This window comes from Selaginella moellendorffii, unplaced genomic scaffold, assembly GCF_000143415.4.
Source record: "Selaginella moellendorffii unplaced genomic scaffold, v1.0 SELMOscaffold_82, whole genome shotgun sequence".
Lineage (NCBI taxonomy): Eukaryota > Viridiplantae > Streptophyta > Lycopodiopsida > Selaginellales > Selaginellaceae > Selaginella > Selaginella moellendorffii.
This window is the reverse complement of record NW_003314343.1, coordinates 300,990-420,005: the sequence shown is the minus strand read 5'-3', so window position 1 is coordinate 420,005 and position 119,016 is coordinate 300,990. Positions and strand designations below refer to the sequence as shown.

General features: G+C 46.2%; 24 protein-coding genes, 1 long non-coding RNA gene and 1 pseudogene across 32 annotated transcripts; 13 read left to right on the top strand and 13 right to left on the bottom strand.

Annotated features, from left to right (window-relative positions):
* The first annotated feature begins 7,278 nt into the window (after positions 1-7,278).
* Positions 7,279-7,556, top strand: LOC9629761. The gene is made up of 2 exons (XR_002990542.1): positions 7,279-7,320; positions 7,427-7,556. It is a non-coding gene; the product is annotated as an uncharacterized LOC9629761 (long non-coding RNA).
* A 304-nt stretch (positions 7,557-7,860) lies between these two features.
* Positions 7,861-12,190, bottom strand: LOC9630232. 2 transcript variants are annotated; one of them, XM_024661428.1, is made up of 15 exons: positions 11,941-12,190; positions 11,845-11,885; positions 10,911-11,790; positions 10,720-10,846; positions 10,421-10,634; positions 10,253-10,353; positions 10,070-10,191; positions 9,918-10,009; positions 9,755-9,860; positions 9,539-9,693; positions 9,352-9,488; positions 9,161-9,297; positions 9,007-9,104; positions 8,090-8,956; positions 7,861-8,026 (listed from the first exon to the last, which is right to left on the bottom strand). In XM_024661428.1, the coding sequence occupies exons 3-15, from the start codon at positions 11,310-11,312 to the stop codon at positions 7,930-7,932; spliced, it is 2,655 nt and encodes an 884-aa protein (XP_024517196.1). In that variant the 5' UTR covers positions 11,313-11,790; positions 11,845-11,885; positions 11,941-12,190; the 3' UTR covers positions 7,861-7,929. The 2 variants fall into 2 exon arrangements, with proteins under 2 accessions (XP_024517196.1, XP_024517197.1); XM_024661429.1 differs by having other exon boundaries at positions 9,161-9,294.
* Positions 12,184-13,764, top strand: LOC9629760 (aspartyl protease family protein 2). Its single transcript, XM_002987535.2, has one exon. It carries the CDS (start codon positions 12,196-12,198, stop codon positions 13,729-13,731), a length of 1,536 nt encoding a protein of 511 aa, XP_002987581.1. The 5' UTR covers positions 12,184-12,195; the 3' UTR covers positions 13,732-13,764.
* A 9-nt stretch (positions 13,765-13,773) lies between these two features.
* LOC112341404 lies at positions 13,774-14,876 on the top strand. 2 transcript variants are annotated; one of them, XM_024661430.1, is made up of 3 exons: positions 13,786-14,005; positions 14,062-14,188; positions 14,239-14,869. In XM_024661430.1, exon 3 carries the CDS (start codon positions 14,284-14,286, stop codon positions 14,836-14,838), a length of 555 nt encoding a protein of 184 aa, XP_024517198.1. In that variant the 5' UTR covers positions 13,786-14,005; positions 14,062-14,188; positions 14,239-14,283; the 3' UTR covers positions 14,839-14,869. The 2 variants fall into 2 exon arrangements, with proteins under 2 accessions (XP_024517199.1, XP_024517198.1); XM_024661431.1 differs by having other exon boundaries at positions 13,774-14,005; positions 14,062-14,876.
* A 23,310-nt stretch (positions 14,877-38,186) lies between these two features.
* On the bottom strand, positions 38,187-40,660 carry LOC9630231 (annotated as a pseudogene).
* A 4,139-nt stretch (positions 40,661-44,799) lies between these two features.
* On the bottom strand, positions 44,800-45,588 carry LOC9630230 (antifungal protein ginkbilobin-2). Its single transcript, XM_002987464.2, has 2 exons — positions 45,421-45,588; positions 44,800-45,296 (listed from the first exon to the last, which is right to left on the bottom strand). The coding sequence occupies exons 1-2, from the start codon at positions 45,450-45,452 to the stop codon at positions 44,840-44,842; spliced, it is 489 nt and encodes a 162-aa protein (XP_002987510.1). The 5' UTR covers positions 45,453-45,588; the 3' UTR covers positions 44,800-44,839.
* Positions 45,589-45,789: 201 nt separating this feature from the next.
* LOC9630229 lies at positions 45,790-46,549 on the top strand. The gene is made up of 3 exons (XM_002987533.2): positions 45,790-46,024; positions 46,102-46,221; positions 46,294-46,549. The coding sequence occupies exons 1-3, from the start codon at positions 45,790-45,792 to the stop codon at positions 46,461-46,463; spliced, it is 525 nt and encodes a 174-aa protein (XP_002987579.1). The 3' UTR covers positions 46,464-46,549.
* Positions 46,550-46,605: 56 nt separating this feature from the next.
* LOC9629758 (ABC transporter G family member 34) lies at positions 46,606-52,632 on the top strand. Its single transcript, XM_024661471.1, has 25 exons — positions 46,606-46,745; positions 46,795-47,153; positions 47,214-47,334; positions 47,386-47,474; positions 47,526-47,610; positions 47,661-47,820; positions 47,879-47,955; positions 48,009-48,062; positions 48,113-48,203; positions 48,259-48,560; positions 48,611-48,889; positions 48,954-49,270; positions 49,321-49,481; positions 49,534-49,637; positions 49,693-49,846; positions 49,902-49,991; positions 50,041-50,147; positions 50,208-50,540; positions 50,603-50,893; positions 50,952-51,035; positions 51,090-51,223; positions 51,278-51,505; positions 51,563-51,734; positions 51,792-52,046; positions 52,107-52,632. The coding sequence occupies exons 2-25, from the start codon at positions 46,834-46,836 to the stop codon at positions 52,374-52,376; spliced, it is 4,278 nt and encodes a 1,425-aa protein (XP_024517239.1). The 5' UTR covers positions 46,606-46,745; positions 46,795-46,833; the 3' UTR covers positions 52,377-52,632.
* On the bottom strand, positions 52,406-55,078 carry LOC9629757 (crossover junction endonuclease MUS81). 2 transcript variants are annotated; one of them, XM_024661474.1, is made up of 14 exons: positions 54,866-55,078; positions 54,729-54,814; positions 54,590-54,668; positions 54,442-54,531; positions 54,246-54,374; positions 53,901-54,190; positions 53,810-53,830; positions 53,621-53,756; positions 53,512-53,569; positions 53,287-53,445; positions 53,154-53,233; positions 52,869-53,103; positions 52,728-52,814; positions 52,406-52,678 (listed from the first exon to the last, which is right to left on the bottom strand). In XM_024661474.1, exons 1-14 carry the CDS (start codon positions 55,051-55,053, stop codon positions 52,562-52,564), a joined length of 1,755 nt encoding a protein of 584 aa, XP_024517242.1. In that variant the 5' UTR covers positions 55,054-55,078; the 3' UTR covers positions 52,406-52,561. The 2 variants fall into 2 exon arrangements, with proteins under 2 accessions (XP_024517242.1, XP_024517243.1); XM_024661475.1 differs by lacking the exons at positions 52,406-52,678; positions 52,728-52,814 and having other exon boundaries at positions 52,880-53,077.
* Position 55,079: 1 nt separating this feature from the next.
* On the bottom strand, positions 55,080-57,541 carry LOC112341416 (suppressor protein SRP40-like). The gene is made up of 5 exons (XM_024661473.1): positions 55,634-57,541; positions 55,544-55,576; positions 55,438-55,485; positions 55,314-55,375; positions 55,080-55,250 (listed from the first exon to the last, which is right to left on the bottom strand). Exons 1-5 carry the CDS (start codon positions 57,464-57,466, stop codon positions 55,151-55,153), a joined length of 2,076 nt encoding a protein of 691 aa, XP_024517241.1. The 5' UTR covers positions 57,467-57,541; the 3' UTR covers positions 55,080-55,150.
* Positions 57,542-58,189: 648 nt separating this feature from the next.
* LOC9629756 (calmodulin-binding protein 60 B) lies at positions 58,190-60,498 on the bottom strand. 2 transcript variants are annotated; one of them, XM_024661476.1, is made up of 8 exons: positions 60,282-60,498; positions 60,063-60,207; positions 59,929-60,004; positions 59,797-59,855; positions 59,233-59,729; positions 58,991-59,151; positions 58,708-58,911; positions 58,190-58,650 (listed from the first exon to the last, which is right to left on the bottom strand). In XM_024661476.1, exons 2-8 carry the CDS (start codon positions 60,170-60,172, stop codon positions 58,405-58,407), a joined length of 1,353 nt encoding a protein of 450 aa, XP_024517244.1. In that variant the 5' UTR covers positions 60,173-60,207; positions 60,282-60,498; the 3' UTR covers positions 58,190-58,404. The 2 variants fall into 2 exon arrangements, with proteins under 2 accessions (XP_024517244.1, XP_002987508.2); XM_002987462.2 differs by lacking the exon at positions 60,282-60,498 and having other exon boundaries at positions 60,063-60,272.
* Positions 60,499-61,005: 507 nt separating this feature from the next.
* Positions 61,006-62,032, bottom strand: LOC9630228 (microsomal glutathione S-transferase 3). The gene is made up of 5 exons (XM_002987461.2): positions 61,752-62,032; positions 61,640-61,681; positions 61,448-61,578; positions 61,320-61,364; positions 61,006-61,248 (listed from the first exon to the last, which is right to left on the bottom strand). The coding sequence occupies exons 1-5, from the start codon at positions 61,941-61,943 to the stop codon at positions 61,116-61,118; spliced, it is 543 nt and encodes a 180-aa protein (XP_002987507.2). The 5' UTR covers positions 61,944-62,032; the 3' UTR covers positions 61,006-61,115.
* Positions 62,033-62,112: 80 nt separating this feature from the next.
* LOC9630227 (60S ribosomal protein L10) lies at positions 62,113-63,223 on the top strand. Its single transcript, XM_002987531.2, has 5 exons — positions 62,113-62,122; positions 62,263-62,581; positions 62,647-62,829; positions 62,894-62,975; positions 63,097-63,223. The coding sequence occupies exons 1-5, from the start codon at positions 62,113-62,115 to the stop codon at positions 63,169-63,171; spliced, it is 669 nt and encodes a 222-aa protein (XP_002987577.2). The 3' UTR covers positions 63,172-63,223.
* A 36-nt stretch (positions 63,224-63,259) lies between these two features.
* On the top strand, positions 63,260-64,918 carry LOC9629755 (nicotinamide adenine dinucleotide transporter 1, chloroplastic). Of its 2 annotated transcripts, XM_002987530.2 has the most exons (8): positions 63,261-63,448; positions 63,502-63,597; positions 63,659-63,768; positions 63,840-63,888; positions 63,946-64,061; positions 64,118-64,212; positions 64,278-64,437; positions 64,504-64,918. In XM_002987530.2, the coding sequence occupies exons 1-8, from the start codon at positions 63,337-63,339 to the stop codon at positions 64,840-64,842; spliced, it is 1,077 nt and encodes a 358-aa protein (XP_002987576.2). In that variant the 5' UTR covers positions 63,261-63,336; the 3' UTR covers positions 64,843-64,918. The 2 variants fall into 2 exon arrangements, with proteins under 2 accessions (XP_024517187.1, XP_002987576.2); XM_024661419.1 differs by having other exon boundaries at positions 63,260-63,448; positions 63,840-64,061.
* Positions 64,487-67,010, bottom strand: LOC9630226 (pentatricopeptide repeat-containing protein At2g13600). Its single transcript, XM_024661418.1, has 4 exons — positions 66,937-67,010; positions 66,702-66,880; positions 66,485-66,642; positions 64,487-66,423 (listed from the first exon to the last, which is right to left on the bottom strand). The coding sequence occupies exon 4, from the start codon at positions 66,368-66,370 to the stop codon at positions 64,934-64,936; it is 1,437 nt and encodes a 478-aa protein (XP_024517186.1). The 5' UTR covers positions 66,371-66,423; positions 66,485-66,642; positions 66,702-66,880; positions 66,937-67,010; the 3' UTR covers positions 64,487-64,933.
* On the bottom strand, positions 66,424-67,498 carry LOC112341392 (pentatricopeptide repeat-containing protein At3g12770-like). Its single transcript, XM_024661396.1, has 2 exons — positions 66,668-67,498; positions 66,424-66,546 (listed from the first exon to the last, which is right to left on the bottom strand). Exons 1-2 carry the CDS (start codon positions 67,496-67,498, stop codon positions 66,424-66,426), a joined length of 954 nt encoding a protein of 317 aa, XP_024517164.1.
* A 2,325-nt stretch (positions 67,499-69,823) lies between these two features.
* LOC9630225 (flavonoid 3'-monooxygenase) lies at positions 69,824-71,701 on the top strand. The gene is made up of 2 exons (XM_002987529.2): positions 69,824-70,781; positions 70,834-71,701. The coding sequence occupies exons 1-2, from the start codon at positions 69,873-69,875 to the stop codon at positions 71,464-71,466; spliced, it is 1,542 nt and encodes a 513-aa protein (XP_002987575.1). The 5' UTR covers positions 69,824-69,872; the 3' UTR covers positions 71,467-71,701.
* A 15,333-nt stretch (positions 71,702-87,034) lies between these two features.
* LOC9629754 (flavonoid 3'-monooxygenase) lies at positions 87,035-89,079 on the top strand. The gene is made up of 2 exons (XM_002987528.2): positions 87,035-88,131; positions 88,184-89,079. The coding sequence occupies exons 1-2, from the start codon at positions 87,223-87,225 to the stop codon at positions 88,814-88,816; spliced, it is 1,542 nt and encodes a 513-aa protein (XP_002987574.1). The 5' UTR covers positions 87,035-87,222; the 3' UTR covers positions 88,817-89,079.
* A 1,016-nt stretch (positions 89,080-90,095) lies between these two features.
* LOC9629753 (protein JINGUBANG) lies at positions 90,096-92,312 on the bottom strand. Its single transcript, XM_002987459.2, has 4 exons — positions 92,196-92,312; positions 91,881-91,950; positions 91,547-91,589; positions 90,096-91,497 (listed from the first exon to the last, which is right to left on the bottom strand). Exons 1-4 carry the CDS (start codon positions 92,310-92,312, stop codon positions 90,174-90,176), a joined length of 1,554 nt encoding a protein of 517 aa, XP_002987505.2. The 3' UTR covers positions 90,096-90,173.
* A 629-nt stretch (positions 92,313-92,941) lies between these two features.
* Positions 92,942-96,851, bottom strand: LOC9630224 (kinesin-like protein KIN-14H). Its single transcript, XM_024661391.1, has 17 exons — positions 96,565-96,851; positions 96,362-96,519; positions 96,165-96,290; positions 95,821-96,096; positions 95,710-95,769; positions 95,594-95,656; positions 95,447-95,528; positions 95,296-95,391; positions 95,094-95,246; positions 94,933-95,039; positions 94,703-94,881; positions 94,481-94,645; positions 94,173-94,426; positions 93,956-94,119; positions 93,399-93,904; positions 93,178-93,335; positions 92,942-93,120 (listed from the first exon to the last, which is right to left on the bottom strand). Exons 1-17 carry the CDS (start codon positions 96,728-96,730, stop codon positions 93,044-93,046), a joined length of 2,790 nt encoding a protein of 929 aa, XP_024517159.1. The 5' UTR covers positions 96,731-96,851; the 3' UTR covers positions 92,942-93,043.
* Positions 96,852-97,193: 342 nt separating this feature from the next.
* Positions 97,194-99,463, top strand: LOC112341414 (spore wall protein 2-like). Of its 2 annotated transcripts, none has more exons than XM_024661461.1 (5): positions 97,194-97,292; positions 97,374-97,633; positions 97,692-97,746; positions 97,810-98,207; positions 98,266-99,463. In XM_024661461.1, the coding sequence occupies exons 1-5, from the start codon at positions 97,271-97,273 to the stop codon at positions 99,376-99,378; spliced, it is 1,848 nt and encodes a 615-aa protein (XP_024517229.1). In that variant the 5' UTR covers positions 97,194-97,270; the 3' UTR covers positions 99,379-99,463. The 2 variants fall into 2 exon arrangements, with proteins under 2 accessions (XP_024517229.1, XP_024517228.1); XM_024661460.1 differs by having other exon boundaries at positions 98,263-99,463.
* Positions 99,464-99,508: 45 nt separating this feature from the next.
* Positions 99,509-101,627, top strand: LOC9630223 (probable tubulin polyglutamylase TTLL9). The gene is made up of 11 exons (XM_024661432.1): positions 99,509-99,785; positions 99,847-99,921; positions 99,972-100,053; positions 100,103-100,132; positions 100,220-100,381; positions 100,436-100,555; positions 100,600-100,707; positions 100,765-100,913; positions 100,964-101,162; positions 101,210-101,338; positions 101,387-101,627. Exons 1-11 carry the CDS (start codon positions 99,751-99,753, stop codon positions 101,543-101,545), a joined length of 1,248 nt encoding a protein of 415 aa, XP_024517200.1. The 5' UTR covers positions 99,509-99,750; the 3' UTR covers positions 101,546-101,627.
* Positions 101,607-102,773, top strand: LOC9629752 (glutathione-independent glyoxalase HSP31). The gene is made up of 7 exons (XM_002987526.2): positions 101,607-101,747; positions 101,789-101,880; positions 101,944-102,003; positions 102,060-102,140; positions 102,187-102,350; positions 102,413-102,529; positions 102,591-102,773. Exons 1-7 carry the CDS (start codon positions 101,671-101,673, stop codon positions 102,702-102,704), a joined length of 705 nt encoding a protein of 234 aa, XP_002987572.1. The 5' UTR covers positions 101,607-101,670; the 3' UTR covers positions 102,705-102,773.
* Positions 102,698-104,343, bottom strand: LOC9630222 (adenylyl-sulfate kinase 3). Of its 2 annotated transcripts, none has more exons than XR_002990543.1 (7): positions 103,846-103,986; positions 103,632-103,786; positions 103,410-103,559; positions 103,225-103,343; positions 103,089-103,173; positions 102,984-103,030; positions 102,698-102,927 (listed from the first exon to the last, which is right to left on the bottom strand). XR_002990543.1 is itself a non-coding variant. In XM_002987457.2 (7 exons), the coding sequence occupies exons 1-7, from the start codon at positions 104,102-104,104 to the stop codon at positions 102,775-102,777; spliced, it is 954 nt and encodes a 317-aa protein (XP_002987503.2). In that variant the 5' UTR covers positions 104,105-104,343; the 3' UTR covers positions 102,701-102,774. The 2 variants fall into 2 exon arrangements, 1 of the variants encoding a protein (XP_002987503.2); XM_002987457.2 differs by having other exon boundaries at positions 102,701-102,927; positions 103,646-103,786; positions 103,846-104,343.
* Positions 104,344-104,622: 279 nt separating this feature from the next.
* Positions 104,623-105,964, top strand: LOC9629751. Its single transcript, XM_024661469.1, has 8 exons — positions 104,623-104,772; positions 104,828-104,915; positions 104,987-105,172; positions 105,250-105,339; positions 105,396-105,461; positions 105,518-105,609; positions 105,664-105,711; positions 105,772-105,964. The coding sequence occupies exons 2-8, from the start codon at positions 104,835-104,837 to the stop codon at positions 105,926-105,928; spliced, it is 720 nt and encodes a 239-aa protein (XP_024517237.1). The 5' UTR covers positions 104,623-104,772; positions 104,828-104,834; the 3' UTR covers positions 105,929-105,964.
* Positions 105,965-107,276: 1,312 nt separating this feature from the next.
* Positions 107,277-107,822, bottom strand: LOC9630221. Its single transcript, XM_024661470.1, has 2 exons — positions 107,791-107,822; positions 107,277-107,735 (listed from the first exon to the last, which is right to left on the bottom strand). Exon 2 carries the CDS (start codon positions 107,724-107,726, stop codon positions 107,295-107,297), a length of 432 nt encoding a protein of 143 aa, XP_024517238.1. The 5' UTR covers positions 107,727-107,735; positions 107,791-107,822; the 3' UTR covers positions 107,277-107,294.
* Positions 107,823-119,016: the final 11,194 nt, after the last annotated feature.

The following is a 119,016-nucleotide window of genomic DNA, read 5'->3' as shown; positions in this document are numbered from 1 at the left end:
GATATGCCGAGCTTTCACACTAAGCAATCTAACCGTGCATCACGACTCCGAGGCATCCCTCGCTTGGCGGTGTGCCCAAACCAGTCTCCCCACTGAGAGTCCATGACCACCGAAATATGAGTGTCCTCATATTCCAAACCATCACCACGCCCTAGTGATTTGGGACTCGAACCCAAGCACTAGAGGGTCGGGACTCGAACCCAACCTCCGTATATGCATCTACGGACGGCATCACACAAGATGCCTGGCGTGACTCCCCACGCCGGTGCACCAACTTATTTTTAAAGCGCGCTACAGATCACAGCTTAGGAACCTAGTTCCCCCACACTGCCAAGTCCCCTCACTTGACATATCTGTGATCATGCATGGACTCCTCCATGCTCGGCCCCATGGCCCACCCTTTTTGAAGTTATCACCTTCAACTAGGGTATTTGTTCCCCCGACGTGCCAATCTCGCTTGGCAAGTTCTCCGACCACTGTAACATGGTTCCTGCATAAGCGTGAAAGTCCTTGACCATCGACTTTCGTTCAAAGCCCTCTCTTTGAACACTCGGGAACTACTTCCCTAACCTTGATAGCCTTGCCTCATGGCAAGCTTCAAGACCACGCTTTTGCTGCGCCACTCTGATTTCGCGCGTTCCATGAACCATTTACACTTGGCCTTTCTAGGTACTAAGCTACCTAGAATCGTCTTTGGGAACCTTGAAGGAACTCTGTCCCTCAGCTTGCTAAGGCCTCCCTTTTGCAAGCCTTCCAAATGCCACATAGTCTAACATGGACAATTCCATAACTTAGACTCTCCATGGCATCACGGTTGCTAGCGGCAACACCCTCGAGCCCCCACTTGATTCTCCACTCCCAGCTGGCATAACCAACCTTGGTTATGCCCTTCGATTTCTATGGTTCAGTTCCATCCCAATACTACTTGCCTTTGGCTTCACACCTTTCCTTCGGTCATTCTCCTCCAGATCAGGAGGATAGCTTTGCACTTTCTACCATGCTTTAGCAAGTATTCTTAGGGATGAACCTACCCAATAGCCTAGGGAGTGGTTCCTCAATCCGGGTATGCTCACCTTATAATCCCACACACTGGGATTACATTGTTGCTTATGGGCCTTTACATGCCCATCACTAGCCTTGCCAAAATTCCATTTTTGGCTTTGTCCAACTCGGGTAGACAGTCCTCTCCTGTCTCCGCAACCTTGGACATTTGGATAGCACCTTCTATCCATCATTCGCTAGGGACTTAGTCCCTTGGGCTTTATCCATTGCCCTCGCGACATCAAACACCACCTTCTGGTGTTCTAGAGTGTTCGGGTGTCCCAATGATGGCTTTCTTGACAATGAGTATTTCCTTCTATGACATTGACTTACTATATCGCAACACAAGCAACTTATCCCCCGTAAGGGTATATCCAACTTCCCTATGCTATTAAGAAGTCTTGGGTAACTACCTTCTACCCGTTTAACCAGTTATTTTGCATCTCTTGCTTAGTTGCCCCATAGTTGTCAAGTCCTACAACTCATTGTTTGGTGCTTTCACACCTCCATCATTATCTGGGTCACCACACTCCAACTGCATGCTCTGCAGCTTAGGCTATGCTATTCCCATTTCCATTGGGATTCCTTTGGCAAGGGGTTCTCATGAACCCACCAACATAGCCTCAAGGTATCACACCTTGGCACATTTGGTGTCTCCACACCATCGGCTCCACGAGCCTACCTCTATGACATTTCCCCTTCGTGTCTAAGTCTTTGCCAAGACGAACACCGCTCTTTCTCATGCCAACCATCCGTTAGCACTGCACCATAGAGGTCACACACAACTTTATGTCAAAGTTGTTTTCTTCTGGGAACACCTTTCCCATAACTTTAGCATGGCACATTTTGCCATCGATGAGATACCCTCTGTTCTCATCCTTGGATCCTATGATCCCCCCCCATCCTTTGTGGGGTACAACACACCTCAGTCCAAATGCTTCCATCAGTCCTTCTAGGACCATCCGTTGACTCTACTTGAGTCATCCAGCAGTTTTGGACTTGGTTAATCCACAGACCCGTAAGGTCCTACTTGTGAGGCCCTAGCTCACTGGAATACACTTCTTGCATTCCTGTCCTACTCAAAAGGACTATTTTCACAAGTGTTACTCCGACACTTGATTTTGTTCTCCAGGGGCAACCTTTGCCCCTTGGGACTACTTGTCCATGTGATGAGAATACCAACTCATCCACTTAATACACCCCCAACTCCTTGGGTTGTTCCAGCATTTATTAGAGGTAGCCTCGGCTACCATTTCGAGGACTCGTGTCCTCATCCATACTTGACCTCTCACGGTCATCCATTCCGGTCTCACCTTCATGAGCACCAGCCTCAACCATGTGAGGATAAACTTGTGACTCCTTTATTGTTTTTGGAGTCTCTATCTTCCCCGTGATCCCAACTATAGTTGTTTACCCCAACTACATTAGCCCGTTTGCTGAGTCAAACGCTCATCTGGATCACCTCCTCAACTCAATGAGGAAAACCTTGCACTGTTCCCAAGATCCCAAAGTCGTTCCATTATTGGCCCTTTTCTATCCACCACCTCGTCTACAAGTTCACCCATGAACTGTAATGGAGAGCCATGTCTTCCCGACTTGCTACTCCTCAAGGATAGGCCCACTCCTCGGACCTTCCGATGCCAACACTAGTGGTGATATACTTGAGCACCAATAAAAGTCGGACTAAGGAACAGCTCCGATACCAAAATGTAAGAGACTAAATTTTCCATTCTTACTTTAGTCACTTAACCACACCTCTGACCACTTGGAGGAGTCTCATTCACAACCTCCATAAGTCCAATCCAGGACTTGGGACTTGCTAGCCCCGAGAATGGCATCCATGCCACTTAACATTTGCACTGGGTCCAAGTGCACCACGTGTCCGATCCCATGACCGACACTCAAAGGTACCACCGACATAGCAGCCCGTTACGCTAAGGCCATGCCCAATCACCTTTGCCACACTGGTAGTCCAATACCATTTGCATCACTGTCTTGGCTCTCCAAGACTAGGCAAACCATCCGTGAGTGGTCATCTCAGATCCACTCCTTAGCATCCTTAGGATGCCCACCGACAAGGGGAATAGCCTTCCCCAATATCCCTCTGTCAGTTCCCACTAAGTCCCTTTCTGCCCCTGGCCGTGTTTGCCAACACTGCCACTGGATCGAGACCCACAGGCCCGACCACTAAGTCCCACGGTCCTCTGGGACTTCCTCACCACACGACTGTGTCCTTGGTCACTACCCCAGAGGACTGCTCCTCTTCCTTTCCACAGTCTGGGCCTTTGGGACAACATTTCGAAACACCGTGGCCTTACGCAAGCCACCTGGGTACTCTCCTCGCCTTCCGCCTTTAGGTGCTCTAGCCATGGGCTTAGAGCGAGGTTCCATTGAGCCACGACAGGTATCCAAGTAGGTAGTGCCACCCACACTTGGACTGGGAGCATCGGCCAGTCGATCTCCCGGGGGAACTAGAGCCGGCTCTTGAACACTTCACCAAGCTACCCCGCTTGTCGGTCTGTGTTCACTCTAGTCTTGGACTTCCCAGTGGGCAGCTCATCACCCAACACTGGGTCCGGCCTTCCTGGGCCAAACTGGCCTTTCCTGGCCAAACTGGCTCCACTGCAGTCCTCCCCCTACTATACTTTTGGAGCTCACCAAACCCCCCAGGGTCTGGGAGACGAATGCTTTGGGCTTTCACCCTCTCAGGCTCCGGACTCGGACTCGGACTCGGACTCGGACTCGGACTCGGATTCGGACTCGGACTCGGGCTCGGGCTCGGTCTCGGCCTCGGCCTCGGTCTCGGTCTCGGTCCCGATCTCGGTCTCGGTCTCAGTCTCGGTCCCGGTCTCGGTCTCGACTTCGGACTCCATCTCGGACTCCATCTCGGACTCCATCTCGGACTCCATCTCGGGTCCATCTCGGGTCCATCTCGGGTCCATCTCGGACTCCATCTCGGACTCCATTTCGGGTCCATCTCGGGTCCACCTCGGACTCCATCTCGGGTCCATCTCGGGTCCATCTCGGACTCCATCTCGGGTTCCATCTCGGGTCCATCTCGGACTCCATCTCGGACTCCATTTCGGGTCTATCTCGGGTCCACCTTGGACTCCATCTCGGACTCCATCTCGGACTCCATCTCGGACTCCATCTCGGGTCCATCTCGGACTCCACTTCGGACTCCAACTCGGGTCCATCTCGGACTCCACTTCGGACTCCAACTCGGGTCCATCTCGGACTCCACTTCGGACTCCAACTCGAGTCCATCTCGGACACTCCCACGTGTCATGTGTTTGTCCTTTTGGGTCCCTTTTTTAGAGCCTCGCCTTTTGCTCGCTTCGTGCTCGTTCCTCGAGCACTTCGTTGGGAGTTCCACTCCCGCTCTTGACTTTTCAAGTCGGAGCTTTTGGTCCAAACGTGTTACGCTCGTTTGGCTCTCGCTTCGGCCACTACCATGTGGCGCCCTTCCGGCTCCACTTTGGGGCCTAGGGATTTTGTGTCTCACACCCCCTCCCCCCCCCTCCCCCTTGGGGACGATTGCTTTGGGCTTTCACCTAACTGCTTCCATTAGTATTCAAACTCGGACTCGAACTCGAACTTGGATTTGAGCTCGGTCTCGGTCACGGTCTCGAATTCGGACTCGGTCTCGGTCTCGGTCTCGGTCCCGGTTCCATCTCAGACTCCATCTTGGGTTCATCTCGGACTCCATCTCGGACTGCATCTCAGACTCCATCTCGGGTCCATCTCGAACTCCATCTCAGACTCCATCTCGGGTCCATCTTGGGTCCATCTTGGACTTTATCTTGGGTCCATCTCGGACTCCATCTCGGGTCCATCTTGGATTCCATCTCAGGTCCATCTCGGACTCCATCTCAGGTTCATCTCGGGTTCATCTCGGACTCCATCTCGGGTCTATTTCGGACACTTCCACATGTTATGTTTTGGTCCTCTTGTGTCCCTTTTCTAGGGACTTACTCATTGCTCGCTTCATGCTTGTTTCTCGAGCCCTTTATTGGGAGTTCCACTCCCACTCTCGACCTTTCAAGTCAAAACTTTTAGTCCAAACGTGTTATGCTCATTTGGCTTTCGCTTCGGCCACTACCACATGGCACCCTTCCGGCTCCCCTTTTGGGGCCTAAGGATTTTATGTCTCACACTCCCCTGCACCCCCTTTGATGACTCCTGGTCAGCTCCTGGCCGCTGCTGAGTTCGAGAATCCAATGTCAGCCGACCGCCGTCAGGCCCAGGAGCTTCTCAACTGTAGGCACATTCAGGTTCTCTATTTACCTTTCTGTGTTTAATTTTAACATGTAACTGCAGACTGAGGAAGATGAAGCAGGCCAGCCGCCTGTTGAGGTTTTCCGTTTACAGTTTTATATGCACTTGTCTTACTTTTAACATTTAACAGACCAAAGCTGAAGGGGCAGCAATTGTTGAGCAAGGAACTGATGACCATCAGCTGCCAGTTCAGGTTTGTTGTTTACCGTTTTATGTTCACAAGATTTATTTTTAACATGTAACTGCAGACCGAGGAAGATGAGGAGCCTCCTGAGGCCAGCCCAGCAGGGACCATCGATGACAATCAGCCACCTGTTCACGTTTTATATTTATCGTTTTATGTCCACAACCGTTATTTTGAACATATAACAGCAGATCAACTCCGGAGAACTGTTGGCCCGCCTGTTCAGGTATTTTGTTCACCGTTTTATGTCCACCAGCTCTTCTGTTAACATAAAACTACAGTTATCAACATATTCTTGGAGGAAACGAAAGCAACAGCCATCAGTTGACAATCAGGTACCTGCCAAAGATGTTGAACACAAACGTGTTTAGATTTGTTAGCTAAGCGAGCTAGCTAAGTTTTTCTTCCTCGTTTGATGAGATGGGTGTGTTTCTACCGCTAGGCCGGGAATGGTGACGACATACAAGCCGTTTCGACGCGGATGTGTAACGATCCATGCAATGGAAACTCGAATCACGTCGGTAAGAGGACTCGACTCATCCTTCTCGACGAGGATGTAACTCAACCCGCTTGGTTTTCCCCCTTGTAGATTCTGGAGCTCCAGGCGAGGCTAGCAACTCGGGTCGAGATCCAGAGCCCGAGCGTGCAGACAAGATGGATTTGGCTGTTCCGGCAGAAGAAGCTATGGAGGTTGATACTTCCTCGGCTCCTCCGGCTCCTCCACCCTTGGACGAAGATGGTGCCGTTTGTGCACTCTCCAAAGCTCTCGTCCTCACTCCACAGCCTGGTGAGGTCGTCCCCCCGGCGAACTCCTTGATCCCGCAGTACCAGTTAGAGATTGATCGCGCGCTGGAAGGCCTCAAGCGCGCTCAAGAGCAAGAGTACGCGACCGCCAGGGAGAAGCTGACGAAACAGATGGACCGCATCCTGAAGCAGTACCAGCAACTGGAATTCGACAAGTCGCTGCTGCCGCCACCGTCCAACTCGTCCAAGCAATCGCTGGAGAGCTACGACGCCTTCATGGAGAGGGCGCTCCAGCAACTTTCCGGCCTGAAGAAGGACCGCGACGAGTTTGAGGCGATGCTACGCATCAGCCAGGGATTCGGACGTGTGCCCAAGGAGTTACTACGCAGCTCTTTCAACTGGCCCGACTAGGCGGCCACGTGGCGTCCTGGTGCGTCGTCTTCCTTCACCGAGCACACAAAGCCCAGGCGCAAGGCACAGGAAAAGCGAGAGAAAGCAAAGCAGGCCCAGGGAAGTGGCGGAACTACATCCTTTTTCCATGCATTGTTCTAGCGTAGTAGCAGCCAAGGTTAGCGCAAGTGACGGTCGAGGAGGTGCTAGCCAGGGGACGGGGGAGGGGCGGAGGAAGCGGAGGTGGTGGTGGTGGCGGAGGCTTTGTCGGACCCCTCTTAGCACCTGGGGCCGTTATAGTACCGGGGCCGCGGCCGGTCCCCAAGGGGGGCCGCTGGCGGGTGCTTGGTCGTGCCACCAACGCTACCACCACTGGCAAGACTTGCGACATGGATGGCGATGGAGATGGCAATCACCGGAACCATAAGTCTGCAGCGCCGGTCGCTCCCTCCACTTCGTCCTCCTCTCTTCTTCCTCGTCAACTCCTAAGCGCCAGCAATCAGGTACGGGGGCTATCTAAGTCTCTGGAATGGTTTCTCATTTCTTTCTCTTCATCTCCAGATAATCCAGACGAGGACGAGTCTCGTACCGAGTACTCGTGTCCCTATTGCTACGAAGATTACGACGTTGCTGTCCTTTGTTCGCACTTAGAAGACGAGCACTGCTATGAGTCTAAGGTTGCAGTAAGTGCCTTTCGGTTGGTCTGTGCTGCTGTCCTGTGTTTCCTTCGAATTTTCTTTTCTTTCTCTTGTTTATTGCAAGTGATGTGCTAAGTTCATCTAGCTGCAGGTCTGTCCGATCTGTGGAACCAAAGTTTGGAAAGACATGGCCGGCCACATAATGCTAGACCACAGTCAGCTTTTCAAGATATCCTTTCAAACGTTTTGAAACACGAACAAAATCAGATAATTCTCCTTGACTACACATCCACATCCAGAGACGGCGGCGTTTTCGAAGATCAGGAGCACTAGCATCAAACGCAACTTTGGCTTTGCTCACCAAGGAGCTTAGAGCGATCCATCTGCAAGCGTTGTTAGGCCTCCACCGCCCAGTAACACAGTGGATCCGTTCCTCACCACGCTCTCTGATAGCTCGCACGCAAGCCAATGTTCACACAAAGGGTATGGCGTTGCCTCGTGGTTGTCTTGGTTCTAATCTTCCTCTCCAAACAAAGGCTGGAGGTTGCAGCTTTGTCCCCCGAGGAGCAGTGCGACAAACTGAAGGAAGCAAACTTGCGAGTCAAATTCATGCAAGAGCTTGTCATTTCCACTCTTTTCAACTGAAAGTTTTCTTCAGAAACCATCGACTTGGATGCCTTGTGATTCCGCGTCCGCGTGAAGTGGTCGAGTGCAAACTTGCTTGAGAACGTCGTCCAACCCGCGCTGGCACCTGCAAAGCACAGAAACTCAACAACAAAGAACGAAAGAAACAAACCAAGGTTGGCGACGTTACCTCCATGGCATATGATCCAGGAACATCGAGGGAGACACCACGAGGTCCCGGAAATCATCTCGGTCTCTCAGGATTGCTTGGTGCTGTTTCTTCCTCCTCCGCGCAAACCAAGACGAGCCCGGTGCCTCGTCTGGAACACGCACCAGATGAATGACCAAGCCTGGCATCACGAGCTCCACCGGCCATATCTCTTGCAAGTCCGACCCCGGCTTGAATCCTACAAGACCATTCTCGCCTTGGCCCGGGATCCCATTGCTAAGCAGCTCACCGCTCACTACACCTCGGAGAAACTCGCCACTAGAGCCGAGTTCGTCACCTCGGACATCTCGGGCATCTCGGGTCTTGGAGTTTTTATCTCGAGATCCTGCATCCAGGGAAGCAACCATCCCGTCAGAACCGTTCTCCTCAACCGTAACCTCCCCGGACACCACCTTGGTCGCCTCCAGCTTACCACCGTTACCATTAACACTACCATTGGCCGTGGAACCAACCGGCCTTCCCATTACCACGGTCGAGCTGCCATGAGCGCCCTTGGGCATGCCCATGACACAGTGACAAGCATGGTAGCAAAGAAAGGCTCCACCTTTGAGCTTGTGGCCGCATTTGCCACGCTTGTACTGCGTTGCTCCACCGGGACTTGGATTGGAGTCTTCGTTAGTGGCTCCTCCATTGGAAGTTTTGCCAGTGGCCCCTGCATTGGAAGCTTTGCCTCGCCTCCATGAGCCGAAGAGCCTTCTGGCCACTCTCGCTATCACTGCCGACTCGGAGGTGTCCGAGTCCGCTGCTAGAGCTCGGAGCGAGGCCGCGCGGAGCCTCATCAGCGAAGCCACGGACATCCTCGATGCAAACTCGTCGTTATACACAACACTAAAAGGTGGTGGACGGTCAGGGCAGGATGAAAGAAACTTTCGGCCTACCTTGTTACAAATGGTGAGCACGCTTCTGCGATGACAGCGTCGACACAGGGAAGAACGCCATATCCGTAAGTGTGTAAGTTTGGAAAGCGGTGCCATAGCTGCTCGAGAAAGAGAGAGATTGAAATACAAGAGAGGAAAACTCATACATACGTACCATCATTCCCGCCATAGCAGCAATCGATCCACCCAGTGAGTGTCCGGTAAATCTCAAAGAAAAGCCTTCACACTTCCCACCGGGACCGAGTATGGAAGTCAAAAAACCAGTTTTTTTCGATGATCCAGCGCTACCTGCTAAAGAAATGAAAACACAAACTTAAACATGAGCAAAGAGTTTTCTTTCGAAACCTGAAAGCTCGGGATTATCTTCAGGGCTGTCCAGCTCGAAGGCAAGCTCTCTGGCCGCCGCCACCACACCGGCATGGCCATAGTGAGGATTTGACGACGAGATTTCACGCTTTGCTGTGTCAGACAAATGACCAGACCTGCGTAGAGTATCAAACTTGTAGGGAATGAGAGCGAGAGCACTACTTACAGGAACAATCCTTGAAAATCAGCGTCGGCAAGGATGCATTCACGTCCCAGGCCATCTGTGAGAAGATCCTCCGGTGTTTCAGTCCCACGAACAGCGACAACAACCAACTTGAGTTCCTTCAACTCAATCACGAAGTAGACTGTCTCTCGGTTTCTCTGAAATAGTGAGTGACCAAGTCAGCTCGCGGGAAACTTGTGACGCTACAAACATCAAAACCTGGTGAATCCTTCCTTTCAAGAGCGCCTCGGCTGGGAGGCGAGCAGCACGAAGGAACGCAGTCGCATGGCCTCGCCACCAATTATCACCGTCGACACTCGGGCTCCTGCAAGCCAAAGCTTAGTTAGCTGTTTCTCCGAGATGAAAGAAAAACTCGAGCTACCTTCTGCGGTTCCATAAGCTGAGGAGTCCTTGCCGGTACATCCAAGCACAGGGAAAGAGTAGCGGTGTGCGTCCAATGTCCAGCAATGGCCCCTGGGAAGATCAGCAAGAGAACTCTTTGAAGCTGACAGCATTGTTTTGACAATCGCAAACCGTGTACGCAGCCACGGCATATGGATGGAGAAGAGCAGCTTCTGTGACCAGCGGACCGGGAGCCGGAGGGAGATCTTTCGGAACTGGAGGCTTGGACTTGCGAGTTCTCAGAAGAGCAACACCTGTAGAAACAAAGAAAGATAAAAAAAAGCTTGCTTGCAAGTTCTATCCATGAATCTTTACCAGCGAGAAACTCGAGATGGCTTGCACCGGCAGCACGGTATGCAACAAGATCGCCTAAAAGTGCTGCCACCGTATCAACCTCGTCTTCATCCATGGTTGTCCTGGAGATCCATTCACAAGTACTAAATGAGCACACAAGAAAAAAGCGATTTTTCTTTCGCGACTCACAGATATCTCGATCGCCCAAGGCAGCAAAGCAGCTCTCGAATGCCGCGATCGAAAATCTCGCGGTAGTGAGCGCGCCATGCCTCGTGTTGCATCTCGTAGAGCGACCTCCAAGAGAGCACGTCCGAGCCAACGCAACACTGTGCCAAGACGAGCAGCCATGTAGCGATGGGAAGGATGACAAGCGTGTCTCGCAACAATGCCGCCGCGTCAGGGCCTGTGACACGAGAGAGAAAACAAAGGAGAAGATCCTATAGAGCTAGAACAAAGAAGATCCAAAGAACACAGTGCTTGATCCTTACCAGGGAAGCAAAAGGATGAACGAGCGTTCCTTACAGCCAAGATGGTCAAGTAGCAAGCTCCTCCTGTTTGGAAGGAGGTGACAAGAACACCAAATCGTCCCCACCATAGCCACCTTCGATACCAAATCTGTGCTCGAGCAAGAGCACAAGGAAGAAAAAAGAGATGAGAATCCACATTGCTTGTTTCTTACCCGTCTCCCAATCCTGATCGCCGCGCTGGTGGCGCCGCTCGTCCTCCTCCGAGAAGCTGGGACGTGCTCCTCGGCGATCATGGTAACCGCGGTGGCGGCCTGGCACAAGCCAGTGCCCACCACCCAAGCCACTCGCGCGCAAGCGCCGCTAGCAACCAGCGCCGCCGCCACTAGCAGCGATCGTGGGCAGCCGCTGGAGGAGGACGACACCACCGCCATTGCGGTGCCCAGCGCGGAGATGCCCAAGTGGAGCACCAGCGTGACCACCACCAGCGCCCGGAGAGATCGCAGGAAGCGGCAGCATCCCTTTGACGAGTGGAGGATTTGCTCATCGCCATCGCCGCCACCCTCGTCCTCCTCCTGGCGCTCCTCCTCGTGGTGGTGGCGGTGGGCATCGGCCATGGCGGCGGAGGGTGACGGGCAGCCCGAGAAATCAGCATCGCTGGGCTCTGTTTCACATTTCCTGGCGCGGTCCACGACCTGGATGCTTCCAATTGGCGATGTGGGTTGGAGGTTAATCGTCCTCCACTTTATCACGGGGGCCTTTATTGGATGTTTATTTCTTCTCGACTTGGTCGCTGGAACTTAAAGAAGATCTCCTCCAAGCTTTTATGGAAGATCTCTTTTCTTTTTTCTCTCCACTCTCTCGCACAGGATCACACCTGGAAGTGGGAGCAGTGTTGTCGAGTCCTGCGACACAGTCGAAAGCGTTTGGTTGAGGCTGTTCCAGTAAGTGCCATGATCGAGATCCGCCAGCGTTTGGTTGACTGGAATGGATTCCTCGCTGAGAGTAGCTTCACGCCCTGCGCTCCTGCTGCTACCATCGCCACCACCACCGCCCAGACGATCACAACTTCCTTCTCTCATCGATTGAAGAGCTCTGGAAACAAAGCAAGCACAAGTTAGAGTAACAAAGAACCAACAGCAAGCTTACCTTTTCCTTGTGATGAATCGCTTCCGCCCGATCACACATAGCTACAAAAAAGCACAGTTGGAGTGTTAGAATGTGGAAGATCATATTGACACGTACCTGATGAGAGATATCATAGATGAAACTTCCATCTTTTCCTGGTGTCCTGGATTTTTGAGGCTTGTACAAGGAAGTAGAATCTTCCACCTTGTGATTGTGTCAATCTCGGATGTTAAGCATAAACCAAAACGGCTTCCAGCTTAAGTTGCTTCTTGCCACCACCCCTCGAGAACAGGCCTCTTACGTTACTCCACAGATGGATCGGCCGGACGTTGCCCATAAAAGGAGCTTGCTCGCTCCAGAGAAGAGAAAGCAATGCAGCCTTCCAAACCATTGTTGCTGCTGTTTGTGCTCATCAGATCGACTGTTGCTGCTGCTGCTGCTGCTCATTCTCTGGACGTCCGATCCGTGCTCGAGGCCAGCGATGGAAGCACAAGCATCGGCTTCAGTGTCGTTCACAGGGATGCACCCAGATCCAAGCTGAGAGACGAGAAGCTTGCACTAGAGCTTGATTCCGAGTCTTCTCCCACGCACCGTGATGCTGCCTTCAAAGATGTCATCCAGTACGTTCAAGCGCGGCAGGCTCGAGTAGCAAAACATCGTCGAAGTAAGCACCACCACCACCACCACCGCCACCACCACCACCATCACCACCATCGTAACCATGGAAAAAACACTGTGACCGGGTTCACGAGCCCCGTTGTGACGCTGGGACAAGCCGGGCTCGAGTACTACGTGCCACTCCAAGTCGGAACACCAGCAGTGGAAGTTGTTCTCATCATGGACACGGGCAGCGACGTCTCCTGGATCCAGTGCGTGCCTTGCAAAGACTGCGTGCCCGCTCTCCGGCCACCTTTCAATCCCCGCCACTCTTCCTCCTTCTTCAAGCTTCCCTGCGCCTCCTCCACTTGCACCAACGTCTACCAGGGTGTCAAGCCATTCTGCAGCCCGTCTGGAAGGACTTGCCTCTTCTCTATCCAGTACGGTGATGGAAGCTTGAGCTCGGGCCTGCTGGCCATGGAAACCATCGCAGGCAACACCCCAAACTTTGGAGATGGCGAACCTGTGAAGCTCAGCAACATCACCCTCGGTTGCGCGGATATCGATCGAGAAGGCTTACCGACGGGAGCGTCCGGGCTGCTGGGAATGGACCGGAGGCCGATCTCCTTCCCGTCGCAGCTAAGCTCGCGGTACGCTCGAAAGTTTTCTCACTGCTTCCCGGACAAGATCGCCCACCTCAACTCTTCCGGCCTCGTCTTCTTCGGGGAGTCGGATATCATCTCCCCGTATCTCCGATACACGCCGCTCGTCCAGAACCCGGCGGTTCCAAGCGCATCCTTGGACTACTACTACGTTGGCCTGGTCGGGATCAGCGTGGACGAGAGCCGGTTGCCACTGTCACACAAAAACTTCGACATCGACAAGGTGACTGGCAGCGGCGGAACGATCATCGACTCGGGGACTGCGTTTACGTACCTTAAGAAGCCTGCCTTCCAAGCGATGAGGAGAGAGTTCTTGGCGAGAACGTCTCACCTGGCCAAAGTGGACGATAACTCCGGCTTCACTCCATGCTACAACATCACCAGCGGCACCGCCGCGCTGGAATCCACGATCCTTCCCTCGATCACGCTGCATTTCCGCGGCGGCCTGGACGTGGTGCTCCCCAAGAACAGCATTCTCATACCCGTGAGCAGCAGTGAGGAGCAGACGACACTGTGCCTGGCGTTCCTGATGAGTGGCGACATTCCCTTCAACATCATCGGGAACTACCAGCAGCAAAACCTGTGGGTGGAGTACGATCTGGAGAAGCTGCGCCTGGGGATCGCCCCAGCGCAATGCGCCACAGACTAACTAGATTCTCTACCTAAATGAAAGAGACGGTGATTTTAGGGTTCTTGAGAGTGTTTATTTTGATGGAGGTATCCTCGTCCTCGTCGCCTCTGCTGGACAATGCCGCGCGGAAGCTACGGCTTCTTGACGAGAAGATGCGTCGCCAGTGAAGGCGGAGGTGGTTCCCGGCGCGATGGCGCAAGGATGGAGCTGGAAATGTGGTGTGCCACAGGTTCATTGGATGCGAGGGCTGTATGTACTACGAGTTTGATCACATTCGCTCCCTTCTTCAAAGGTTCCTTCTCGATCTTCTCGATCTTTGCAAAGGTGTGCGTGAATTTTTGGATACAGGAGGAGAGACCGATGTGAGCAACTGCCAGAGTTTGCAGTCCCGTGTCAATCGCTTGAAGGGCAACAAAGACGCTGACGAACATCTACTCCAGCAGTACTCTTAACTCTTGCGATCTCAAGTTTACAGGTTGGTGTTCTTCCTTCTCTCGAGCTTTCGCAGTGAAACTATACACACAGGATATCTTGTTTGTGTTGGCACCGCGAGAGCTGGACCTGGTGGAGATGGCGGTGTATGGAAACGTGATACGTCCCGGGCGTAAGAGTGTGTCCGAGACGCTTGGAAATGGTGTCCATCAGTTCATCCAGAGGCCACAGCGCTGTGTCTTCGTCATGAGAACATGCTGGCTGCTCCTCCCTCCCCCGCAATCTTCGCGAGATGTTTTTCCCGAACGAGATCAATCAGGACCATGGTCTCAGCATGGTTCCAGTTCTTTCCCCGGGTTCTCTTCGCAGCAGCAGGTGCAGCAAAACCCGAGGTATCCACAAACTGGACAGCCTCGTGGTCGAGCTCCTCCATGTGAGCATCCGGGTCTTGTTCCAGATCGGGGACGCTGTCATCTCCCTCTTCTTCATGACCCTGCCGGGAGCTCTCAATCACTCATGCATGCATGCAACCTAAGAAATGTAAACTCACCGCCATACGCTGCCGGGGCTCCCAACAGCGTATCATCCCACTTTGCATCATGGTGGATCGCTCCAGAGCTTCAATCCGAGATCGATCCTGAGAGTGAGATAAAGCCCTTGCACAAGAGCCTCGGTTTTCATAAAAAACAATAGATTGATTCTTCCATTACCTTGCAAGATTCGCAACAGGCCAAGATGCTAACTCCACACAATAATTCTAGTGTAGATCCATGGACCTCTTCCAAGCGCAGGCAGGCCAGTGCCTGGCAAGGAGCTTACCGACGAGTTCAATGTCCTGGAAGCTGAAGGGAAACTTGGTTTAGCTCCTACTTCTAAAAAAATGTGGTGAATCATCCTCTCCCTCTTATTCTTAGCTTAGTGGCCAAGAAGGAATTCTAGAACAATGCCATCTATAAGAAGAAGGGGAGCTTGCTTTTTTTCTACTTCTAGCTTGAAGGATTGAAAGAAGAAAGCAAAAATCTCAAATAAGAAATTGACGATGGCAGACATATAATCCTCTCTAAAGACATTTTAAAATAACACTGTCCTTCTACATATTCATCTCATTACTTATTATTATTAGGCTACTTTACAAATTTATAAGAGTGAAACTAATTTTAGAGATTTAAAAAACATTTCTAGAAACTTTAATCTTGTAGAAATAACTTGTAGAAATAACCCTAAACTTTTCTTAGTATATCTTTTAAACTTTTATTAAAATTAGGATTCTTGATAGTATAACAATGTACAAATAATATTTGATCAAAGATGTTATAAGTTAAGGATGTTTAATTTTATCTTTCTATGATGAAGACTAAATTTGAGTATAATCAATTGCTAGAATTCATTTCATATTATTTATAAACATTTGAATGTTTATAATCTATATTCTATGTGGGAGATTGTAAGGAACCAACTCGCCGAGGTGTCGTAGGCTAAAGGAACCCCGAAAGCATGACCAAAATGACAAAGAGTTCATCGGATGGGACCAAGTCGAAGATCGAGTCCAAGACCGACTCTAAGACCGAGTTCGAGATTGGGTCCGGAATCGAGTCCAAGACCGACTCAGGGACCGAGTTCGAGTCCGAGTTCGAGACCGAGTTCGAGACGGAGTCCGAGATCCGAAATCGGGTCCGAGACCAAGTCCGAGGTCGAGTCCGAGGTCGGGTCCGAGATCGGGTCCGAGATCGAGTCCGGGATTGAGTCCGAAACCGAATCCGAAGTCGGATCCGAAATCGGGTCCGAGATCGAGCCAGAGACTAAGTCCAAATACTAATACGGGTCAAGGGGTGAAAGCCCAAAGCGTGCGTCTCCCAGGGGGGGGGGGGGGGGGCTGCAGGGGGTTCCAAAAGTATAGTAGGGATAGTGAGGTCTAGGAACCAGTTTTGAAGGGACTCTCCAGTTGGGCTTCCAAACCGACTTGAGGTTGAGACTGGGACCGAGGGGCCTTGGGTGGGAGTGAGCATGGACTTGGCTGGTGCCGGAGGGGCCATCCAAGGAAGTGCTCAAGAGCAGCTCCCACTCCCGAAAGGGAAACCGATTGCGGTGCTCCCGGCTCATGTGGAGTGGTGCCCCACTTGAGTACCATGCGGCTCATTGGTCCTCGCCCTTCCTAGGGGCTTGGGCCTTCCTTCGGGATGGAAGTGGGGGGCGAGAGGTACCCATACCGGGCCGCTAGGCCACGGTGTTTCGCCTCGGCGTCCCGAAGCAAGTGTTGCACTCAAGACTTGGGATTTAGAGGGTCCCATGATCAAGTCTTGTGGTACCAAAGGATGTTAGAAACCTGGAAGCTTGGTGTGCTTGGCTGTTTGTGCTTGCGGGGAGTGTAGCCGAACCTTAAGTCCAGTCTAACCCGGGGAGGGGGATTGGGAGTGATTTGGGAATCCGTGGATGGATGGCTAACACTCCGTTGCTTGTGCAGTGAGTAGCTGAGACCAAGTAGGAGCTGGTACCATAGGCGAGAACCTTGGCCAGGGAACTTAGCAAAAGCCAAGGTAGTGTTGGACGGATAGTTGAGGTAAGCTGGCAAATTGGAAAGGAAAAATTTGTGGCTTACAATTTGGTATCGGAGCCTTTATCTCAGTTCTAGCGAAGGATAGAGGCGGATTGCTGGGAGATGGCAAGGGCAGGGCGTAAGCGAACCCAGGCGGAGACGGAACCTCCGCCGGAGCTGGAGCCTCCGGTTGAACAAGAGGCTATGGATGAGGAATCCTTGCATGAGGAGGACTCCAGTGAGGAAACTTCCAAACAGGAGTCCGGTGGCGAGGTTCGGTCGTCCAAGGCTCGATTGGACGTGCTAGAAGGACAGTTGGCACAGACCAATGCCCTGCTAGAGACTCTCGTACGCAAGTTAAAGCGTGACGAGAAGCGGAAGGAAAAGCGAAAGACTGCGGATGCTGGCAGCGCAGAAGGTGCGGACCCTTCGGCAGGGACTGAGGCAAAACCAGACAAGGTCGAACAGACCGAAGTGGAATCAGTCCCTTAGGCAATTCCCAAGTACAAACCAAAGCCCCCACCGGTGTTCAAGGGAGTGAACGACTATAAGGTTGTGGAGGATTGGTTTTACGATATGGAGGACTACTTCCGAGCGTTGCGGTTACCGAGCTCGGAGAAGGTCCCATATGCAAAACCATACTTGGCAAATAATGCCAAGTCTTGGTGGAGAACAACGGAGGCCAACGAAGGACCGGTGGCCACCTGGGACATGATGAAGGCGAGGATCCATGCGACATACGTTCCTTCGAATGCCACTCTGCATCTGAGAGATGAGCTGAGTAGGCTGAAGCAGACTGGAACCATCCAAGAATATGTGAATGGGTTCATGGCAAAGAGGATACTTGTCACGGACATGGGGGATATGGATGCGTTCCATGCCTTTATATCAGGTTTGCAAACCTGGGCTCGCAGTGAGGTGATGCGCTGGAACCCGACCAACTACAAGGAAGCGTTGGATGCGGCCATCAAGGTGCATTTCAATGATAACCTGCGAAAGGGGAACACGACGGGGTCGGGATCCACGTTTCACAAAGGGGCCAAACCGAGGGGAGCATATAGCAAGGGGAAATTCAAGAAGAGTTTCTCTAAGAATGAGTCCTCGGGGTTCCGGAAAGGCAAATCCGGTGGCCAGCGAGCGAGTACGTGGGGAAGTCAAGCGAAAAGAGACAAACCCACGGATAAGAAGGTCAAGTCGTATAGCAGCGTGGGCAACAACGTATGCTACAACTGCGGCGAAGCGGGACACTTCTCGAGGGAATGTCCCTACCCGAAGAAGGCCAGAGCCAATATGGCCATCAAGTCGGGTGAAGTCCAAACTGAGGTATGTGATCCAGTCCCTAACTCAAAGTTACTCATTACACGAGCAACTTTGGTAGAGAGTCGTTCGCGACATCTACTAGCCCTCCGAGGGAAGCTCGGAGGTAACTTTGTTAAGATCCTTATTGACACGGGTGCTTCGGATAATTTTGTGGCTGCAGACATAGTCCGGCAAGCCGGACTAACGGTGCAGCGGCTAGGCGAACCAAGGACTATAGAGTTTGTTCAGGGTAGCCAAAGCACCGATGAGGTACTTCGACAAGCGAGAGTCGAAGTGGGGACATGGAAAGTGGACATGGATTTCACCGTCTTGGACATGGCGGGATTTGACGTGATCTTCGGAATGGATTGGTTTAATCGGTTCGTGGTAGCCCTACATGGACAAGGTAGGAACCTTGTGGTATTGGCGAATGCCCAAGGAAGAAGATCTAGGGTGGAGGCCCAGGATCTAAAGGTAGGGCAAAGCAAGGCCAAAGAGTCATGCTTAAACCTGGTGTCCACGAGAGGACAACTCACTAAAGGAACTAAGGCAGCCTTTTTGTGCTTACTCTCGGTGAAGAGTGACAAAAAGACAAGAACGGAAGAAGTACCTTTAGTGATCCAGTAGGTGCTGGACCAATTCCAGGATACCATGCCGGAGGAGCTACCGGCGGGGTTGCCCCCCGCACGACCGATAGAACATAAGATTGAGCTGGTCGAGGGTGCTGAGGCGGTGGTTCGTCCACCTTATCGATTGAACGAAAAAGAACTCAAGGAGCTCAAGAGCCAACTAGAGGAGTTGGTGGACAAAGGGTATGTTAGGTTGAGCAAGTCGCCGTATGGGGCGCCGGTGCTATTTGTGAAAAAGAAAGATGGATCTATGCGCATGTGCATAGACTACCGGTTGCTCAACAAATATACCAAGAAGAACAAGTACCCTTTGCCAAGGATTGAGGACCTGTTCGATAGGTTGGGAAAGGCAAAATACTTCTCGAGGATTGACCTAAGGTCAGGATACTACCAGATCAGGGTAGCTGAGGAAGATGTCGAGAAGACAATCTGTCGAACGAGGTATGGGAGCTTTGAGTTTCTGGTGATGCCCTTTGGGCTGTGCAATGCGCCGGCAACGTTTTCGGCGTTGATGAACCACATCTTTGTACCCTATCTGGATCACTTCGTGGTCGTCTATATCGACGATATCCTGATCTATAGCGAGACGCTAGAGGAGCATGCCGAACACTTGGCGAAGGTGTTTGAGAAACTAAGGGAACACAAACTGTATGCTAAAGAGAGCAAATGTGACTTTGCTCAACAAGAGGTAAAGTTTCTCGGGCATGTGGTGGGCCAGGATGGGCTCAAGGTGGACCCGGAGAAGGTCCAAGCGATCCAGGAATGGGAGCGGCCTTCGAATGTACATGAGTTGAGGGCGTTCTTGGGGCTATGCAACTACTATCGAAAGTTTATCAGACACTATTCGAGAGTAGCCCTACCCTTAACGGACCAAACAGGAAAAGGGAAGATGGTATGGACAGCAGAATGCGAGGCGGCATTCGTCCACCTCAAAGGGAAGTTGAGGAAGGCTCCGGTGTTGGCATTACCAGATTTTGGTAAGGACTTTGAGGTAGACACGGATGCTTTGGACTTTGCGTTGGGCGCAGTTTTGAAGCAAGATAACCATTCAGTAGCGTTCTTCTCGAAGAAGCTGGACAAGGCTCAACGGAAGTGGCCTGCCCACGAGAAGGAATTGTTTGCGGTGGTCAAGGCGCTCAAGGAGTGGCGGCACTACCTTGGGAGACACTTCAAGGTTTACACGGACAATGTGGCAACGAAACACTTCTTGTCACAGCCCGACCTAAGGGGAAAACAAGGTCGGTGGGCCAATGCTTTGGCCGAGTTTGATTGCGAGATCCTGTACAAGCCTGGGAAGAGCAATATCGTGGCAGATGCGCTAAGTCGAAAAGCGAGCTTGAAGTTGGCGATATCTAGCGCGACATCAACCTTTTGGGACGATGTGCGGACCGCATACGAGAGTGATGTTCTAGCACAAGAAGTGTTGCTGAGGAATCTGGAGGCGCGGGAAGCTCACCAGAGAGGTGAGCTGCTAACGGAAGAGAAAACGGGCTATGCGGAACGCAACGGACTCATATATTACAAGCAAATGAGGGTGTATGTTCCAGAAGGGGAACTAAGGAAGGTAGCCTTGGAAGAGTGTCATGACGGACCTCTCGCGGGACACGGCGGAGTGCCCAAGACGATGGGCTTACTCAAAAGGAAGTATCACTGGCCAGATATGGCTAAGGACGTCCAAGACTATGTAAAGACATGTCCAACATGTCAACAGGTCAAAGCCGTGACGAAGGCTAGTGGGGGCTTGTTGCAAAGCATCCCCATTCCAGATCGTCCGTGGAAATGTCTCACGATGGACTTCATCACGGGACTACCCCCAAGCGAGGGGTTCGATGCGATATTCGTGGTGGTGGACCGATTTTCAAAGATGGCCCATTTCATACCCACCACAACGGATGTGGATGCGGAAGGTGTGGCGAAGTTGTTCTTCGAACAAGTGGTTCGAGTGCGGGGAAGGCCGGAAGAGATTATCTCAGATCGAGATAAGATCTTCACCAGTAGGTTCTGGAGGACACTCCTAGAACAGTATCGCACCAAGTTGAAATTCAGCACGGCCTATCACCCACAGACAGGTAATGGGTATTGAGTCAAGATTGATGGCACTAACACTTCTTGACAGACGGACAAACGGAAAGGGTGAATAGGCAGCTGGAGGATTATTTGCGATGCTATGTCTCGGGAGACCAGACCGACTGGGTAAGTCATTTGGGACTTGCGGAAATGTGTTATAACAACTCACCACATTTGAGCATTGGGGTGAGTCCATGGGAAGTCATCAATGGGCGAGCTGTTGAAGGTCCTGTGGAACTCGGCGTGGCCGAGTATCATGGAGAGTTACCCGCAGTGGAGGCATTCACGGCGGAAAGACTCAACATTTGGAATCTAGTGAGGGATTCCTTGGAACGGGCTCAACAAAGGCAAACTAAGTACGCGAACCAAAAGCGTCGGGATGTGGAGTTCCAAGCTGAGGAGAAGGTGTGGCTGAACACCAAGAACCTCAGGCTACCAAGTGGGATCAGCCGGAAGTTGACCCAAAGGTAAAAATGCATGTATTCCTGTAAATGAATTGATCTTGAGTTCCTTAAGCAGGTTCGCGGGGCTTTACGAGATTGAGGCTCGAATCGGTAAAGTGGCTTACCGTCTCCAACTTCCTCGAGAGATGGGGAAGATGCACCCAGTGTTCCATGTGAACTTACTCAAGCCGTACTTTGAGGATCCGCTTCGCAAGGACCAAGTAAGACCTTTACCTGAGGTTATCCAAGGGGAAGAGGAATACGAAGTCGAGGCCATCCTCAATGCGCGCAAGAGCAAGCGACAAGGACGCGAGGTTCGAGAGTTCCATGTGAAGTGGAAAGGATTTCCACACTGCGAAGCAACATGGGAACCGGAGGAGAACCTAGCGAACGCGCGAGATCTAGTGGAGGAATTTCTGCAAGGCAGAACTCTATGTACTTATGCAAAGTTCAAATAAAAATATATATTTGCAAAGTTGAGCAAGTGGCATATGTTGGGACCCGAAGGCGCGCCGAAGGTAAGCTAATTAGCATGGGTTAGCTAGGTTGACCAGGCGTAGGGAGCTACGCCCGACTCCCTGCGGGGATGTCGAATCCGTAGACGTATTCTACGGAGGTTGGGTTCAAGTCCCAACCCCCTAGTAAAGCAAGGCTGGGTTCAAGTCCCGACCCTATACTAGGGCGTGGTGAGGTGAGGAGTATAGGGACACCTATATTCCGTTGTCATGGGCTCTTGGCCGGGGAGGCTAACTTAGGCACACCGCTAAGTGGGGGGATGCCCCCGGAGACATGGTCAACAAGTCGTAGGATAAAAAGAGACGTTCGATGTGGGCATCGAACTTCTTCTATGGGTGGTGGAGTTGTAAGGAACCAACTCGCCGAGGTGTCGTAGGCTAAAGGAACCCCAAAAGCATGACCAAAATGACAAAGAGTTCATCGGATGGGACCAAGTCGAAGATCGAGTCCAAGACCGACTCTAGGACCGAGTTCGAGATTGGGTCCGGAATCGAGTCCAAGACCGACTCGGGGACCGAGTTCGAGTCCGAGTTCGAGACCGAGTTCGAGACGGAGTCTGAGATCCGAAATCGGGTCTGAGACCGAGTCCGAGGTCGAGTCCGAGGTCGGGTCCGAGATCGGGTCCGAGATCGAGTCCGGGATCGAGTCCGAAACCGAATCCGAAGTCGGATCCGAAATCGGGTCCGAGATCGAGCCAGAGACTAAGTCCAAATACTAATACGGGTCAAGGGGTGAAAGCCCAAAGCGTGCGTCTCCCAGGGGGGGGGGGGCTGCAGGGGGTTCCAAAAGTATAGTAGGGATAGTGAGGTCCAGAAACCAGTTTTGAAGGGACTCTCCAATTGGGCTTCCAAACCGACTTGAGGTTGAGACTGGGACCGAGGGGCCTTGGGTGGGAGTGAGCATGGACTTGGCTGGTGCCGGAGGGGCCATCCAAGGAAGTGCTCAAGAGCAGCTCCCACTCCCGAAAGGGAAACCGATTGCGGTGCTCCCGGCTCATGTGGAGTGGTGCCCCACTTGAGTACCATGCGGCTCATTGGTCCTCGCCCTTCCTAGGGGCTTGGGCCTTCCTTCGGGATGGAAGTGGGGGGCGAGAGGTACCCATACCGGGCCGCTAGGCCACGGTGTTTCGCCTCGGCATCCCGAAGCAAGTGTTGCACTCAAGACTTGGGATTTAAAGGGTCCCATGATCAAGTCTTGTGGTACCAAAGGATGTTAGGAACCTGGAAGCTTGGTGTGCTTGGCTGTTTGTGCTTGCGGGGAGTATAGCCGAACCTTAAGTCCAGTCTAACCCGGGGAGGGGGATTGGGAGTGATTTGGGAATCCGTGGATGGATGGCTAACACTCCGTTGCTTGTGCAGTGAGTAGCTGAGACCAAGTAGGAGCTGGTACCATAGGCGAGAACCTTGGCCAGGGAACTTAGCAAAAGCCAAGGCAATGTTGGACGGATAGTCGAGGTAAGCTGGCAAATTGGAAAGGAAAAATTTGTGGCTTACAGAGATGTGGAGAACAGGAATGAATAGGATCTAGCTTATATGTTATATATATATATATATATTATATTTGATACTATATTCATTATGTATTTAATGTTTGGTGTCCACAAAATAGATGAGGTTCATGAAGCTCAAAATATTAAACCATGAATCTAAAGGTTTTTGCAATTGTCATGAATGTGACTATGGGTATCGAAAGTTATTTATCGACTAGTCCTTTTAACTATTCTTTCCTTAGTGTTACGACATTAGGAGGTTAATATTGCTAAACCCTTTATCAATCCCTCTTGTTCAAATGTTAGTAAATTGGGGTTAGTATTTGTATTTGGCTAAACAAGCATAAGGAAGGAATTCCTAAGTGTTTATTTAGCCTGGCTTATTAATTCTTTTTTGCTTTGTCCTGTATTGGTTTAACAAGAACCCTTGTGATATTGAGATTAGTCCTTCAATATTCATTAGATGATAACTTATCGTGTTTGCCAAATACCCTCATTATCATGCACTTTGTGTTAGTACTGTTTGGTCCCAATTGCTATTTATGGAAAGTGTCTAGATTTGCTAATTTTGCATATATATATAGAATGTAGAGATTGTTTTGAACATAATAGTGTTGGTCCCATGTCTAAATTTGCAATCTAACACCATTCTATATTTAGTAAATTAATCCTAAAGACTAACTCCTAGTACTAAGGGTGAAAACCTAAACCATGTGTTCTTTAGGAGGGATAGGGGCATATGTTCCAAATGTATAGTAGGTATAGTGGGTAAGCCAGGTATAATCAACCAACTTAATGCATAGTCTAGCTCCTGTTTGCATGCTTATCCTTATTCTATGTTCGGCTTGGGTCTAAACCTAAGTTTCACACCATGCTAGCTAATAGAGTACTTATATCCTCACATTAAGCCACTAGTATATTAAAATAGCACTAAAATTTGTATAACTCTATTTTGTATGCTGATCATGGCATTAAAATATGCTCTAGGATTATTCCAAGTCACTCCATATTTTTATCCCTTCAGTTCTTAGGCTATACGCTTAAGAGTTGTTCCATGCTCTAGTACATTTGCTTCTTGGTGTCATGTTTGCTCTATTTCTTTATTTAGTGGCCTAAGCCTTGAAATTTAGGTTCCACTCCATTGTCCTTTGGACACATAGCATATGGCATGTGGCATATGGAGGGTTTAGGTTTTGTTTCATGGTTATTCTATGGTAAATCAACATAAAATAAAGGTGCATTACAATGATGGATTTGAAAATTTACATCACTTTTCAAATCCCGACCAAAAAGTCTTAATTATTTTCCATTTTCTGAAAGGAGAGGATGATATTAGTGTAAGCGACTAAATTTTCCATTCTACTTTAGTCATTTAACCACACCTTTAACCACTTGGAAGAGTCTCACTCACAACCTCCATAATTCCTATTTTGGACTTAAGGACTTGCTAACCCCAAAAATGACATCCATGTCACTCAACCATTGCATTTGGTCCAAGTGCTCCATGTGTCCGATCCTATGACCGACACCCCAAAGTACCACCGACATATCAGCCCGTTACGCTAAGGCCATGCCCATTCACCTTGGTCATACCGGTGGTCTGACACCACCTACATCATAGTCCCGTCTCTCAAAGACTGAGCTATCCGTTCAAGAGTGATCATCCCAGATCCACTCCTTAGCATCTTTAGGATGCCCACAGACATGGGGAATAGCCTTCCCCAATATCTTTTTTCCGGTCCTCACCATGTCCCTTTCTGCCCATGGCCATGTTTACCAACACCGCCATTGGATTGAGGCCAATAGGCCTGACCACTAAGTCCCACAGTCCTCTGGGGCTTCCTCACCACATGACTGTATCCTTGATCACTACACCAAAGGACTACTTCTCTTCCTTTCCATAGTTTGGGCCTTTGGGACAACATTTCGGAACACCGTGGCCCTACGCGAGCCTCATGGGTACTCTCCCCACCTTCCACCTTTGGGTGCTCTAGCCATGGGATTAAAGCGAGGTTTCATTGAGCCACGCCAGGTATCCAAGTAGGTAGTGCCACCCACACTTGGACTAGGAGCATCGACCATTCGATCTCCCGGGGGAACTAGAGCCGACTCTTGAACACTTTACCAAACTACCCTGTTTGTTGGTCCATATTCACTCTAGCCTTGGAGTTCCCAGTGGTTATCCTATCACCCAACACCTAGGTACAGCCTTCCTAGGACAAACTGGCCTTTCCTGGCCAAATTGGCTCCATTGGAGTCCTCCCCCTACTATACTTTTGGAACTCACCAAACCCCCCAGGGTTTGGAAGATGAATGCTTTGGGCTTTCACCCCTTTAGACTCGAACTCGGACTTGGAGTTGGACTCAAACTTGGACTCAGGCTTAGGCTTGGTCTCGGCCTCAGCCTCAGCCTCGGTCCCGGTCTTGGTCCCGGTCTCGGTCCCAGTCTTGGTCTCGATCTCAACTTTGGACTCCATCTCGGGTCCTTTTCGGACTCCATCTTGGATTCCATCCCGGACTCCCATCTCGGACTCCATCTTGAACTCCATCTCGGGTCCATCTCGGGTCCATCTCGAACTCCATCTCAGACTCTATCTCAGACTCCATCTCGGGTCCATCTCGGACTCCATCTCGGGTCCATCTCGGATTCCATCTCGGTCCATCTCGGACTCCATCTTGGGTCCTCTTGTGTCCCTTTTCTAGAGACTCACTTATTGCTTGCTTTGTGCTTGTTCCTCGATCATTTCGTTGGGAGTTCCACTCCCGCTCTCGACCTTTCAAGTCGGACCTTTTAATCCAAACGTGTTATGTTCTTTTGGCTTTTGCTTTAGCCACTACCACATGGCACCCTTTCGGCTCCACTTTGGGGCTTAGGGATTCTATGTCTCACAACTCTACTACCCATAGACAAAGTTCGATATCCTCATCGAACGATAAATTATTTTATAAAGTAATACCAACATGTATTACCCTTTCCATTCTTAGCACTTCGCCAATATTCGTCAATAGTTTGATATTGAAGGCTCACCATGCCTTACCCATCCTCTAAGGAGGATAGTCTCTCCAACTTAAAGATTGATTGGACCTCTTGTAGTGGTTCTCTCTTTTTATTGGTTTAGTTCTCGCTAAACTTGTTAGAGACACCATCTCTATCTCAATCTAACAACTCTTTCTCAAGTAGTCTTAGTTTCCATCGATATAACCTTTACACTTTGGAACTTTTACTTTTGACTTCTTGAAGTCAATTTCCTAGGTGTCTCCAACACCTTGCATTACATATATTGTGTAACTCCACTTCCCCACCCTAGAAAGTTCTCTACTTGAGGGCATTATCATCCTCTCTTCTATTTCGTGCCTTCTTGGGCATTAAGTTCCCATTATCATAATTTGTGCTAGGGCTGTCCATGGCCCTATCATTTGGCTACCTTACCGCTCTCTCCTTTGGAGCTTCTACTTTCGCCAAATCGGAGCAATTGGGAATCCATCCTTGGAAACACTTTACCTTTCCCACAATTTGTTAGCCCCCAACACATTGGTGTTTTTGGCTTAACTTTGCCTTTTGGATTCTTTCCCATGGTTCCCATAGCTTTTTTCTTAGCCATTAGTCTTTTGTTTTTATCCTTTGATAGTTGCACCCAACAACATAGGATTGCTACCTCCATTTTTGAGGTATTTTTTTGGTTTTATAGTAAAGAATTTGCTTGCCAAGTCCAAAGGGTGTTTACCCCTAGTATGTCTCTTTATCATTTTCTGCTATGGCTTTATTCATAGCTCAATTTAGTGACCTTCCTATAGGTCTCTTATAAAGACTATTTTCCTCAGACTCACTATGCCATCGCATGGATATAGCTTATTTCTCTTAGGTGCTCTTCCCACTTGGTCATCTTGACCAAGCCACACCATTATAAATAATTCAAATCAACACTTTAAACCCATTCCTTAGCCAACCAAGGACCTTGTCCTTATTTATAGTGATCTCACCTTGGCACCTTAACAGAGTTGTTAAGAGGTACTTAGTCTTCTAGACCTTCAAGTTGTTGACCATAGACCCTAGGGGCATCCCCCACACGTGGCGGTGCACTCAAGCCAACCGTTATAGCCAAGGGTCCATAGCAACTAAGATTAGGTGTCCCCATCTCACTCACCACGTCCTTGGTGCCACTTGCACCAAAGCGTTCAAGTTAGATATGCCGAGCTTTCGCACTAAGCAATCTAATCGTGCATCACGACCCAAACCAGTCTCCTCACTGAGAGTCCATGACCACCGAAAAATGAGTGTCCTCATATTCAAAACCATCACCACACCCTAGTGATTTGGGACTCAAACCCAAGCACTAGAGGGTTGGGACTCGAACTCAACCTCCGTATATGCATATATAGATGGCATCACCTAGGATGCCTGGCATGACTCCCCACGCTAGTGCACGAACTTATACTTAAAGCGCACTACAGATCACAGTTTAGGAACCTAGTTCCTCCACACTATTGTCAAGACCCCTGACAAGATCAAGACTAGAAAATGCAAAAAGACAAAGAGAAAAAGCTAGTGGAAACAAAGAAGAGGCCTTAGACTGGCGTTGATTTAGATTGTGGAGAAATGGAACAAGGCTAACCTATATATACTATAGGTTGATGAAGCTCCACCACTCTTGGATCGAGGACGGCCTAAATATAGCTGAGGTCGAGGAGGCGCCACATCATCATCAAGAATATGGCTCGAGACTCAGGAATCGGGAAGTGTTTCGAGAGTCAGGAATAGGGAAGTGTCTCGAGAGTCAGGAATGTGGTCTGCAGGTCAGGAATCCGGCAAGAATCAGGAATGTGGCAAGAATTGGGGGATTCCTGACAGCACCCCCTCCTCAAGAACGAGTGGAACGAGGATGTGAACGAGAACGAAGAGGAGGATGAGATGAGCGGCGAGGGATGGGAGATGGAGAAAAAGAATGAGGACTGGGACGAGAAGGATAGCGGTGGTGGAAGTCCTGAACAAGGTCAGGAGAATGAATCAGGTTGTCTGTAGGTTCCCAAGTGCGTTCCTTAGGTCCGTAACCCTTCTAGTCGACCAGATAGTAGAGTTTAGACCGTGAAATCTTGGAATCAAGGATGTCCTGAACCTCGTACTCAGACCCATCCTCGAGCTGCACTGGTGGAGGCGGAGGAATGACCCGATTTGGAATAGGACTGGGAATATAAGGCTCAAGGAGAGAGGAGTGAAAAACGGGGTGAATTTGATATGAGGAGGGAAGTGCAAGGCGATAAGTGACGGGATTAATGATGGCAGTGATAGGAAAAGGACCGAGGCGTTTGAAATCGAGTTTTGGACAGGGCCTGGTGGTGGAGATATTTCGCCTGAGGAGCCAGACTTTATCCCCGATATTGTAAGGGGGACAATCCTGACGATGGACATTGGCAAATGTTTTGTGAGATTCCTGAGCACGATGGAGGTGGAAGGAGATGGAGTTGTGGATTTCCTGGAGGTTGGAGATAAATGCCTCAGAGCGGGGATTTGAACGAGAGGATTCAGGTGGAGAAGGAAGTGAGAGATTGAATCGGGGATTTCAGCCAGAGTTCACAAAGAAGGGAGAAACTCGAAGAGAGGAGTGAACAGAGTTGTTATAGGAGAACTCAGCAAGGGGAAGGATATTGAACCAGTTATCTTGATGATAGTTGATGAACCTCAAGAATTGTTCCAGCGTCTGAATCGTTCGCTCGGACTGTCCATCAGTTTGAGGATGATATGCCGAAGAGAGGTTGGCCTTCACTCCAAGCAGCTGCAAAAACTGTTGCCAGAAATGAGAGATGAACTGAGGCCCCCGATCCGAAACCACATCTGTAGGAATCCCATGAAGTCGGAAAATTTCCCTGAATACCAGTTTTGCCATGTCCTCGCCCGAAAATTCCCTGGTACACGGCAAGAAGTGCGCCATCTTTGTGAAGCAATCCACCACGACTAAAATACTGTTGAAGCCTCAAGAACTCGGAAGATCACTCAGGAAATCCATGGAGATGGATTCCCAAGGACCTGAAGGGACCGGGAGGGAACGAAGCAAACCTGAAGGAAGGTGGCGAGGTACCTTATTCTGGGCACAAGTGTCACAGGAGGTAACAAAGGCTTTGATGTAGTCATCCATGTGAGGCCACCAAAAGTCCTGTGCAACTAGCTCATAGGTTTTCGCAATGCCGAAATGACCAGCAGTCGGGCTATCGTGGCACGCCATCAGGACCAACCTTTGAGCATCACCTTCAGGAACGTAAAGCTGCTCCCCACGATACAATAAGCCATCTAAGAACTCGAACTCGTCAAATCGCCGGCAGTCGGGAGTCACTAGGTGTCCAGCCTAAAGATGGGTGAAAATATCGCTGGCGAGGTCATCAGATTGGAGATCGTTTCTGATTGCATCCATCAAGGAGGAGTCCTAAGGGGCCAGGGAAATTGCCATAACTTGAAGCCGATCAGGACCGAGGATAACTTGATCCTGTTGATCGAAGGCAGGATTACCAAGCCTGAGACTGAGATAGGAGCGCCTTGAAAGAGCATCAAGAAGGCCTTTAAGCTTTCCAGGTCTGTACTTGATAACAAAGTCAAACCGACTCAAGAATTGTGCCCACCTTGCTTGACAACGGCTCAAAACTCGGGAAATGGCAAAGTCCTCGAGATTTTTGTGATCCATCCAGACTATTGTTTGATGGTCCGCCCCCTCCAAGAAACGGTGCCACTCTCCAAAGAAATCCACGATGGCAAGGAGCTCCTTGTCGTGGATTTCGTAATTGATCTCTGCAGACTGGAATTTTCGAGAATGGAAAGCGACCAGATGAAGTTCGTGATCTTCTCCGAGTTGAGACAGCACAACACCAATGGCAAAGTCGGAGGCGTCAGCCTCGATGAAGAAAGGTTGTGAGGAATCAGCATGGATCAAGACAGGAGCAGAACTGAAGGCCGCCTTGAGTGTGTCGAAGGCCTGCTGGGCAGCAGTAGACCAAGAGAAGGGAACATCCTTGCGAGTGAGATGCGTGAGAGGAAGGACAATGTCAGAGTAGTGATCAATGAATTTGCGGTAGAAGTTGGCGAAGCCAAGGAAAACCTGAACGTCCAACATTGATTGTGGAGGCTCCCATTCGAGAATAGTCTTGACTTTGGCAGGATCCATCGTGATACCCTCAGGAGTGACAATGTACCCAAGGAACTCCACAGACTGCTGATCGAACGAGCATTTCTCAAGCTTCGCGTATAGGCCGTGTTCTCGCAGCTTCGCTAGCACATTGCGTACATGTTCGTTGTGCTCCTCCTGAGTTTTTGAGTAGATGAGGATGTCATCGAGGTAGACGATCATCATCTGATCAAGAAACTCCCGAAAGACGTCGTTCGCCATGTGTTGGAAAACTGCTGGAGCATTTGTCAAGCCAAATAGCATGACAGTGTACTCGAAGTGGCCATAGCGGGTTCGAAATGCAGTCTTCCATTCATCACCAGGCCGGATCCGGATCAGGTTGTATGCTCCACGGAGGTCGATCTTGGTGAAGAAGCGGGCACCGCCGAGGCGTTCCAACAGGTCCGAGATCAGAGGCAGCGGATAACGGTTCCAAATAGTCACCTTGTTCAAACCTTAGTAGTCGATGACTAGCCGCAAGCTCCCATCCTTCTTCTTGACAAAGAAGACAGGCGCTCCAGCCGGGGACTGCGAATGCTGAATATAGCCCGAGGCAAGGTTCTCATCCACGTACTCTTTGAGGGCCTTAAGCTCGGACGGGGATAACCCGTAGATAGGCCCCCACGGAGGTGACGCTCCTTCCTGTAAATCAATGGGACAATCATAAGGCCAATGAACAGGCAGTACACTAGCTTTTTTCTTGTCAAACACATCCCCAAAATCATGATACTTCTCAGGAAGACTGACAGGAGAAACATGCAAAGCAAAAAGGAAAAGAGGTTCTTCATGAAAGAGTTCTTTCATAGTGATTGTGGAGATAGGAGGAGGCGTACGACTAAATGGAATGATGAGACGAGGATACGGTCTAGTGTAAGATGGAAGAGAGGAAAAAGAAGACGGTGAAAACTTTGTAGAGTCAGGAACAGAACCCCGATTCCTGATTCGGACTCGATGAACAGCAGGGGAAGCTGTGGGAGAGATGAGCTGTAATTCCTTCCAACAGATCTGAGGCTGATGTAGTTGGAACCAAGGAAGACCGAGCACCATAGAGGAGGACTTGCTGTTGATGATGTTGAAGGCGATATCGGTGACGGTGGACCCGATGTGTACTCGAACGGGCAATGTTTCCCTAAGTCCAGAAGGTGGAGACACAAAATGCCCGCCGATGCCTTCAACCCTCAAATCCCGTATGGTAGGAGAAAGAGGAACGTGATGTCGGGCAGCAAAGTCCGTGTCCATGAAGCAGGAAGTTGCACCTGAGTCCAGTAGCGCCAGAGCCTTGAGTCCTGATTGTCCGGTGAAAGAAAGGAGACATGGGACGCGGAAGTTGCGGGAATTGGTGGTGGCTTTGATGAAAGGTGGTGAGGAGCTTGATAAAGAAGAAAAGTGATTTTTATTCGGGGAGTCCAAACAGACAGCTCCTACTCTGTTTGGACAGGGTCGTTTCCCGACTGCAATAGAGGTGGACTTTGAGGCAGAGTGAACTCGAGCAGTCGGGGAGGCTTCTTGGGACATACAGCTGCTTTGTGATTAGGATCAGCACAATAAAGGCAAAGATTATGAGATATTCGACGTTGCTTCTCAGCAGGACTCAACTTCCCTCTAATGAGTCGGGGAGTACCAGAAATATCTATCGGAACCGGAGCAGTAGGTTCAGGAGTATGCCCCGAAGACTCAAGCTGGGATTCCTGAGTCTGGGACGGAAAAACAGCGGCGTGGCGACTTTCCTGACGACGTTCAAAGAGACGATTGTCACATCGAACAGCTTTGTTGATGGCGTCCAACAGGTCCTTGGGATCCTCCATGGTGAGCAATAAATCCTTGACACCGTTGTTGAGGCCGAAACGAAATTGGTCAATCAGGGCCCGCTCATCCCACTGAGTGTCCAAAGCAAAGAGTTGGAACTCTGCAGCGTAGATCGAGGCAGGACGAGACCCCTGAGAGAGACGTCTCATCTTTGTGGTAGCAGCCCGAACCCGATCCGTCTCGCCAAAACATGCTTTGAGCTTCTCTTTGAACAATTGAAGATCCATCAGCTCCAGAACCACGACCCCTTTCATGCTCTTCTCCAGAAGAGGAGAAAACCATGACAAGGCTGCACCTTCGAGCAACGTCCCAATCGCACCGATTTGAGACTCAGGAGTGGGGTACCGCCGATGTTGAAGTGCGAAGATCAACTCCATCTGGTTCAGGAATCCGCGAAGCTCCGAACACTTGCCTGAAAATTTCGCCGGGAAACTCACCTTCGGTTCAGGAACTTTGCTGGATCCTTGAGCTGAAAGTGAAGCAAGTTCCTGCTGCATGCGAAGAAGGGTCGCCTTCAACTCGGTATTCTCAGACTAGATTTTTGCAAGGACTTCAGCAAAGAAATCAGGATGACTTGGAGACTCCATCGGCAAGGGGGAAAAAGGCAAAGGTAATCAAACAATCAAAACGAGCTAAATCAAAAACGTAAAAACACAATCTGAATCAAACTGTCAAGACCCCTGACAAGATCAAGACTGGAAAATGCAAAAAGACAAAGAGAAAAAGCTAGTGGAAACAAAGAAGAAGCCTTAGACTTGCGTTGATTCAGATTGTGGAGAAATGGAACAAGGCTAACCTATATATACTATAGGTTGATGAAGCTCCACCACTCTTGGATCGAGGACGGCCTAAATATAGTTGAGGTCGAGGAGGCGCCACATCATCATCAGGAATATGGCTCGAGACTCAGGAATTGGGAAGTGTCTCGAGAGTCAGGAATAGGGAAGTGTCTCGAGAGTCAGGAATGTGGTCTGCAAGTCAGGAATCCGGCGAGAGTCAGGAATGTGGCAAGAATTGGGGGATTCCTGACAACTACCAAGTCCTTTTACTTGACAAATTTGTGATCATGCATGGACTCCTCCATGCTTGGCCCTATAGGCCACCGTTTTGAAGTTAGCACCTTTAACTAAGGTATTTGTTCCCATGACTTGCCAATCTCACTTATCAAGTCATCCAACCAACATAACATGGCTTTATGCACAAGCGGGAAAGCCCTCGACCATTGACTTTCATTCAAAGCTATCCCTTTGAGCACTCGGGAATTACTTCCTCAACTTTGATAGCATTGCATTATGGCAAGCTTCAATGCCACACTTTTGCTGCGCCACTCTGATTTCGCACGTTTTATGAACCATTTACACTTAGCTTTCTAGGTACCAAGCTACCTAAAAGTGTCTTTGGGAACCTTTGAAGGAATTCTCTGTCCCTTAGCTTGCTAAGGCCTCTCCTTTCGCAAGTTTTTAAATTGCTATATGGTCCAACATGGACAATTCCATGTTTTAGACTCTCCATGGCATCACGGTTGTTAGTAATAACATGCTTGAGCACCCACTTGATTCTCCACTCCCAACTGATATAACCACCCTTGGTTATGCAATTCGATTCCTATGGTTTAGTTCTATCCCTTTACTACTTGCATTTGGCTTCACACCTTTCCTTCGGTTATTCTCCTCCAGACTAGGAGGATAGCTTTGCACTTTCTATTATGCCATAGAAAGTATTCTCAGGGATGAACCTACCCGATAGCCTAAGGAGTGGTTCCTCAATTCGGGTATGCTCAACTTATAATCCCACACACTGGGATTAACATTGCTACTTATGGGTTTTTATATGCCCATCACTAGCCTTGCAAAAATTCCATTTTGGCTTTGTCCCATTCTGGTAGACAGTCTTCTTCTATCTCCGCAACCTTGAACGTTTGGATAGCACTTTCTATCCATCATTCGCTAGAGATTTAGTCCCTTGGGCCTTATTTATTGCCCTCGCGACACTAAACACCACCTCCCTATATTCTAGAGTGTTTGGGTGTCCCAATGATAGCCTCCTTGACAATGAGCATTTCTTTTTACAACATTGACTTACTATATCACAACATAAGCAATTTATCCCCGATAAGGGTATATCTAACTTTTTTATGCCATTAAGAAGTCTTGGGTAGCTACTTTTTACCCGTTTAATCAATTACCTTGCACCTCTTACTTAGTTGCCTCATAGTTATCAAGTTTTACAACTTATTACTGGTGTTTCCACACCTCCATCATTATCTGGGTCACCACACTCTACCACATGCCTTTCAGCTTAGGTTATGCCATTCCCATTTCTATTGGGATTCCCTTGGCAAAGGGTTCTCATGAACCCATCAATATAACCTCAAGGTATCACACCTTGGCACATTTGGTGTCTCCACACCATCGGCTCCATGAGTTTACCTTTATGACACTTTGCACTTGTGTCTAGGTTTTTGCCAAAACCAATCCAGTCATTTCTCATGCCAACTATCCGTTAACACTACCCTATAGTGTTCGCACACAACTCTACACCAAAGTTGCTTCTTCTAGGAACACCTTTCCCATGACTTTAGTATAGCACATTCTGCCACCTATAAGATACCCACTATTCTCATAATTGGGTTTTATGATCCTCTCTATCCTCCATGGGGCACAACACACCTCAGTTCAAATGCTTTCATCAGTCCTTTAGGACTATTCTTTAACTCCACTTAAGTCATTCAGCCTTTTAGACTTTTCCTAATCCCCCGACCTATAAGGTTTTACTGTTGAGGTGTCAGCTCATTGGAATACAACTTCTTGTATTCATGTTCTTCTCCCATGACCACCATTATAAGTGTTATTCTAACACTTGACTATTTTTCGATAATTGTGGGCTACCTTCGCCTGTTAGGATTATCCGTCCATATGATGAGAATATCGATTCATCCTCTAAGCACACCCCAAACTCCTGGGGTTATTCCAGCATTTATTCAAAGTAGCCCGGCTACCATTCTAAGGATTTATGTCCTCATCCACATTTGACCTCCCATGGTCATTAATTCTGGTCTCAAATTCATAAGCACCAACCTCAACTTCATGAGGGTAATTTTGTGATTCCTTTATCGTTTTGGAGTCTCTATTTTCCCCATGATCCTAACTATAGTTGTTTACCACAACTACATTAGCCAGTTTGCTGAGTCAAACACTCATCTGAATTACATCCTTAACTCAATGAGGAAAACCTTGCACTGATCCCAAGATCCCAAAGTCATTCTATTATTGGCCCTTTTCTATCTACCACCTCACCTACAAGTTCATATCTGAATTGTAGTGGAGAGCCATGTCTTCCTAATTTGCTACTCCTCAAGGATAGGTCCATTCCTAGGACCTTCCATTGTCAACACTAGTGATGATATACTTGAGCACCAATAAAAGTCGGACTAAGGAACAGTTCCAATACCAAGTTGTAAGCGACTAAATTTTCCATTCTACTTTAGTCACTTAACCACACCTCCGACCACTTGGAGGAGTCTCACTCACAACCTCCATAAGTTCTATTTTGGACTTAGGGACTTGCTAGCCCCAAGAATGGCATCCATGCCACTCAACCATTGCACTTGGTCCAAGTGCTCCACGTGTCTGATCCCATGAATGACACCCCAAGGTACCACCAACATATCAACCCGTTACACTAAGGTCATGCCCATTCACCTTGGTCACACCGGTGGTTTGACACCACCTACATCATAGTCCCGTCTCTCAAAGACTGGGCCATCTATCCAAAAGTGATCATCCCAAATCCACTCCTTAGCATCCTTAGGATGCCCACAGACATGGGGAATAGCCTTCCCCAATATCCCTTTTCCGGTCCCCACCAAGTCCCTTTTTGCCCATGGCCATGTTTGCCAACACCGCCATTGGATTGAGGCCCACAGGCCTGACCACTAAGTCCCATAGTCCTCTAGGGCTTCCTCACCACCCAACTGTATCCTTGGTCACTACACCAAAGGATTACTTCTCTTCCTTTCCACAGTCTGAGCCTTTAGGACAACATTTCAGAACATCGTGGCCCTACGCAAGCCTCATGGGTACTCTCCCTGCCTTCCACCTTTGGGTGCTCTAGCCATGGGCTTAGAGCGAAGTTTCGTTGAGCCACGCTAGGTATCCAAGTAGTTAGTGCCACCCACACTTGGACTGGGAGCATCGACCATTCGATCTCCCGGGGGAACTAGAGTCGGCTCTTGAACACTTCACCAAACTACCCCGTTTGTCAGTTCGTATTCACTTTAGCCTCTGTAATTTTGTGATTGCATTTCTTTTTTGGCATAAACTTAAAGCGTGCCTGTATAAACTAAAGCACAACATTTTTTTTTGTATCATCTTTAGTTAATATCACAGCCAATCAGATTTTCTTGGGTTTGGGTATCAGATATCTAGGAACTCATTACTATGAAATAAAGTTCATTCCTTCTACCAAGGAAAATCAAATTGCTTCTCTAGGTTTTACATTGTTTCATGATTTGAGTACTCAAGATGATGCTTTAGTCCAACAGTGTTGATTTAAACTTAAATATATAATAACAAAGATAATGTTCAAGCTATAGTTTATGTTAAGGCATTATATTTGTTGTTTTCTTTCCTGCAAAAGTAGAATGGCAACAAATGTGTTGTAACACATTCCCTCATTCCCTTTGAGAGAGAATGTTTGGTGTGAGAGTGGAGGCATGCTAAGCCCAGTGCCTCAACACAAGATCTCCTACACCACAACAAGATAGTGGAAAGGTAGCTTGGCTTGTCCTGTCCAATGCTTAATCTCTCCCTTTCCACATTAATTTTTCGTTGTCAGGCAATATAATAAATGTGGAGTTTCCTCATTCCAATAATAATCTTTGTCATAGCCATCCAAAAATTCATCAGCACCAGCAAGAGAGTTTTGGATTTGGGGAACAGCCCTTAGTTGATTGATTGATCTGCAAAATGCGATCACACAGAAGGGCTCATTTTTTGGGTTAGAGCATATTCATGCTTATCTTCCAAAATAACATTGTGGAGCTGTGGCGTGGACGGAGGCATCAAGGGGGCCACACTTCTTTTGTTCAAGGCTGAGGCCAAGGAGGTGACCATCATCAAGGCGCTCACAGCATGTTCCACCATCTCAGAGGATTGTGAGGCAAACACGCTGGTGAGCATGGTGGAAGCTTGCTCGATACCAAGGAGGGTACCAGCGCTACAAGGCACTCTCGGGATTGTTCTCAACGCAAGTGGGATGACCACCTTGAACTACGCTGTTGGGAGCCCCAGCAGCATCATGTCCTTGTTCTTAAAGTTTCGAGCATCCATGAGAAAGGTTCTAATTATATACTTTTAATATCATAAACGTTCCTATAAACGTTCCTACTATGTTGGCGATAAAAGGAAGAAGAATTGATGATCCCAATCCAGTTATGATGCTGGTGATGGTGGTCCTGGTGCTGGTGTTAGTCCCTGTGTTATTCTTTGTCCCCTGTGGTGGTGGTGATGGTGACGGTGGTGGTGAGGACAGTGGCAGTGGTGGCAATTGTGTCCCCTCACCCAGCATGCTCTCCTCAACCATGGATGGCTCCTCATCCATGGAACCCAATGATCGTGGACACATCTCCTCACCCATAGACTCCCGGACCAGCGAGACCAACTCTGCCATAAACTCCTGGACTAGCGGCAGTGGCGTCGACAGCAGCAAAGGAGGAGGCAGCTGCGGTGGCGGCATCGGCGGCAATTGCTTCAATAGCTCTTGGAGTCGCTGCTCCACCACTGCCAATCGTTGCTCAAGGAGCGTCACTCGGTGGTAAAGCACCATACCTAAACCTTTCCCGAAAGCCCTAAAATAATAGTATTTTATCTTGATGCAATCTTTTTTGGTGCTTGTGGCACCAAAAAGGATACATATGCGGCAATCTCAAGTCAACTGGCCAGAGGTGGCGGGCTTCGATCCTGGCAGCCCAGGACGGTCCCGGACGCCTGGCCGGAGTATACAACTCTGAGGGTGGCGGCGCTTGGTTTATCACGGTGGAGACACAGCCGGCCATGCAAGTGATCCCCATGGACAGCTAGACTCGCAGGAGAGAGTGGTGGCTCCGGCTTCTCAGGTGGCCAAAGAGATTTCTTCAAGGGAGTTTTGCAAGCCGGATCCACCATCATCGAGCACCTCCCCACCTATCAGTGTCCCGTGCCCCGGAGTGGCAAGCTTCGAGGCGGCCCTGGGTGGTGGTTCCTCCCTCCGGAACTTTATCTCAGCTACTCCCTCGGCCTCGAGCAGCCGTGCTGTCAACGTACATCTCGACTTTGTCTGCCGTTTAGCTCTGATCTCCTCTTCGTCTTGCTCGTGTCAGATGGATTCTGCCGCCAGGCAAGCACTCAAGGAGCAAATTAAAGCAGCACTACTGTAAAGCTCACTGCTGTTGTTATTCCTTTTCCAAGGCACGGAGGAGCTCCATTCTCTCAGCAACGATCCCACCTCCGTTTTGTGAAATTGTTTGGTTCACATTCAAATAAAAGAAAAAATAACTTCACCTTAGTTCTCAAGCCTGAGCAGCGCGTCCGTTATCATACAAGTTCAAGCTTTGTTAGTTGGGGCCGAGCATAGGTAATGGAGAAGGTAGTCATTTTTGGAGGCGGTTGTTGCTGCAAGATAGGGACTTGAGAACGGGCATGAGCTCCCTGTTCCTTGACTGGATTGTTCTGCCATTGCAAAGCTCCTGTAGCAAAGCCAACTTAGTACATCTTTTCTTCTAACTTGATACTTACCAGTAAGAACTCCAAATGAGGTGTCTTCTCGAGGTACTGCGCAAGTTCATCTCCAAGGTGCGAAAGTGAAATGTTGCAGACAACACCACTGATCGCAACGGCCTCCACACATTTCTGAATCAGCAGCGGCTCGTTCAACCGGAGTGCCAGCATCAGTGCTCGTGAATAACGCTTGCTTTCCAGTGCATCATTGATTGCCTACACAAAAGGCAACAAAAAGCTTCACATCCAGTGCGCTCGTAAACACCAATCATACCTCCGGTGTGACATCCACATCGAGATCGGTGGGATCATAAACAAGGTTGTCCATTGACTAGGCTTTCCGTTGTTGCCGCTGCTGCCAGTTGGAGATATCCTGACGCACTTGGTTCATATAATTGGCCTCGCAGCGTCCTGCGCCAACTTGCCTCCAACTTGATCATCGACACCGTCCTTTCATAGTCATCGATCAGATTCTCTTCGAGTTTAGAAAGTCCAGAACACCATCCAACGAATAGTTGTGAGATAGCAAAGCCTGCACAGACGATATCTCGCAAGCATGAAAGCCAAGCGAGCTTGTGCGTGATAATTACCTGGTTCGTGGCATCGTACATGCAAATGTACTTGCTGGTTCCTCCAGCAAGCAGTAGGCTGCCATCGGCTGAGTAAGACATGGTCGTAAAGCATTTGCCCGAGCTCGAGTTAGCGGCCGTTCTTCTATCGCTCATCAATCTCCCTTCTGCAACGTCACGCCTGCCTTCTATCGTGCCCATTAGCACTCCGTCAATCGGGTCCCAGAAGTGGATCTGACCATCAAGTGTTGAGCAGCCCAGTTGCTTTCCGTCCGGGCGGTAAACCACGGTGAGCACGTCATGCATATGGGTGAAGGTTTCAACCCCGCCCTTGCCTTCAAACACATCCACAGGCGCACGGTTTTGTCCCGTGACGAGGAAGCCAAGAACTCCTGTCAAGACGTGTTAGAAAATGGAAAGGATTGTCCCGTAGGAGTACACACGTCTGTAGGAGAAGAGGCCAGACCATGAACCTGTCCCTTGTGACCACTGAGGACGGGGCCAAACGTATATCTAGCAAGAGCAGTAAAGCTTGAAATGAATCGAGAAAAGGAAAGCGAGTAGAAAGCGAATAGATACCTGGAATGGGTGTTCCAGCACAGATGATCTCTCCACTTTGGTCTGCAGCCAATGACACAAACTGGGCGTGGTGAAGGTTCGATAGCACATCAGATCCCATGCACGTACAGGACCATCGAGAACAGCATTACTTCCCGCCAAGAACAACACTGCAGCCAGCCACTGCATTTGTGTGCTCATGCTGACGAAACAGGATTCAGACGCAGCATTCCACAACTGCAACACACGAGAAAGGCATAAGCGACGGTGCAAGAAGAGAGTCATCACAGCCAGACCTTTACTTTGTTGTCATCGGTGCCGCTGGCAATCAGCTGCGAATCCGGTGAATATGCAACACAGTTGACGTTGAAGTAGTTTTCCGGTCCTGCTGAATACTGCGGTGCTTATCTTCTCTTTGGAGATGGATAGCAGACGCATGCACATACGGTCGGGGACTTGGTAGATGCCAAACACTCCAGACAAGAACCCGGCAACCAGGATGTTGAGTCGCACGACGAGATCCTTCCAGTGGAACAAGTGCTGCTTGACAAGCTCCCACTGCCCTTTATCCGGACGTAGCTCCGTTTGCTGGCCATCGGATTCTTCCTGATTGGTAAGTGTGTGAAACCAAGAAGTCAAGTGATCCAAGCAAATACCTTGCGAAGCTACGTCTTCCTCAACTTTCCTTGATCGCCACCACCATCGAGCATGGGAGATGGAAGCTTTTGAGCCCCCAGTGACACAGCACGCCATCCTAGGGGTGAACATTGACAACGTTGCAGTGTGCAGAGAGCATGACTGGCCTGTATCCCTCTGCATTGCTCTGGAGCCTGAAAATCCTCACCAAGTCCTTGCAGCCGCAGATGATCCAATTGCCGTCGGGGCTCCAGTCGAGGCAAGTGATCGTGTCGTGTATGCTGGAGAAAGTGTGGAGCAGCTGGAATGCCATGAACTCCTTGCAACACCCGGGCATTCCACCAGCGGCAACAGCATTAGCAACAAGGCAAAAGCATTGCAAAGGGGAATCGAGCTAAAGTTTTATTAATTAGGGCTCTTGGGGTGGATCTAGCAAAGCGGTGAGAGATCATGAATCTTCTTATTCTCCTCCTGCTACTGTTTCCTCCTCTATTTCAGAGTGAGGATTTCATATCCCACCGTTTGGTGCTCCTTGAGTAGCGATTGGTGGTGGTAGAACAGCAATTACAAGAGCTGTTGAAGCAGTTGCCGCTGCCGCCACTGGTCCTGGTGGAGGTTCACCGGCTTGTTCAAGAGGCTATAGGTGAGAAAATGTGTCCAATGGTTGAGGAACCGTCCATGGTTGAGGAGAGCATGCTAGGTGAAGAGACACGATTGCCACCATTACCACCATGGCCACCACGACTGTCGCCACCGTCGTCACCACGATCACCACGACCATCTATACCACTGCCACTGTCCTCACCACCACCACCACAGGGGATGGGGACCATCACCAGCACCATCACCAGCATGATCAGTGGATTGGTATCATCATTTGTTGTTCCTGCTGTGGCCAGCACAGTAGAAATGTCTATCATACTCTGAAAGATGAAGGTATGTAATCATATGATTGTCTAATTTGGAGTGTAGATTGCTGCTACTATGACCACTGATCAGCAGCCCTAGCCTTGATCTAGCAGCAATCTTCTTTTTTTGTGAACTTTCATCTTATCACCCTGGCTCTTGTGCATTTGTCGAGACTGTAAGCTCTCGTGGATGCCCAAAAATTTGGCCAGGCCGGGGCTCCCAACAGTGTAGTTCAGGGTGGTCATGCCACTTTGCACCAAGCTCTTGTGGATCACTCCAGAGCTTCAACCCGAGCGCAAGCATTGAGAATGATCCTGAGAGTGAGATATTGTGAACGATCCTGAGAGTGAGATATTGAGAACGATCCTGACAGTGAGATAGAATGTCGGCCTTGCAGTGCTGGTACCTAGAGCAAGCCAAGATTGTGATGCAAGCAAGCTTCCACCATGCTCACCAGCATGTTTACCTCACAATCCCTGAGATGGCAGAACACGCCATGAGTGCCTTGATGATGGTCACCTCCCTTGCCTCAGCCTTGAACAAAAGAAGTGCGGCCCCCTGATGCCAGGCTTGGGCATATTGGTCCACGCTGTGGAAGCCCAATGTTATTTTGGATCAAATATGCTCTAACCCAAAAAATGAGAGATTCTGTTTTTGTCACAGTGATCACATTTTGCAACTCAATCAATCAACTAAAAGTTATTCCCCAAATTGAAAACTCTCTCACTTCGTTTTTGTTCCACACATAGCCAGCACATCACTCAATCAATCTCTAAGATAGCTTAGCTTAGCTTAACTTATCACCATCTTGCACAACGCCAAAGTTGGAATTAGATCACTTTGCAGCGAGCGAGTGTATATGGGTGTTGCGAATGCTCCAAGCCCAGGAAACGTTCCAGTTGCAGCGAGCGAGTATAGAAGAGAGCTATGGTTGTTGCGGATGCTCCAAGCCCACAGGAGCGTTGCTGAGATGAAGATCTCGGTGCTGGTGCTGCAAGTGCTCATGCTGGTGCTGATTGTCATTGCGCTCGCCCTCATGGTCACCAACAAGCAAACTCAATCCATTCCAATCAAGATCCCTGGCATGGCTTCCACGATCTTTCTCAAAAAGACAGCCACATTCTCGCAGATCACTAGAGTCCAGTAAAATTTTCAATGTCCTTTCTCTTCTTCTTCATTGCAAAAACCAACTCCTTTCATGGATCCACTCGCAGGTATTATGTTGGAGCTCTCTCTGTGCTTTTCACCTTTCTCACCGTGGAATCCTGATCACATTCATTTTTTGTCGCTAAAGGAGGCGTTTAGGCAGTTTGCCACCCGGGCAAGGTACTTGAGGCTGTACAAGATGCTGCCAGCAGTGAGAATTTGAGGTGCCGAGTATTTGATCCCGACTGTGCAGGTGGTGGTGGTGGTGCCATCAAGACGATGCCAGAGCTTGTAGATTGAAAAAGGGAAGCACTTTTTGGGTTCTGAGTTAAGAGACAATCTAGCAGCATGAAGCTTCTTTTCTTTTGTTTCCTCTTCTTTCTTGTTAAGATTTTTGACCACCGATTGGAGCAGCTCGAGCAGCAATTGGAGGAGGAGTTGCAGGCTACGTTTGAACCCCAATCGCCGCCAGCGACAGTGCCACCACCACAGCAGCAGTTGTTCAAGGGTCAACTATGGGGTCAACAAAGGAGCACTAAACATCAGCAGGAGACCAACTTAGTATCAGCAGTTACAGTAAAAAGTATAAGATTGTTGTAACCCGTAAGCATCATCATCCAGGCCAGCGGTCCAATGCTCTTGACCTTGGATCATCTTCAGTAAATATTACAAGCTGAGATGACCACTCAGTTCAACTCTGTGTTGCATTGTGACGAGCAGCAGCACATTGTCTAGCTGACTGTGGGGTGCAGCAAACCCCATAGTATCACATCTTGGACTTCCATGGTGTTTAAGACTCACCCATATAGATTGATAAGAGAGATCCTGATAGGACCACTTACTCCTCTGAAGGTTTGGTTTTGCAATAAAATTGACAGATATATTTAATATTTTTCCTATTTATCCTGTATGATATAAAAATAAAATTCTTATAAAAATATATATAAATATGAAATACAAAAATGTGCATATTAATTAACCTAAAAACCCTAGATTGGTCCAGATTGAAACCAATCTGACCACTATCAAAATCCCACCACACTAATTTTAGTGTATAAGTATATAAGATCATAGTTATACACTTAGACCTAATTGTGAGACACAAAATCCCTAGGCGCCAAAAGGGTGCCACGTGGTAGTGGCTGAAGTGAAAGCCAAACGAACATAATACGTTTGGACTAAAAGCTCCGACTTGAAAGGTCAAGAGCGGGAATGGAACTCCCAACAAAGTGTTTGAGGAACAAACACAAAACAAGCAATAAATGAGTCTCTAGAAAAGGGACACAAAAGGACCCAAGATGGAGTCCGAGATGGACCAAAATGAAGTCTGAGATGGACCCGAAATGGAGTCTAAGATGGACCCGAAATGGACCTGAGATGGACCCGAGATGGAGTCCAAGATGGAATCCGAGAAGGACCTGAGATGGAGTCCAAGAAAGACCCGAGATAGAGTCCAAAGTCTAGATCAAGACCGAGACCGAGACCGGGACCAAGACCGGGACTGAGGCCGAGGCCGAGACCGAGCCTAAGCCCGAGTCCGAGTCTGAGTTTGAGTCTAAGGGGGTGAAAGCAAGCTTCGACCACGGCAGCAGTCCTTGACTTTGGACACACAGGTCTTTTTCTGTTCTTCTTACTTCATTTTTTCTGTTCTATACCAAAGACTTGCTTCGTTTTTTCTGTTCTATACCAAAGACTTGAAGTCGGTCACTCGGAGACGACGAGCGAGGTTACACCAAGACTGGCTGGTCCATAGTCTATTGTCGACTCCGGAGATGGACTTCCACTGTCCTGGTTCTAAGGACTTGGCACTTCACGTCAACATTCTCCCAAGTTCAAAGCATGCCTGTACTGGTAATACTGGAGAAATCCTCCGTATCAGCTTTCGGTTCACTGCCGCTTCCTAAAGGTACACGATTTCCTTGCTTACTTCATACCATAACAAACTTGCATTGCAGGGATACTCAAGAATGTCGCCGGCATTTCATGGTACTTCATTTCTATCATGTGAAACCTCTTCGCGGGGGTTCCACCTAACGTGTTAACTGTGCAGCAAATCCTCGTGTGGTGGAAGTGGTACTACACAAGCACTGCAAGAAACTCTAACTTATATGTGAACACACTACGTAAGTAGCAAGGATCTGCACTTTTGCTTCAACGAACTTGCTAAGGTCTATAATATGGCTGCAGACTTTTATGGAAGATCTCTTTCTCCCTGGATCACATCCGGGAGCAATGGAGAGTCCTGGTAGCGCAGCGTGCAATCGTCGTTGAGCTTGACATCCACAGCGATGGCGTCGACACAGTCCAGCCATGCCTTGGCGATGATGTCTTCGATGCAGCCTCTGCACGAGTCCTGGCTTGGGAGGACGTTGGTGGTGGCGTTGCGGAGGCACTGCGCCTGGCCATAGGCGGGGACGTCGCCCTCCACTCCCTTGTTGGTGCTGTAAGTCATGTTGGCGGCGGTGGGAGTGTTCTGGACGAGATCCGCCAGCGTCGCATTGAGGCTGTTCCAGTAAGTGCTCCCCTCTGGGATGGACTCGTCGCTGCACAGCCCCGAGAGTAGCTTCACGCCCTGCACTCCTGCTGCTACCATCGCCACCACCACCGCACAGATGATCAAAACGTCCTTCTTTACGCCCATGATCTTGCTGCTCGATCGAAACGAAGTATGCACAAGTTAGAGCAAAGAAAGAAAGCTTGCCTTTTCCTTGTGACGAATGGCTTCCATTTGATCACAAAAACCACAGATAGAATGTGAAAGATCACAAGTACCTTATGAGAGATATCATAGATGGAACTTCCATCTTTTCCTGGCGAGTCCTGGATTTCTTACGCTTGCACTAAGGAAGTAGAATCTTCCACCTTGTGATCGTGTCAATCTCAGATGTTAAGCATGGCTTCCAACTTAAGTTGCTTCTAGAAGACAAAGCAAACAATGCGCTCAATTTGAGCAGCAGCGAGGAGCACACGACACTATGCCTGGCGTTCCAGACGCGCGGCGCAACATCATCGGCAGCAAAATCTGTGGATGGAGTACGATCCGGAGAAGCTCCGGCTGGGAATCAATGCGCCACAGACTAGATTCTCCACCTAAAGTGAGACATTGATTTTAGGGTTCTTGATTGAGAGTGTTTTATTTTGATGGAGGAGGCAACCTCGTCCTCCTCGTCGCCTCTGCCGGACAATGCCGCGCGGAAGCTGCGGCTTTTCGACGAGAAGATGCGCCGCCAGTGCTGGGAGAAGGCGGAGGTGGTTCCCGGGCGGCATCCGGAGCGATGGCGCAAGGATGGAGCTGGAAATGTGGTGTGCCGCAAGTTCATTGGATGCGAGGGCTGTATGTGCTACGAGTTTGATCACATTCGCCCCTTCTCCAAAGGTTCCTTCTCGATCTTTTGCTTCCTCTTCCTCACTCGCAGCCACATTGTAATTTTGTGCGTGAATTTTTGGATACAGGAGGAGAGACCGATGTGAGCAACTGCCAGATTTTGCAGTCGCGTGTCAATCGCTTGAAGAGCAACAAAGACGCTGACGAACATCTACTCCAGCAGTACTCTTGTGATCTCAAGTTCACAGGTTGGTGTTCTTCCTTCTCTTGAGCTTCCGCAGTGAATCTATACACACAGCATATCTTGTTTGTTTTGGCAGCGCGAGAGCTGGACCTGGTGGAGATGGCGGTGTATGGAAACGTGATACGTCCCGGGCTCCAATGCCGGTGTAAGAGTGTGTCCGAGACGCTTGGAAATGGTGTCCATAAATCCAAAGGCCACGAACCGGCATGCGAGCTTCCATACAAGGCCCACGGCGCCGGCCCTTGACTTTGAGCAGACAGGTTTGTTTGTTTGTTTGTTTTCACTGCTTGCTGGTCTCGCGAACTTCGTGTTTTTTATCTGTTCTTATTTCATTCTTTTCGTTCTCTACCAAAGACTTGACCCCACTGCTGCCGCATTGTAGCTAGTCAGTCAGTCGGTCGGAAACGACAAGCAGGATATTGATTTCCATACTGCGGCGGCGACGAGACTGGTTGGCTCTCTTGTCCTATAGTTTGAAAGAACCATCGGTGACTCCGGAGGAACATAATGCACTGCCGCTATCAAGAGGTACTCTTTGGAGTTGATTCAAATCTGTGTGAAGTGTTTCTTGATCCAGGGACGATAGATAATTCTGGATCTCGTTTCCTAACCACAAATGTCAACGGACAATCCTCTCTGGAACAACCCGCTCACGAGGAGCTCCCGGAGAGAAGGCACGGTCTTCTCACGGTCGTCGACTCGTGAGAGACAACTAAATGAGGAGGAAGCACTGCTGTGGGCCGCACTTGAGAAGCTGCCTACTTACAACCGGTTGAGAACATCAATTCTCAAAGATGTGTCGGGTAGCAGGCTTGAACAGGTCGATCTTTCAAAGCTCGGTGTTGAGCACAAGCAGAGGATTGTGCAGACGATAATTGGGATTGGCGAAGAAGACAACGAGCTGTTCTTGTCCAAGCTACGGGATAGGATTGACAGGTATCTGTCGCTCCTGTTTTTGCTTGACTTTTCAAACTAAGATCTCCTACTCTTGTCCAGGGTCGGCTTAAAACTCCCTGAGATTGAAGTTCGTTTCAAACGCCTTCATGTCGTTGCACACGTTCACGTTGGAAGCAGGGCTTTGCCAACGCTATGGAACACAACACTCAACTGGATAGAGGTTTTAACTCATCTGCCTGTGTCCGATGTTTCTCAAATCTGCATGCTGCAGAGCATACTGGACATGGTGCGCCTTGTCCCCACCAGAAAAAGATCCCTTACCGTCCTAAACAACATTAGCGGGATAATAAAACCATCGAGGTCGGTTTCATGTCCATCTCTTTCCTTGCGTAAATCGGGAAGCTTTTCCAGGATAACACTGCTCCTTGGACCTCCCGGATCTGGAAGAACCACATTTCTTCTCGCTCTTTCTGGGAAGCTCAGGGATGACTTGAAGGTCAGAGTGAAATGGACCGTATTGCACTGCCTAAACTTTAGAATTTGCAGGTAACTGGAAGTGTTACCTACAATGGTCATGAATTACACGAGTTTGTGCCTCAACGAACTGCTTCATACACAAGTCAAAATGACGTACACCTGGGCGAACTGACAGTACGGGAGACATTTGACTTCTCATCGCGCTGCCAAGGTGTTGGCTCTTCATACGGTCAGTATGTTGTTGTTACTTGCTCTACAAACTCCAACTTCTCTTGCCTGCAACGCAGAAATGTTATCTGAACTGGCCAAGCGTGAGAGAGCAACAGGAATCAAGCCAGATCCAGATATCGATGCGTTTATGAAAGTATGTGATGTTGTGCTCGTGATCCTGACCTGGATTTGTGCTGGCATTTGCAGGCCTCAGCCATTCAAGGCCAAAGAACAAGTATAGTTTCCGACTATGTTCTCAAGGTAGTCTTGTTTTTTTGTTGAGAATGTTCTCAAATTGTATCAACTTATAGATTCTGGGTCTCGACATTTGCGGAGACATCTTTGTGGGGAATGACATGTTGAGAGGAATTTCCGGAGGTCAGAAAAAAAGAGTCACTACAGGTATGTTATCTTCTTGTTTAGTTTTCTTAATAGCAAAGATTATAATTGTGTCCAGGGGAGATGCTTGTTGGGCCCGTAAAAGCATTTTTCATGGACGAGATTTCTACTGGTCTGGACAGCTCAACAACTTATCAGATTGTCAAGTGTCTCAAGCAATCCGTTCATGCAACGAGTGGCACTATGGTCATCTCATTACTGCAGCCGGCGCCTGAAACATATGATCTGTTTGACGACGTTATTCTCTTATCCGAGGGCCAAATCGTATACCAAGGACCTCGTACTACTGTTCTTGAATTCTTCGAGGCTCAGGGATTCCGATGTCCAGAAAGAAAAGGCGTCGCTGATTTCCTACAAGAGGTCTGACTTTAGACTTGGTTTTAAGCTCTACTCACCAGTTCATGCATCAGGTGACTTCGAGAAAAGATCAAAGTCAATACTGGGCATTGGATGAGCCATATTCATACGTCTCCGTGGAGGACTTCGTTGAAGCGTTTAAAAAATTTAGCGTGGGTCAGCGACTTGTATCGGAGTTATCACGACCGTTTGACAAGTCAACCAGCCATCCCGCGGCTCTGGTTACCGAGAAATTCTCATTAACAAACTGGGAACTGTTTCAGGCATGCCTTGCCAGAGAATGGCTGTTGATGAGAAGAAACTCGTTTCTCTTCATTTTCAAGGCTGTACAGGTAACAACTATTGTTTTTTTTGCTTTTATCTCCCAATATTCAACATTCTTATCTCTTTTTCCAGATTAGCATTATTTCAGTCATCGGGATGACAGTGTTTTTGCGTACCGAAATGCATCATGAAACCGTCGGTGATGGAAACAAGTACCTTGGTGCTTTGTTTTATGGCCTGCTCAACGTGGCCTTCAATGGGATGGCTGAAATGGCCATGACCGTCGTTTATCTTCCAGTTTTCTACAAGCAGAGAGACCTCTTGTTCTATCCTGCTTGGGCGTATGCACTGCCAGTCATACTTTTGAAAATCCCGGTGTCTGTTATGGACTCTGCAATATGGACCGTCATCACTTACTATGTTATAGGCTTCGCACCAGAGGCTAGCAGGTAATTGTTTCCTTTACGTGATGGTTGATTTGCCTACACGGCTATTGCAGGTTTTTCAAGCAGTTCCTCCTCTTCATTTGTCTCCATATTATGTCGCTGGGATTGTTTCGCATGGTTGGCGCACTGTCTCGAACTATAGTTGTGGCAAACACTCTAGGCTCTTTCCAGTTCCTGCTTATGTGCGCACTAGGAGGCTTTATCTTGTCCAGAGGTAAACATTGTTGGTCGCTTTTCCTTCTCGCTCAGCAAGAATGTTTGTGCAGAGAACATTCCAAATTGGCTAACTTGGGGTTATTGGAGTACGCCGCTGTCTTATGCGCAGAATGCACTCTCTGCCAACGAGTTTCTTGCCCATCGCTGGCAAAGAGTACATGTTTCTTTGCTGCTGTTTGTTGTGTTGCTCACCAAAACCTTCGTTGTAGCCTTCTAATTCTTCAGATACTGTTGGAGTTGCTTTCCTTAAATCTCGTGGATTATTTCCGAACGAGTATTGGTATTGGATTGGCGTTGGAGCTTTGCTTGGGTTCGGAGCTGTGTACAATTTCCTGTACATTGTCGCATTAAGCTATCTTGATCGTAAGTTCTTTCTTGCGCGTAGTGCAAGTTGCTAACTTGCTGTTTCTGATACCAGCTTTCCAAAATTCTCGGGGAGCTATTTCGGAAGAAAAGACTAAAGACAAAGACATTTCAGTCTCCGAGGCCAGTAAAACCTGGGATAGCGGTACGTTTTTCCATTGTTCTCCTTTTCGTTGACACTTTACCTTGAGCAGTGGAAGGGATTGAAATGGCATTGGCAACTAAAACAGGGATGGTGCTGCCGTTTCCTCCCCTGTCAATTTCTTTCTCCCATGTCAACTATTACGTTGACATGCCTTTGGTATGAGTGCATTTAAGAATTTTCCTTTTGTTTTGACGCATATTCTGGATTGCAAAACAGGAAATGAAGAAGCAAGGAGTGTCTGACGACAAGCTGCAGCTGCTACAAGACATTACTGGAGCCTTCCGACCAGGAGTTCTTACGGCACTCGTTGGCGTGAGTGGTGCTGGAAAGACAACGCTGATGGACGTCCTTGCAGGCAGAAAGACAGGTGGGTACATCGAGGGAAGCGTCAATATCTCCGGGTTTCCCAAAAAGCAAGAGACATTTGCTCGAATCTCTGGATACTGCGAGCAAAATGATATTCACTCCCCATATGTGACAGTAAGAGAATCAATTACTTACTCGGCATGGCTTCGTCTGTCTCAAGAGATTGACAGCAGAACCAGAAAGGTAAGTTTTGCGTGGTTTTATTGTTCTTTTCATTCTCGTAATGGTGGCTGGATTAACTGCAGATGTTTGTTCAAGAAGTCTTAAATCTTGTGGAGCTCACTCCCGTCCAGAATGGTCTTGTTGGCCTTCCTGGGGTCAGCGGGCTTTCCACCGAGCAGAGGAAGCGGCTGACAATTGCAGTGGAGCTTGTTGCGAATCCGTCCATCATTTTTATGGATGAACCAACATCGGGACTGGATGCAAGAGCTGCGGCGGTGGTCATGCGCGCCGTCAGAAACACTGTCAAAACCGGCCGAACCGTTGTCTGTACCATACATCAACCGAGTATTGATATCTTCGAAATGTTTGATGAGGTACGTAAGACCACATATATTTGCAACTTCTGAGGGAATGACTTTGTGAATTGTGAAGCTCTTGCTGATGAAACGTGGAGGCCAAGTTATCTATGCAGGACCATTGGGCACAAACTCTTGCCATCTGATTGAGTACCTCGAGGTACTCCAAAAGTTAACTTTCTCTGCCTATCTGACTGACCTTTATGAAATATAGGCCGTCGAGGGAATTCCAAAGATTGGTGATGGTATCAATCCAGCAACTTGGATGCTAGATGTAACGTCTCAAACTGTCGAGAGCCAGCTGAGGATAGACTTCGCCACGATCTACAAGGAATCGTCGCTGTACAAGTAAGCGTTCAGAGTCTTGCGTTACGGTGCCTTGAATAACAATCTAATACACAGGCGCAATGAAGATCTCGTGGAGGAGCTCAGCACTCCGGCTCCTGGTTCTAAGGACTTGTACTTCACGTCAACATTCTCCCAGACCTTTGTGGAGCAGTGCAAAGCATGCCTGTGGAAGCAGTACTGGTCATACTGGAGAAATCCTCAGTATCAACTTGTTCGCCTCTGCTTCACTGCCTTCGTCTCGCTTATGTTTGGGGTCATCTTCTGGGGCTGTGGATCCAAAAGGTACACGATCTCCTTTCTTCATTCTTGTTCGTCATACCAAACAAGCTTGCATTGCAGGGATACTCAGCAAGACGTCTTCAACGTCACCGGCGTTTTGTATCTGGTAGTTCTCTTCGTAGGAGTGAACAACGCAGCATCTGTGATACCGGTTGTCGATATAGAACGCACCGTTTATTACCGAGAAAGAGCTGCTGGAATGTATTCTCCGCTGCCATATGCGATCGCGCAGGTACAAGAGTTCTTTCTTTTCTTTATTTTCTCATGCGAGTTGAAAATGGATTCACAGGTCGTTATTGAGGTCCCTTATCTCTTGACTCAGACAGTAATCTTCGGGCTTGTAGTTTATCCAATGGTCCAGTTCGAGTGGACAGTCGTCAAGTTCTTCTGGTTCATGTTCTTCTCGTTCTTCAGTTTTTGGTACTTCACGCTCTACGGGATGATGATCCTTGCTCTCTCTCCGAATGGACAATTCGCTGCCATTATTTCGTCGTTCTTCTATATCATGTGGAACCTCTTCTCGGGATTCCTGATTCCATACTCGGTAAGAGAAAGACTGGAAAATACTTACTTCGTTAACATGTTTTGCTTTGTACCGATACAGCAAATCCCCGTGTGGTGGCAGTGGTATTACTGGATTTCTCCCGTTGCATGGACTCTATACGGCTTGATAACTTCCCAGCTCGGAGACGTGAAATCCTTCATGCAAATACCAGAGCAAGCACCAGTCCGAGTGGAGGATTTTATCAGGGACAGGTTCAACTTTCGCTACGACTTTCTGGGCCTCATGGCCGGCGTGCATGTGGCATTTGTCATCCTTTCTATCCTCGTCTTCGCGTTTTGCATCAAGCACTTCAACTTTCAGCGGCGTTAAATAGATACCGGACTAGATTTCTATGCCTGGACGAAACGCAAGCTTCATTAATGAGGAAACAGGTAATCTTGTTTGCTGACCTCGGTGTGAGCTCGCAAGATCACAGCCTGGGTTATAATGTGATTTGAGGGAGTCAAAAGAGCTGTATACTATCCTTTAGCCAACGGTTGCAAGTAGAAAAATCGTCATGGAGCCCAGAAAAAGTTGTAAACGTTTCTGCTCACTACACCGCTAATGGATTTGTTCTTGTTTAGTATCCCAAGCCCTGTCAAAAGATTCTTTTGTTTGGAAACATCTCCTTCCTGTCAACGAGATATAAGCCTAACTCCAAGAAAATAAACAAATCCTTACCAGCGCAGTGTATGCTTGAGCCAGAGCCAACACAGTTGGATACCTGTCCAGGATGGAAAGAGCTATGTCCTCCGTTACATGCCTTATCTGTAACAAACCACACACAGATAGATGATAAAGCGCCGAACACGGTCGACTTACTTGCATGAGTTGCACCCCGAACACATCTGTCACTCTTTCCTTCTCGACGTCGCTGCAGTGCTCCAGGAACTCCTGGTAGCTCATGCATCGCTTGCTTTCACCAGACAAGCTACCTGTCTCACCGCTGTAACGCCTGTTGATTGCATTCGTAAGCTCTCCATATCTGCTTATTGTGTCGTGAGTGTCTCGTGTCCTCTGGACGTCGAATCCTTCAAGTATTTCGGTTGTCAGAGCTCTGGTTATCGATGATAAACGAGTGAGCCTCAAAGGAAACAAAAAACTCACGCAGTTTTTATGCTTTCCGCGCCGTCTATCAGATTTGGATCGCCCTCAATAAGATAAATTAACCGGGTTATCCCGCAGCGCTGTTTGCAATGAAAAAAGTTAAGCTTGGCTGAGCAATGAACGTCGCGCTTACCAATAGTCTTAGTTTCTGCGTCTTATAACGAGTATCTTTGATTGACGACCACAGGTCATCGACCGCTTTCCTTTCCACGATGAAGTCCAATACAAACTCCTGCCTCGTGAGCTTGTTGTACGCCACCCACGTAGCGTCTCCAACTGGTAGATGTCTCACCTAAAAAACGAAGAGAGCAAAAACTCAAACACGAGCACACCTCGCATATAATCAAACGCAGCTTACCTCGACATCTACTTTGTATTGTTGTCGCAACCGTTCGGCAAACATTGACTTCGAAGTTCTAAAACTCAATGCTTAGAACCACCTCATAAGCATGGTAGGAATAACTTACCCCCTACCACCGCGTGTAAAGCATTCTCTGTCATCCAAAATCAAGATAACATTGTATACATTAGCGAAACTTTCGCCCTCACTCAGAGGAGGAACAGCAAGACAGGATTTTGTGCTGCCGATGCTTGCTCCAGTTCCTGCCGTGAAACAGACTTAGAAATTATCCTCCTGGACAAAAATAAAGGCCTACCCGTGACTGGTGTTGCCTGATCTGCAAAGTTGATAAGGAACGAAAAAAAAAGGTAAGGGACCAGTGAGACATGCTATAGAACAAGCCATACCCGCTCCATGAAGTCTAGTCTCATTCGATTTTATCTGCCGCTCACACCGCATTATGGTAGGTGCCTTTGCAGCAGCAGCAACAGCAGCATAAGTTGGACCTGGATTTCGGTTCACAGTGCAAACTGGAGAAGAACTCTGGTTTTGGGACGAGTTTTGATTTGTGGAAGGAGAAGCATTTGTAGGCTGGGCCTGACTAGAAGTCTGTTTTGATGTTGTGGAAGCATCCAGCAAACCACCTCTCAGGCAACACTCCTTTGCAGTTTCATGGCCTTCTTCTGTCAGCATGTACCTGTTGCAACACGCGTTATCAATTCTAGTGAGGCCACAAAACATGGAGAACGTACTTCGCGGGACAACTCGACTTGACAACAAGTCCTTTCGAGATAAGCGTCTTCATGGACGACCAGCCCGAGTACCAGTCCTTGGTAGAGTCACCAAATCGCCCACTCCCACTTGAGTTTTTGTTCGATGGCCTGTCTACAACTTGTGAGCTGACAAAAATACAGGAAAAGAAGGAAGAAAAACCAAGCCAATTCTTACTGAATTTGCATCTTAGAGAGTCCGCTAAGTTCTGCGGCGTCAATGAGCTCTTGCTTCATCATGTATGACTTCCCTTCGTTTAGAAAGCCTCTGCTCAAACAAAAGCAAAAAGAATGGAAGTGATCGATGCATTTTAGAATTAAAGTACCCGTATAAAGTGATTAATAACGCATATGGTGCTGAATTCTTCTGTGGTAAATATCTCCTCGTTGTTTTCCTCTTCTTCGCTGCGTCAATCTCTCCTGGTCAAGAAAATCACAAGGAAAAAGAGTAGAAAATTCACATACATTGTGAAGCATTCTCTTGAGAAGCGTGCTCCAAACCATCACCGAAAAAATCCTTGAGCTGCTTGAGCATCCAAGCGCCAATTCCTCTGGAATGGCAACGGTCGGACAAGAAAAACACTAGAAAATCTGCCACTCACCTGACCTTGGCAGCCTCTTTGAGGGTACAAATCGGCGCCTTGTGATCGCACACATTCCTGTACGCCGTCGTGAATGTGGCATCCAGATTGTCGCTGAAGCTGGGCTTCTGCATCAGCTCCTCGCGCTTCCAGTAGATGTAGAGCGCCAAGCCCTCGTTCTGCTCGCACGCCACGGGCCTCGTCGCCATGGCTGCCAGGAACCCTAAACCCTCCCTTGGCGCTCAAAGAGACGAGCATATTCCAAAAAATTTGGTACTAAGTACCATACAATTCCGATAGGTCTCTTTAATCCTCATAGTCAAACTTGATGGAGTGTGAAGCTCCATCGATGGTACCACCACGGTAAGATCCACGCTTCTTCTTCGTTTTCTCGTGTCGAAAGCCCCTGGAGAAGGTGTTAAAACTTAGAGCAATGGAACTTTGTTAAAAACTTAGCTATGGAACTTACCTTCCTCTCACTTGACCGAGAACTTCCTGGGCCTTGGCACCCCATCCCGTCTCAGCACCACTCTGGCCACGAAACGAGCGCACAGATCAAAGAAGTTTAACACAAGGTAGCCTGTGAGAGTTACCTTTGCCCAGTATGAATTGTCTTGGAGCCTGGAATCTACAAACTCGACCTGTAGAGCAGTGTTTAGCGTTAGCGTTCAAGCGATTTGTTCTAGAAAGCCTACTTACTTGCGAGGAATCCACTCTCTGGAAAGCTTTCGGCTAGACGAAGAGCACGGAGTTAGAAAAGAAACATGACAGGAACGAGCTTTCACGTACCTTCTTACTGTCAGACTCGCTGCCGTTTTGATCCGCTGCACGACCTCGTTTTTTGCTACGCTTGTCAGAAGATTCATCTTCCACTTTCGGGACCTCTGGCTCTTCGGGTGGCACAGTCGCAGAGCACTCCTTCAGTGGTTTCTCTTCCTCGTTCTTTTCCGTCCCCTTCTTTGCTTTCCTTTTCTTCGCCGGTGCCTCAGGCTCTGGGTTCTCGAGTGGCATGCTGCCAGCGTTCGCATTTCCGTTGCCATCCTCTTTCGCCTTTCTCGACTTCTTTGTTTTCGGTATGCCCGCAAGCTCCGAACTCTCGACTAGGCTCTTCGTCTCGTCAGTGTTCTTCACCTTCTTCTGTTTCTCAGGCTCCGCCTCAGTCTCAGTATCAGGACTCTTCTTCGACTTCTTTCCACCACTCTCACGCTCCTTCTTTGCCTTTTTTCTCTTCCGCTCAGTGTCGTGCTGCGATGCAATATCACCATCTGTGTTCTCCTTGCTCTCATTGGCCTTCTCTGCGTGCTCGAGCACGTCAGACTCCCCGTCAATTTCCGAGTTCTTTTCTTTGGGCTCGTCAACCTCCGGTACATTCGGCTTCTCACCTCCAGTTTTTCGCTTCTTTTTCTTCGGCACCTCTTTGGCAACCTCGGGCTCCTTCATCGAATTCGTCTCTGCAAGCTCGGGAGCACTGCTCGAGGCCCCCTCCTTTGTTTTCTTCTTTTTCGGCTTCCCGTCATGCTTTAGTTCGTCATCACCAACGCGCTGCTTGGTCTGCTTTTTGTCACAGTCCTCTTCGTTCTTCTTTTGCGCTTTATCCTTTGACTCTGTTACTTCTCCACTTCCGACCTCCTCGGGGACCCGCTCCCTATCCTCTTTGGTCTTCTTTGCCTTCTTTTTCTTTGGCACCTGCGCAACGACTTTAACCTGCTTCGTAGCGTCGTCACTCACCTCCATCGGCATTTTCTCTTTATCCTTTGACTCTGCTACCTCTCCACTTCTAGGTGCGATGGTGGCCTCCTCGGGGACCTGCTCGCTCTCCTCTTTGGCCTTCTTCGCCTTCCTTTTCTTTTGCACACGAGCAACGGTTTCTACTTCATCGACTTTAACCTGCTTAGCAGCTTCATCGCTCTCCTCCATCTTCGTTTTCATCTTATCTGGAACCTCAGGCTCTACTTCCTCAGCAATGGCTTGCTTAGCAACCTCTTCCTTCTCCATCCTTTTCTTTGTCCTCTTCTTCGGGACCTCCGGCTCAGCATTGTCTTGCTTAGCAGCCTCTTCCTTCTCCTCCATCTTGATCTTCGTTTTCTTCTTTTTTGGTACCTCCAGCTCTCCTTCCTCAGCATTGGTGGCAGCCTCTTCCATCTTCTTCTTTGTTTTTGGTACCCCCGGCTCTACTTCCTCAGCAGAATTGGCTTGCTCAGAAGACTCCTCTGTCCTTTTCTTTGATTTCTTCTTTTTTGGTACCTCCGGCTGCTTAGCAACCTGTTCTTCCCCCTCCTTTCGATCGTGCTCTACATCCTCAGCTATACTCTGCTTGGCATCCTTACTCTCTGCCTTTTCACTCTTTCCTTTCTTTGCCTTGTTCTTCCTTGGCACCTCAGCGTCTTGATCCTGCTCGGCCTCAGCCTCCGTGCTCTTCCTGGCCTTCTTCCTAGATTTGGAAGGCTTCCCCAAGCATGAATCTCCGTCCCCAGCTATCGGCGTCTCACTTGCATCGTCAACTTTCTTCGTTTTCTTCGTTTTCTGCTTCGGCGCCTCCTCTAGAGCTCCATTCTCTAATTCCTGAGCTACCTTCTTCTTCTTCGATCGAGGCTTCTCCTTTGGATTCGCTCCAGGAGCCATTTCTCCGATCAATGACAGTCTACACGAGGCCTACCTCCATTGCCGTGAATGCCGTCGCCATTGCATGCCCTAACTTAAACCCTAGCTCTTTTTCAAATCAGGCGATTAGATTGGTCCAACGACATCTCAACCGTTCGTTTCGCAGGGCGCACTCTTGGCTATGGCGAGTTGATTGAGAGATCCGCGCCATAGCGCTCACATTTCTCTTCCTCTCAAGGTACTGGAGAACGTGAAATGAATCGACACTATGGCCCGGCTACGAAAGTCCAAGAAATCGATTAGCTTCCAGCAAGAAAAGAGCATGGAGAAGGCCGAGGATCAAAATGCTGTGAGTGCCACAAAGAGATCGATAGGAGAGCTAGAGGGCACAAGTGAGCTCCAGCCACATCCACATCCACAGCCGAGCGCTACCACTACATCACAATCGCAAGAACTCGACCAATTCACAGGGCGCAAAGTGAGGAAGAGATTCGGCCGGAAGCTCTACAACGGTGAAGTAAGGAGCTACGACAAGGAAACCAAGTGGTACTGGATCGTCTACGAGGATGGCGATGAGGAAGAAGTGGACTGGAATGATCTGGAGAAGATCTTGGTGCCACTGGAAGAAGAAGAACCAAAGATCACACCACCTCCAATTACTAACAAGCGTCCCAAGAAGGATGACTTCGTCTTTTGGTGACCAAGCTTTGGTTTTTGTTATTCTTTTCTTTTTTCTTTGTTTTGTTTTTTGTTCTTCCTGTAATGAAATGTATCTCTAGATCCCTCTGTACAGATTTTGTACCAAAATCACGAGCAGCGCAGCACAAAAGAGGCACAAAAACGAGACCTGTCGACTTCGAGGGGCGCTTACTTGATGAACCAACGAAAGCTGCCGCTGCTGCCACTCTTCTCGATCTTCTCGACGGTAGCTAGCTACGAACAATCGAAACGCTTCGTGATCACGGCATGTAGGACGAGTATCTTCCCAGGTTCCCGGCTGATCCGGGTCTCTGTTGCTGGTTTCCAAGCAGTCCCTGTTGTTGCTGCTGTTGCCGCGAGCTCTGGCGGCCTGGAACGGGATCTTCCGTGTGAGCGTCGAGGCCTCGTAGCATATGAGGCTTTGGAACTGCCAGTGCCTCGCCATCGTATTCCACCACCCTTTCCCAGTTCTCGTACGCGACTTTGACGAGCTTGTCCACGTAAACCTGTGGAAGACGAACTAAGTTTTGGCAAAACCGTAAGAGAGAAATGAGGATTCAGACCTTTTCGCTGTCGGACAAAGAATCTGCGGACACGTACTGGCCGTCGGCGATCAATCCCATCAGCTGGAAAATGTTGTTGAAAATGACTCCGATGTTATGTCGCTCGTCCGCATAGTAGACGTGAAGCTTGCCACTCAACACGCATGTCTTTGCGTGCTCCACAGTTCCTTCCCACATCTTGTTGGACATTCCATTTCCCAGCACCTGAGATTGAGCACAACGTTTAGCTTGTCCACAAACTAAAAAACTCTTCTAAGTAGAAACAGAAGTAGCGCTTGCTTACATTGCGCAACTTTTGAGGGTCCATGACAACCATTCGCAGGAAGTCTTCCACTGACTGTATCCCGTTTTGATTCAGCCGCTTGTGGAAAGCCCCGTCCTTTCCGATCTTATCCAGACGCCACACCTCGTCCGTTAATGCAGGTGGATAATGCTTCTTGTACACTGCACAAGAGCGCACGTAACATCGGTAAGCAGCATGTCAAAACCAAACAAAAAAAAGAAACAGTTCAGTCGCCAACTTACGTTCCCCTCTGTGATCTTTCACTGTGAACGATTCTGTCTTTGCTTCTCGAATACGAAGAACTTCGCTGCTAGCTCCCGACATCCGGACCCCAAGCCTGAATTTCCTGCTCCTGATCCAGCTCGAGTTATCTGTGAAGGTGAGCTCCCCAAGCGCTCCCACCCCTTCCTTCAATGTCAAGTGAGCCTCTCCCGTAAGCAAAGGCCTCTTGCCTTCGCGCTCCTTGACAACATGGTTCTCAAACTCGTCCTGCGTCCAGTCATCCTCATCGTCAACACTAAAGTCGCCTTCCAGAACTACGATATCTAACTTTGCTGAAGCTTCGGGTCCAGTCGTGACAACTTGACCTGTGGCTGCATCCTGGAGCACCACATGTATGCTAGACCCCTGCTCGCCTTCTACTTTGCTACCCGTGAAAAGCGGAAGCGCGAGCTTATTTCTGAATTGCAACCTCAACATCTTGTCGTTCGGGCCGGGGATCTTCTTTGGAGGCGAAGCTCTGGAGTAATCCTCGATCAGAACTTCCACAAAATCTAGAGAAAGGAGATGAAAGATCTAGCACTTACTTTAGTCCCAGTTTTGAAGATGGGAATTTTGACAGAGCTCGTTCAACCTCTTCACCAACCTGATCTCACAGAAGAAAGGAAAAGAAAACTTTGATGTCAAGGCATCGAAACAGAAAAAAGATAGAAACTCACAACTTTGCGGAGGAAAGGTTCCAGAGAGGTACACAGCTTTTGCATGCTATCCATTTTCACAGCTTCGAATATGACCCTGTTAGATAAGAAATGTTATGGCGAGATGAATTGGACTTGGTCATATCTTCTCTTACCCGGCAAGCGACTTTTGCCTCTTCTCTTCGGGCAATCCATCCCTGTTGCTGAAGCTGGCTTGCTTCTCCAGCGGCCTCTTCTCCCTCAGCGCATTCGGATTAAGCGTCATACCTAGAATCTCTCCAATTGCCCCAGACCTGAGTCCTGACCACCAAGACACACGAAGAATCAGTCATTGCTGCGCGAAATTCACATCTGGATCCCCAAAACCCCCAAACCTTAGCGTGCGCTTTCCCGATCCTTCTCGGAATTGGGAAGAATTCCCTCCTCTCGTGCGAGCTTGCGCGCGAGCAGCGCCGCCGCAGAGATTTTTGGCTGCGATGCGCGGAGAGGACGAATCTGAACCCTGCGAAGCAGCGCCCACGAAACCTCCTCCCAGCCTGCTGAAAATTTCCTCCACGCTTCCTCGCCAAAACTATAGCTACAATAATCCCAAAACCACAAAACCCGCGCCCGTGTGAACGCGACATAAGGGCCGCGTGGGCGCGGTGAGCTGGCAGCGGGCAACACAGTCTCCGCGTGCCACGGCGGCTCAGTCGGCGTAGGCGTGCGGGCAATCGCAAGTCACCACGTCAGCCCTGCTGCCACGCTGGCGCCTCTGGAATATTCTTACCGGGTCAAGTCAATCGCACACTCGTCTTAGTCAACGCGGGTCTCCATCATAAGTGGCGAGGAAGTCAATCCTGTATCTTTCTCGCGATCGTAATCCCTAACTTTTGTGCCAATTTTTCTGGGATAGGCCTCTCTAGCTGGATGGATTGATCGCCAACGTCAAAATTAAACTAGGCATGCCCAACACATTGGATGGAATCAAACGTCTCTCGAAGATTTGTATATCCTGGACTAGATTACGATCTAGAAACAATATCAGCGCAAGTTTTTCCACGTACGTAACATGGCGTTTGTCTACTTTGTGAATGCGTCGTCAAAGCAAGCCGCGGATGGATGGAATATAACCTGGTGCCGGCGCATATATTCGATGCTTTGGAATAGACTATAGAAAGCTCCCAAATTCTGGGAATCGGACAAAGAGAAAACTTACAAGCTTTTGTTTACGAGACGCGAGGGAAGAAAATGGCCGCGACCTGACTGCTTCCAAACACGATCGAGGTGACGAGGAGACCCAGCAATCCAAATGCATTCCAGATCCCCCTGAATCTATTGTCTGGATCGCCGGTGTAGTATCTACACAAAATCAAAGAAGATCAAGCCAAAAGCTAGAACTTCTCGATCGCAATTGAAGTGATTTCACTCACCCGAGCGAATAGACGACGCGTCCAATCACCCATACCATTCCAAAGCTGCATCAATCCGAGAGAAAAAAAAAGAGATTTTTTCACAGCCGATCGAGCTGGAACAAGGCTAGAGTTTCCAGAACACTCACACGGACGCGGTGATCGGGTAGCCCAAGCCCGACACAAGCAGCAGCGCCAGAAATGCCGGGTAGCTCTCGAGCGTGTTTTGATGCGCTCGCTGGTAGCAATTAAACACAGATTTCTCGGCATCCTCGTACATCTGTGCCATGCATGCACGAAAAAGTTCAAGTTTGATCACTGGGATCGCTCAAAAATCCCACCTGTGGATATTTCAATCCCACTTTTCGCCGCTGGATTCCCACCTGATCGATCGAATCAAGCAGCGCAGTCACTCGCGGGATCAATCAGCTAGAATGTAATGTAGATTCTCACCTGGACCGCTTGCCATTGCGTAAGAACAGCGCTGGATGCTGCTGTGAGCGCCACGAATCCAAACTCGGCGGGCAGTGGAGACGCCGCTCTCGCTTGCAATCTCGCCGCTCTGCTGCTGCAAATGCCAATGCCAATGCCATTCCTCGGCGGCTTCCTGGCGGCGCCGGCACCCACACTACACGCCATAGCCATTAACTCACAACCCTCGGATCGCGCGTCACTAGCAACGGCTTATATGTGTGCACGTGTCGCAAATGCGGCACTGGCCAACGTTTCTATACTTGGCCCATATTTAGGGTTCTTGGATCCTCCCTCCATCGCTAAGAGAATTGGGATTTTTCGCTGCTGCCGCTGCGCTGCCATGGGACGCCGTAAGATCTAGCTACATTCTTCCTCCTCCTCGATTACCATTCGCTCTCTTGGCGCCTCGAATCGATTCTTTGAAGAATGAGAGCTTTGAAATGGATTTTGGCGCGGTTTCTTGATCTTTGGTTCTTTGCTGTGATCCCAGGCCCCGCGCGCTGCTACCGCCAGATCAAGAACAAGCCCTACCCGAAGTCGCGCTACTGCCGCGGCGTACCCGACCCCAAGATCCGGATCTACGATGTGGGGGCGAAGAAGAAGGGCGTGGACGAGTTCTCGTTTTGCGTCCATCTGGTGAGCTGGGAGAAGGAGAATGTGTCGAGCGAGGCGCTCGAGGCCGCGCGCATCGCCTGCAACAAGTACATGGCCAAGTACGCTGGAAAGGACGCCTTTCATCTGCGCGTTCGAGTTCATCCTTACCACGTCCTGCGAATCAACAAGATGCTCTCGTGCGCTGGAGCTGACAGGTCTTTCTTTGATCGATAGATCCTTTCTTTCGATGTTTCTTTTGGGGTTCATCACTGTTCTATAGGCTCCAAACTGGAATGCGAGGAGCATTTGGAAAGCCACAAGGGACTTGCGCACGAGTAGCTATCGGCCAAGTTCTTCTCTCCGTTCGCTGCAAGGATCACAACAATGCCCACGCTCAAGAGGCTCTCCGCCGAGCAAAGTTTAAGTTCCCGGGTCGCCAGAAGATCATCGTCAGCCGAAAATGGTACGATATGCTGTTTTCTCCGATCATCCAAAGTTGATAACCAAGTTTGCGTCTATCAACTTAGGGGCTTCACCAAGTTCAACCGGGATGATTATCTTCGCTGGAAGCAAGAGAGACGAATCATCCCTGACGGTGTGAATGCAAAAGTAAGTGCAATCTTCTCAATTTCTCGATCTCCAGAGACAGATTCTTCCATAGATTGATCCACTGCATTGAATTCGACGCGATCAACTAAAAAAACTCCTTTTTTTTTTCTTTGTTTTTCAGCTGTTGGGAACTCGCGGGCCCCTTTGCAAGCGCGCACCGGGACAAGCGTTTCTCGAGGAGCCAAGCAAAGCATAAGAGACGCCTAAACAAAGAAATAGAAATAGGGAATCCAAAAAAGGGCCAGTGTCTTTTTTACACGTGGCGCAATGTCAGTGTAATCGGGGTTAGGGTTGGGGGAAAGCGGAGGGCTCGTGATTGCCGGGGAGCTCGATCGCTCCAATTGCCTCGCGAATTGGATGGATGACTCACAATGACGCCGATCCAGTCGGGAGCGCGATGAAGAGCTGGCTGCAAGGAATCCGAGAAGACCAGCGCGACAAGCTCGTTAGCGCGCTCGCTGGCGCCGGCGCGGGTAAATATCCAATCCATCTTCCATCTCGATTGTATTCTTTGCGCTTTCTATAGGCGCAATCTCTGCGACGTTTGTGTGTCCTTTGGATGTCGTGAAAACTCGCCTTCAAGTACACAAAGCTCCTGTTCCCGATCAAGCCGTCGCGAAGGGTACTATAAAAATTCCTCTCTTTTTTTTTTCTGTTCTTCCCAAAACTTAGATTCTTCCCAGGTGGTGGGGTGATTGTCCGCAGCTTGGCCGTGATCTTCCAGAATGAAGGAGTTGCGGGTATGTACCGCGGTCTCTCCCCGACCATCTTCGCATTGCTGCCAAACTGGGCGGTGCGTATGCAGCAAATCGATCCATCCATGTCACGAAGTTTTCTGGTTTCTAACTCGAGCTCTTTCCACAGGTTTATTTCACAGCCTACGAGCAGATGAAAGGGTATCTAGAGCGCAGAGGTGACTTCTTTTCCATTTTTCTTTCTCCACAAGCTTACTCTCGTGACTTCATTTCAGATGGCTCTCCCGATAAGAAATTGTCTCCTGGCGAACACATGATAGCTGCTGTAGTTGCCGGATCGGCAACGAATATTGCTACAAATCCTCTTTGGGTTGTCAAGACGCGTCTCCAGGTATGTCGATCGCTCACTCTTTCTTGCTTTAATTTCTGTTTGATATTCTTTCACAGACTCAGCAAGTGAAGTCCGGGATCGCTCCGTATGTCGGAACACTCTCTTCCCTCGTCCGGATTGGAAGAGAGGAAGGACTTCGTGGACTGTACAGGTATGTATTTTCGCTGGTGGCCGTAGTTTTAGCTAACTCTGTTCTCTTGCTTTGACATCGAGCAGTGGATTGGTTCCAGCTCTAGTTGGGGTGAGCCACGTAGCTGTTCAGTTTCCCGTTTACGAGCATCTTAAAGAGCGTCTCGCTGACAGTGGCACATTTGGTGTTATTGGAGCGTCGGCAGCGTCGAAGATGATTGCTTCGACTGTAACATATCCTCACGAGGTAAGCCTTCTTTTTCTCCGTCCTTGGCTATATATCAAAGATCAAGCGCTGAGTAAGAACGAGCAGGTTGTGAGATCCAGGCTACAAGAGCAGGGAAGCTCCGCCAATCCAAGATACAATGGCGTGGTCGACTGCGTGCAAAAGATCTGGAAGCAAGAAGGGATTCGAGGCTACTATCGCGGCTGTGCGACCAACTTGATGAGAACAACCCCGGCGGCGGTCATCACATTCACTAGTTTCGAGTACATAAAGAAGAGGCTACTGGAGATTAGTTCCCCGGGCTACTCGGCTCCAGGCCCTTCCGAAGACTCCAAGGCCAAACGGACCCCGGAGCACAATGACTCGTCCAAATTCAGTACGTTTCCCCGGCCACAGAAGGATTCATCGGGCTGCATCGCTTCGTGAAAGCTTTTGCTTTGCAGTTCCTCCGTGTAGATATATTCTTCGCCGCCAAGCAATAAAACTCTGGGTTCCCGGCCAACTTTTCTTTCCATCGTCACGTCTGAGCTGCGTAGATACCGGCCAGGAGGATGTAAGGAGCCGCCACCTCGGGCTCCAGCTCGGCCAGCTTCTCCGCTACACGAGCTCCAGCTCCGGCATTCCCCTGGAGTTTGCAAGCATTGAGCAGTGACTTCCATGCCACAGCAGCGAACTCGGCCTCGGTACTAGTGTCATCGTAAGTCGAGGTCCCGATGAACGCCTCCGCTTCACCCAGCATCCCGGCTCTCCCCAGCATGTCGCTCAAGCAAACCAGGTGCTGAGCAGCGGGAGCTACGCCATACTTGGTGTGCATGTCTAGAAAGCTCGTCCACGCCTGGCTGCTGAGGCCTGCATGGCTACACGCGTTGAGAATGCTGGTGAAGTTGATCTCGTTGGGCTGGACGCCTTCGAGGCTCATGAGGAAGAGGAGCTCCAGGCTCTGGCGAGCGCAGCCATGGTGGGAGTAGGCCGCAAGCATGGCCGTCCAGCAGATTGGATTCCGCAATGCTCTTACGTCGTTGATGCGCACCATGCTGTCGAACACGCGTCTCGCTCGGTCCAAGTTTCCACACCTGCTGTGCATGTTGATCAGTGCGGCTCCAATCTCCTGGCTCGTATCCAGTCCAGCACTAGCCAGCCGTAACTCGAGTGCCATCCCTTTGTCGAAACTGTCGCACGCTGCGAGGATGCTGACGAAGCTCGCACTGACTTGTTTGATGCCTTCCAGGTCCATCTTGTAGAAGAGCTCGAAAGCTTCGCTGCTGCAGCCGCACTGGGAGTAAGCCGAGATCATCGCGTTCCAGCACACGACGTCCATGCTCGTCCTCTGCTCTTCCACCAGTGTCTCAAAAACCAGGCGAGCACTGCCGGAGTCTTCGCACTTGCCATACATGGTGATGAGTGCACTCCCGAGCACACCATCCAGTTCCATTCCAGTGGCTTCAACCTGATGGTGGACCAACTTCCCCTCCTCTAGAGCATTCAAGTTGGAGCAGGCGGTGAGGACGCTTGAGAATGTGAAGGAATCTGGCTCTGCTGCCTGGCACATTTGCTTGTACAATTCCAAGGCCTCTACATCCCGCGAGTTTTGAATGTAGGCCGAGATCATTGCGTTCCAGGAGACCACACTTCGCGTATCCTGTTCCATCTCGTCAAAGTTCTTCTTTGCGGCTTCAAGGCACCCACACTTGGCGTACATGTTGACGAGAGAGTTCTGAAGAGCAGTCGCTGGCTGGGCATGGTTTCCTTCAGAAACTAGCTTCTGAATCCTGTTGCCCAAGTCGAGGTGCTGATCGGATGTGCAGGCTCCTAGAACAACGATGACTGTCACGTCAGTGACGTGGATGCCTTCGAGCTGCATCTCGTAGAACGTTTGCATGGCTTCGTCGCTGTGTCCGTGCTGGATGCAAGCACCGATCATCGAATTCCATGTCCGCGCATTCTTTTCAGGCATGAAGTCGAAGATAGCGCGAGCCCCTTCCAAACTCCCGCATTTGGCGTGTGCATCTAGAAGACAAGTCCCAAGCACCACATCAGAATAGAAGGCAGCATGAATGCGATAACAAACCTGTGACAAAATTTCTCTTCTCGTCTCAGCATCACCTCCATTACTGCAGCACGAACTGACAACTGCGACATAAGTCGCCTTGCTCAGCTCGATGCCCTCCAAGTCCATCCTCCGGAACAAGCTTAAGACTTCCGAGCTATTTCCATGTTGGCCGTAAGCTGCCATTATAGAGTTCCAGCTCACAGCAGTCTTGGAAGCAATCCTGTCAAAAACCAACCTGGCCTCGCTCAAGCTCGCGCATTTTCCATAGAGGTTGATGAGAGAGTTCTGGACCGCAACGCTGGTCTCCAAAAATCCATGCGAACAACTGAGCTCCTCCAGAGCTCTAGCCTGCTTCACGTCTTTTAATCCACAGCAGGCCGAGATGGCGGTGACAAAGCTCACGGCATCGGGTCCCTGGACGGAGTGGAGTAGACAGTCATTGAAAATCTCTAGAGCTTGCTGGAACTTACCTCGCGAGGAGTACGCAGCCATCATCACGTTCCAAGAGACGGCATCCTTCTCTCGCGTCGGAGTAGCGTCGAAGACCGCTCGAGCATCGTCCAAGCAGCCACACTTCACATACATGCTCACCAAAGCGTTGTGGACGACCGTGTCGGATTCCAGGCCACAGCCAGCGACGCGATCGTGGAGCTTGCGTCCCTCGCAGAGATTCTGGAGCGCGGAGCAAACGCCAATGACGGTGGACAAGATCACCATATCAGCCTCAATGCCCCCTTCCAGATTCATCGCGTGGTAACACCCCAGGGCCTCGCGGTGATGCCCGTCGCGACACAGTGCCGAGATCATGATCGACCAGGAGAAGAGATTTCGCCCGGTCTGTGCCATCCGGTGGAACAAAGCCCTGGCGTCGCCGATGCCGTGCAGCTTCCCAAACATCTGGAGCGCCAAATTCCCCAGGAAGATGTCACCAGCATACCTGCTGTTGATCAGCTGCTCCAGGATCCAGCGGCATTGCGAGAGATTGGTGGCGCCGCGCAGTAGAGACGCGAAAGCGGCAGCATTGGCGCCCATAGTAAAACCCTAAAGCAATGATCTTGTTAGCTTTATGCTTTTTAAGGTTTAGGGGCTTAAACTGTTTTACACTTGGAGCTCAAGATAAAAAAAGTATAAGATCTCTAAAGCTGGATGAAGATCCAACCTCTAAAAACCTTTAAAAGAGTTGTGTTTCAAGAAATGAGATAGTGAGTATTTGTAGTGTACCTTTACCTTATTAGTGTTTTACCATAAGATAATTATGAAGTAGAATCTTAACTCTTGAACACGTGGCCCAAATACAATGGAGCAAAACTTAAATTTTAGAGCCTTAGGATGGAGAAACATAATTAAATTCTTAAGTATATAATTAAAGAGTGATGAATTAATGATATAACTCTTAAGTATATAACTAAAGAGTAAAAAAGCATGGAATGACATTAAAATAGTCTTAAAACATTTAACATCCTAATGTCAAAATTACCATGCAAAATAGAGCTGAACAGAGTTTAATGTTATTTTAGCATATCAATTGAAAATATAAGTACTCCACCAACTAACATTATATGTACCTTGGGCTAAACCAGACACAAAATAAAGACAAACATGCTAAGAAAGGAGTTAGAAAATATCCTAAATTGGTCAGCCATGTTGTTATTGGTATTGAATAATTTGCTAGTGCTGCAAGTGAAATGTCATATTGGATTACTTTAATATTTAATTAGACTTCTGATATAATTGAAGTTGAAGAAGAGGATATGAAGAAGCCTTTGATATCAAAATATTCAATCTTTTAAAAGTTCATTGTTGAGAATAAGAAAGACAAAAAAAATTACTATTTAAATATTAATAAAGAAGATAAGATGAATTTGTATTGAGTATAAAGTCCTCAAAACCCTACTTTAAAAGAGATCTAAAATCTAATTTGATGTAACCTAAGCTAATCCATAAGCGTAATCTAAGTATTAGCCCCAAATGCCCATCTATATGAATAGTAGATATCGAATTCAAATCTAATGAAGTTCAATTTTTGTAGTGGCCAGTAGTGCTAAAAATATTATTCAGTAAATATAAAGAAATGGTAAATATATGACAAAATCTAAATTACTTTAAGGAGGACAAAGAGCACTCAACCTAACACTAAACTAAGAACATGAATTATAAGTGTCAGAATTGATCAATGTGCTAGGAGAAAAAGTGCAATAGATGAGGAAGAAATAATAGAAATTTGAAGAGGCAAAGCCAAAAAAACAAGAAAAGGTTGGGAAAATGTAGAAGGCAAAAAGAAAAACTAAATGATTGACACATACCCTTCAAAATATTGAATTTATTTTTAAAGTTATTTTCAAAGTAATTGAATTTTTTATTAACAAGAATCCACTTAAGCTCATAAACATCATCTTCTTGATTTTCAAACATCTTCCAAGAAGCATTCACTTCACATTAGCAAAAGATATTATAATACCAAAAATAGTAAAAGCTGTGTAATTATGTCCCACTAAAGCTAGAGACATCAACACACTAAAGACTTAAATAAAATTAACAAAATAACACCTCATAACACCAAAACCTTGATTAATGTGTGATACAATAGTAGAAACAATGTTGCCTAAGGCCTTGAACAACATTGAGAAGAGTGTGGCATGATAAACAAAAAAAAAGGAACACAATGAAAATTAAAAAAAGAACAAATTTGATAGCAAATCCAATTTGCAATTACCTGTTTGCAGGGTTGGCTTAATGCACAAGGGAAATTATTTGTTTCATTCTCCCTTTGAGAGGTATCATAAAATATTCCTTGTATTTAAAAAAAGAGAATATACTTCTTATACATTATATAAATATATAAATAAAGCATAAATAAAGACATAGTTAATGTTTTTCTACAATATTCAAAACTGTAAGAAAAATAAATTATTATTAATTTCCTCTTAGATTAATTTAGCATACTTATTACATAGCATTTAAGTATTATATATAGACCATCTAATTAGGATTAAATATAATCCATCCATTTTTGTATATAAACAAACCCCAGTAATCTAAACACTCACAATTTCTGGAAGTAAGGGGTTTTATAGATTCCTTAGAGTTCAAGATTGTTGTTTTCGTTTTTATGATTCCCTTGTTCATTAATTAGATTTGTTGTAGTTTTTTCTTAGATTGAGGACCAAGTTTGTCAATAATTATTACAAGCGATATAATCACTATGACAAAATCTCGTTTTCTCGTTTCCTTGTCTCGGTCCAGCTTGCTTGTACGACTTTACTGGAGCCAGGTAAGTAGATATTTCACACAATACACAAGAACATTGTCCAGCGTATGTGACACAAGGCCGGCTATTTCTTTCGTGCTAAGGTAGGAGAATTTCTTCCTTGTTCCTCTGCTCTTTTTGGAGCAAAGAATAGAAAGAATGGAGCTTCTGTCCAGCATTCCAGCTTTCCTACAAGAAAACTGCTACTCGTTGTTGCTTGTATTGCTGCTTGTGATTGTCACTTCAAGATGGTTCTTCAGAAAGCCCAGCGATCTCCCCCCTGGACCATTTAGCCTGCCTGTGATTGGTTGTCTTCACTTGATTGGCCCTCTTCCTCATGTGTCTCTTCACGAGCTGTCTAGAAAGTACGGTGGCATTATGCATCTCAAATTTGGTACAGTACCGTTCGTAGTTGTGAGCTCTGAAGAAGCAGCAAAGGAGCTGTACAAGTATCGTGGCCTTGAGTTTGCTTCTAAAGTTCCTACTATAGCTGGCAGGCATTTTGGCAATGATTTCAATGGGATTGTTTATGCGGAGTACACTCCACAGCTGAAACTGTACAGGAAGATCGTCAACACTCATCTGCTCTCGGCAACCAGGCTCAAAGTCTACGACAAGATCCGCAGGGAAGAACAATGCAGTCTAGCGCGTTCGATTGTGTCTGCAGAAGGCACACCGATCAAGCTCAGAGACAAGTTCCACAACCTGAACGTGAACATCATCACTTACATGCTCTTCGGAGAGCGTTTCTACGGGGCGCATGCCAGGAATACAGCAGCACTTGACGCTTTTGCGGATGCAGTTATAGAAAGCTTAAGATTGTCAGGGGTATTCAACATCAGTGATTTCATCCCAGCAATCAAATGGCTGGACGTTCAACGCTTGGAGAAACGGTACAAGCAGCTGATAGCTAAGGTGAACGACTACTTGCTTTCTGTCCTGCAAGATCATAGAAGGAACCCTCGAAAGTATAGGAGAGATGAGCCTGTTCCGTTCATTGACATCCTCCTTTCTCTGGATTCAACTGAAGAAGAAGTTTCAGATATTACCAAGCTCTCCCTTCTCTTCGTAAGTGGTTTCCTGCTTTACACAATATATAAGTCATCCAAATTTGTTTCAGGATATGTTGCTTGGTGCAGTGGATACTTCAGCACTCTCACTGGAATGGGCCATCACAGAGCTCCTTCGTCACCCAGCCGTCATGGAAAAGGCCCGCAAAGATATAGATTCTGTGGTTGGAAGCAACAGATTGGTGGAAGATTCAGACTTGGATCAGCTACCATTCATCGCTGCAATCGCCAAAGAAACATTGAGGCTGCACCAGCTAGCACCACTGGCGCTTCCCAAGGTAGTCCGAGGAGGTCCTTCAAAACTTGGTGGCTACACCATTCCTAACGGTACCTGCGCCTTTGTCAACTTCCATTCGCTCGGCATCGATCCTGCACACTGGAAAGATCCAATGAAGTACCGGCCCGAGCGATTTCTAGAGGCCGACATCGACGTGTTCGGACAAGATTACAACTTGCTGCCTTTCGGATCTGGAAGGCGAATGTGCCCTGGAGCTAAACTTGGATTTGACACGCTGCAGATTGGCATTGCTACACTGGTTCAGGGATTCGAGTGGAAGTTGGCGAAGGGACAAGATCCAACTGAGATCAACATGGACGAGACTTATGGCTTGGTTTGTCACAAAACGCAGCCGCTCATTGCTGTTCCAAAAGCACGGCTTGAAAGAAGCGTCTATAGTAGCTAAGAGCAATCGCAGAGTACCTTCACGGTAAACCTCCCCCTCCTGCTTAAACTCAAGATCGCCTTGGAAATTGGAAGGCTTGAAAACGTTGAAATTGCTGGGAGATGTTGAAACGATTGTTTCCAGTAGCTATGGATGCCAGTGAACTTCTCTTAAGTCGCTTTGTCCCTGAAGAAAAGAGATAGATTTACTTCTCTTTGGAATATTAAAAAATCGATCTAAAAACTTTTACCAAGCTTTCAGGCAAGCCTTGAGGAAATTGTTTCACTTGTGCTTCTTGATGTGGGAAAGCTTTCAAATCCCACACACTGCTCATAACAACGATAGAATGTGAGCTAAACAGAGAAAAGAGACACACGCTACAAATTCATACTTTAACTGGTGGTCAACCGTGGAACTTTCATCAGAAGACCATTCGATGGAAGTTATTGAGGCAGAATGGTAAGCAGTCCTGCGAAATTTAGATATCGAGGAAGTATGGAATTTAAGCGCAAGAGAGAGTCTAGATGCCATACATGGATGGCATCGTCACCACCAGTGGCAAGCTGCCGTTTGAAACTGGGACTTTGGGGAACTTGACAGTGAAGTGTTTGTTTTTGAGAACTGTATACCTGTTCCAAGAGATCACGTTAGCATCTGTGTCATGGACTTTAACCACCGTTTTGCAAGTACCAGTGGAAACTCCCACAGACTGACTATTCCATTGGAGAAGCAAGCCGCAAGCTCAAAGAAATCCACCCTCAGACACCACTGATCATCAAGTTTATGTAAAAGCAACAAAGAAAGATTATTCACTTGCCTGGATGAAAGAAAAGCATGGCTTAGCAAAAGAAAAAGTTCAATCAATCAGTTCAAAGCACGACACGAGCTATCTGTGGTGCACCGAACTCCAATCCAGAGCAAATCCTTCCACCCCATGAGAAACAACTTGGAAGGGTACCTTGTTTGTAACCCGAGAAAAAGCACGGAAGTTCTAGCAAGAGGCTAGGAAGTCCCAAACCCAGTGAAAGTATGAGAGCAGTGTAAACCATGGCAAGAAGCTTCATATCTCGACAACTTCAGTTTCTGGTTCTTGTTGGCACAAATGCGATTGATGATCCCTCATGAGCTATCATGTGGACCTGGCTGAAGATCTTGCCTACAAGTTGCTGACCTCAAGCTTGGGAGCTTTGTCGCTCATTTCTTCACTGCTGCTAGAGTTGCCATTGTCACTAGCACTGCCAAGTTCCATGCCTCTTTTCTTTCTGCTGATGTTGGAAAGCTTTGCAATGATGAGCTGATTATCTACAAGAGTTGCAGCCTAGGAATCACAGGAGAAAAGAGTTTTAAAAGTTTAGAAGAAGAAGAAACCCTTTCACTTGCGTTCCAGCAAAGGTAACTCAATCGTCTTGCAAGATATCAAAGGTTTTTTTTTTCTCGACCCTCGATCAAAAGATTGATACGATTCGTCTTTCAAAACAAGTTACCATGTTTTGCAACGCTGTAGTATACACTTGCATTAAAGAAGGAAGAACCCTAGAATTTAAAAACCTCATTAGTATCAAATGCGAGGTGGAAGAAGTGGCAGCCTTCGTCTAGGGCGTGCTTGATCGTGCTGAGCTTCCACTGCTGCGCCTCGCCATTGCTTCTCGTGGTGAGTGGATCACTGCTATTGAAGTACAAGTGCTCTGACTGGGGAGATTCTTCCTCTTCTTTGTCTCGCTCCTGGTAAACTTAATTCAAAATTTTAATGTTATTCTGTTCACATCAACATTTAGTCAATTTTGTTAAAAAATAGTTAGGTCATGAAATTCTGTTCATATAAGCATTTAAATTAACTTATTTAATCACACTTTGTTCAAATCCTCATCTATCCTCATCTTTTACCTTTGGTGCTCATTGAATTGTGACAAATCCCTCACAGGTCCAGTAATATTAGGAGTGCCCTTACAACCCTGGCAGGCAACAATGTGTTCCAACGATTGAGCGCAATTAATTGATTGCAAACACCCTAAATCCCTCATAGCTCAAGTAGCAGCAACAATTGATTGATTGGCAACATTCTCATAGTTCAATAGCTCAACAATTGATTGGCAGCACTCCCCAGTCATGCTGCTGCAACAAGGATACCATGCCTTACCCTAGCTAATCACCCTAACGAATATTCTTGAATATTTTAGTTTTAATGCTAGAAAAGTAAGGAAAAATAAAAAGAGAATGCTAATTTACCACGAAGCTAATTTAATGTTAATTTCTGGTGTGAACAAGTTACCATTAATTCAGCTATTAAATTAGAGTTTACAAAATCTAATATAATAGTGTGGTGGTGTGAACAAATTACTATTAAATTTACTAGTTTAATAGTGGGTGTGAAATCTCTCTTATACTTTTTAAATATTTCAGCTTACTATTTTAAACTTTTTCTAACTGTTTTACACTTTTCATTAATACACAAAAAGACCATAGATAAAGTGTGAGGAGGAGCTTAGGATAAAAAAAGTATAGAATCTCTAAAGTTGGATGAAGATTCAACCTCTAAAAACTTATGTTTCAAGAAATGAGATAGTGAATATTTGTCCAAAGGGAATTGAGCAAAACTTGAATTTTAGAACCTTGGGATGGAAAGACGTAACCAAACTCCTAAATATATAACTAAAGAATGAAGGAATTGGAGCATAACACAACTCTTAAGTGTATAACCAAGAAGTAAAAGAGTGGGAGCATGGAGTGACATTTGAATAATTCTAGAACATCCAATATTCTAATGCCAAAACTAATATGCAAAATGGAGCCAAATAAAATTTAGCATTATTTTAGCATACTGGTTGAAAATATAAGTACTTCACCAACTAACATTATATGGAGCTTTGGCTTGAACCTAAACTAGATGTAGACCCAAGTTGGTTATAAAAGATAATATCTCAACCACTATCTCTATTAAACATTTAAAGCCCCACCACCTTATATATGAAAGCACACTTTTGGTGTCTTAGAAGTTAAATCTCTAGGACAATCATGAAAACTTACTAAATATGAGATAGAGTTAGATTGTGAATCTGGACTTGAGAATAACACTATCATGTTCAAAACAATTTTTGTATTCCATAGATATATCTCACTCACAAATCTAGACATTTTTCATAAATAAAGATCAACATATGGGGCATGATAGCAAAGCTATTATACAGAGGGACTAATGCTCAACATATGAAGGTTTTTAATAAGTTAGTGCAAGATAGAGTGAAAAGAAATTTAACAAACTGAGCTAAGGATGTAGACATTTAGGAATTCCTTTTTATGCTTATCCAGCCAAATATAGATATTAAAGTTAATTTAGTAACAAAAGGACTATCAAAGGGAATCAATAATACTAATTTCCTACCATCATGGCAGTAAAAAAAAAAATCCAAAAGGACTCATTAAATCACATTTGCAATAATATCTTCATAATGAAAATAATATTGAAGATAACAAATCCTAATGTGCACTAAATCAATCTCATGAATAATAAACCTAAAGGAGATTTATTGACTGTCTACCACTTTAGTATAAGTTAGATGTTATGCTAGCTGAAAGAGAATGCCAAGAGAAAGCACAAACTCCCAATCACTAAAGTTTATATTAATGCCACTATCATTTAAAATGCAAAAAATGAAACTAAATTTAATGAACTAAAAGTGAGTAATGATGAGAGATCCTTGAAAAATATAAATAAAGCCAAAATGAGGAAGAAGAGATGATTCACTTAGTTGAGCACCCCTTAATTAAATTGAACATTTTCATTTTCCAAAATGATAAGTGTTGCATCCATTGTACGAGCTTGACAAGTAATTGTCGCAAATGTGACTTCAAATATCGAAAGATATTTGTCGGCTAGTCCTTATAAACACTCTTTCTTTACTGCCATGACAATAGAAGGTCAGTACTACTGATTATTAGCCCCTCTTGTCCAAGTGTTAGTAAATTAAATTTAGCATTTGTAGAATGAATTCCTAAGTGTTTATTTAGCCAAGCATACTTTGCTTGGCTTGTTAGTTTTCTTTTGCTTTGTCTTACACTTGCTTGGCAAGAACCTTTGCATATTGAGTTTAGTCCTTTAATGTCATTATATGTCTACTAAACACCCTTGATATCATATTTTATGTGTTGGTTCCATTCTGAATCTATATGCTATTTATGGTAAGTGTCTAGATCCATCCACGAGGCATATGTACAGAATGTAGAGAGTGTCTTGAACCCTATGGTATTGTTCTTGCTCCTTGATTCATGATCTAGCACTATTCCATATTTAGTAAGTTTCATGCTTGTCCCAGAGACTAACTCTTGGTACTAAGGGAGGCTTGGGGTGAAAGCCTAAAGCATGTGTTCCTCAAGGGGGGATATGGGGGGTTCTAAATGTATAATAGGGATAGTGGTTGAAATGTATGTCTGACCATTTAAGACATTAGTTTAACTCCTACTGGGCTGTGTCGCTCCTTGTTCTGCATTTGGTTTAAGTTTAAGCCCAAGCTCTATACTACTCTAGTCGATGGAGTACCCTCCTCTTCACATTATGCCACTGATATGCCAAAATCATGCCAGACACTGTTTGACACTGTTTTGCATGTAGGTGTTGGATACAAGGAGTTGGTGCTCATGAGATTGTACCGGACCCTTGTTTCATAGTGCAACAGGTTTGGAGTTCAACTTCAAATTCAAGTGTGCTACATTTGGTCAAAACACACATGACCAAATATAGTGCACTTGAGTTTGGAGCCAAACTCCAAATCCATTGCACTATCAAACAAGGGTCCAGTACAATCTCATGAGCACCAGCTCCCCATACTCACCACTTACACATAAAATGGGGTCAAATAGTGTCCGGCACGATTTTGGCATACCGGTGGTTTAACGCAAGGAGGAGGATATTCCATCAACTAGAGCAGTGTGAAGCTTGGGCTTAGACCCAAACTAGATGTAGACAAAGAGCAATATAGCCTAGTAAAAGCCAAACTAATATTTTAGGTGGTTGAATATGCATTCCAACCACTATTCTTACTATACATTTGGAACCCCCCCTCTCCCTTCCTCCCCCCCCCCCCACCCTTCTTAAGAAACACACACTTTGGCCTTTCACCCCTAGCCTCTTTTAGTATTAGGAGTTAGTTTCTGGGACAAGTGTTAAACTTATTAAATAGATCACAAATTAGGGAGCAAGAACAACATCATAAGGTTTAGGACACTCTCTACATTCCATAGATATGCTTCGTGGGTAGATCTAGACACTTACTATAAATAACATATAAATCCAGAATGGAACCAACACATAAAGCATGACATCAAGGGTGTTTAATAGACATGATAAGCTATCATATAGCGATATTGAGGAACTAGACTCAATACGTGATGGTTCTTGCAAGCCAGTGCAAGATAGAGCAAAAGAGAACTAACAAGCTAGGCCAAGTATGCTTAGCTAAATAGATACTTAAGAATTCCTTTCTTATGCTCATCTACCCAAGTATAGATGCTAAATCCAGTTTACTAACACTTCTTTAAAAGGAGCTAATAAAGGGAACTAGTAGTATCGACCTCTTGCCATCATGGCAGTAAAAAAAGAGTGTCTGTAAAGACTGGCTAACAAGTATTTTTAGATACCCAAAATTACATTTATAATAGTAGTGTGATGATGAGGATATTGCTCTTAGAAGTGGTCTATATATATTACAAGAAGTGGTTTGTGTTTACATGATATATATACAAGTGTTTTTCAATTTGACATCATTATTCAACATCAAAAATACATTGTTGATATACTATTAAATTTGCACCTTGCTCATATGTTATTTATTCCAACATTGAGGATATTAAATAAGGAATAAAGGTTTAATAACTACACTCTAATTATCATTCCTACAATTAATTATCACAATAAATAACAAGATCAATGATAGTCATGAAAGATGTTAATGTGAGACACAAAATCCCTAGGCCCCAAAGTGGAGCCGGAAAGGGTGCCACGTGGTAGTGGCTGAAGCGAGAGCCAAATGAGCGTAACACGTTTGGACCAAAAGCTCCGACTTGAAAAGTCAAGAGCGGGAGTGGAACTCCCAACAAAGTGCTCGAGGAACGAGCACGAAGCGAGCAAAAGGCAAGGCTCCAAAAAGGGACCCAAAAGGGCCAACACATGACACGTGGAGTCCGAGATGGACCCGAGTTGGAGTCCGAAGTGGAGTCCGAGATGGACTCGAGTTGGAGTCCGAGATGGACCCGAGTTGGAGTCCGAAGTGGAGTCCGAGATGGACCCGAGTTGGAGTCCGAAGTGGAGTCCGAGATGGACCCGAGTTGGAGTCCGAAGTGGAGTCCGAGATGGACCCGAGATGGAGTCCGAGATGGAGTCCGAGATGGAGTCCGAGGTGGACCCGAGATGGACCCGAAATGGAGTCCGAGATGGAGTCCGAGATGGACCCGAGATGGAGTCCGAGATGGAGTCCGAAGTCGAGACCGAGACCGAGACCGAGACCGAGACTGAGACCGAGATCGGGACCAAGACCGAGACCGAGGCCGAGGCTGAGACCGAGCCCGAGCCCGAGTCCGAGTCCGAGTTCGAGTCCGAGTCCGAGTCCGAGTCCGAGTCCGAGTCCGAGTCCGGAGCCTGAGAGGGTGAAAGCCCAAAGCGTTCGTCTCCCAGACCCTGGGGGGTTTGGTGAGCTCCAAAAGTATAGTAGGGGGAGGACTGCAGTGGAGCCAGTTTGGCCAGGAAAGGCCAGTTTGGCCCAGGAAGGCCGGACCCAGTGTTGGGTGATGAGCTGCCCACTGGGAAGTCCAAGACTAGAGTGAACACGGACCGACAAGCGGGGTAGCTTGGTGAAGTGTTCAAGAGCCGGCTCTAGTTCCCCCGGGAGATCGACTAGCCGATGCTCCCAGTCCAAGTGTGGGTGGCACTACCTACTTGGATACCTGGTGTGGCTCAACGGAACCCGCTCTAAGCCCATGGCTAGAGCACCCAAGGGCAGAAGGCGAGGAGAGTACCCAGGTGGCTCGCGTAAGGCCACGGTGTTCCGAAATGTTGTCCCAAAGGCCCAGACTGTGGAAAGGAAGAGGAGCAGTCCTCTGGGGTAGTGACCAAGGACACAGTTGTGTGGTGAGGAAGTCCCAGAGGACCGTGGGACTTAGTGGTCGGGTCTGTGGGTCTCGATCCAGTGGCAGTGTTGGCAAACACGGCCAGGGGCAGAAAGGGACTTAGTGGGGACTGACAGAGGGATATTGGGGAAGGCTATTCCCCTTGTCAGTGGGCATCCTAAGGATGCTAAGGAGTGGATCTGAGATGACCACTCACGGATGGTTTGCCTAGTCTTGGAGAGCCAAGACGGTGATGCAAGTGGTATTGGACTACCAGTGTGGCAAAGGTGATTGGGCATGGCCTTAGCGTAACGGGCTGCTATGTCGGTGGTACCTTTGAGTGTCGGTCATGGGATCGGACACGTGGAGCACTTGGACCAAGTGCAAATGTTGAGTGGCATGGATGCCATTCTCGGGGCTAGCAAGTCCCAAGTCCTGGATTGGACTTATGGAGGTTGTGAATGAGACTCCTCCAAGTGGACAGAGGTGTGGTTAAGTGACTAAAGTAGAATGGAAAATTTAGTCGCTTACAGTTAAATGAAAAACCATGAGATCTTTGATCTTGTCATTAAAGCCAAGGTAAAAATATTCTTTGAGATCTATATTGTCTAATGAAATATCAATAGCAATCATTTGGAACTCTAATACATAAACAAATCTAGATTTGGAGCTTTGGCAAAAATTGTTATAACTTATTAATGGTGGTATACTCTTGATTAGTATTGTTGAACATGCTAGTGAAACATTGAATAAAGAAATTGAAATCTTAAAGAACAAGATCACTCTTTTTAAAAAGGGTGGGGAATTTAAAAAAGTCTATCATGGATTCAATTGATCCTACACAAGAAGTTAAAGTGGAATATTGGGTAAACTATATAATAATTTAAAGTTTAACTTAGTCAAAGAAGCCACAAAACTTAGACCACATGCTTTCAAAATTTAATGGCATACCAGTCTAAAACTTTAAACTAGTGAGTTGCTATTCATATTGAATAATTTGCTGAAGAAGAGGATATAAAAAAGCCTTTGATAACAAAATATTCAATCTCTTAGAAGTTTATTATCAAGAAGAAGGAAGACAATAAAAATTCTAATAAAGTATGAAATAGAAAAGAAAAGATAAATTTGTATTAAACATTTTGAGTACAAAGTCGTCAAAAAACTTTACTGTTATAGGGATCTAAAAACTAATTTGATATAACTGAAGCTAACTTAGAAACTTAATTTAGATTCCCATATACCCATCTATATGAATAATAGATATTGAGTTCAAATCCGGTTGAAATTTGATTCTTGTAGTGGCCAGTAGTGGCAAATATACTTTTTTATCAATTGGTGATACTTTGTGTTCTTTTAGTTGTCTTTAGTAAGTTGTTTTGCATATTGTTTGCATTCTTTGATAGTTAAATTTATTCAGTAAATATAAAGAGATAGTAAATAAATAATAAAATCTAGATTATTTTGAGGGAGACAAAGAGCACTCAATTTAACATTAGACTAAGAACAAGAATCATAAAAGTTAGAATTGATCAATGTACTAGAAGAAAAAAGTGCAATAGATGAAGAAGAAACACTAGAAATCTATAGAGGCAAAGCCAAAAACGAGAAAAAGTTGGGAAAAGATAAAAGGTAAATAGTTCCTATCAAGAATTGTGCACCATACTAACTACTATTTGAAATTGATATGGCCAACCTTCATATTACCCTTCAAAATCTTTAATTTATCTTCAAAGTTATTTTCAAAGTACTTGAATTTCTTATCAACAAGAATCCATTTAAGCTTATATACATTGTTTTCTTGATCTTCAAACATCCTCCAAGAACTAGATTGTAGTCAATGATAAGGCTGTGGACAGCCTTAGCACAAACTATGAATAAATGGAACTTAGTATTTAAAGTGGCATGAAATAAAAGAGAGGATAATGGTTCCCTTAGGTAAAGAACTTTTTAGGATGGGGACATGGAGTTTGCACAACATGTGCAATATAAAGTATTAAAGACACCCAAAAAATTGACTTTGAGAAATCAAACTTAAAATTTCCAAAGTGTGATAGTTATATTGATAGAAGCTAAAAAGTAGTTTAATTGAGATAGAAAAAATTGTCTTTATTGGGTTTAGCGAGAACTAAACCAAATAAAGGGAGAACTATAAAAAATGGTCTAATGAGTCTCTAAGTTGGGAGAGACTATGCTCTTTACAAGATGAGCAATGCATGGTGAACCTTCGATGTTGAACCATTGACCAATATTAGTTTGGTGCCAAAAATGAATATGGTGATTTAGGATGGGGTTGTTATATAAAATGGTTTATCGTTCAATGAGGACATCAAACTTTGTCTATGGATGGTAGAGTTGTGAAACACAAATTTTAGAGCCTCAAAGTGGAGCTGAAAAAATGCCATTTAGTAGTGGCCAAAGCAAAAGCCAAACAAATGTAACATATTAAACTAAAAGCTCTGACTTGAAAAGTTGAAAGTGGGAGTGGAACTATCAACGAAGTGCTCAAGGAACAAACACAAAGTGAGCAATAAGTGAGTATCTAAAAAAGGGATATAAGAAGACTAATATATGATATGTGGAAGTGTCAAGATAGAGTCCAAGATGGACTTAAGATGGAGTCCAAAATGGACCTGAGATGGACTTGAGATGGAGTACAAGATGAACCTAAGATAGAGTTTGAGATGGAACTCGAGATAAACTTAAGATGGACCTTAGATGGAGTTTGAGATGGATCTGAGATGGAGTTCGAGATGGACCCAAGATGGACTCAAGATGGACCTGAAATAGACTTGAGATGCAATCTAAGATGGACCCCAGATGGAATTCAAAATGAGACCAAGACCGAGACCGAGTCTGAGTCTGCCGAGTCCAAGTTTGAATATTAATACAAGCTATGGGGTGAAAGCCCTAAGCGATCATCCCCCAAGGGGTGGCTGTAGAGGGTTCCAAAAATATAGTATAGAGAGCATGGGGGTTGGACTCTAGTGGAACCAATTTGACTAAGAAAGGCCAATGTGACCCAGGGATGTTATGCCTGTGTCTTGGGTGATGATATATCCACTGAGAAGTCCAAGATTAAAGTGACTACGGACGGACAAGTGGGGTAGCTTGGTGAATTGTTCAAGAGCTGGCTTTAGTTCCTCCAAGATATTGAAAGGTCAATGCTCTCAGTCCATGTGTAAGTGGCACTACTTACTTAGATACCTGGTGTGGCTCAGTGGAACCTCGCTCTAGCCCCATGGCTAGAGCACCCAAAGGTGAAAGGTGGGGAGAATACTCACAAAGCTTGCGTAGGGCTATAGTGTTTTGAAATGTTATTCTAAAATCTTAGACTATGGAAAAGAAGAGGAATAATCCTTTGGTGTAGTGATCAAGGATATAGTCACATGGTGAGGAAGTCCCAAAGGACAATGGGACTTAGTGGTTGGGCCTTTAGGCCTTGACCCAGTGGCAGTGTTGGTGAACACGGCTATGGATGAGAGAAGGACTTAGTGGGGATGCAAGAAGGGATATTGGGGAAGGGTGTACTGGGCATCCTAAGGTGCTAAGGTGTGGTCAAGGGATGATTACTCATAGATAGATGGCCTAGTCTTTGAGAGACATGACTATGATGCAAGTGGTCTTGGATTATTAATATGACAATGGTGAATGGGCATGGCTTTAGCATAATAAACTGATATGTTGGTGGTACCTTTGGGTGTCGGTCATGAGATTGGACACATGGAGTATTTGGACCAAGTGCAAAGGCTAAATGGCATAAATGTCATTCATAAGGTTAGCATATCCCAAGCTAGAAATAGGACTTATGGAGGTTGTGAACAAAACTCCTCTAAGTGGTCAAAGGTGTGGTTAAGTGACTAAGGTAAAATGGAAAATTTAATCACTTACACATACCACATGCCACATGTCCAAAGACAGTAAGGTGGAATCTAAGTTTCAGAGCCTTGGGCCACTAAATAAAGGTATGGAGCTAAACTCCCAAACTTGCAACCAAGAAGTAAAGGAACTAAAGCATGGAGTGAATGCTAAGCTTTTAGCCCAAGGAGCATAAAAGCATAGAGTGATGTTGGAAATAGTTCTAGAGCTGTAAGTGACTAATTTTTTCCATTCTACTTTAGTCACTTAACTGCATCTTTGACCACTTGAAGGAGTCTCATTCACAACCTCCATAAGTCCTTCTCAGGACTTGGGGCTTGCAAGCCTCGAGAATGGCATCCATGCCACTCAACCTTTACACTTGGTCCAAGTGCTCCACGTGTCCGGTCCCATGACCGACACCCCAAAGCACCACCAACATACCAGCCCGTTACGCTAAGCCATGCCCAATCACCTTGGTCACATCGGTGGTCCAACACCACCTGCATTGCAATCCCGTCTCTCCAAGACTGGGCAATCTATCCATGAGTGGTCATCCCAAATCCACTCCTTAGCATCCTTAGGATGCCCACAGATATAGGGAATAACTTTCCCCAATATCTCCTTTCTGGTCCCCACCAAGTCCCTCTCTGTCCTTGGCCGTGTTTGCCAACACTGCCACTGAATCAAGGCCCATAGGCCTGACCACTAAGTCCCATGGTCCTCTGGGACTTCTTCACCGCACAACTGTATTCTTGGTCACTACACCAAAGGACTACTCCTCTTCCTTTCCATAGTCTGGGCCTTTGGGACAACATTTCGGAACACCATGGCCTTACGCAAGCCTCGTGGGTACTCTCCTTGCCTTCTGCCTTTGGGTGCTCTAGCCATGGGCTTAGAGCGAGGTTTCGTTGAGCTACACCAAGTATCCAAGTAGGTAGTGCCACCCACACTTGGACTAGGAGCATCGGCTAGTCGATCTCCCGGGGGAACTAGAGCTGGCTTTTGAACACTTCACCAAGCTACCCCACTTATCGGTTTGTGTTCACTTTAGTCTTGGACTTCCCACTGGGCAGCTCATCACCCAACACTGGGTACAGCCTTCCTGGGCCAAACTGGCCTTTCCTGGCTAAACTGGCTCCACTGCAGTCCTCCCCCTTACTATACTTTTGGAGCTCACCAAACCCCCTAGGGTTTGGGAGATGAACGCTTTGGGCTTTCACCCTCTCAGACTTGAACTCGGACTCAGACTCGGACTCAGACCCGGACTCGGACTCGGACTCGGACTCGGACTCGGGCTCGGGCTCAGTCTCGGCCTTGGCCTCGGTCTCGATCTCGGTCCCGATCTCGGTCTCGGTCTCGGTCTTGGTCTCGGTCTCAGTCCTGGTCTCGGTCTCGACCTCGGACTCCATCTCAGGTCCTTCTCAAACTCCATCTCGGATTCCATCTCGGGTCCATCTCGGACTCCATCTTGGACTTCGTCTCGGACTCCATCTCGGACTCCATCTCGGGTCCATCTCGGACTCCATCTTGGACTTCGTCTCAGTCCATCTCGGACTCCATCTCGGACTCCATCTTAGACTCCGTCTCGGTCCATCTCAGACTCCATCTCGGACTCCATCTTAGACTCCGTCTCGGTCCATCTCGGACTCCATCTCGGACTCCGTCTTGATCCATCTCGGACTCCATCTCGGACACTTCCATGTGTTCATGTATTGGTCCTTTTGGGTCCCCTTTTAGAGCCTCGTTTATTGCTTGCTTTGTGCTCATTCCTTGAACACTTTGTTGGGAGTTCCACTCCCACTCTCGACCTTTCAAGGTTGAGCTTTTAGTCCAAACGTGTTATGCTCGTTTGGCTTTCGCTTCAGCCACTACCATGTGGCACCCTTCCGGCTCCACTTTGGGGCCTAGGGATTTTGTGTTTCACAAGAGCATCTAACATCCTAATGCCAAATCTAACACACAAATTAGAGCTAAACAGAGTCTAGTGCTATTTTAACATATTGGTGATTTAATGCGGGGATATGAGTACTTCACTAGATAGCATGGTATGGAACTTGGGCTTAGACCCAAGCCAAATATAAAACAAGGATACGTACATAAGCGGGAGTTGAACTATGCCTCAAATTAGTTAATCATGCCCAACTTACCTATTATCCTTACAATATATTTAGAACCTTTTATAACCCCCACTTGAGGATTGCACACTTTGGGCTTTCACCTTTAGTCACCTTTAGTACAAAGAGTTAATCTCTAAGACAAGTGTGAAATTTCTCATTGCTATCTATGGAAAGTGTCTAGATTTACTAATTTAGCATTTCTATGACATATAAAGGTTTTCTAGAATATAATGATGTTGGTCCCATGTCCAAATTCACAATAGCGCCATTTCGTATTTAGTAAGGGGCATGATAGCGAAGGTGTTTGGCAAATACAATAAGCTATTATATAGTAAATATTGAGGGATTAAACTCAATATCATGAGAGTTCCTAACATTAGTAAGTGTAATCCAACAATATGAGTTTCTCATCACCATGTCAAGTATGCTTGACTAAATAACAACTTAAGATTTCCTTAGTGTTTTTTTGTTCTAAGTGCATATATAATGATTAGCTTCTCAACTAGCTTAAGTGAAGATTGATCAAGTGTTTAGCAATACTGACCTCCTGCTGCTGTTGTGGCAACAAAAAAGAATATCCAAAAAGACTAGGTGACATGTAACTTTTGATACCCATAGTCATATTCGTTCTCCCCCTCTTAGAGAAGATCAACGTCTTCGTCGATGCATACTATAATCTAGATCATTGCCAAGGAAACAATTCTAGAAAAAATTCATGGTGTCCACACTTTGTGAGAAATGCACCAATTTAAATGAGTTAAAGTAACTTCTTTATTTAATTGTAAACTCCTAATACGCTTAACCCCAAATATCTTGAGACCTTTAATCTCAAGACCCTTCCCTTTGGCTGTCTACAATCCACCACGCTTCCTTGTAAATTCACACCCTTGTGAATAATGGAAGCTAAGAGCCACAACACTCCCGAGAACCCCACTCTTTTAACATATTACTTTGATACCTAATATAACCTCTTGAATTTAGACTTTTTAATAGGTCACCTAACCTAGTACTATTTAAACCTAAGGACACTTAACCCCAAATAGTCGATTGAAAAAGGGGGTGCATTCTTGTTCATAGGCCCTTTTCATCTATATTTGAACCCTAATAGATTATCTTTCAAGTTGGTAAAGTTAGATAGACTATTATAAACAAACAATGAAAGTTGTTTACATGGTCATGCCTTTTTAATGAAATAAAAAATATTGAAAGAGAGGTTAATGATGTGATTAGTTGATAGTAGCTACCCCATAACTAGAGATTTCACCATGCCCATGAAGTGCTGAAGTTAGTCTACTTATATTGGCCCAAATAGAAAGATCAAAAAATGGATAATATCAAAGTCATAAACAATGATATCTTAAAGACATAATTATTAGTGAATAAATCATAAATTAGAACACAAAGATATTCAATGGTAAATTATCATCTGATAAACCAGTATTATAGTACATGAGCCACCAAGCTCATTATATTTAGAAAATATAAGATTCACCATCTAACAAAATTTAATACCAAATATACCATCAAGAACACCCAATGATATAACTTTAAATTTACTTCACATTAGCACACTTCATATTAGCAAAAGATATCATAATATCAAAAATAGTAAAAGTTGTGTAACTATGTCCCACTAAAGCACATTGAGGATTGAAGTAGCAGTAACAAAATCACACCTCATAACACCAAAACCTTGATCAATGTGTGATACAATAATAGAAACAATGTTGCCAGATTGAGATAATGAATAAAGCCTTAAACATCACACTCTGAGAACAATGTGGCATGATAAAAAAAAAGAAGGAATGTAATGAAGATTAAAAAAAGAGCAAAATTGATAGCTACAATCCTTGATCTTAGCAAAAATTACAACAATCTAAATTTAAAGAACAAGGGAATTATAAAAACAAAAACACAATCTTGAATACTAGATCAAACCACTGCCAAAAAACCTTACTCTCTAAAGAATTTTTAGAAACTATGAGTGTTTAGGATATAAGAATAGTTATATTCATTGGGGTAAAAATCTTTGTTTATATACAAAAATGGATGGATTATATTAATTTCAATTAGAAGATCTATATACAAGAAAAGCTATACAATAAATAAGCTAAATTAAGCTAAGAGAAATTAATAGAACTTTTTTTACAGTTTTTAATATTGTCAACTTGATAAAAAAAGAGTGAAACTTAATCACTATGTTATTTATATAAGGTATATAAAAAGTATACAAGGAATATTTTATGATACCTTTAAAAGGGATAGAATAATGGGGATTAGATGTTTTGCCAAATAAAGTAGAACGTGATCTTCTTGCTCCTTTCACAATCCAACGGATTAGTCAAGGATCCAGTTTGTCAATAATTATTTCAAGCGATACTATCACTATTAAAACCCACAGTATAAGTCACACAATCTCGTTTTCTCGATTCTTTGTCTCGGTCCAGCTTGCTTCGACTTTGAGCCAGGTAAGTAGAACGTCTATTTCACACAATACAAGAACATTGTCCAGCGCGTGTCACACAAGGCCGGCTATTTCTCCTCACTGGAGCCAGGTAAGTAGAACGTCTATTTCACACAATACACAAGAACACATGTCACACAAGGACGGCTATTTCTTTTGCTAAGGTAGGAGAATTTCTTCCTTCTTAAGCTCAGCACCTCTCTCTGCTCTGTTTGGTGCTCCTTCCAGCAAAGAATAGAAAGAATGGAGCTTCTGTCCAGCATTCCAGCTTTCCTACAAGAAAACTGCTACTCGTTGTTGCTTGTATTGCTGCTTGTGATTGTCACTTCAAGATGGTTCTTCAGAAAGCCCAGCGATCTCCCCCCTGGACCATTTAGCCTGCCTGTGATTGGTTGTCTTCACTTGATTGGCCCTCTTCCTCATGTGTCTCTTCACGAGCTGTCTAGAAAGTACGGTGGCATTATGCATCTCAAATTTGGTACAGTACCGTTCGTAGTTGTGAGCTCTGAAGAAGCAGCAAAGGAGCTGTACAAGTATCGTGGCCTTGAGTTTGCTTCTAAAGTTCCTACTATAGCTGGCAGGCATTTTGGCAATGATTTCAATGGGATTGTTTATGCGGAGTACACTCCACAGCTGAAACTGTACAGGAAGATCGTCAACACTCATCTGCTCTCGGCAACCAGGCTCAAAGTCTACGACAAGATCCGCAGGGAAGAACAATGCAGTCTAGCGCGTTCGATTGTGTCTGCAGAAGGCACACCGATCAAGCTCAGAGACAAGTTCCACAACCTGAACGTGAACATCATCACTTACATGCTCTTCGGAGAGCGTTTCTACGGGGCGCATGCCAGGAACACAGCAGCACTTGACGCTTTTGCGGATGCAGTTATAGAAAGCTTAAGATTGTCAGGGGTATTCAACATCAGTGATTTCATCCCAGCAATCAAATGGCTGGACGTTCAACGCTTGGAGAAACGGTACAAGCAGCTGATAGCTAAGGTGAACGACTACTTGCTTTCTGTCCTGCAAGATCATAGAAGGAACCCTCGAAAGTATAGGAGAGATGAGCCTGTTCCGTTCATTGACGTCCTCCTTTCTCTGGATTCAACTGAAGAAGAAGTTTCAGATATTACCAAGCTCTCCCTTCTCTTCGTAAGTGGTTTCCTGCTTTACACAATATATAAGTCATCCAAATTTGTTTCAGGATATGTTGCTTGGTGCAGTGGATACTTCGGCACTCTCACTGGAATGGGCCATCACAGAGCTCCTTCGTCACCCATCCGTCATGGAAAAGGCCCGCAAAGATATAGATTCTGTGGTTGGAAGCAACAGATTGGTGGAAGATTCAGACTTGGATCAGCTACCATTCATCGCTGCAATCGCCAAAGAAACATTGAGGCTGCACCAGCTAGCACCACTGGCTCTTCCCAAGGTAGTCCAAGGAGGTCCTTCAAAACTTGGTGGCTACACCATTCCTAACGGTACCTGCGCCTTTGTCAACTTCCATTCGCTCGGCATCGATCCTGCACACTGGAAAGATCCAATGAAGTACCGGCCCGAGCGATTTCTAGAGGCCGACATCGACGTGTTCGGACAAGATTACAACTTGCTGCCATTTGGATCTGGAAGGCGAATGTGCCCTGGAGCTAAACTTGGATTTGACACGCTGCAGATTGGCATTGCTACACTGGTTCAGGGATTCGAGTGGAAATTGGCGAAGGGACAAGATCCAGCTGAGATCAACATGGACGAGACTTATGGCTTGGTTTGTCACAAAACGCAGCCGCTCATTGCTGTTCCGAAAGCACGGCTTGAAAGAAGCGTCTATAGTAGCTAAGAGCAATTGCAGAGTACCTTCACGGTAAACCTTCTCCAACCGGCCCCCTCCCGCTTAAACTCAAGATCGCCTTAGAAGAGCTTTAGATTCTAGAGATTGGAGGGCTTGAAAACGTTGAAATTGCTGAGAGATGTTGAGAAGATTGTTTCCAGTAGCTATGGATGCCAGTGAACTTCTTTTAAGTTGCTTTGTCCCTGAAGAAAAGAGATAGATTTACTTCTCTTTGGAATATTAAAAAATTAATCTAAAAACTTTTATCAAGCTTTCAGGCAAACCTTGAGGAGATTGTTTCACTTGTGCTTCTTGATCTGGGAAAGCTTCCAAATCCCACACACTGCTTATAACAACAATAGAATGTGAGCTAAACCGAGAAAAGAGAGACACAAATTCATACCTTAAATGGTAGTCAGCAGAGGTTGCCACCAACATGGAACATTCATGAGCAGACCATTCGATGGGAGTTATTGCAGTAGAATGGTAAGCAGTACTGTAAATGGGACGACGATCCTGCAAAATTTAAATATGGAGGAAGTATGGAATTTAAACGCAAGAGAGAGTCTAAATGCCATACATGGATGATGCCATCGTCACAGCCAGTGGCGAGTGCCGTTTGAAACTGGGACTTTGGGGAACGTGACAGTGAAGTATTTGTTCTTGAGAACCGTATACCTGTTCCAAGAGATCACGTTAGCATCTGTGTTGTGGACTTTCACCACCGTTTTGCATGTACCAGCGGAAACTCCCACAGACTGACCGTTCCATCGGAGGAGCAAGCCGCAAGCTCAAAGGAATCCACCCTCGGACACCACTGATCATCAAGTTTATATAAAAGCAACAAAGAAAGATGATTCACTTTGCCTGGATGAAAAAAAAGCAAGGCTTAGCAAAAGAAAAAGTTCGATCAATCAGTTCAAAGCACGACACAAGCTATCCATGGTGCGCCAAACTCCAATCCAAAGCAAATCTTTCCACCGTGAGAAACAACTTGGAGGGGTGCCTGGTTTGTAACCTGAGAAAAAGCATGGCTGCTTTTGGCAAAGTCCCAAACGAATGAGGAGCAAGCTTGGGAGCTTTGTCGCTCATTTCTTCGTCATCACTGTTATCATCACTGCTGCTAGAGTCGCCATCGTCACTAGAACTGCCAAGTTCCACGCCACGTCTTTTCTTTCCCTTGATGTTGGAAAGCTTTGCAACGATGAGCTGATTATCTACAAGAGTTGCAGCCTAGGAATCACAGGAGAAAAGAGTTTTAAAAGTTTAGAAGAAGAAGAAGAAGGGCTTTCAGGAGATGATCTGTAGTATACACTTGCATTAAAGAAGGAAGAACCCTAGAATTTAAAAAAACTAGGGTTCTTGGCTATGAGCATTGGAGAGTATCAAATGCAAGGCGGAAGAAGTGGCCGCCTTCGTCTAGGGCGTGCTTGATCGTGCTGAGCTTCCACTGCTGCGCCTCGCTTCTCGCGGTGAGTGGATCGCTGCTATTGAAGTAGAAGCGCTCTGACTGGGGAGATTCTTCCTCTTCTTCGTCTCGCTCCTGGCAGGGATAGACTCTCCACATTTTGGCCTGGCCGTCGAGGCTTCCACTGGTGATGCTACACAGGCCGATCCTGTCGGGGGCGAGCACGATCGATTTGACGGGGCCGGTGTGGCCTTGGACAACGGACAGGGAAATATGCGATGGTGAGTATCCTTGCTTTCGCTCTCTTCTCCACAATCTTATGGTTTTATCGGCAGAGCCACTACACAGGAGATCGCGGAGTGTTGCCAGGCAAGCTACTGCTTGTGTGTGGCCGCTGAGAAGGCCACTCAAGCTCACGGCTTCCATGTCGGGATTTAATTCCCACACGGAGATGGATGAGTCGCTGGATCCGCCGTAGAGAACCTTGTCATCTCCTCCATCGCCACCCAGTGCCAATGCATTCACTGCGCTGGAGCAATTGCCTGGACGCTCAAGAACTCTGGCCAACAAGTGCCTGTGGTAAGTTTTACTACTTTTCTTGTCGCTCGCTTCTCTTTTCCAGATCTTGATCTTTGAGTCTGCAGAGGCTGTGTAGAGAAATCCCGCTTTTGCCACCAGAGCTTTGACTGCATCGTCGTGAGCCACGAACGACTCGATGCATTTGAGATCGGACAGCCTCCAAACCTTGACAGTCTTGTCCCAGGAGGCCGAGTACACGACGCCGTCGCCGAGAGCTAGCGCGGACACTACGTCGGTATGTTGGACTGATCTTGCGGCCTTGTTCTTTTTGCTCGAGAACCTTGATGACGTCGATTCTGCTACTAGGTCCTTGAGAGTTGGAAGCGTCGCGACGAGAGTGTGCTGCGTGTGGTTGGATTTGGAAAGCCGCCACACCCGGATCTTCTTGTCCTGGTGAGCGCTGAAGAGCTTGTCGCCAGCCACAAGCAGCGACTTGACAGCACCGGCGTGAAGCTTGCTTCTCAACGTGAGAAGGTGAGTGGCATCCGAGTGTCTCCACACTGAGATCTGGTTGTTTCCCAGGCCGCCGCAGATGACTCCGCCATCGTGAACAAGGCCGAGTGAAAAGACTGCATGGCTCTCCTGGTTGAAGCTCCTGAGGCAACGGTAGGAGCAGAGAGATTCGTTGTCCGAGCAAGAGGTGGAGTCGGACAAGTTGCTGCTGCTTCTACTAGTGCTGGAGAAGGCATTATCGCTATCGCTGCTAGGCAAAAGCACGGCATCGAACTGGAGAACTAATTCTAAATCCATACCGGCGGACCGACGAAGCGGAGACTTGGAGCTTACCATCATGGCCTCACAAGCGGCGGTGGACGACAGATCGTTAGCCTTTAAAGCGGCTGCCTCAGGTATGGAGGAAATGCTCGTGACTCGAGTCTCAGTAAGCGATTCCTTTGGCAGATGTGGGAGGAGAATTCCCATGGTGGCGTGTGAGACGGATGAGATTCGTGCGGGTGAGAATCCCATGAAGCTTCAAAGTCTGCTGGTGGGAAGATCAACACCAACGAGCTCTCGGCTCTCTCGAAGTCGCTCACAGCAGGCAAGCAAGCAAAAACTTTCTCGCGAGTGGAGTCGTGACAAAGATACCCTGTGCGGAGAAAAGCCCGAGAAAGCGACTAGAGACGTTACAGGGAAGGACGAACAACAACAAGGCTGACTGGAAGAACGAAGGCGCAACTCAAGAGGCGTAGCGTAGACAAAGGCAGCTCACAACATTTATAGGCGGAGGAGCAAGCGCAGCGCAGCGAACAAAATCATCGCTCTCGAATCTCGAGACACAAAGTGGAGAGCAGAACGGATTCTATCTTCTCAATGATGCGTGGAGGACACCAAGGGGGGACACTATTCTATTCTCTTTGCTCTCTCTCTCTCTCAGTCGCGGGAGAGCGGGGGATTCTATACCGGTCGCATTCCATTCCGCCGCGGAATGGAGTGGCCAGTGAGTGTGCTTTCTGGCGTGGAATGTGTGGCCCTTGCGGCACTGGAAGGACACATGGCTCGCACATACACCTTTGCCATCTCTACAGCCAAAACTATACATCTATTATTTTTCAATGTATCATAATCATATGGTTCAAATATTCCACAACCATTATTGATTCCTCCATAGTTGTGCAATCTTCACACAAGGAGTTCCAAGGCGACGTGGCATCAAATATTCCCACGTCAGCATTCCCGCGAAGTTTCAACTATCATCATTTTGCGAACCTCCTGGATGCGTTCGTAGCTCTATTATCGCATCGCCCACTTCTGTTAAAGTTCTATCCAATCTTTTGGCCTGGCCCATTCTCTCTGCAAAAGAAAACCGATCTTTGGAACTTTCTCTCCAAGTTTGTAGGTGAGACAACTCGGTGGCTGCCGCATAGATTACATTCTCGAGCGGGGACAATTACTCTACAAGCAAGCAGCTCGTCGATCAAGCGCCACGACGCAAAATTTCGCTGCTGGGATGAACTGGATGTGGATGCCTGTGGTACCACCACCATCACGACGAGTTAGAACGAACAATTCGCCAACCAAGGAAAGAAAAGTCGAGCAAAAACCAACCGAGGATCCGTTTTCTCTCGTCTTTCTTGGCACTGCCCTCCAGCTAATGCCGGGTTTGTTACGTACGCAGGGGTCAATCAGCATCAGGATCAAGCATCAACTGTACAACAAGATGAGCATTTCATAGAGTGAGCTCTACGTCAGAAGCCTGAAAATTTTGACTGTGTCTAGGCGCTCTAGACAAGGTTAAAAAAAACGAGAAGTTATATCCACCTTTTGGTTGGCTTGGATGTTGGATTTGCAAAAAGATGGCGAGCAAATGCTGGCTTGCTTCCCTCGCCTGCATCAAAGTAGAGGGGGGTGGGGATTAGAGATCAAAGAGTGACTAAAGGCGCACCTGACTGAGAGGATTCCTTCGATCCCAGTGAAGACCGTTTCACGCTCGAGCAATCAGCGGGCACGCCAACATTTGAGTATCGACGGGACGAAGCGAACTGGTCGCCACAGGAGAGCCGTGGATCAGACGCCTTGAGCTTAGGTGGTTGTAAAGGCGTCCTGAAGAAAGCATATAATATTAGCAGCCGACCAGGAACAGTAACTGGAAATGAGAGTACAAACCTCCACTGAGGTCCAGGTTGCGGTTTCCTGATGCTAGCGGGAGATCTGCCACCTGTGTCCAAATTCTGATCCAAGTAAGAAGAACCTCTTAAATAAGCGCTCTTTCTCAAGAGTTTCTGACTCGCGGTCAGTTCTGTAGGCTTGAGTCTTGGCTTCCCTGAAAATGAAGTCGTGACGACTGCCTTTGCGTTGAGAACCTTCTCCTGCAAAATTCGTTTGGGAGTAGGCCTACTCGGAGACGACGAGAATAGTAACTCCGGACAGCTCGCTTCGTCTTTCCCGCTATCGGTGCTCAAACACGACTCAAAGACCTCTTCGTCCGGGCTTGTAGACGACGAGTGTGAACTGTCCTCTGTTGTAAGGTGCCATTCTGCTGACATGGTAGCTTCCGGTGCCAGCAAGCCTCTGAGTGGCGTGCCTTTTATCCTTGTCTTCGGTATTAGACCAAGCTTTAGCTTTTCTATCTCTGCGTCCTTCTTGGCCATCGCCTCTTTCAATGCCATTACCTGGAGAAATGGTTGTGTTACGGGTGACACCCAGGAACATGCATAACGTACCTGATCTTTCAAATCCCGTACTTCACCACTCTCTCGGTTAGTTCGTGCCGCTCCAAGTTCTACAGTGGCCACTCTCTCAGCGAACTTGAGCGTGCTCAGCGTCTCGCTAAAGGACTCACTGTCTGGGCTCATATGTACAAACATTAGAGCTTTTGCCTGGCCACCTGACAGAAAACACAACAATGTCAGTCGAAAGAGCCTTTGGAATTGGAAGTACCTAAGGAATCTTGAAGAAGTTGAGTCAGCTTGCTATTCCTGTAAGGCACGTGCGAGCTTTTCACACTCAACGCTGCGATCACGTCTCCCAGAGCTGCAAGGGACTTGTTGATATACTGAGCTTCTTTGAGGCGTTCTCCAGTGGCTTCAGATTTATCAACTCTTTCACTCCCAGCAAGATCTACGAGATGAAGAGACCCATGTAGAACAGCACCAGTCTTCAGGTCTTTGCCTCGGACATGTACCGTCAATACACTAAAAGAAAAGCCGGAATTTGTAAAATGGAAACGGGATTGCACATTGACGCACCTGTGAGAGCGGCTGCTTCTTTCGTTCATAGCTGTTGAACCAACAGAACGATTCTTCTGGCCAAGCTTCATCAACTGCAAGACATCCGCGGTCGAATTCACTGGCATCATGGTCGCGTCGGGGACGTTAATGCCATTCTTCTGCGAACAATTTCGAATTTCCAGCGTAAGAAAGTCAAGGAAAGCTATCAGTAAAAGTCAGGACCAGGACACCAAAGGATATTTTTTGTTTCCAGAATCTCCAGTGAGCAAATCCCTCAAATGTTCATTGTAGATCTCCAGAAATTGAACCACGATCTCATATTGAAACAGGTTCTTGCGGTCGGTAGTAATTTTGAACAAGTCATGGAGGGCTCGATAATTTACACCCCATGTTTCTTCTGTTAGATTATCAGGACCACTCTGCATCACAAAGGACAAGTCACAAGAAGAAAATACTTATCAGAAACGAACCATCGTGTATGTTTTTCCGGATCCAGTTTGACCATAAGCAAAGATGCAAACATTGTAGCCGTCAAGTACCGATCGAATGAGAGGTTGAGTATCAAGGTACACAGACTCTGTAAATGCCAACAGGGTGAGCAAATGAAGTGCATACCATGTGCAGAACGAACCTTGAGTTGCACGAGGACCAAAAATCCGGTTAAAGCAAAACGACTTGCGTAACTCCTTATTAGCAATCATAATTTCCCCATTCTCACCAATAAATTCGACAGATCCTACAGGGTCTGACGATGGCCTTACTCTGCAATACACTCGTATGTTCCCTGCGCAAACTTAAAAACGTTAGAAGCCATTGATGTAGAAATTCTGTACCTTTGAGATCTTGAACTTCGTTGTACAGCTTTCGATTCTCAGCAAGCGCTTTACGATATCCAGCGGCATCAGCAGCTAACCCGAGGACTTGGTTTTCTGAGCAGTACGTAATGAATGTTAGATACTGGTCAATTTCAAGAACATGTTTTACCCAAGCAATTCACGTCGGTTTTCCACATTTTCTGCATCGCATTGGCGTCGCCCTTGACGATTTCAAGTGCGGATCTTAAGCTCTACATGAACAGAAGAGGATATAGATTGAATGTCTGCATCCAGAACTATAGCTGGTTTCACTCACCTTAATTTCGATTCGCGCCTCCACGAGCATTTGGTCCAGTTTCTTGCTCTTTAAATATTTTCCCTGAAGCAGGTAGAACAGAATGTTGGTTCAAAGAAGAAAAGGCGACAACTCACATCTGTAACGTGTACTCCCGGAGGTTGCTGGAAGTCCTCCCTAACCTTCGCATCATCAGGCTAAGTTGCAAATGCATAACATTAAGAGCTGTCACGGAAGGAGTTTCTTACCACTTGAGGTTCATCTGTTTGCGTTCCAGAAGCTACAGGTTGGTCTTCAGCTTCGACATAATTGTCAGGTGGAAGGAGTCTCTTCCTCGAGTTTTTCTTGAAAGTATTTTCAGCGCCTCCAGGTCTTCCATATCCTCTCGGATAGACATTCCCTCGCAACGGTGACCGCAGAGATCCAGCGTACTTCCAGGAGCCCAGCGCCCCCGTCTGCTTCCACTCGTTGTAAGACTTTAGTGCTAGTATACAATCCACAACTTTTGTCATGGATCCTGTAGCCTGATAGTGAAATGCAAGTGGTCAGTCAGTGGTACTTCCAACATGCGGTGTCAAAACATTGGATATACCTGTTCCAAATCCGAGCTTTCGAATGTAGGAAGCCTCATCTCTTGCGACGCGACCAGAAAGTTCCTCAAGTTCTCGAAGCATTGAAATGCCGATAAACTCCCATCAGATGAGGTAGTCTCCACAACCTGTTCCGATACATCCGGCAGAAATGCAAGTCAGTCACTCTGACGAATGCATCAAAACCAAAGCAACCAACCTTTGAGACGGAACCGGGCTCGATCCTGTTCATGAGACGGCAGAGCAGCGCTCCATTCCGGAGGCACAGCCGCAGCTCATCCTCCGATGGCTCCGATGGTATTTTGGAGCACCCAACAATTTTGTTGATCCAAGAAGCCGCTTGAAACCTTCTTGTAGCTGAGACAAAAATTTAGGCTCGGCCCAAAACCTTGGAATCCATACCTGCTTCCTCGGCCTTCCTGGACGCCATATGCACATCGCTCACCCTCCCCGCGGCCACTTCCACCACCGTCAAATTCCTGTCGTGCTCATCGCTCGCCCGCGACGCCTCCGCCGATCCGGCCGCATTGCCGCCGTGCATTGCCGAGGAGAGCATCGCGCAGCGCATCAGTCGGCTGCGTCGCGGCGCATCACAAGCCAGTCCCGGCGATCGATCGATCCAACCCTAGGGCTCGCTACCTCCACCTTCTTTGAGCTCTCTCGAATTGCTTTGCCCGCCTAATGCCCCAGCCCCGGTGACGAGCCGCCCCGCCGAGCCAAAATTCTGGCTGTTGCGACTAGGTTCGGCTACCCGAACCGTTTAAATCGGAAGGGTATAAATTGATGCCGTTGCGAGCATGCTAAAAAAAAGCATGGTCGTTCCGTACCCTCCATACGGACATTATCGTATCGTAGTATTTTATACATTACTCTAATCCAACGGGGCAGAAATATTCGCGGGGGACAGGTAGCCATGCCAGAGGAGCAAAACACGTGTCAAGAGGAGACGGACCCACATGGCCCGCGCCGCTGGATGCCGCCACGTCTCCCCTCGTCCGTCCGATCCGGCCGCTTTATAAACCTTCTGGCGATTGGTGTGGAGCTCAGAACACTTTGCTTGATTTGCGAGAACGCAGTCGGGGATAGTCTATTCACTACAAGATAAAGCATGGCTCAAGAGCACCACCCAGGTACTATATATCAGAGTGTTTCTTTTCTAGCATCGCATTCTTGAAGACTAAACGCTTGATTCTCGATCGAAACTTCGATAGATCACGTCAAGGATGAGGCACAGGTTGTGGAGGGCGGCAGTGGCACAACTCCGGAGAAGAAATCCGTGCTCCAGAAGGCCAAGGACAAGGTCAAGAAACTCGGGAGCAAGCTCAAGCCCAAGAGTCATAGCGGCGGTGGTGAGGACGGCACTAAGCAAGAGATTATCGATGATTCTATTCCTGGTGAAGAGGGTGAGGTTGAGGAAGAGGAAGAGCTGAGCACCGAGGCTCAGGCTCCTTCCAGCCAGCCCGACTCGAGAGTAAGCAAATTCGATAATAATTCGACAAAAGTATCAATTCGGATCGTGATTCTTGCAGGATTTGAATGTGCCATTGGATGAGTATGCTTTGATCCAGCAAAAGGAAAAGAAAGGTATGGAATTCGAGGGTTTTTTCTGTATCAGTCCGACTAAAGATGGATGTTTTTTCTTATCAGACAATGATGATAGCTTTGAATTTAGGAAATCGGATGGTCTAACCGAGGGGTTGCCTTCTCAAGCCATCGCGGAGCATCAAGAACCATCGGACGCGCTCCAAGCAGTCCCCACGAACTACAATTACAAGGACAAAGATGGTGATCTCGATGAGAAGGCCCCCGCGGAGTCACAGACTCAAGAACCGACTCCACAAACTTCCGAAACTCGTGACGATGAGAGGAAAGATGGGAGCATTTTTACGTCCGACAAGGGGGTGCAAGTCACTCCCGAACAAGTGGAAGAACTGTCTTCCAGCAATGTTTACACTGGAGAACCCGACATTAAGTCTTCCTCAAGTGCTCAAGGGGAGGAGTCCTTGGAGCAAGCTAAAGTTGATCAGGGAAACGATGCTGCCAAGGTAAGAACTGATGAGTTTTCGTTGAATGAGTAGTGATCTTGCTCTTTTCTTACAGCAGCCAACGGAAGGTGATGAGAATGTTGTCAGCCGAGAACTTGACACAAAGGAGATCGATCAGCCTCCAAAGTTTGAGGGCGAGAAAGGCACTGACGAGATCTCTGCTGAGCCGCGCGAGCTTCCGAGCGAGCATCAAACTTCAGGCGAGAAACAAGAGGGTGGTGAGATCGACCCAAAGGTGGCTGACGATCGGAGTGCTCCAACGCACGGAGACGAGCAGATTCTTGACGATCCGATGGGTCAAGAGCAGGAAAAAGCAGCGCCTCTCGACGATACAGTGGCTGGCGAGAAAGCACCAGCCGCCGATGAGCATCTGGGCGACTCAAAGGTTGACGAGGCTTTGAAGGAATCATCCGGCTTGGAACAGCAATCCGCGGAGACAAAGCTCGACGATGAGACTTCTATCAATGCGACCAAGGAGAGCGAGTCCAGCAAAGGTGAGGGAGCGCAAGCCGAGAGAGGCCCGGAGGAAATTAGCAGCAGCAAAGTGGAAGAATCTTCAGTTGAGAAAGACGAGAGCGGCAGCAAAGTGGAAAAATCTCCAGCTGAGAAAGACGAGATCGGCAGCAAAGTGGAAGATAGCTCCTCGCAGCGGGACATTGGATTTGTGGATGCGAGTGACAAAGGTTTACCAGAAGCACCAAAGAACGGGGAGAACTTCATGGACGCCAAGGATGAAACACTGGAGCGGACCGACGATGCACCCACCATCGAGGAAATCAAAGATGAAGAGCCACAGGCACTTCCAACGCAGGAGTCGGCGCCAAAGCCTCGAGAGCTGGAGAAGACGAGCGATCAATTGACAGGAGCTCCAGAGAAATCACAAGTCCCGGAGTCAAAGGAGAGTGATCAAACAGCAGCACCAGTTGAAACGTCTGCTCGAGAAGATCCAATCCCCGCTGCTCAAGACACTGTCAAGGAAGAGGAGCCATCAGAGAAGGCAATCGGAGCCCCCGACCAAGCTCATCCCAAAGAACAGAATAAAGAGGACAAAGCCGAAGCGTCTCCACTGCCAGAGAAAAGCGCCATAGCCCATGAGAATCCGAATGAAGCACCCAACTCAGGACTCTTTGGGCAGCTTGCTACCAAGCTCGGCTATGGCAGCGGCAAGTAAGTTCGGCTATGGCTTGCTACCTTCTATCGGATTCTTGTGTATACACATTGGATTGGAATTTGAAATTTGAATTTGGATTTAAACAGCCCGCCTTCTGTCTTTAGGGTTTATAGTTTAGGGCATTCTCGATTCCTAGATCTTTGGAAGAGCATTCCGTGCTCGATCCATGGCGCATTCTTTTCGGAGAGAGCGATTTCTAGGTAGAGGAGGAGCTAGGGTTTTGGGGATATTCAACGGGAGAGTTCCTTAACTGTAACCGACAGGAATGTTCTAAACTGTCAACGGCGTCCGTTTCAGGTGTCCGAGACTCGTTGCGTGGATTAGGGCTCGCTGCTTTCTCGTCCATCGCTGCTTGTGCCGCTGCTCAGCTGGATGGCTCAGAGAATTCTTGGAAAGCCCAACCCCAAGTAATATGCTTGCTTCTTTCTTCTACATTTGCTGGAATCATTTTTTCTGTGAATTTTCCAGCATCCGGTTTCGCTGCTCCTGGAAGACAGTTATCTACGAAGTTTTGAAGGCCCGGCAGTGGAGCGAGACGGACAGGTACTTGGAGCTATTGTTTCTTTGCTTTATGCTCGAGTGTGGCGATGCAGTGAGCTAGATTGGGATTTTTTCTGGTCCGATGTGAGCTGGTTGCACGAGTTTTTCGACCATATCCATCTCGCAGACCACCAGGTACACGACGCTCTTGTGGCATCAGCCTTGGGCTAATTTTTCTTTGCAGAGGATCAATCACTTTAGAAACTACTACGAGGTACATTTCCCAGGCATTCTTGTAATCCATGCACTAAAAAGGTATGTCCTTGTGAAGTGGTGTAATACCTGAGAATGCTCTCTACAGCTGACACGGAAAGATTTGCTCATCAAGAACTTGAAGCGCATGAAGAAAACACTTGAGAAAGACAGTCGATCGGCGGAAGCTGCAAAGTACGATTTTTTTCCACCCACATACGCCTTGCCCGCAGAATACGGTCTCTTTGTGGAGCAGTTCAAGCGAAATGCGGTATGCTAAGATCCAGCTCTTTCTTTACATTTTTTTATAGAAATTCCCTTGCAGGGAGTCTGGATAATGAAACCCGTTGGAAAAGCACAAGGAAGAGGTATCTTTTTGTTCCACAAGCTCGGGCAGATCAGTGAATGGAAGAAGGATCATCGATGGAAAGTTGATAATCCACAGGTGAGTGCTCTCGTGATTTCCTGAGAAATGAACGCTATGGCCAGGTGGAAAGCTACATTGTTCAACGATACATCAACAATCCTTACCTGGTCGGCGGCAAAAAATTTGATCTTCGGATCTACGTTTTGGTCATGGCATATACACCACTGAAGGTACTCCCTGTTATGCCATTTCTACGTCTTGAAGGTCATTTTACTCGATCTTTCCAGGCCTACCTATACAGATCAGGTTTTGCGAGATTCACAAACACGCGTTTCAGCATGAAGAAAGAAGATATCTTGAACAACTACGTCCATCTCACGAATTTTGCTATACAGAAGACGGCCCCAACTTACGATTCAAAGAATGGAACAAAATGGTGAGTGATCCATTCACATGTTTTGGCATTAAACAAATTTCTTTCACCAGGCCACTACAGAGTTTGAAGATACACATGATCACCAAGCATGGAGAGAAGGCCGTGAACGAGCTCTTCCACAACATCCAGATGATAATCATCCGGTCACTTATAGCGGTGCAAAACGTAATCATCCAGGACAAGCACTGCTTCGAGCTCTATGGATACGACATTCTCGTGGACGAGTCTCTCAAGCCGTGGTTGCTCGAAGTACGTACCATACAAGCTTTCTTTTCTCTCACAGGTTTTAAGTGCAGGTAAATGCATCTCCGAGCCTGGCTGCTGATACTCCATCCGACTACGACCTCAAGTTTGGAATGCTGGACGACTTGCTTTCCATTGTAGACATGGAGCGACGTCTACCAGCGCAAAGCTCTCCGAAAAGAGTAAGCTTTTCTCTCGTTCAGTGAAGATCTAGTTTGATGTCTTCACAGGTTGGAGGCTTTGATTTGCTGATCGATCAAGGAGCAGCGGATGCCAAGCCTTCTCCCGCAATCCTTGGCTGTCACAACGATCGAGTTCAGCAGCTAAAGAAGCTGTTTGGTCCCTTGGCTCGAGCAGCTCGTCACGCTGCCGCCCCTACGCACGACTAGAAAGTCTACGATCAAAGAAAAGAAGCTCTTTTATATTCCATATCTGTTCTAACACGTGGAATACATAGAAAGGGTTCGTCTACTTTTTTTATCTCTACAAGCACAGAGATTTCTTGCTTTTGGCTATGGCGGAGAAGCGCGTCTTGTTTGTGTGCACCTCGTGCGATCGCTTTAAGGCGGTGGACGAGAAGACCGGGCTTTGGTAAGTCCATTGTGATCGAATCCAATTGAGCGGTGTCACAGGGCCGAGGAACTGGCAGCACCGTACTACGAGTTCATCGAACAAGGCGCCAAGTGTGATGTTGCAAGCATCAAAGGAGGCGCCATTCCATTGGGTTTGTGCTGATGATCTTTCTGGATCTTTGCAACTAGTCTTTTTTGTGATCTTCTCTCTCCAGATCCAAACAGTCTTGCGGAGAACTACACCACTGATCATGTCAAGCGCTTTCATCAAAACGGTACTCTCTACTTCTTTCCAAAAAGAAGTGTAAGGTTCTACTTGGTTTTCTATCAGAGCATGGCCTGAAAGACAAACTGGAGAAGTCGATCGCGATCAAAGATGCTGCCGACACGTACGATGCGATCTTCCTGCCAGGCAAGCTCTTCGATTGTTTAGTGTGGTCTCACTTTTTCTTTCGCAGGAGGACATGGAGTGTGCTTCGACTTTGCCGAGAACGCGGAGCTCATAGCGCTGGTTGAAAAGTTTTGGGCCGATGGCAAGATCGTCGCTGCAGTGTGCCACGGTCCAGTCGGCCTTTGTGGCCCGCTCACTCCAGACGGTGATCCCATCGTCAAGGGAAAGAAGGTAGCGTTTCTTCCATTCCAACTCTTTGGATCACGCTTTGTAACGCTTTCTTCTTGTCACAGGTGACTGGTTTCAGTAACTCGGAGGAAGCCGCGGTTGGAAAGACTGACAAAGTTCCATACCTCCTCGAGGACAAGCTCAAGAAGCTGGGAGGACGCTACGAATCTGGCTCAGACTGGGTGAGTTTGTCCAAGTTGGAGAGCTCGTTGTTTAGAGAACTCACGGGATTTTTGGCTGCAGACACCTTACGCCGTGGCTGATGGGAGACTGATCACGGGTCAGAATCCACAGAGCTCTCTCAAGACGGCCCAGCTCGTCGTGGAAGCTTTCCAAAACTGCAGGCTTTCTTACTAGAAAAAAGGAAACGGATGGATTAGTAAGAGTGAAAGGAATAACAGTTTACCGTGTTTCCAAGCAAACTTCTCTAGCCTTCACAGTCAATGTTGGTATGTACACCGGAGCAATTGTTACTGTTTTGCTTGGCAGGCAAGTAACCTTCTTGTTCGAGAAACGAGATAACGGTGTCGGCCATCTCCGAAGGCGTGGGAACAGCACCGTCGTCTATCTCCATTACGATCTGCATTGGCTTATGCTTTACTTGTGAAACCAGAAAAGAGTCTCAGCAGTAAGTACCTCGCAGTTATGAGGCTCCTCGTATGGATCATCAATGCCGGTGAATCCTGAAACAAACCAACTTAAAGCGCTGTGCAAGCTACAAAAGAAAAAAGAAAGAGGAACCTTTGATCTTTCCAGCACGAGCCAGCTTGTAAAGGCCTTTGGGATCTCTCTTCTCGCAAACACTGAGCGGAACTTTGAGATAGACCTGTGCTGGCAGTCTTCAATATCTGGTCCAAAAGAAAAAGAGACAGTTCACCTCAATGAAGTCTCCCGCGGGAAGTAGCTGACGGCAGGAATCGCGATCTTTTCTATACGGTGATATAAAGCTCGCAATGCAAATCAGTCCGGCATCGGCGAAAAGCTTGGCAACTTCACCTAGAAAAGCAAGCAAACATTAAACAAACTTTCTCTTTTGGAAAAAGTGTCGATCGAGATGAGTACCAACACGTCGAATGTTTTCAGCTCGATCCTCGGCACTGAATCCCAAGTTGTTGTTGAGACCATGGCGGAGATTGTCTCCGTCGAGAACGTAGCTGAGCTTCCCCCGGCTGAGCAGTGCGTGATCCAGCGCGCAAGCTAGAGTGCTCTTCCCTGCCAGCCAAGGAAGGAAGGAAAGAAGCAAGAACATCACGTCAAAAGAATTGCTAGAGCCAAAGCTTTCACCTTAAAAACAGCACCTGAAGCACTGAGGCCAGTGATCCACACGACGCATCCTTTCTGGCCCAGCATCGCCTCTCGATCTTGTTTCTTCACCATGCATTCCTGCCAGAAGATGTTGGTCGATTTTCCCACAGTCGTGGTTGGAGGATAGATGATCCCTGGATCGAAAGAGCAAGAAAAAATCAAGTCCGACGAGCTACCTATGCGTCAAACTTACCAGGAAGGCACGGACTCGTGGTCGATCGCTTGGAAGAAACATCTTCGCGATCTTGAGAGGAGCACGAATCCATTTCCTTGTTCTTGTGTGGGAAATCCATGCTGTGACGAGCAACGCCCCCCTTGACACGAAAAAGAGCTCCTCTACTCTTGGAGCTTGATGACGCCTTCGCTGACGCGACGCTGCCAGCCCGGCCGAGGAGCGCTGGATTCTCAGGCTGCCATGCAAGCCCCACGCCCTTGGGAGCACGAAGCGACATTCCTTTGTCGCGAATCCAATGCGCTAGGCTATCAATTCCGGGGAGATCTCTGCATTGCTAGAACCCTAAAAGCCGGATCGAGATTCACGGCCACAAGACAATGAGCTGCGTAGATCTGGCACAAATCTCGGAGCTCCACAAGAAAAATGTGAGGGGGAAAGAAAGAGAGGGAAACGTGGAGGAAGAAAAGGACGAGCAAACGCTCTCACAAAAGAGACCCACTGCCCACAGAGAGACCTCGGCCTGGAGCCAATGGCGAGGCACCACGTGGCAGGCCATTCAACAGACTGGTCCTAGGGCAAAGAACTAGAGAGAGAGAGGGGGGAAGAGGCGGTGGCTATGGCGTTTGGGAGCTTGGTGGGGGAGCGATGGCCGGCGATGCTGTGCATTGTGGAGGTCGCGCTGGTGGTATGTGGATCCATCGCATTGATCTGGAAGTACGAGCGCTTTGGGACGCGATGCGCTTGGAATGCTGCCCGGAGGGAGGTGACTGTGGGCGTGGGGAGTGTGGATTTTGTGGCGGATGGGGATGTGTGGGCGGCCTGCGCTGGAGCGCTGCATCCTGGATGGCTGCTGGCGTTCCGGGCCCTGGGATTCGTCTACTTTCTCCCGATTCTCGTCTATGATCTCTGCTTCCACGGGGTTTTCTCCTATCGCTTCTACACACAGTAAGCTTTGTTTCCTTTCTATAAGTCTCAGCACTAATTAACTCTCGGTTTGTAGGTAGAAAATGTGTGAAGCCTCCACTCAAGGCATCATTTTCTGTGTTCCTTGCAGGTGGACTTTCACTCTCACAGTCGTCTATTTCGCGGTAACTTTTCCTCTCCTACCAAAAAGGCGTTTTTTTACTTTTTACTTTCGTGAGCCTGGACTGTTTTGTAGCTTGCGTCGCTGGTGAGTGGGAAAGGAATGTTTTGCAATCGTGGCCGAGAGACAGACACCGCCCAGAGTGTCTCGCTTCTCAAGGGATCGCCGGAGGAAGCTGGTGTTTCATCACCTCGTGCTTCGACAGCACCGGAAGAAACCAATGCTGGATGCCTGGGCTACTTGCTGCAAATCTTGTTTCAGGTATTTTGTTTCGTGTCAGCAAGTTTGCAAGCTATAATCACCTGCTTTTTCTTTTCTTTTCTTTTTTTTCTGGCTAGATCTCCGCTCCAGCCGTGCTGCTCACGGATGCGATGTTTTGGCTCGTTCTTGTTCCACTCGTCATACCATCCGGATTTCGAAACAACTTCGTAAGTTTCTTGATCGACTCGGAAATAAAACACGTTGCTTTACTTACATCCCGCAGCTCAACATCAACGTTCATGGAATCAACGCCTTGTTTATTCTGACAGAGTTCATGGTGAACACCATGGTGAGTTCTAGTATATGAAATTATAAATGGTGGTCGTGACTGTGTCGTCCGTGCAGCCTTTTCCATGGTTTCGGTGCGCCTACTTCACCCTGTGGAGTGTTGCTTACACCCTCTTCTTGTGGATAATGCATGCTACAGGCGTAAGCTGGTAAGATCGAAAAGAGTTGTGATGGAATTTACAGCTAAATTTTTGCAACTTCAGGTGGCCATACCCCTTCTTGGACATCACCACTGCTTCTGCACCAATATGGTAATCGTTATCTTGTGTCCAGTTGATGCTGACAAAGGCAAAATTTGCTTATTTGCCAAGGTACTCTGGCCTCATTGTGCTACATTTTGTCTCGTTTGGAGTTTGCTCGGTGCTGGGGGTGGCCAAGGAGCAGTTTTGCAGGCTGTGCTGCTGCCGAGCTGCTGCGAGGCCAGCCACCAGGACAAGAAGCATCACCAAAACATTCTCCTTGTATTGATTCGATCTTTATCAAGCAAAGGTTAGTGTTCCTAAATCTTATGTCTTGAGCTTGATCGATACTGGCTATCTTCAGAGTCCTTCACGTTTTGAAATACTAACGAACTGACATCATTCTTTCACTCTCAATGCTTTCATTTGAGTGTTGAACAGGAATTATCTCTTCGCTCGAGAGATTGTCCAGGCAAGGAGAGCGAGGGAGGAGTTTCTCTAGCGTGTGTTTCTTGTAGAATTGTGCTTAAAACTTTAATTCGTTTTGTGCTGCCAGGCACCAGGACAACAAGAAGCATCACCAAAACATTCTCCATCTTTCTCAAGCAAAGGTTCGTTCCTTGGGCGCGACCGATTCCAGTGGCTGTCTCAGCTTGGCAGTGGTGTGGGGATCCTGCCGCGCTTCAATGTGCTTAGGCACGCCGTGCTTGAACAGGAACTTGTGCTTGGCCGCGGGCTTAACGACCGCGGTGAAGAGAGCATGCCTCCATGCATACGAGGGCGTAGCCACCGCAGCATGCCTCAGTTGCTGGAGTGCCTTCTGGGTTGGATTTTATTTCCTGAGTAAGCAATGCAACAGTGATGGAATTCTATCTTCTAAGAGAAGACCACATATGGTTTAGTGTGTTGTGTTGCAACACGGTCTCCACTATAGACGGCCTGAGAAACCATCGTTACAGGATGTCATTGTTTCTCATAGCTGGAATGGAGAGAAGTATAAAAACCTACCTCTTCTTCGGCCAAAGCAGCTCCTCAGATACACATCTCACTGTCTAGACACGATCAGGACTCAAGTTAGGAGGTTACAATCTTGAACATCCTGAGGATTTGGGAGGCCTTGTCTAGATCCAAAACAAAAGAAGAACAAGCCACCGGAGATCAAGCGAGCAATTCTAAGCGATTTAACTTACACGTCACGCTGACAATCGTGACACGAACTCTGTTGGTTTTTCTGTTTTCTCCCCCAGCAGCTTCTCTCTGATCAGCGTGCGGCTGGAGCTCCCTCACCAGCAGCACGGCTGCTGCCAAAGCTGACACCAGAAGGGAGTTATAATTAAAGCAAAAACCTCAATTTTAAAGGCATTGTTTCTGTTGATCACAGCATCAACTGCAGCCTTTACGTCCTCTGGAACATTGTGCATGAGAAAGGAGAACAAAGAAAAAGATAAACAAACTGCCCTCTCCTTTCCAGACGTGATAACAATGGCAACCTGGCTAATGATCTTACCGAGCAAAGAAATCGGGGTACCATATACAGAAGCTTGCCCAACCGTTCTCCGGCCTACAAAGAGAGGTTGGAGAACACACAAGGAGCAAGGAGACTCACCTCTTGGATAATGGCAACGCGCAAAATCAAATTTGCGGGAGAATGATCGTCATTCATGATTCAATGACTTACATCCACTCGGAGGCAAGATCCTCCTGTCAACCTGGCCATTCTGGACTCTCTGGCGAGCGAACGCTAATTCATTATCCAGGATGAGGCCTGATTTACCTCGATACTCTGGAGGATGCTCCTTGCTACACAAGGGATCCGAATCATCAAATCCACAGCGCCCATAGCGAACCCACTTTGAGCAAATAGTGCCAAATACATTTCCACGGCTGTGCAATTCCCACAGCTCCTTGTTCTTCCTGTCAATCTCTTCCAACTCCTCTTGAGATTTAACCCGTTTAGGCCTAGAATCCTTATATCCACGGATGCCATAAGGACCATACTCCACCTCTATCCAATCAGGTTTCACGCCTGTCCTTGAGATTTCCATGACTGCTTTAAGGAACTCCACCGTCGCGTCCACCTCCGCCATAGGTTTTCCCTGCCCTAGGAAACTACGGCTATTAAAAAGACAAGCAAAAAGGATAAGACTTTACCCCCGGTGATCATCCTAAACTTTCTCGTTCTCGCTGCACCCAGAGAACTGGAAACTCTCGAGGCTGGCACTCTTGAGCGTGAGATCTTTCGAGGTGTCCACAAAGCCCGCTGAGAGCTTTTAAAACTGTAGAAGTCTCCATCGTTTGATGACGTAACCCAAACGTTTTTCAAGGGCTCTTCAAATATTGTTGTTCCCCTCATGACTAAAACTCACCAAAACTTGAGAAATTCCATGTCATTTTCAGTTTCTTATATAACATAGTCTATAGAATATTTATTTCACTAAACCAACAACTTTTGAGCAAGAATATTAGCTACACCAACCTTTTCAACATCAATCTTTATGACTTAGATGATGGATTAATCCATGACATTACCAGAGTGCAAACACATTTTAAACTTGCTCAAATGAAATATTGGATGAATTTTCAAACTAGTTAGTAAGTGTATTTATCTTCAAACTAGCTAGAAAATTTAAATTCCTCATTCATTACAAAATTGTCCAAAGCCTATAATACTATAGAGACAACTTAACAGTACCATCTCCTTTAGAGACTATTGTACATGTGATAGCTTAAGGAAAACCTACTTTGTACTCCTAATGATGACAATGTTGATCATTTTCTTAAATCTATCTCATGTTGAATTTGCCAACTTAAGCTTATTTTGTATAAACCAAAGCCAAATTTAAACTCACAATAGACTTGGGCTTAAAGCCATATATTACCATGAATTAAGATATACTAATAGTTGATTGTTAAATGCTATTGTGAGTAAACTAGAGCAAATGTAAGTACTTCTCCTTGCCAAATCAAGTTTCCCATGAGAAAATCTCAACATATATTCTAACAGTTAATTCAAGTGCTCTATCTACCTATCTAACTGTGGAGGCTCACCATTACTTATATGCTCAGCTTAGTTTCTAAATTCTTAAAACCTATTTGCCAAAACTTGGATGTGAAGTTAGGATCTTGATCAATGTCACCCGGCAAATTATAGGGATTGAATAACCAATTTATAAATGCCTAAAAGCTTTAATTATCATTTTAACTAATAAGAAGTGAGTCATCGATCCACAAAAACCCAAATAACATTATTTCCTCAAAAGGTTTTGAGCAAATAAGTGATAAAGTTCATTAAGATATTATCCCACTTATTTTTGGTTATATATATAGGATGATAAATGTCAATAAGCTTTTGATGATCAACTTTGACCACCTAGTAGATTAAATAACCACTTACATACTTTTCAACATCTAACTTTATCCCAAGTCAAAAGAAATGCCTCTTCACCAACACATACATCCTTAATATATCTTGAATGATGAAAATTTATCACCCTTCAAATTTGTAGAGGCATCCCTTAATAAATAAAAAATCTTTAACACAAAAGTAGAGATACATTATTTTTTCAATTGCTAAAATGCCACTTTACACTTCTCATCCCAATCATAAATAGTAGCATATTTTAATTTGTTCTTGAAAAGATCAATCAATGGAGTAGCTATTTCTAAGTCCTTCACAAAATGTTAAAAAACTTCAGCCATACCAAGGAAATTACAGAAATCATGTGTTATTGAAGGTTTAAGTCAATCAACCATAACTTAGATTTTTGTGGGATCAACTCTCACAAAACATATTAAAATCAAATGCTTAAGATATTCAATTTATTCCAAGAAAAATTTACACTTATGATATAATTTAAGTTCCTCATTCAGTGGACTCTTTCAAATTTTCAATTGCTACATTTTTTAGCTTTTGTTATCCCTTAAAAATTGCAAAACACTTGCATATTCATTTCATGTTCTTAGGATGTAGAAAAGCCATCATAGTAGGCAATTGAGTTATATTCACAATAAATTACACCACACCCCTTCATAAGAGGACAATCTTTGCTATAATGTTTAGCTTTGTGGTAATGCTCTCTACCTTATACTTCTTTTACTAATTTAACTGAAACTTCTTAACATTATTTCCATCTCCATTATTTGAGCTAATGTAGCAATAATTACTTTTTCCCTAAATATGATGGACTAACTTCCCTATTAACTTTCCTATTGACTAATGGTTTTGCAAAAAGATCTAAGCCTCAATGATAATATTAATTAATGTTGTTGGAAATCTTTCTTGACTTTCTTCTATATATCCATGGAAATTAAACCTTTGATGAAACAAATCATTATGTATGCCAATGAGACCAAGGCAAAGACATAAAATTTGGGGGCATACACATCTAAAAACAAAGTCCCTTCCTTACTTGGTTTCTAACAATTGGTTCACAAGATCAAACTCTTCAAACTTCTTAATAAACAAAATATGGAAAACTATTATTAAATCACCCTAAAAAGTTGGTTTTGGATTAGTTTTAATTTAGTTTTTCTACCATGAAGGAACATAGCCTATAAGTGTTATAAATGTGATTGCAAATATCCAAAGTTACATATTGAAAAGTTTTTTTAAATGTTCTTTATTTATTGTTATGAAGGTTGGTATTGCTGGTTCCCTTTTCAACCCTTTTTGTTCAAGTATTAGTAAATTAGATTTAACATTTATACTTAGTCAGAACATAAGGTAAGAACTTTTATGTGTCTTCTAAGCATAACTGGCTTGGCTCTTAATTCTCTTTTATTTTATTTTTCACTAGCTTGATAAGAACCCTCATATATTGAGTCTAGTCCCTTAATATTGTTACATGATAACTTACCGTATTTGCCAAACACCTTCACTATCATGCCCCATATGTTGGTTTCATTAATTATTTATGAAAAGTGTTTAAATCTACAAGCTAATCATATCTACATAATGTAAATCTTGTCTTGAACATGATGGTGTTCCCATATCCAAATTTGCAATCTAACACCATTCCATATTTAATAAATTTTTATAATTATCTCTGACGGTGGTTGTGGGGGTTTCAAATGTATAGTAGGGATAGTGGGTAGGTTGGGTAGGGCCAACAAACCTAAGGCATAGTCTAGCTTTATTTATCCTTGTTTTACGTCTAATTTATGTCTAAGCCCAAACTTCATACCATGTTAGTTGGTGGAATACCTATATTCTTGTGTTAGGCCATTGATATGCCAAAATAGTATTAAACTCTTTTGGCTTTGTTTTGCATGTTAATTCTAGCATTGGGATGTTAAATGTTCTAGGACTATATATTAGTTCATGCTCTTGTCCCTTTGTTCTTTATGCTGAACGGTTAAAAGTTGCTCCATACTCCAATTCCTTCACTTCTTGGCTATATGCTTGGGAATTTATTACTCTTTGACACCTGGTTAAGGGTTTTGGTTCTATTTAGTGGTTATCCTATGATAAATCACTATAGAATAAAAGGTGAAAACTACATATGCTACAGAAAGCTTCATCATTAAAAAATCAATTTTCACTTTGTCTTTATAATTGTTGTAAAACTGATGAAGAGGTAAATGTTTTATTTTGAGTATTTTCCTAGGTAGAGCAAAAGAAGGAAGATTAGGCAAAATGGAGTTACACATAAGATTATGCATCCAAAAAAGAAAGACTCAACTTAGGCAATGCTTATTATAGATAAGCGTGAAACAGTTAAGAACAATTATAAAATTATGTAGTATATAAGTAACATTTAGATGTGTTGGAAAACAACCCCTACTTACTATTGTATGCATTTGTATTGAATTAACCATTTTTTCTCCCACTTATGATTATTTGTGTAAAGTAGAGTTGAAAGAATGACATATATTTATCCTTACCTATGCTTTTGGGGTTTGAGGTTGAGTTTTTTTCTATTCTCTTCTCATTTTTATTTTCTTCTCTACGTTTTTGTCTTTGTTTATTTGTCATTATTTTGCAAGAAGAGACAAGAACATGAGTATAGGCAAAAAAAACCTTACTCACATTTGGAGACTACGTGTAAACTCTTGAATTTGGACTTCCCGGGAGGTTATTCAGCCCAATACTATTCAAACCCAAGGACACTTAACCTCAAATATCCCAAGACCCTTAATCGATTGGAAAAAAGGGTGCACTCTTATTCATAAGATATTTCCTTCTATATTTGAATCCTTATAAATCGTCTTTCGAGTCGTTCTTTTTTGTTGCTTACACACAACAGGATAAGCCGTCACTCTTTGGCTTGAAAAACAATCAGGAAAAAATCACTTGTGAATTTTAAACATACTTAGCACTAGGAATCACAAGTAGATCTTTTCAGTGATTGCAAGGCTTAGACAATACTGAATGAAGGAGCTCTTTTTATGATTGTAATGGCTTAGTGCCTAGATAACACAAGAAAGATAATTTTTCCTTACCAAGTGATTATATCTTTAGTCACTACACTAAAGGATTGCTTTTCTTCCTTTCCATAGTCTAGGGTTTTGGGACGATATTTCAAAACACTGTGACCCTGTATGAGCCTTATAAGTACTCTCCCCACCTTCGATCTTTAAGTGCCCTAACCATGTGGCTTGAGTGAGGTTCTGATGAGTCACATTAGGTATCCAAGTAAGTAGTGCCACCCACACTTGGATTGGGAGCATCAACTATTTGATCTCCTAGGGAAGCTAGAGTTGGCTCTTGAACACTTCACTAAGTTATCCTGTTTGTTTATCTATATTCACTCTAGCCTTGGACTCCTCTGTGGTTATATTATCACCCACCACATAAATATAACCTTCTTAGGTTATATTTGCCTTTTCTGGCTAAATTGATTCCACTGGAGGCTAACGCATAATCTCCCTATTATACTTTGGAACCTTTGCAACCCTTACAAACCCCCCTCCTTTGGGGGGACGATTGCTTTGAGCTTTCACCCCTCAGCCTATATTTGTATTTGGACTTAAATTCAAACACTCTCCCCCCTTTAAGAAAGATTGATATTCTTGTTGATGCATACTCTAGTTTAGAGCACCGCCAAGGAAATAACTCTAGAAAAAGTTTATGGTGTTCACACTTTGTGAGAAATGCACCAATTTAAATGAGTTAAGATAACCCCTCTATTTAACACAAATGTGCTATTAACTCAAACACCTTCCGACTGTCACTAATAAGGAAATGACTAATGGAGTTATCCACCCTTGCTATTCTAGATATCATCCAGCTTACAAAAGTGTGATACGCCTCTACCCACAGGGATATAGAGAAAGAAGGTAGAAGTCCCAACCCTCTTAAGCAAAGAAAACAAACCTATTGGTAAATTTTAAATAGACTATTGGAAATAGGCAATTAGAATTATTTACATAGTTATGCACTTTACCAAAATAAGAAACATCAATATAGAGGTGGGTGATGTGATCAGTTGATAGTAACTACCTCATGACTAAATATTTCACTATGCACACGAAGTGCTGAAGTCAGTTTGTCTATACTGGCCCAAATTTAAAGATTAAAAAATGGACAATATCAATGTCATAAATAATGATATCTTAGAGACTTAATTATTAATGAATAAATTTTAGATTAAAACATAAAAGTATTCTAAGTAAGTTATCATCCAATAAATTAGTATTATAGTATAGGAACCACCAAGATTTTTAAAAGTTAATGTCATAGGATTAACCATCTAAAAAAATTAAATAGCAAGTAGATCATCAAAAAAACTTAATGATAAAACTTAACTACCAAAAATTATAGAAAGCATGCCAAACAACTTAGGAAAGATATTTTAAAAACTAGAAAGTATCATTGATTGACAAGCAAAATGTTCGCGAATGTATCACCTAAAGGAAATAACATTTAATCTATCAAAACTGACCATAACAACAATCAACAAAACAAAGTGAATGTTGCAAAGAAAACAAACACTTGTTCATGCCAATTATTGCATTAATCAATCTAAATAGATCCTAATCAATATACTGAAGGACTCAAGTTTCTTAAGTAAGAACCAACAACATCTTACTAATGTTTTAAACCCAAAAAATCAATCCAAAGCAAACTATATATTGTAATGCGAAAAACAATAAGTTATCAAAGAGAAACTAACTATCATGAAAGATCATTAATCATCCATCAATAGAGAGATGTACAATCATTATCGACTAAAGAATCCACCATCCTGAAGAACGGCAAATCATTCAACAACAATAATAATTTAACAAAACCTTGTAAGCGACCAAATTTTCCATTCTACTTTAGTCATTTAACCACACCTCCAACCACTTGGAGGAGTTTCACTCACAATCTTCATAAGTCCTATTTCAGACTTAGGCTTGCTAGTCCCGAGAATGGCCTCCCCGCCACTCAACCTTTGCACTAGATCCAAGTGCTCCACGTGTCCGATCCCATGACCGACACCCCAAGGTACCACCGACATATCAGCCCGTTACGCTAAAGCCATGCCCTTTTACCTTGGTCACACCAGTGGTCTAACACCACCTGCATCACAGTCCCATCTCTCAAGGACTGGGCCATCCGTCTATGAGTGATCATTTCAGATCCACTCCTTAGCATCCTTAGGATGCCCACTGACATGGGGAATAGCCTTCCCCAATATCCCTTTTCCAGTCTTCACCAAGTCCCTTTCTGCCCATAGCCGTGTTCGCCAACACTGCCACTAGATCGAGGCCCACAGGCCCGACCACTAAGTCCCATGGTCCTCTGGGACTTCCTCACCACTTGACTGTATCCTTGGTCACTACACCAGAGGACTACTCCTCTTCCTTTCCACAGTCTGGACCTTCGAGACAACATTTCGGAACACTGTGGCCCTACGCAGGCCTCATGGGTACTCTCCCCACCTTCCGCCTTTGGGTGCTCTAGCCATGGGCTTAGAGTGAGGTTCTGTTGAGCCACACCAGGTATCCAAGTAGGTAGCATCGGTCAGTCGATCTCCCGGGGGAACTAGAGTCGGCTCTTGAACACTTCACCAAGCTACCCCACTTGTCAGTCCGTATTCACTCTAGTCTTGGACTTCCCAGTGGTCAGTTCATCACCCAACACAGGGTATGGCCTTCCTGGGCCAAACTGGCCTTTCCTAGGCCAAACTGGCCCTTCCTGGCCAAACTAGCTCCACTGGGCTCCAACCCCCACACTCTCCCTACTATGCTTTTGGAACCCCCTGCAGCCCCCCCCCCCCCCCCACTGGGGGACGATCGCTTTGGGCTTTCACCCAATTGCCTGTATTAGTATTCGGACTCGGACTCGGGCTCGAACTCGGACTCGGACTCGGTCTCGGTCCCGGTTTCGGACTCGGACTCGGGCTCAGTCTCGGGCTCGGGCTCGGCCTCGGTCTCGGCCGTCGATCTCGGTTCCATCGTGGACTCCATCTTAAAATCCATCTCGGGTCCATCTGGGACTCCATATCGGACTCCATCTCGAGTCCATCTTGGGTCCATCTCGGACTCCATCTCGGGTCCATCTCGGACTCCATCTCGAACTCCATCTCGGACTCCATCTCGGGTCCATCTCGGACTCCATCTCGGACTCTTTCACGTGTCATGTGTTGGTCCTTTTTGGGTCCCTTTTTGGAGCCTTGCTTATTGCTCGCTTCATGCTCGCTCCTTGAGCACTTTGTTGGGAGTTCCACTCCCGCTCTCGACCTTCCAAGTCAGAGCTTTTAGTCCAAACGTGTTACACTCGTTTGGCTTTTGCTTCAGCCACTACCACATGGCACCCTTTCCGGCTCCACTTTGGGGCCTAGGGATTTTGTGTCTCACAAACCTTTGACAAGGATAATCAACTATCTTAGATGATAGTTAATCATCATTAATAATTACCAGATGCAAATACTAACTTCAACACCAAAGTTAATGAGTCAAAAAAAGAGGTTATAACCAAGTCTTGCTTAACAATGATCATGAGTTTTGCATGAATTAACTTCAATGCTAAAGAAGAAATTATAATACAACCCACAATATCCTCCTTAACACATCCAAAAGCTAAACTTTATAATACTTAAGCTAATGAAAAGCATTTCTACATCAGTCCAAAAGTTAAGTATAATAAAGCTATGCTCAACAAATGATCACTAAACAATCCTCCATAAATCCATCTATAATAAGACATAACTCACTTCGTAACAAGCATAAGAAAAATCATCCTTAACTTAAATTCAATATATCCCTAACTTAAATTCAATAAAGAATTAACATCTTCAATATCGATCATTAACTCTTCTTCTTGTAAAGTTAATATAATCCACGACTAAACCATGTTTGAAGGAAAAGCCAAAGCAATCCTACTAAATAATTTCATCTAGAACATAACTAGCTTAACTTGCTACTCAGTTCATTTGAATGTGGATATAGTTGTTAATTAACAAAAAACAAATGCTAATAACACAAAGCTACAGCCAAATCATTAACACTATTTTTATCGAAACTAATTAAAATCAATATCAATTTTAAGGAGAGACATCTCATTTCACTCAAATCTCAACATCAATAATATCAACAACAGACATCACTTCAATGCCATCAACACCAAAATAAAGCTAGAAGAAAGTAAAAGCAATCACCACTCAAAGCTTTCTAGAAACCAAGCTAACCAAAATCAAAGATATTATACTTAGTATTTGAAACCAATTCTTCAACAATACTCAAATACAGATAACACATCATTAAAGAGTGAATCACCATATCCAAGACTCTATGAAATCTAACACCATAGGATAAATGTAACCAAATGATATTGATAGAGGAAAAATCAACATGCCAATACAGAAAAACCATGCAAACCCCTGATACAATCCTTTGCAATACCATCTGATAAATGTCAATAGTTCTTGACAAAGTCTACCAATAATCATTTATTGCAAAGCAACCAACAATCACTTTTCAACTGGCCTTCACAAAATTTAGACACTAAACTCATGTCATCATGTCAAATACTTGTCCAACAGAAAGGTACACTCTAGATACCAAATATAGGAATATGGACAAGCACAAACTAAATAACTATTCAAATTCAATTATATAGCAATAAACTCACCAACACATTTAGCCAATAGCTCCAAGTATACTTTGGAGAGGCTAACTATGCATGATCAACACTTAGTTATAACTAAAGTGAAGACCATGAGATTGACACATATGGTACACAACCTCCTCATAAGTTTAAGGTATAGTATGGGTACTAACACCTTAACTTCAAATAATTAAGTTAGACATCACCATCCTTAACTAAGGTGTAGGGCCACTAAGACCAAATTAAGATTAATGAGAGTTCATTATTCTCATAGAGTCTACGAAATGCAAGATGTAACTTGCCACCAAACACAACATTATAAAAGAAAGGCACAAGGGTCACCTTTTTAGAAAAGTGCAACAATTATTCTTCTATTTCAACTCTAGACTCTATTCAACTCAATTGCTTTAGTCCCAAAAGTTAGCATCTCTTTTAGGTTACTATAAGCAACCAAAAGAAATGATTCGAGAGACATTCCATGGGGTTCAAATATAGAGGGAAAGGGCCCATAAACAAGAGTGCACCCCTTTTTCCAATTGGTTAACGTGGTGGATTGTAAACAACCAAAGGGAACAACATGGTGGATTGTAAGCAACTAAAGGGAACGACTCGAGAGACAGTCCATGGGGTTCAAATATAAAGGGAACTTGTAAAGAAGCGTGGTGGATTGTAAACAACCAAAGGGAACGACTTGAGAGACAGTCCATGGGGTTCAAATATAGAGGGAAAGGGCCCATGAACAAAAGTGCACCCCTTTTTTTAATCGGTTAAGGGTCTTGAGATACTTGAGGTTAAGTGTCCTTGGGCTTGAATAGTACTGGGTTAGGTGACCTCTCGGAATGTCCAAACTCAAGAGCTTATAGTTTTATCTTACAAATTATCAACTAAAGTTTAGGTTAATCAAAGTCAACTCCAACCCTTTCACTATTTTATAATGGCTTTTGAAAATTGAATGGCTTTCGAGCAAAATGATTATTAAATTAGCCATTAGAAAAATCTAAGAAAATTTATGGAAAATTTTCCATCCTAAAGAAAAAATGACTCTCAATCTAGGAATATAAATTCTCAGAATTCAACTAACTTCCTCCTACCAACAATTTTACAAAGGTTCACCTCGACACAAATTCTCATGACCCAATATGCTTAAATATCAAACATCATACCCAAATTTTTAACACCCAATACAAATAAAAAATGAAAAATAAACATCTAAGATTTGATCACGAAGACCATATATTCAGATATCCATATTGCACTAACACTTTTCTTCAATCATCTTCAAGATCTAGTATAAAGCTAAAATACTTAATAAGAAAAATGATATGAAAAATCAAGGTCTAAAGAAAATTCCTCATCACTCAAAATAATAGTGCCACTTCTACTAATACAAATGTTAACAATATCAATACCTCAAATTCACATATTCTCTATCTAACAATTTACTCCAAGTGCTAACAGATAAATCAATAAGCCATAGTAAATGAATGTGATAACTTTTCCATCACCTCAATAAGTAACCCTTTAAAAACTAAGATACCAACATAAGCTTAGCACATCAAAGATCATTATTAAGAACTTAGTTAAAGCTATTACAATGCTACTACTTACAAGTAGACTAATTTCACCATTAACCACTTTAAGGTTGATTATCATTTAACCAAGTAATATCGTAAACACATTGCTTATTATCACATAGATATGACATAAGTATCACAATAACTTGATTATTAATCGAGCAACACCACGACCAACACCTATGTTATTACTTCAAAAGTTTATGTGAGTATCACATGCCAACTCGATTTGACAAAATGCAATATAAATGCCACACCTCACCGATTGAGATTTATAACACCCAATGCCACTAACTTTTGTTCACAATACAGACAAGTTCATGCCACTCTCTTTCCGACCAAACTCAAAATTAATCCAACACCAAGTTACTCAAGGAGCAGTAATAAGGTTCCCCGTAAAAGAATTGAGTATTATAACTCAAGTCTTCAATAGCAAGCCTAGACAAAATGGTTTAACACTTCACCATTATCCATCTTACAACCCACCACTTGTAAGACCACTATAACCAATATGCATCAAGATAAAAACTCTTGATTGTGTAATGTGAATAGAAACAATGAGTTAACATTTCATTGCAAATCATCTTTCAAAAAAGAGAAAATGATTTATGTGTTTGATCTTTCATTCTAGAGAACTCTTTTTTCAAACTCTACTTTGATCAAATCTCAAGCTTGCGTTCACACTGCCTTCAATTCAATCCAAGAAAAGTATATGAAAGAGCACGACAATGATTACTTGAACCAATAGATTAATCCCTACAATCTTGA

Coding starts and splice junctions, on each gene's coding strand:
- LOC9630232 (XM_024661428.1), bottom strand. CDS start 11,312: ATGGCCGATGCCCACCGCCACCACCACGAGGAGGAGCGCCAGGAGGAG. Junction 10,354..10,420: donor CTTGGGCGATCGAGATATCT/GTGAGTCGCGAA, acceptor ATGGATCTCCAG/GACAACCATGGATGAAGACG. Junction 9,694..9,754: donor TGAAAGGAAGGATTCACCAG/GTTTTGATGTTT, acceptor TCACTATTTCAG/AGAAACCGAGAGACAGTCTA.
- LOC9629760 (XM_002987535.2), top strand. CDS start 12,196: ATGCAGCCTTCCAAACCATTGTTGCTGCTGTTTGTGCTCATCAGATCG.
- LOC112341404 (XM_024661430.1), top strand. CDS start 14,284: ATGGCGGTGTATGGAAACGTGATACGTCCCGGGCGTAAGAGTGTGTCC.
- LOC9630230 (XM_002987464.2), bottom strand. CDS start 45,452: ATGGAAGTTCCATCTATGATATCTCTCATAAG. Junction 45,297..45,420: donor TCTATGATATCTCTCATAAG/GTACTTGTGATC, acceptor TCGATCGAGCAG/CAAGATCATGGGCGTAAAGA.
- LOC9630229 (XM_002987533.2), top strand. CDS start 45,790: ATGGAGGAGGCAACCTCGTCCTCCTCGTCGCCTCTGCCGGACAATGCC. Junction 46,025..46,101: donor CATTCGCCCCTTCTCCAAAG/GTTCCTTCTCGA, acceptor TTTTGGATACAG/GAGGAGAGACCGATGTGAGC. Junction 46,222..46,293: donor TTGTGATCTCAAGTTCACAG/GTTGGTGTTCTT, acceptor TTGTTTTGGCAG/CGCGAGAGCTGGACCTGGTG.
- LOC9629758 (XM_024661471.1), top strand. CDS start 46,834: ATGTCAACGGACAATCCTCTCTGGAACAACCCGCTCACGAGGAGCTCC. Junction 47,154..47,213: donor CTACGGGATAGGATTGACAG/GTATCTGTCGCT, acceptor ACTCTTGTCCAG/GGTCGGCTTAAAACTCCCTG. Junction 49,482..49,533: donor AGGCTTTATCTTGTCCAGAG/GTAAACATTGTT, acceptor ATGTTTGTGCAG/AGAACATTCCAAATTGGCTA.
- LOC9629757 (XM_024661474.1), bottom strand. CDS start 55,053: ATGGCGACGAGGCCCGTGGCGTGCGAGCAGAACGAGGGCTTGGCGCTC. Junction 54,191..54,245: donor AAGTCGAGTTGTCCCGCGAA/GTACGTTCTCCA, acceptor GTGTTGCAACAG/GTACATGCTGACAGAAGAAG. Junction 53,570..53,620: donor TTTACACGCGGTGGTAGGGG/GTAAGTTATTCC, acceptor ATTGAGTTTTAG/AACTTCGAAGTCAATGTTTG.
- LOC112341416 (XM_024661473.1), bottom strand. CDS start 57,466: ATGGCTCCTGGAGCGAATCCAAAGGAGAAGCCTCGATCGAAGAAGAAG. Junction 55,486..55,543: donor AGAGAGTGGATTCCTCGCAA/GTAAGTAGGCTT, acceptor ACTGCTCTACAG/GTCGAGTTTGTAGATTCCAG. Junction 55,251..55,313: donor CTCGGTCAAGTGAGAGGAAG/GTAAGTTCCATA, acceptor CACCTTCTCCAG/GGGCTTTCGACACGAGAAAA.
- LOC9629756 (XM_024661476.1), bottom strand. CDS start 60,172: ATGACGCTTAATCCGAATGCGCTGAGGGAGAAGAGGCCGCTGGAGAAG. Junction 59,730..59,796: donor TCTTCAAAACTGGGACTAAA/GTAAGTGCTAGA, acceptor GGATTACTCCAG/AGCTTCGCCTCCAAAGAAGA. Junction 58,651..58,707: donor CTTTGTCCGACAGCGAAAAG/GTCTGAATCCTC, acceptor CGTCTTCCACAG/GTTTACGTGGACAAGCTCGT.
- LOC9630228 (XM_002987461.2), bottom strand. CDS start 61,943: ATGGCTATGGCGTGTAGTGTGGGTGCCGGCGCCGCCAGGAAGCCGCCG. Junction 61,682..61,751: donor CGCAATGGCAAGCGGTCCAG/GTGAGAATCTAC, acceptor TCGATCGATCAG/GTGGGAATCCAGCGGCGAAA. Junction 61,249..61,319: donor CGCGTCGTCTATTCGCTCGG/GTGAGTGAAATC, acceptor GATTTTGTGTAG/ATACTACACCGGCGATCCAG.
- LOC9630227 (XM_002987531.2), top strand. Junction 62,582..62,646: donor TCGTGCGCTGGAGCTGACAG/GTCTTTCTTTGA, acceptor ACTGTTCTATAG/GCTCCAAACTGGAATGCGAG. Junction 62,976..63,096: donor CTGACGGTGTGAATGCAAAA/GTAAGTGCAATC, acceptor TTTGTTTTTCAG/CTGTTGGGAACTCGCGGGCC.
- LOC9629755 (XM_024661419.1), top strand. CDS start 63,337: ATGACTCACAATGACGCCGATCCAGTCGGGAGCGCGATGAAGAGCTGG. Junction 64,062..64,117: donor TTGTCAAGACGCGTCTCCAG/GTATGTCGATCG, acceptor ATTCTTTCACAG/ACTCAGCAAGTGAAGTCCGG. Junction 64,213..64,277: donor GGACTTCGTGGACTGTACAG/GTATGTATTTTC, acceptor GACATCGAGCAG/TGGATTGGTTCCAGCTCTAG.
- LOC9630226 (XM_024661418.1), bottom strand. CDS start 66,370: ATGCCTGAAAAGAATGCGCGGACATGGAATTCGATGATCGGTGCTTGC.
- LOC112341392 (XM_024661396.1), bottom strand. CDS start 67,498: ATGGGCGCCAATGCTGCCGCTTTCGCGTCTCTACTGCGCGGCGCCACC. Junction 66,547..66,667: donor GGATTGCTTCCAAGACTGCT/GTGAGCTGGAAC, acceptor CTTATGTCGCAG/TTGTCAGTTCGTGCTGCAGT.
- LOC9630225 (XM_002987529.2), top strand. CDS start 69,873: ATGGAGCTTCTGTCCAGCATTCCAGCTTTCCTACAAGAAAACTGCTAC. Junction 70,782..70,833: donor CCAAGCTCTCCCTTCTCTTC/GTAAGTGGTTTC, acceptor AATTTGTTTCAG/GATATGTTGCTTGGTGCAGT.
- LOC9629754 (XM_002987528.2), top strand. CDS start 87,223: ATGGAGCTTCTGTCCAGCATTCCAGCTTTCCTACAAGAAAACTGCTAC. Junction 88,132..88,183: donor CCAAGCTCTCCCTTCTCTTC/GTAAGTGGTTTC, acceptor AATTTGTTTCAG/GATATGTTGCTTGGTGCAGT.
- LOC9629753 (XM_002987459.2), bottom strand. CDS start 92,312: ATGGCAAAGGTGTATGTGCGAGCCATGTGTCCTTCCAGTGCCGCAAGG. Junction 91,590..91,880: donor CGGGCTTTTCTCCGCACAGG/GTATCTTTGTCA, acceptor GCCGCTTGTGAG/GCCATGATGGTAAGCTCCAA. Junction 91,498..91,546: donor TCCGCTTCGTCGGTCCGCCG/GTATGGATTTAG, acceptor GCTTTTGCCTAG/CAGCGATAGCGATAATGCCT.
- LOC9630224 (XM_024661391.1), bottom strand. CDS start 96,730: ATGCGCTGCGCGATGCTCTCCTCGGCAATGCACGGCGGCAATGCGGCC. Junction 95,657..95,709: donor CGGGAGTACACGTTACAGAT/GTGAGTTGTCGC, acceptor TACCTGCTTCAG/GGAAAATATTTAAAGAGCAA. Junction 94,882..94,932: donor CCGGAAAAACATACACGATG/GTTCGTTTCTGA, acceptor TTTGTGATGCAG/AGTGGTCCTGATAATCTAAC.
- LOC112341414 (XM_024661460.1), top strand. CDS start 97,271: ATGGCTCAAGAGCACCACCCAG. Junction 97,293..97,373: donor GGCTCAAGAGCACCACCCAG/GTACTATATATC, acceptor AAACTTCGATAG/ATCACGTCAAGGATGAGGCA. Junction 98,208..98,262: donor AGGGAAACGATGCTGCCAAG/GTAAGAACTGAT, acceptor CTTTTCTTACAG/CAGCCAACGGAAGGTGATGA.
- LOC9630223 (XM_024661432.1), top strand. CDS start 99,751: ATGGCTCAGAGAATTCTTGGAAAGCCCAACCCCAA. Junction 99,922..99,971: donor CAGTGGAGCGAGACGGACAG/GTACTTGGAGCT, acceptor GTGGCGATGCAG/TGAGCTAGATTGGGATTTTT. Junction 101,339..101,386: donor CGCAAAGCTCTCCGAAAAGA/GTAAGCTTTTCT, acceptor ATGTCTTCACAG/GTTGGAGGCTTTGATTTGCT.
- LOC9629752 (XM_002987526.2), top strand. CDS start 101,671: ATGGCGGAGAAGCGCGTCTTGTTTGTGTGCACCTCGTGCGATCGCTTT. Junction 101,881..101,943: donor AGGAGGCGCCATTCCATTGG/GTTTGTGCTGAT, acceptor TTCTCTCTCCAG/ATCCAAACAGTCTTGCGGAG. Junction 102,351..102,412: donor CCATCGTCAAGGGAAAGAAG/GTAGCGTTTCTT, acceptor TTCTTGTCACAG/GTGACTGGTTTCAGTAACTC.
- LOC9630222 (XM_002987457.2), bottom strand. CDS start 104,104: ATGTCGCTTCGTGCTCCCAAGGGCGTGGGGCTTGCATGGCAGCCTGAG. Junction 103,031..103,088: donor TCGTGCTGGAAAGATCAAAG/GTTCCTCTTTCT, acceptor GGTTTGTTTCAG/GATTCACCGGCATTGATGAT. Junction 102,928..102,983: donor AGGAGCCTCATAACTGCGAG/GTACTTACTGCT, acceptor AAGCCAATGCAG/ATCGTAATGGAGATAGACGA.
- LOC9629751 (XM_024661469.1), top strand. CDS start 104,835: ATGTGTGAAGCCTCCACTCAAGGCATCATTTTCTGTGTTCCTTGCAGG. Junction 105,462..105,517: donor AGTTCATGGTGAACACCATG/GTGAGTTCTAGT, acceptor TCGTCCGTGCAG/CCTTTTCCATGGTTTCGGTG. Junction 105,610..105,663: donor CATGCTACAGGCGTAAGCTG/GTAAGATCGAAA, acceptor TTGCAACTTCAG/GTGGCCATACCCCTTCTTGG.
- LOC9630221 (XM_024661470.1), bottom strand. CDS start 107,726: ATGGCGGAGGTGGACGCGACGGTGGAGTTCCTTAAAGCAGTCATGGAA.